This window comes from Tauraco erythrolophus, chromosome 7, assembly GCF_009769465.1.
Source record: "Tauraco erythrolophus isolate bTauEry1 chromosome 7, bTauEry1.pri, whole genome shotgun sequence".
In the NCBI taxonomy this organism is placed as follows: domain Eukaryota; kingdom Metazoa; phylum Chordata; class Aves; order Musophagiformes; family Musophagidae; genus Tauraco; species Tauraco erythrolophus.
The window spans coordinates 6,518,979-6,663,157 of NC_141471.1; the positions used below are offsets into that span (position 1 = coordinate 6,518,979).

At 44.8% G+C, this 144,179-nt stretch overlaps 1 protein-coding gene across 1 annotated transcript; it reads right to left on the reverse strand.

Moving 5' to 3' along the window:
• Positions 1–9,166: 9,166 nt before the first annotated feature.
• ACVR2B (activin A receptor type 2B) lies at positions 9,167–107,749 on the reverse strand. Its single transcript, XM_086614709.1, has 11 exons — positions 107,481–107,749; positions 28,695–28,902; positions 24,878–24,987; positions 23,355–23,506; positions 22,074–22,217; positions 20,833–20,976; positions 19,851–19,999; positions 15,563–15,677; positions 13,911–14,049; positions 11,398–11,528; positions 9,167–9,911 (listed from the first exon to the last, which is right to left on the reverse strand). Exons 1-11 carry the CDS (start codon positions 107,530–107,532, stop codon positions 9,717–9,719), a joined length of 1,539 nt encoding a protein of 512 aa, XP_086470835.1. The 5' UTR covers positions 107,533–107,749; the 3' UTR covers positions 9,167–9,716.
• Positions 107,750–144,179: the final 36,430 nt, after the last annotated feature.

Here is a 144,179-nt window from a genome sequence, read left to right on the forward strand (position 1 = left end):
CTCAGGTCCGACGCTCGTCCTGACAGCTGGTACTTCGTGCTGAAGGCATTTCCCTGACTGGGCACCCCGCACCACTCGTGCATGCTGCGTGTTTTCCAATAGCCTCCCCTGACGGTGGAAACATCCAGCCATCCTCGTCAAGGACCTGGCTGCGCAGTTGCCGCGGGCACGCCACGAACAGGGGCATGCTGGTTCATTCTGTTCGTGGCTCTAATAGCAGCTGTACATTCAGCGCAGCTTTCACTTCCAGCAACTGTTAAGGTGTTAGTGGGCAAGTTTTTGTAAATCGGGTCAGAACTGCCTTTTCACTGTCTGCTGTGCTCCTCTGCTAAAGCTGGAAGAAGGGAAAGGCAGAGACTTCACTGCAAGGTTCTGGGATTTAGCTTAAACCCCCCATCACTAGCAGCTCCAGCTATGTCGCTGGACTTTATCGATACAGCTTAACATGCACATAAAGCTCTGTGCAAACAGTTCTTCACTAGAAATGATAAACAGTGTTACCACAGTGCTACAAGAGGCAACACGCTTAAAAGGACGCAGCAATGCGAGCTAACTCCCTCTTCCCTTTGGAGCAGTTAGCAAATGATGAGTAGTAGAGGCCTCAGCTATGCGTCTGCAGGGATTTTGTTAAGGATTTTGGATAGCAGAGATGCCATGAAAACACAGAAACATTCTTTTGTAAAAAAGGAAATACTCCAGCTAGATGTCAAAGACAATAAAACAATGATTTACAGCATCGCACCAACAAGAGAAGCAATTGTTTGTAATTTACTGTTTATTTTCATATACAAAAAGATAAACTTGAAATAATTCTTTCTAGTTTTTTCCTCCTATCTGTTGGGGTGTAGCTGCTTCACACAGGGCAAATACTACATTCATACTGGTTTATTCGGACACCCAGTGCAAAGCCGAAGCAGCAAAACTCCAACTTGGCAGATCTAATTTCAAACTTGAGACTCATTTCTAAAATACCACAGTAAAAAGGAACAAAGATCCACTGCAAATTCATGAACTATGATACAATGTTCTTTCCAAAATGTCTTCATTTCATAACTGCAATACAATGGATGTCTGCATTAGGCCATTTTATATATACATTTTATATATATATACTTTTGCAGAATATATATATATAATATACATATATAAAAAATCAGCACACTTCAAAAGGGGTTACAGCAACGAGCTTAACTCTCTGTATACTTTTTTCTTTAACAGGATACTTTAGTATAACTTTTGTTAACTCAGTAGTACAAGCTATCTCTGTTCTACATTTTTATAGCTACAAGAGTGAAATATAACCTACAACATTTACATTTCACACATCTTGGTATACAAACAGTACTTATTGAATTTGAGCCAAGGACCAAAAGACTCTTTAAAAATTATTTCACCATCTGATAGAGCTTCCTGTAATTTACACTCAGTTTATTCTGCAATCTTCTAAATCATTTACTTAATCTCATAGTTTGAGTTTAAATCCATTCAAACTGGAAATCCTGGAGAAACAGGTTACTGCAAACTCTTATGTATACTCTATATATACAAGTTAAGTAACACAGCGTAATAAGACTTAGCTATTTATCCTAAAACTGATATACACATATTTCACTACGCTAGACAAGTCTTAGGATTTTTGTTTTCTTTCTTTAAATAAAGCACAAATTTAGAAGTAGCTGGTAAAACTTAGAATAAGATGGTTTAAAATGACAAATGGTTAGGGTGAGATTTCTTTCTGCTGGTGCCAAAACATTTTCATGTGAGTTTTGTACTATGCTGTGTTGTTTAACTGTATGTGTCTAATGTTACATGCAGAAAGCTCTTTCCACAAGAATTGACATCAAACTGTACTTAAGTCAACTTTACAGTATAAAATTTGTCAAACTTAAGGACGAATGTGAAAATATTAACAGGTGAAAGATCAGGCTTTCAACTCTATCATGAGGATCATGCAGAATTCATAAGCAGATAGTTTGAGCAGATTGACAATGGCATTGTGCGGACTTATGGCATAGAATTGAGGTCAAGAATGTCACTTAGTTTGCAGTAACCACCTCCTTCAATTCTCATCCACCAACAGCTCGACTTTTGCATTATAGTTATTCCATTGGAAGGCCAGCAGCATTGCAAAATGCCTCCTTCTGGGAGATTTTAGTGCTTTTGTAAACGATTTACCAAAGATAATCATAAACCATCAATAGCCACAGAAACATTCGACAGTCGAGGAAAAAAACAGGGAAAGAGAAACATCTCCTTTTCTCTCTTTAGTAATAGGAAATTAATTCCGAGCCATTAATTACCATTAATTAATTAATTTAATTAATTACTAGTAATAGTAAATCCATTAGTATTTGGATTGGAAAGCTACTGTTTTGTTCAAGTAAAATACAGCCATGTTACATCCTCTACATGGATGTATTTTTTAAAAACAGTCATTTGGAAGGGGAACACATACAGGAAAACGTTAATGAAAAGAATGGTCTAACTTTTTGTTTTTCCCCAGAACGTACATCCTGAACAGAATTCTCTTCAGCAAAGTACCATTAAGGAGAAGTCATTGTGGTTGAAGGTCTGCTCTGATGAGAAGGTAGTTGGAAAAAGGAAAGGGCCAGACAGATTCTAGGTCTTGGCCAACACATTTTTTTGCTCTCCACAAAGTTGCTCTGATGCGAAGTTCACCTTCAGGAGCTGTGAAATGCTCCAACCTCCTCCTGCTCTGTCATGGTTGGGTTTTTGGTTTGAATTGCATTTTTGGGGTGTTTTGTTTTTAACAGGAGTGGCAATGCAGAGATGCCAGTGACTACTGAATTAGGATTTTAATTGACTAAGATGGTTACTGGTTAAACTTCAGTACCTCAAAACAGTGGAAAAGTCAAATTAAGCATGGCAAATTCCTGCCTTTTCACAAAAGCAGAAGCTATGAAGTCTTCCCAGAACATGCTAAAGTTTTGCAATACTAACCTTACTGGAATGTTATAAACTGAGGGTTTTTTTTTTTCTTTTTAACAACTGGAAAGATTAAGAGGCCTCTGCTTCAAAATGGGCCAAAAAAAGCAGAAATGGTGTTTTAATCACATCATCTGCCCCATTAAAATACTGAAATAAAAGGCTAACAAAGGAAGCACTTTTCAGGAAATACTTTCTTGATATATACATCCAGCACAATGCCATCATAGAGCTTCAGAGAAGCCCTTTTGGTTTCAATGTTGGAAAACAAAAAAGGTTTTGCTTTTTTCCTTCAGTCCTTGGGGAACGCTTTCCATTTACATATACATATCATATATATACATGTATATATGTATATGATACATATATATAAACACCCATATATAGCAAGGTTCCTGTTTGTGTGTGTTACAATATTGTAGTATCAAGGAGAATCCAGATAGCAACACTGTTTAACATGAGGTTTGAGGTAATTGGTTCTTGAAATACCTGGATCACAGACTGCATCCAGAAATAACAGCTGGGCAATGAAAAGTTTTTTTTCAGACAGAAAAAACTAGTAAAAGGAAAAAAAAAAACTTACAGCAGTTGCTTTTACATGGAAAAATAAAGGCACAACAGAATAGCATTACATTTCAGAACAGCTGGGTGGACGTAACACAAGTATGATCTCTTCCCGTGGAAGCGTCCCCACAAAAAGGGTTACTGCTTACTCCATAGGGTGCTACTTCAGCCAGGGAGCCGAGCGTCGCCCTAAGACTAGAGTTTCCCAAGAGAAGTCCCACGTAAGGAAGGGACTGGGCGTGTTCGGAAAGCGCTCCAGGAACATGCGCACACGCGTTGTCCCACTGAATTCGATGGTGAGTCTCTCCCTGGCTTCCACAGGGCCAGGACTTCACCGAGGACACAGAATTAGGATTCAGCAGTTGCAGGATCCTGCTCAGAAAGGCGTTTAAGCACTAATCCCAAAAGGCGCACTGTCAAACCGGCTCCAAGGTAGTGCAGGGATCGCTTGGTTTAAAGCTTTTTTCAGTGACTCTCACCCCACCGACACCACGCCCTCAAGGTTAATGGAACCAAAAATTCCAGAATGAATTGTCGGTCCAGTGGGAAAAGTTAGCTTAAGTGAAAGGAATACATTTTAAGTTTTTTTCTTTAATACTTTTAGAATACCTTGGATTGGTTACAAAAAATTTGGAACGCTCTTCTTCTGAGTAGGACTTTGGACATGACAGTGCTCCTTTTCTTTAGTGCTTTCCACCAAGACTGTAAAATATGACGTTGGGAACACAGAGCACATACTGGTGCGTTCTGGTGAGGCCTGATTAGCTGTGTCACTTCAGAGAGAAGGAATTTCTAAGAATTGGTTTTATCAGGACTCTACTGGCAACAGCTCCTTACAGATCACATTGTCAATGCAGCAGATGTAGCTGCTACAAACGGATACGGCAGCGAGCGAGATCAGCCTGAATATTTGGTCTCAGTAAATTTGTAACACCCTGACTTCACAACTCACCGCAGCATCACAGCACATGCCAAAAGACACACTCCTCACACACGGATGCTCACATCAATACGTTAAAAATCTCTTCCTGGTTAAACTGAAGATGGTCCTAGAAAAGCAACAAGCATCTTTAGCAGAAGGGATGTGACATGCAAGATAACCTAAATATATACTCAGTGCCGTCCTCAAAGCATGTCCAAGTACATCCAATCTTGCTCCTCAAACTGGTTTCAGGCTAAACTTGTTCTATCCTCTAGACTTCAATGTAGTGCACACTTCATTTAAACATTTTTTTTTTCAATATATATTTATTTATTTATTTGCTGTGTGTACACAGACGTTTCTCCCTTTTCCCTGCAGAAACATATTAGACATTACAAAAATAATTTGTGGTATAAAAGAATTCTCGCACAATGTAGAATTTTTTGTTTGTATATGTAACTAAAATATATATATATATATCTTTCCAAAAGTAAAAAAGTCAAAATGTCCTTATTTTCCTCTATTATATAGTCTATTTTATTTACAATGTTACCAAACAATATTCTGTATGTAAAAATGATAAGAGTTTGCGGGACACTTCCTGCTTAGCAACTTCTCAAGCGGAGTGTGGCTGGAAGAGGACTCCAACAAAAGCACTGCCACAACGTTATCAACCAGCACCTTCCTCTGCAATACGAGTTTCTTCCATACGAAGTGAAACCAGATCTTTGCCCTGCAAAACAGGGCAAGTTCTGACAGTTTGCCTAGAAAGTAGCACAAGAGGAAGGAAACGTGTTCTCCAGTTTCTGTGCTGGGATATTATGGGGCATTGGGATCCCTAATGGTGAGGCCTGACCCAACCAACCTGGAAACACCCCCCAGCAACGTTGCACCGCGTGGACCCAAAAGCTCCTGCTGCTTCTACTGAAACCAACAACTTCAAGTGGGAACAGCAGTAAGTCAGAAGACCCAAGTAAAATGCAGTGGAGTTACGGGAGGGAACTCACGGACCTTCTCTTTGAAACAAACATACACAAAGATCTTGGCATTTCCATAGATGTAACTTTATCTAACATAGTATATTCTGTAAGAGAATTTCAGCTGAAGAACGAAGCAGACTAAAAAGGGGTTTTCTTTTGTCTTTAAATAGAGAAAACTTTATGATCAGGACTAGCTAAAATCCTTAATCATCATCAATCATCCCGGTGCCACTTAACTGAAGGTTAGACTGGTTTACAGCCATCTCTTATAACACACGCACGAATTTCAACACAAGCCATGTAAAATTTCCAGCCATGCCGTCCTAATGCAATTTCATTAGAAATCACAGCTCTCTCATCAAAAAAAGCAATTTTAGTTCCTGTGGTGTTTCCAGTTTCAAAATGTGAACTCAAACTTCCTCCACCTAGAAAACCAGCCCAGCCAGTGCAATAAATTCATAAAGGGAGTTACAGCGGAGAGAGGGCAATCCTGGCTCCTAAAGTCAAGGAGAATTTTTACTCAGGATGTTCAAGATTGACATTCACTTAAGAACTGCGATACAAGAGAGGAAGGTCAACAAGAAAATTCTGCAGCAAAGTTTTTGAAGAGCTACTTCCTCAAAGTCTGAACGGGAAGTGAAATGTCGTGCTTGGGAAGTAACAGAAGAGGTGTTGTACCCATCGTGTTCAAGGGAGTGTTAAGATGAAAAGAGCTGCAATCGCTTATTTACAGCTACACCTATGGACGTGCCCGATTGCTGACTTGGAAAAAGCCTCTGCAGTACTGAACAGAACCAAAATCACGTTGTCGATCGTGTAGATTAGTGATGAAGAAACTATGTGCTTGACAGCTCAAGTGTTGAAAGACCAATAAGTTAATCAGAGCTTGTCTTCATTAATAAAATAAAGAGATACCTGTTTAAAAGAACAGCTTTAGCTAAACTGGTATAAATCTGGAAACACGCAAAAGTTCAGGATTTCCTTCTCTGCTGCGATAGCAAGACACACATACCTACACACATTTAAAATTTGTAACTCTGCACATACGCAATTCGGAAATTCTTTTTAAAGTCGGTTTCAGAATCCTGTTGACAAGATGATCTATAAGGAACCATTACACCAGGGAAGATGTCATACTTTACAATCAACATTTGGTCAAAGTTTGTACAGCCGCGCAGTTCCCCGACGTAAGAAAAGCTACACGTGAGAATTTTTGTTTACGCCTTCTCAAAAGAGAAGATTTCAGAGACTGTCTAATAGGCTATTAAAATCATATGGCACTTTCAATAAATACTTTAAAGCTTCTTAAAGAAATCAGGATAAAAAAGCAACTGCTGTAAATAAGCCTGTTTTAGCCATAATACATCATGCTGAAGGAAAAAATCCAGAACAGCAAACAGATATCAACAGTTAAAAGACAGTACAGCTTTTTTCTTTCTGCAGCAATATGGACTGGCTCCCATTCCCGGAGAAATGGGAGCAAGCCCACCTCGAAACAAGTATTCACTCGATCATAACTTCTCTACGCTCCACCCCAACCCTTACATCACTTCACTTCTAAAACATAGTCACATTTTCATATAAATCTCAGTGCAGAAATGTATTACACATGAAAAGTACTGACCCCGCGAACCTTTACGCCTGTGCTTAACCTTAAGCGAGTGCCTAACGTCACGACACCAGAAGAGCTACCTACACGCTTAACGCTAAACACAGGCCCGTGGCAACATCAGGCCCAAGGATGTCAGCCACCACCGGGGACATCGCCTGGGTCGAAGCGGGATCGTTCGCTCTGGTTTCGTCACGGCGCTCTCAACAGAAGCACATTAAGAAACAGAAACTTCCAAACCCACACACGAAAATACAGTTACACGTGTGGACATACTAATATGCAATATACATTCAGTAACTTGAAAGAATAGGTTAAGACTTTATTCAGATAGACAAATTAAGGCAAATATCTAAATGTCTCTTCAAGATAAAGGACCATGTCCTCATTTATGACCTCTAGGTTTTAAAGCTATATTTTTCAAGGAATATATTTCAATTTTCTTTATATCTGCTCCAATTAGCGATTTTGTTTGCTTAATAAATTATATCTGTGCAAGGGTGCACGCTGACAATTTGGCAGTGGTAGGAAGTCCAATTCATTTACGTAATACAGACTTTTTACATTTTTTTTACAGGGTGATTAGTTCAGGACTGCATTTTGGCTTAACACAAAGAAGAATTTAGAAGTTCTGGCCATCCAATGGACATAACTTTGTCAGTCTAGCACGACACAGAATTCATGTTATATTCAAAGTCACAAAAATAAAAATAAAAATAAAAATAATAATAATCGTAATAAAAAAAAAAAAGATGTACTGTCCTTTCACTAAAACAGACCAAAAAAATAACACAGAATGGAAACAGCCTTCACAAGTAAGAGTGAATAATGCCCAGGTACCTTATATAGGCAGTTATTCTACAACTGTATACAGTTATTTACAATGGTGATTTATAAAACAAAACGAAAAAAAAATGGTAGCACTTCCTAAAAGATTTTGGAACTTTTTTTCTTTTTTTTTTTCTTTTTTTAAAACTCCCTTGTCATAAAAGCCAACTTACATTAAAATATACTTACTACAAGACAACACAACTAACAAAATATATAATAAAACTCATACAAGTAGAAAATTCTGAGGTATTTCTGGTTTGAGGTGGTCTGTGGTCATGAAGTTTTAAATTTTTTTTTTTTCAGTTTAAACCTCGGAAGCCACGTAACGTGTGTGTGTGTGTTTTGTGGTTTGTTTTTTTTTTTTTAGATTTTTTTTTTTTTAAACATTGCATGTTTTGCAAATTAAAAAAATATTTCAATGTTGAATCAGCAGCATTAGGAACATTCACTGACTAGAGCGAGTTTATGGCATAATAAGAGTAACGGTATTTTAGAATATGCACCACTTTAAGACAAAAGAGTTTCGTCACAGAGTAAGGAGAAAGCAGCGTCAAAGAAACCAGTCGGAGAGATGCTGCGATCGTCACTGCTGCTGCTCAGCTGCCTCAGCATCCTGCAACTGGGCAGCTCCTAGGCTTCTTGGATGCTACAGGAGCCACATGCCACCAGTTCAGGTATTTCTACTCCCCCAACCCAAATTAAAAAACAAACAAAAAAAAAATAGCCAGTTTTTGCACTTTCCCTCTTTTTACCATCTGCACCGGTAGCTTGGCCTGACAGATAATCAACCCCAAGGCCAAATTTCCTGAACTGACTTGCACTTAAACTGAGATGCAAAAATTTTCCCATCTTCTGATATTTTACCCAAGTGTTTCCAAGAACACACTTTCCCACCTCTTCCAATTACACTGCTTAAAAGCGTCCTTCCCAGTACTATCTGGAGTCGAAAAAGAAAAGGTAATTATAGTTCTGCTTTGTTCTTTTACCACCCAAGCCTGAGATACCGGAGGAAGAAAGAACTAGCACCTTGCTTACGACCACTGGCTCTTTAACTCTGCTTTCTCCATACAATGCAGCTGTTAATACTCTGCCCAGAAATGTCCTTCCCCTCCTCTAATGGTTACCTGAGAAGTAGCTCCATAGCAAATGATGTTTCCCCAAATGCTGCCAAATCCAACGTCACTCTCCCCTCCCCTGTTCTGTGCTCCCCTCTTCAATTCTACCATCAAGAATTAACATTCTCCACCCAGTTACGTTTTTTTTTTTTCCATGTTACAATGACACCCGTTAGATCCGTAAAAGACACATCTGCTGTTTGTTATTTTTGAAGCTCACTTCCAAAAAAAAAAAAAAAAAAGAAACTGAACCCAAAACCAAAACAAAATGGGGTAAAAAGTCCTTTGAGGAAGGTGTATTCTTTACATAACAGTCATAAGTTTCCTCCACAGTTTGCAGCATTGCGTTTTCTAAGATGGTAGGTGGTTTTCCTTTATGTCACAGATGCTCCGCTCAGAAGACAGACCGATAAAGAGAAACCCAGAAAACTGAACAAAACAAAAACAACTGAAGTGAGTTTGTTGAGGTTCTGAGGTACCTGCACCTTTTCTGCATTCATTAGTCGGCACCTGAATGCTTGCTGAAATGTCCATTTTTTAATACAGTAGAGCAATGTGCTGGTAAAATTGATCCAATCCAAAAAAATAATAATAATAATAATAACAATAATAATAAAAAGTCAAGATAAAATAGCAGCTGCATTCATGTGTTTGTTGGATTTTTGTGTGGTTTTTTTTTTTTAAACTTTTTTCTTTTTTTTTTTTTTTTTAAATCCACTGAGTCTGGAAAGACAAAAGTGAACCAGGACTTAGATACTAGACTCTTTGGGCGGCAAGTCCACGTTGGTGACGGACGTCACGATGGAGACGAGGCAGTCCGAGGTAGTGCCGTTTACGGATTTGCGGATCTGCACAATGCGCTCCTCGACACAGCCCGCCGAGAGCCGAGCCTCCGCATCGTGGTCCCAGCACTCTTCGATGGTCACGCAGAGCTGCGCCAAGCCCTGCGGACAAGGAGGAGAAAGCACCTTCAGCAACAAAGTCTGCTCTGGGAACCGTCCTTGCAGCAGATGGGGAGGTCCACTTAACACAGCTTAATGCTGTAAAGAAAAACTATTTTCTCCACAGTATGCGAATTATCATGATATTAGCTTTAAAAATTACTTTTAAATATGTGTTTTCAGGTTTTTTTAAGCTTCTGCTTTCTAAGGCTGTAGGGTTTAGTCTCATCCATTTTTTTTCCTAGCCTCAAAAGTACTTTTTTTAATATCAAAGTACATCCCAAGATTACAGTTCATAGAATCGTGGTTAGGGTTGGAAGGGACCTCAAAGATCATCTAGTTCCAACCCCCCTGCCATGGGCAGGGACACCTTCCACTACACCAGGTTGCTCAATGCCTCATCCCACCTGGCCTTGAACACTTCCAGGGATGGGGCATCCACAGCTTCTCTGGGCAACCTGTTCCAGTGCCTCACCACCCTCAGAGTGAAAAATTTCTTCCTTTTATCTAATCTAAATCTCCCCTCTTTCAGTTTAAAGCCATTGCCCCTTGTCCCATCACTACATGCTCTTGAAAAAAGTCACAGTTAACAGTTAAACAGTTAAAGTCCCTGATTACAGTTAAACAGTTAAAGCTTTAAAAGAGAAGACATCAAGTATTATGAGTCACATGATAAAACCGTTAGAGCTGGCAGCACCATATCGGTTACTACGAAACCATTGCCTTGTTTGCAATCGCTTCCACAGATATCCCCAAAAGAACCAAATTTAACAGTGCTGGAAGAGTGCAGCTCTTATGTGAGCCCTCAGTTGAAATGGAACACTCATCTTTTATCTACAACCCACAGCTCTCCTTGACTTCTAGGCAATGAGTTAGTACAGCCGAGTCTAGCCAAAACCATGGCAGTTTGGTCAAAATAGAGGCATTTAGCTTCTTACTGAAGCCCTGTGCAATTTCATCATCTGCTTAGTTTCCCAGCCTGAAAAAAATCACCTCTTTCATTAAAAACATAAGCCTGTAATGATCTACCTCTGGGAAAACCACACCGCATTTTGCTTCATCGTCTGCTTGCCTTCATGTCTAATTGATTTTTCCTCAAAAAATTGTGCAAGCCTTGCATGCTATCTAGCTTGTGAGGAACATGTCTCTGATCATTTTCTTTTCTTTAAAGAAAGGGACTATATTTTTCTATTTTCTCACCATATTATAGGATTCCTAGTAAACCACTACACACTCCACCTACAGCACTGGCTGGCTTTAATCAGCTGGTTTACTCTCTAAATACAAGGAACGAAGGGAAAGGGGAGCATGAAGGTGTTGAGCAGCCCCTCGCTCCCCAGCACTGACTCTCTCTAGCACTGAGGCACAGGTCCGTACACTGGGGTGGACTGGTTAGCTTCCCTCTGAAGCTAACGAGTGATGCACAACCACATCCCTTCTTCCCAACACACAGGAAAACGTTTTCCACCGTTAACAAGGAGGGACGTACGGGGTGTTTCAGCCAGTGATCCTTGAACACAGGGCGCATCTTCTTGTGAACGACCACTTCTTGCAGGTCCTCAAGGGATGGGTGCTGACCTATTTCTTCTTCGAAAGGCAGCATATATTCATCCACTGGACCTAAGGTGCACATGGAGAATCAGGTTAGTACAGAAACGTCCTTCGCAGAGCCACGTCCTCCCCATGCATGAGTGAGCTGCAGCTCCAGAGCAGCCTCAACCCATCGCAGCAAAGCCTGAAGATCACATGTCATTGCAGACAAATGTGATTTACATTCCTCCTGCACAATGGACTTTGCCGTCCCCGCAGCTTGTCTGGCCATGCCTTTTCCGCCTCATCGAATCAAGAATCCAAACCCTCAGCTGGGCCTCTCGATCCCACTGCTCTCCTTGCGGAGGCTTGCTGGGTAGTCCGTGATTTATTTTAACTGAAAGACAGAATCAGCCCATCCTCCTCACATTTTAGCATAGCAATTCAACACACAATAACCTAAAGAAAGGTTTCAGCATGAGCATAATTTCATTTTAGTCACTGACTAGCAAGGTCAAGCATATGTGACACTTGTAATTTCTTGCTTTGTGCTCTGGTTTGTTCATCGGTTTGAGTCAGCCCTGACACAGTGGAGCCAGATGCACTTGTCCCAAGTACCAGCTCTTAAGTGTAAAATGATTTCTGAATGCTTTAGTTATACCAGTTATGGCTGTGAACTGCCCTGGGCCACAGGAATGAGACAACTGTTACGAACATCAGCGCAGATGCCGGACGGTAGCAATAACTTCTGCTTATTGAAACATCATTTGGCTTTTGGCAACGCGTAGATGCTCTCCCACAAACGGCAGCCCAGCTTAACTGATGGGCTTCCTCAGGGTGCTCCGTGGAATCACTCATGGTTTCTCGATAGCAAAGAGTGACCTCTTTCAAGAGTGGAGATATTTCAAGAAGGCCTTTCCAGACTGAAATAAAAGAGCCGACCACTTTAGCTGGTCATGAACTGTGACACCAACAACATGATGTTTAGGTACTCTAAAAAAAATGAAATCACTAAACCAGCTTATCATTATTCTTATTGACACAATGCCAGTCGCTAAACCAAACTGATTCCAAGAGGAATCAAGGCTACAAAATGCTGCACTGGTGATCTCCAAGCCAAATTTGCTGTTTACACAACATCACTTCTGAGCTATGAGCGCGGATGAGGTTATGCGTAACTCCCTCTCATCCCAAAGGAAGCCGTCTCTCTGATAGAACTGTGCTGTGTACGGCACCAGGAGTATCTTGGACAACTGCTGCCTGAGAAGAGTTGGAAGGAGATCATAAACATGACAGGCAAAAATCCAAGTGCTTATTTGGGGGGCCTCAACAGAGAAGAGTTATTCCTACATGAGTAATCTGGGTACGACTGTTTCACCACACTGTGCTCCTACCTCCCTGCTCCTCTGACATTTTATGTGGTTAGATAGGAAATTCTTGAAGAAAAGCCCTTGTCTTACCACACGCCTGTGCAAACATCATAATTCTAATCAAGCTCCTCAGTCCTACTGTAATACTAACAAAAACATTTGAAGTCCAGGTGAGGTACTGTTCATTTATGAACTTGATATTCAGTTCAGAGCACCCATATATATACAAGAAGAAAGGAGTTGGAGCGAGCAGCCTTGGAGATACTACAACGACATGATTGCTTCCCTGACCGGGGCAAGGTCCTGCAAGTGGTGAGAGCGTCACCAAAGGGCAGACGTGTCATTTGGACAGAAAAGATGCCCCATTTTGCAGCATCGTTTTAGGATAAAAAACCTAGGAAAGGAGACACCATGAAAGTTCATTCTTTTCGCTAACCCAGGAGAAAGTGAGATCCTCCAAAGCTGTAGATGGAACAACAAATTCAGCCCACTGCTGAGAAAGGCCTTGATCAGCAAAAGTCAAAGATTAATACCTAACGACTTATCATAGCAGGGAAATGGGCTTGCTGACCCAAGAACATCCTTCCAGCCCTGTGTTCCTGCTATTTCACTGAGGTGCTTCACTTCTGGCCTTTCCATTCAGGCCACCGCACTGCCCTACAGCAGTGAGGTGTGGCAGCCAAGCCAGAGCTGAGCATGGCTCTTCCCTGGAGCTCAAAGCCTGCCGTGGTCACGGGCAGGAACGCAGAGCGTCACGGAGAGCGGCACAGGACAGGCTCAGGACTGAAGGACGCCCACCACTGATGGAGGGAGGAATCACCTACTCCTCCCTCTGCGTTCTCAGCCAATTTGCAATGTAACCGGCGTAGTTAAAAGCCCTTTGAGATTTGAGCACTACAAAGGTTATTATCTACAGGAAACGACAGCTTATGTTAAAAAACGAGCAAGTGAAAAACAGGTTAGCTGCTTAATAAAATTACATCATTGTTTTTGTTTGTTTGCTTGTTTTTTATACAAAGCCGGGCCCATTCTCTGGACCCCTAAACCCCCCGCTGAAACAGAGCCCTCCCTCTCTCAGGGAAGAGATGAATTTTATTCTTACCATCAACTGCTCTACATCTGGAGACGAGCTCCCATAACACCAGTCCCATTGCATACATGTCTATTCTCAGGAAGGCGTCTCGTTGGAAGTTGATTGCTCCCTCTAACACTTCGGGAGCCATATACCTCCTCGTTCCCACCTACAGAGATAAAAGAAAACCCCCACAACTCAAGTTACATTCCAGTTGGGCCCGTCAGCCTCCGCCGGCCGGAGATGAGTGACAGCTGGTTTCATTAGCCTTAAGGCTACTTCGGCTAAAGTTGCACCTCACTTGAAAAACAGGCAAAAGAGGGTTGTTTTTTTTCTGAACACAGATTCTCATTAAGATCACTCGAATCTAGATAAGCTACCTGAAGGAAAAAGCCAAAGCGCACGGCTACGTGTATGATATTCATTCAACGTACGTTACAGGTCTAATTTATATGCAGCACGGCACGGTGAGTACGGATGAAATTCTGCCTTCCCTGCGTCCCACCGCATCTTGCTGCATGAGAAAATGCTTGTCTTTGGAGACACACGAAACACCCTGAGGTCAAGTCAGACTTGGTTATCATGGTCGGTGAAAGTTCAATCCCTTTTCACTAAAAGTAAAATTGATTTATCCTGAAATGGTAGGAAAAGGTGTTGGTTTGACAGCCCTGGATAAAACAAGTCTCCTGTATCCACCGGAATAGTGAAGCATGAACACTGCAAAGTCTGCCCTGCCCCGGCTTGCCATGATCTGGTTTGGAAAGGATTCCCTCTCGCTTTGAGGGGACTCAGTCCTCAGCAGAGTGCCTCTCTTGTTGTCTTTAGTCCATGTAGAGCCATACTGAGCTCCTCATATAGCTGTGGTTATATTCGTGGCAGAATTATAGCCCATAACGTAGGGGAGTGCAGAGGAGAGGAAGTGAAAAAGCATCTTTTTAATATGGGAATTGAAATGCCTTTAATATTTTCCTTTAGGAAATTCTCCTCTGTTCTTGCTGTTACCTGAGGCAGTGGGGACTGGGAGAAGCCTACATGTGAAAAGGTGTGGAAAATACAGGAAAAGTCCAAAAAAAAAAAAGAGGACAAAAATGAGGAAAGCTGGAGGGTTAACCTGGAAAAGGGATAAATGTAAAAAAGGGAGCCTGCTTAGGAAACAGGCATCCAGAAAACCCCGGAGGCACACGGAGGGGATGCTGGCCTTGCTGTGCCCGGGCACGAGGGCAGAACCAGGGGCTGCTCACCGCAACGCAACGGCAGAAAATTAAGAACCCATAAAAGCGTAGTAAATTGTTTACGCAGCGCACAACGAGCTCGTAAGATCTGCCATCGCTAAAGGTCACCCAAGCGACCTGCCTGGCTGAATTCTTAAACATAAATGAATATTTTCAGGAGTATTGATATTTAATACGAAGACAATAAAGAGTCAGCATGTCCCCTGTTTGAAGCTGCTTGCCCCCAGGCCGGGGGGATTCCACCTGCTCAACGATCAGGAGAGAAAGAGCACTCTCCCTGCTCACCCAGATCAAAGCAACCCCTGGAATTTATGTTTAATCATAAGCTTTTACGGAAAACACATATCTCAAAGAGAACTAAATGTATCTATACAAACTAACACCCCCAACTCCTGAGCCGCTACAGCAAGCTCAATTTTTTAAAATATTATTGTTAAAGATAATGATTACCTGTCCATGAGTGTCTCCTGGAGGTTTTCCAGGTTCAAACCGTACAGCTAGTCCAAAATCGGCTAGCACTGCCGTCAAGTCGTTCTTCAGCAAGACGTTTTTACTCTTGAAGTCCCTATGGATAAGCCGAGAAGCAAGTTTGGGAAGAGTTTATTACAACACGCGTCTAAATCACACCACGTTGTAAGTCTATAGGCTCAGCAGCCCCCAGTAAATCAGCTCCTTCTTTCCTTCCCTGGCTGCCCGGCATGGCCAGCGCTGGCAAATTTGGCTGCTCCTCGCTGCCCATGCCCCTAAGCCACAACCAAGCAGCCCTGTGCTGCCCGGCACAGAGTCAGCCAAACTCTATGACATGCAAATTCATGAAGCATTCCATATTTTTTGGCCAGGTTGGATGAGGCTTTGAGCAAGCTGATGTAGTGGAAGGTGTCCCTGCCCATAGCAGGAGGGTTGGAACTAGATGATCTTTAAGGTCCCTTCCAACCCAAACCATTCTATGATTCTGTGGTGAATTAACCTCAAAATAAAAGCAAGGAGTGATACAAAGGGGGTGTATAAGGCACCATTTCTTGCTCTGAGCACCAGCTGTGGACCCCCACCTCTGGGCACTTCTTCTATTTCTTGCTCCCATCAACAAATGCAAGACAGGTTCAGAGGGTGCATTTACTCTTTATCCTCGTAAGGATGTTTGCTCTTATCTACAAAATTAGATCTTCCTGGAAATTAGCAGATGCTGGTGGGACTCTCTTCATCCTGACTACACGCTGCAACAGACTTTCGCCATAGTCATCTGTTAAACTTCTGTTTTAATTGCTGGATCAATCTTCCCTAGAGAATTTGGAAGGTTGGAAAGCAGGCAGGGAAGGGGGTGAGCCCCCACTCAGACAAGCTGTCAGGATCAGACTGGGCAGCTGACGGGCAGGTGTTAAGTATTTGCAGAAGAGATGGTGGGTCTGTGCTTGAAGGTGGCTTTAAGGGGACATTCGTGTCAGTCCTGCGCTGCAGCGGGATCCTTTCAGGGCAGCTCAGGTAAATCTGCAAGGGCTGGAAAGGGGTGGGGTGGGAGGTGGAGGAGGCTCACACTGAGATGCCTAACCAGTTGAGCCCTGTTCCCTGGGCTTCCCGCATTTTCATCTGAAAAGGAATGTTTGGCAATCTAATTAAATTACAGACCTTAGACAGCAGATGGCAATTGTCCTGTATGCTCAGCATTATAATTTCCCTATCATCAATTCACTCGGTGACCCTGCTGATTGCAGGACATTGCAGGCCTGCACAAAATAATTAATGAGGGCAGATACAATTGTTCCGCACTAGAGAGACCTGTCAAAATTCTTTGGGAAGAGAGAAACTGTTGGACCATAGAGAAGGGCTGCTCGCTGCGGCCTCAGATGCCAGAGCATCAGCTCAAAGCACCGCGAGCAATAAAAATCATCCTGTACCACCCAGGCCCTGATTCTGAGCTTTAAAAAAAAAAAAATCAGAAGAAAGGATTTTTTATTTCTAAGCTAAACACAGTGTGATGGACATTTCTGGCTTGGGAATTAAGATGGGGGAAGCGGGTGTGAAGTTGGAGAGCATCATAGAGCCGAGGAGCCCCAGCAGAAACCAGCCTCCATCACCTCAAGAAGACACATGGGGTTTCTAGGGACACAGTACAGTTTTGTACAGCCTGCAAAACATTTGTACGCCTCTGTTACACCGAAACCCACCATTTACCTAATATCTGTCATCTTAGAGACCGACCGCTTCCATGCTATAGCAGTTTCCCCAAAGGCTTAGAAAACAGCCATCATCTAATGACAGAGATAAACTCCTTTGCTCGGTCAGCATTAGGGGATTACGCCCTCCAGGATGGTACAGATTGTGCACGAGATTTTTGAAAAACAGTGGCTCAACATAGACCCCACAGAAATTATTAGACAGGCTGCCCAAACGATATATTTCCAAAGTATCAGAAGAAGTAAACCAGGATTATTATATGAGCGTTTGCTGCTGTTGTTTACCAGCACTGCCCTTTGGGCATGCAACAGTTAACGACTAAATCTTGACCCATGATGCAGGGATTTCCCTTTCCGATTCCCTTTTTTCCCCCCTATTTCGATACATTTCCCTATTTTCCTATGCATGTCTTCCTTCCGCAAACCACTCTGAACTGGCAACTGTGAGCTGCAATGCAAACATATTCAGGACAGAGAAAAAGAACTGATCCAAGCCACGTCAAGTTGAATTCCCACTAACACTGCATGCATTAGACCATCCTAAAATGGTCACTGATAAAGAAAAGCGGCCTGAAAATAAGAAAATATCCTTTTTTCCATGTAGCGCTTGAAACTAGGGAATAAGAGAGCGAGCGGACTATGAACGTCGGGTGCGTGTTAACTCAATTCAGATGCTGGAGATTTTATTTTGAGCTTCCACGTGGGGGCACTTTCGCATCAACAAGCGATCCCATAACCTTAATCCTCCTCTTAGCACCGGGGGCCAGCAAGGAGCGAGCTGAACCCCTTCCCAGCAGCGACTCGGGGGGTCCCACCTGGCAACTCCGGCACCTTTGCACGCGTTGCGTTAAGCCCTTCAAAAATACCCGCTCCCAGATTTAAAACGTATTTGGTGTTTTCTTTTAAAACAAAAATAAAACTAAAAGGAATGGGGTAATAATCCAAGGGAAATCCCCTGTGTCCTGAAATCCCTCTGCAGTAGGTATGTGCTAAGTTCACGCGAAGGGTGCATTCTCCATCTTTTATCATTTGCTAAATGGATGGGGACACTAACGAGCATGATCTGTTGCTTTAAAGCCTTTCTATAGCCTTTCTCTGTTCCCCATCCTCAGGAATTTTCATGTATAAACCACTGCCTTTATTCCACAGGGACAAATGTCAGGGCTACAGAGGTCAGCTCCAGGAGCAGCACAAAGGCAGCTGCAGGCTCTTTCAATAGCCCCCAGCTCTCAGAAACCCTCACGTTCGGGGAGGGGGGCTGTTTTGGGGGCAGGGACGCCCTGGCAAAACCAAGGATTATCTTTGCCGTACAAGAAGATGGCCCCGCTAGATCGGGTACGAATCGCTGCAGCTGGACGTGGGGTTTAAGTCTCTCCTAGGAGAAATGCGGTGGGGGAGTACGGCTGCGGATTACGGCGCGTAGCCCGCGTAAATCCCTTCTGGAAAACGCCCCCCTCCTGCCGTGCCACTAGAAAACTGCTCGGTTGCGACGCTTTAGTCCAGGGCAAGCGACGTGGGACTGTAGAGAAGGGCTAAACCAAGTATTTTTGCAATAAGGATGGTTTAACCCACTGATTTCTGGCTTCCCACAGTCCCATGGTCCCCACCCAGGTGGGTTGAAGTGTGTGCCAAGAGGTCTCGGAGGCACCCTGGCACGATCTGGGCACTAAAAAAATACAGTGAAAAATAGATAGCAGCCATTTTCTGCGTTTCTATAGTTTCTCCATTTCTTACCGAATGATCAAAAGCTCTGTGGGGAAACACGCAATGGAGTTATCAGTCTAAAACACTTCAGGGAAAAATAAGAGTTCAAATCTTAGTACGGCCATAGAAATGGCCTGGAGAAAAGAAGGCTCTGAGGTGATCCCATAAAAGTCTTCCAGTACCTAAAAGAAAGCTGGAGAGGGACTTTTTGCAAGGGTGTGTAGTGATAGGGCAAGGGGCAATGGCTTTAAACGGAAAGAGGGGAGATTTAGATTAGATATAAGGAAGAAATTTTTTACAATGAGGGTGGTGAGGCACTGGAACAGGTTGCCCAGAGAAGCTGTGGCTGCCCCATCCCTGGAGATGTTCAAGGCCAGGTTGGATGAGGCTTTGGGCAACCTGGTGTAGTGGAGGGTGTCCCTGCCCATGGCAGGGAGCTTGGAACTAAATGATCTTTAAAGTCCCTTCCAACCCAAACCATTCTATAATTCTATGAAATACACTGATTGTAGTATGATTTATCAAGCACGGCCCTTTCAAAGAGTGGTTCTGCAGCAACCAGATTTCCCTTCCCACTACATGTCAAGAGAAGAGTTGATAGAAGAAGAAAGTACTTACCCTTCAAACATTTGCCATAAACCACTACCAACCACACAGACTGTTTCATGGACAGGACGCTTACGTGCCCTTTGCCATTTCATATGTGGGTGAAAAAAATTCTTGTCTTAGCATAGGATTAGTTGGGTTAAAAGGCATTTACTTCCTAAAAGCACAATCTCCTCCCCCATTCAACAGCATCATTTCAAGGAGGTTGTGAACATTTGAACACAGCACTTGAATGGCATCAACAAAAGAGGCCGTACCTGTGTGCTATAGCAGGTTTGTGTCCTTCACCTTTGCACCAAGGGACGTCTTCGTGTAGGTAGGACAAGCCACGGGCCATTGTTTCTGCAACGTGGCAGAGTTCATTCCAGCTGATAATATTGCCCTTCAGGTAATCCGTCAGAGAGCCCTGTGAAACAGGACATCGTATGTTCTTAATCGCAGACCCTGCTACCTGACAGATACGCCAACTCATCAGTTTAGAAAATGGTTTTAATGAGCGCTTGAGAAATCTGAACCTTGATTTAACAGGGGGGAAAAAATCACTAGTGAAAGCCTTTGAAAGCACAGAAAGTACCTGCATGTCCAAAAGGAGTCTACTAATCTGCCAGGGAAGGGACAAAAACATCTCAAAACAGAGCAATTCATCTAACCCAAGAAAGGGGAAAGCCTTCCATGCAAGATGATGATGCATCGTTATCAGCTGGTTGTGGCAATAATTGACTCAGTAGACCTTGGATTAAACAGAGGGATAACGCTGCTGGCTCAACCCTGGATTTGTGCGTGTTTGTTTTGTTTTAAGTGTTAGTCATGTTTGATAACTAAAGCAATTCATGAAATAGGAGATATGCCCCGAGCTTCAAAAGCAAACACGGAGCCCATCTAGAAGGGGTGAGTTGGGACTGTGATGGTCTGCGACCCCCAGCTCCCACGTGTTCATCTACCCACGTTAAGAGATGGTGACCACCACATACGTGAGATGTGGCCTTTTGTGCCTCTCTCCTCAGGTCCCACCTTTATTAATCCTATTCTGGTGTAGGAAAGCTTTGAAAGCCAAGGGAAGAGCCTTTGAATTGAGGGGAAGCAAGAGCAGTTCTCCGTTACCACTGAGCCATGGCTCACCAGGGACAGTCTGGATAGATTACAGGGGAGCTTCTGGGACAGTATTAGACATCAAATCCCACTGCTTCACAACCATCGCCTCTCTGTCTTCCCAAAAATGTATGTGCAACGATACATTACCTTGTCGTGGAAAGCTGTGATCAGCCAGAGCTCTGTCTCTAGGTTTGTCCCTCTTTTCTCCGCTGCGATAAATTGCAAAAGGTTTTCATGCTTCATGCCAGGAGTATTGAAAATCTCCCTCTCGCTCTGCCAAGATTGCTTATCCTAAAGCAGGGAGAAATGCACCATCAAAGATCACACTTCCCTTTAAAGCAAACAGCTCCTTCAGCTCAGAGTTGCTCACGGTCCTCTTAACATCATCCTCCAGTGTTCGGATGCGATGCATCCCTTCAAAATAAGGCTGTTTTCCTAAAGGGTAGATGCTGAAGAAAGACTGCAAGTTGCTGTTCTCAGTCTCCCTTCTCCAAAATTATCCTCAGTGATTCCTAAAGCACGTGTGAGGGGAGGGGGGAGAAATCCAAACCCAACCTCACTGAGAAATAAGATTTGTCAAGATTTCCTAAGGATACTTGCAAGAATAAAGCCTGTGCGTACAGCACCCAGATCTGCATTGTAGCTGTAATCGTTACGATTGCAAAATCTAATCTAGCCTCTATTGAATATTTACTAGTAGGTCACAGCTGGCTTGGACAGAAGATGTGCAAATCTCCTTTAGCAACGCTACGACAACAGATATGGGGCAAAAAATTAACGATGAAGGAGATAACAGAGGAGCACAATGATGATTCGGTCATTTTTCTTTCATTTGACTTTTGATTGCTTCACTCTTTCCATCTGCAATTCCTAGAGAGTCAAGTCAGGAGCATTCAGAGGTCTCCTAGAGTGGAAGATGGGAGCAGACAGAATCACTGCAGTGCAATTTGCTTTCACAGCGCCGGGGCCGTGCCTTTGTAAGCTGTAAACTGTTTGCTGGGTTCGGCTCCGGATTTATAATCCACCCAGGCAGGACACACAAAGCCGGGGCTTCAGTCCTTTGTGTGCACTTCGAGCATCGCAGCTGTGCGCTGCCTCGCTGGACTTCAACAACATGGACGTTTGCAGTGAAGTTCAAATATCCTGTAGATGTCAAAACGTGCTTGATTTTGCCTTATTGCAACAACTACTACTGCAGGAAGCACTTGGTAATGAGATAAGACAGAGAAAAGTGTAGGAAGGGAGGGTCTTTGGAACATTTCTCCCCAGCAGAGGAGTCCAAATGTATCTTTGTTATGGTCTTAAAAACACCTTCATAGGCACTTAGGGCACCTCAGCACTGGTGAGGAAGCCCAGTGAGTGACAACTTAATGCAACACCCTTCTCACCTGAATAGGGAAGATTTTCACTGCCACGTAGTCATTCATCAGCTGAGCCTTCCACACGCACCCAAAGCGTCCCCTCGCCTTGATCTCCAAGAGCTGCAGAGGCTTTAGGCCAACTAGGGGAGAAGGGGGTGGTGGGCCGGGGTCCTGCACAAGAGAAAAACATCGTCACCAGCTGAAGCTGGACTGTAAAATAAAGGGAAGGGAGGAATGGAGAGATTGCATATGGGGAAAGAGGTGTAATTAAGTGAGATTTTATTTAATACAGATTATTTAGATGTACCGTTTGCAGCAAGAGCAGTGCAAAATCCCCTATCTTGCTTTGCGGAGTATTTATATAGAACGTATACAACAATCTATGCCTCCAAGTGTCATTTTGTGTGTCGAACTGCCTGCCATCCTCTGGCAAACCCAGAATTCTTCTGTATTTTCAAAGCAAGAGCTATCTTGGGCTGTAAAACATCGATGACCTCAAGGCTACCTCCTGCCAAAAGTAGGAACTTTTTGATCTTTGTGACCCAACAGCCAACTGCACCTAAAACCTCCCACTGCTTTGCACTTCAGTAGGAGCGTTTCACATAACCCTGGCAATGGGCAGTAAACAGGTCTGTCAGCACCATAAAGATCATATCCGTTTAAACTCTGCGTTTGTCTATGAGAACAACGCAATCCCACAGGACGCGTGGGGTTGGAGTTCTGTCCTATTTGCTTTCAGATGGGAAAGGTTCACGGCATGGGCTGTAATGGGCAGAGGAGGAGGGGAGAGGTGACTGCTCAGTCCTTCAGAAGAAACCAGAAGGCTCAGGGCACAGCAGAGCCACTAAGGACCAGTTCCTGATGGTTTTGAGCCACGAGGGTGACCTCCTCCTGCATGCATTCTCTGATGGCTCGTAAAAACTGAGCTTCACCAGGGAAAGCATCTCCTCTCGCCCCATAAAGCTGGTAGGAACTTTTATCACCTCTCTGATTTCTGCCCCTCTGCAAAGTTGGCTGAAATCAGGCAATGGGTTTGAGAGCTCGGGGGGGAAGGGTAGCCACCAAGCAGGGCTGTGTGACTCCATCCCTCAGGAATCTCGGGCATGGTGATAACCCCATCTAAACCCATCAGCCTCACAGGGGATGCTAATACCACCACGGAGGTCAACTGTACCACCAGCTTCAAAAAAAGACAGAGAAGAAAAGATAGGCCACCTGAAAAGAGCGAAACAAAAGTGGAGGTGAACATATACTGAGCAGCCTCCATACCTTTTGTAAGGTCCAAATAAAGGGGAGCGACACCCTCACCTCATTAATGTCGACGTGCCCGTAGGGAGGCTTGCGGTGACGGTACATCCAGAAGGCCAGGAGGATGGCCATGGAGAGGACAGCGATGGGGAGCAGCGAGTACACCAGGATGTTGAGCAGGGAGGGCGTTGGTGGCGGCGGCTCATATACGACTGCGAGAAAAGAGCAGAGTAAACACAGGAAAGGACCCTTCAGGCATGCAACAGCACTGTCAGCTACACCTCCAGACGCAACCAAACCCTGCCCTTCCTTCTACTCCAAAGTTGACAATGCTTAGCGGCATGTCCCATCACATCCAACAGCATTCATAAGGCTCCGCGGTTTACTCTTTTCCATATGGCCGTTACTAACGGAGTTACAATGGTCCAAACCACAGTTTCCAAGCTGAGCCTCCATCTGAGCTTTATTGAAGATGAGCTTTTCTTGCTGGGATATGTAAAAGCAGAAAATTTCCTCCTCTTAACCCTTCCGAATGTATTAAGCGAGCATAAAATCCCTCGCAGCTCTGCTTTGCCTTGCACCGTGATTGACAAGATGTCAGTTTTTAGTGAAACGCTGCCGGAGCCACAATCGAATGCACTATTCCCACAGTAGTTCTTGTTCCAAATTACATCAGTGCAGTTGAGACACAAACAATGGGAATACTAAACGGAGCCATGTTGCTATGTTGGAGACAGGGAAGGAAAAAATAGCAAGACTTGCCAAATTAAACAAAAAAAAGCTGTGAGAGAAAGAATATTTGCTACTAGGTTGCTACGGGTACATTAATAACAGGAGATAATAAAACCCATGTAAACAATTAAAAACCTAACAGGAAAGCCCAGGAAAATCTGATAATGGTCTACTGGAACATCTCAGTAAATGCAGGTTGTTGATAGCAAAAGAAACCATCCTAAGGCAAAGAGCCACCCGCTTTAATAATTTTTATTGAATGATACTTTAGAAAGCCTACAGCTAAAAGAATCATCATTTTTCTATTAGCCTCTGAAGAAGGACCTGCTATTACTTTTCTTTCTTGAAGAATATCCACAAACTCTGAAAGCTGACACGCACACCCATTCCCTCTCAATCCCCAGACCAATGAAACACCAATCAAATGCAAAAATCCTGGGTGCTCAAGGTATTTGGAGACCTGTGACGTATGAAATTTAATGAAGAAGGTGTCAAATACCTTTTAAGAGTTGGAGTCTTCATCTATGCTGTATAAATCACTCCGCCTGCTTCCCCTTGTGAGGGATTTTGCAAAAATCCCTGCACTGTGAACGTCCAGCATAAGGAAAACTTAATCCTAACTGGTGGTACCCAAGGAGCTGGTACAACATGCTTTACCCACAGCATGAAACAACCTTAAAAAACTATTCTTAAAAAATCCCAGCAGAAGGATTTCTGGACTTTGTAACCGAAACGGTACTTTCTGTCCTGTCAGATGTATTTTTTTGCTCCACATACAGCAATCCAAAGTCATCACAAACACCAGGTCCAAAAGAAGAGACTCTCCCTCCCCATCCACACCGCTCACTCACCTTCTGGGCCGGTGACTTCAGGCAAATGGGTAAATTTCTCATTGCAATAGTTGCCCTCGCAGCAGCAGAAAAACACTTGAGGGTTTTCTTCTGTGGCTACACACTCCTGCCTGCATCAGGGAGGGACAGACAAGGCAATGAAGGGAAGAGAAAAAACAGCAGCCAACTCCTGCCTCTTGTCTTTGGGAGCCGACCTGCCCCAAATCGTCTTCTCCACGTGCCTTCTCCTGCTCTTGCGCTGCACGGATCGGCAGCCTCCGCTTACAGAAAATGACTTGGCATTCGAATACCCCAGTGGATAGCAAAGATCCTTGAAAAGACCGTAAAGGGAACAAATGCTTCCATATGTACCGAAGGCACTAGATGGTGAGTAATAAATAACAGCCGCCGCCGCTAACTGAATGAGAAACAGAAAAACGATGGAGAGATGCCTCATTCCCTGAACAGGGTCTTTCCTGCAGCCCGTACGTATGCTGTCAGGGGAGAGGAGTATTTGATCATGCAATTAAGGATTGTGGCATAAAGCATGTATGATGGGGGCTGAGCTAAGACTGCTCTCACAGCCCCGAGCATCACTGTATGCACTAGAAGGGCACCAGACACCAGCACCAACAGCAGTCCTGCTGCAGTTTTTTGTTTTGTTGTTTTTTTTTTTTAAGTTTAATTTTCAAGTGCCATCTCCTCCTTTAATAAAAATTACTCCTGCACAAAAGCCTTTAAGAAAATCAGGTCGCAGCTCTCATTTTTCATATTTGCCTCTTTCCAGGTAGCGCTACAGCCTTCTTCAGCACTGAGGTTTCCTTCTACGCTGCGCAAGACGTTAGGGGACTTCCATGGATCAGACCGACTCCACTTCCACACATCATCCCTCTCCCACAGATCAATGCCAAAAGAGCCATGCAGTGATTTTTCGCAGTGCTCCAGCAGTCGTTTCTTTCTCTTTCTCAAACGCCTGCTTCCCTTCTCTGCCACCTTTTGCTGCGTTACCCTCTGCTTTTAGCTATTAGGGTTGCAGAGCCGCTCACTGTGGAGAACTGTATCAAACTATTTCCTGAAGCCCAGCTAAATTATATGCATAACTTCCTTCCTTCAACCACTCGGAGGAAGTAGCAAAACAATCGTATGTGTTTGACATTATTACTTGTTTATGAACCCATGCCAAGCCTCCCGTTCTGTGGTGTCACTGATATAGTGCCACGAGAAGAATGGAACGGGCTCTCCTCAATCATAACACAGGGTAGTTCTCGATGCTTTATTCCTTTTGGGGAATAAAAAGCAGCTATAGCTGAAACGTCTCCTGCAAGGTCTCAGCTGGGAAGCGCTTGAGTTTTCTTTCAGGTTTTAATTTTTTTTAAACTTCAAAGGAAAAAAAGCAGCTATTTGACTTATTCAAATGAACAAAGATGTTTCAACAAGTTAAGCAACGTTTCCAGATGCTTTTTCGTGAAATCAGATAACAAGCCGTGTGGATTTAACAGCATCAGTATTGGAATTTTCAATAGAAAACACATCCTTTGCTAAATCTGTTGGTTAAGAAATCAAGCTAATGAGTGAAAACAGCCTGCTCCACATCTGCAATTCATTATCCCTGTCTTTGAGTTGGTGCGCGCTCAGGGCAGCCATCCAGGTACGTATGACATGTTATACTTCGCATATATTACAAATGAGACAGTGGGAGAGAATGACACATTTTTCTGTGGCACTGAGGGCACGTTGCGCAGCGGTTCACGTGCTCTCCAAGGGAACGTGAACGCGACCTCTCCGGTGGGGCTGTGTAAATAAACGAAGAGTGCACAAGTCGATCTTTAAACACCACCTTTTTCCTATAACCTTAAATGTCCATATGCCACGTTCTCGTTTCCTTAAGATAAAGAACAGAGTAACGAGCCATCCCCCTCAACGTCTCAAACCCTTGCACTCGGGAATTTTTCACCGTCCAGCGACAAGGAGGCATGAACCAGCACGTGCTGCCTGTGCTCCGAGAGGAGCTGCAGCCCGGCAGAACAGGACCATGCCCTGCATCCAGGGGACACTTTTGGAGATACAAGTACAGGTGCATCTCCCAAAGCTGAACTTGGGCACTTGGCACCCAAAGGTGCTGAAGATAGAGACAGAAAGGACATCAGCATGTCAACGGAAAAATCATCTTTTTAGCCATTTCTGTCATCTTGGGATGCAATGCTACCTGGAAGAAAGACTGATGAGGACACTCAAAGGAAGAAAAAAACTCCAAAAGACTCCATTTAAACAGCCTTTACTTAATTAAAGCTAACCTTTATTTCAAATGTTGCTTCCAACACTTGTACTGTTTGTTAATTCTCAGAAGATCTTTTAGCTTTGCCCTGGAACCATGGCTTTGAAGAATCAGGCTGCAAGATAATGGATGCTCAACCCCGGGGCAGCAAAAAGGCTTTTGAGGAGCCCTGGAAACTTTTTACTGTTGTAACAGAGCAACACATTATGACAAAGTTTAAGAACCACTACATCCCTGCACAGAGACACTCAGTGACAATACAAGTGTCACCATATACGAGAGCAGGCACTGAAAGGAGAAATCTGTTTACAGTAAACACTTCTGCTCAGAAGTAGGAAACCAGAGTGACCTTCTGTTCTCAAAAGGATTGGTGTTAAGATGACTAATGGGCCAAGGAGGATTGATTTATCGGGAAAGAATAAAAATTTAACTATATATAGAGCTTGGCTACGCAACTGGCAAGGGAATAGGTGTGGTGGGAAAGTAACCCCGGTGCTAAAAATAGAAGGAAGATGAGGAATGACTCGTAGTTGGGATAAGCTAAGACAGCGGGCACAAAAGCAGGGATAGTGTGCAGGACCGAAGGGAGAAAGCTCTCCAGCCACGGGACAAATCTAGTCCCAGCTTAAGCCCCACATCTTAGGACTTGATGTCCTAAAACCTTTGGAATAAGAAGCTACGAAGACGCACAGCTGGGAATTGCATAAAGGTGAGATCAAGCTCCGCTGGTGTTCTGTCAAGGGAAATCCTTGAATTTTACATGCTGTTAATCCTTATCGAAAGAGATGGGTTTGGGTTGGTTGGTTGGTCATTGGGGTTTTTTAAACAGAAACACTGAATGAGTCCGGAGCTACTGAGCTACTGTCCTTTTAAGCTGTGACACTTCACAGGGCTATTTTCTTCAGCTGTAATCCTCTCCCTCTCTGTAGAATTGCATCAAGGGAAATAAGAAAAGACCAGTTTATTTTCCCAGCTATTTAACGAGGCTGGAGCCTTCGTACTAAAAAATCTCGCTTCTTTTCAGCTCGCTGCAGGCAGCGACACACGAACACGCGTATTGCTTTCACTGCCCCACTCTTTCTCCCAGTCCATCTCTTAACTCAACCAAAGAACAGTGAAACTTTTTGCAACATCACAAACGCCAGCGTATCTCAACCTCTAACCACCCCCAGATATCTGTGCTTTTCTAGAGAGCTCCAAATGATTCCAAGTTTTCCTTTGTATCGCCAAACGCTCTTGGAAGAACATATTGCTCTTCATTTGATGGTACAGGACACGTTTTTCAACGCATGCCAGAATTATCGAAGCTTTGCAAAGGAAAAAAAACCAAACAACCACACAACAAAAAAACCCTAAAAGTGCCTTTTGCAGCTTCTATTCAGAAAGCCAAGGCAGATAAGTGACAATGTGGAGAGCTGCATTAGTAACAGAAGTAATTACAGGGGATGAATGGGCCAATAGACTTGGACTTGACTTTTTTTTCCTTCATGCAAAAAATCACAAGCTTTTGCACTTAGAGCAACAATTAAACCTATATTCAGAAAAAAACAGTTAGGCTATTACCTGTCGTAACAGTTGAAGTCGTCTAACCAGCAGCCTTTCTTCACCAGCTCGATGGAGCCCGAGTTGTTTCTCCAGGAGGCGTAGCAGTGGAGCCGCTTGTCCTTCTCTCCCTCGCAGCGTTCCACGCCGCTCTGGTTGGTCTTCTCCAACTCCCAGTTGGCGTTGTAGTAAATGCATTCCCTTGTCTCAGCCTCCCCATGGCCTGGTCCTGAAGCAAAATTCAAAACCCAAGTACATTCAAGCAAAATCAGAAAGAAATCCCAAGAGAAACATCTCCATGTGGCTACGCTTTAGATGATGCGTACATTTGCCTCCCTGGGAGCTAAGCAGCTCATAGATGTGAGCTTTGGCACGGTGTGGAGGGTTATTCTCCTTTGCCGGTGTGAGGTGAGGAATGGAGAGGTCATGTTTGCCTAGGCTCGCAATAGGAGCTCATGATGAAGTCAAGAGCCCAGCTGAGACCCCTTCCTGAGGTCTCCTCTGGCCAGTGCTTCAACCACAGGACCCAAACAGGGCGATTTCTAAGGCAACCCATATCCAGTATTTTCTAACCACAGAAACTCTGCTTAGGAAAGACAACCTCCCAGGGGACTACTTGTCGCTTACTGGCATGTCACACAACAGAGGTTCCCTCCCTCCTCACCACTATTTCAGGAAACACTACCTAAAAATAAATGGTTTCTTACATCGGTAGGATGTAACTGAGAATAGATAATACTTATCCTGCAGAGGAGGGCCAGACCAGTGCCTGTTCTTCCCTTAGTTCTTATCTAAGTTCCCTTAGATAAGTCTCCATGCAATAAATGCCACACTTTTAGCTGTGGTTGACACAGCTCACACTGTCTCTCCACCCAAGAAAGATCTACAGCAAAAAAACCCTCTCTTCCCCAAACAACTCTGTCCACCCTAAAAGGACCTTTGGCCGCTCAACCAAAGGAGTCTCCACAGCCTGTGCATCCTTCCCCCGTTAGAGCCTTGTACCAAAGGACCAAGGAATTTCTACTGTCTCAAGTGAAACAATTCCCCCATAGCCACCATGGCACAGAACTGAAACACAATTATAGACATATTCATTAAAACCAGACTCAAGTAAGGAAGTACAGATATCTACAGGTGATCTGTTTTGCCCTAAGCCTCAGAAATGCCCTCTCCACTTTGAAACATTCTGCTTTGCAGTATTTTGAGGATTAGTTTAAAATGAGAAGAAGAATGAAACAAACACACGACACTTAAGCAGACAACCAGAAAGGGTACCATGAAGCTCATGATTTCATAAATTCTGAGATGCCCTGAAGCCATCTCTCTTTGGGATTACCTAACCTAAAGCAAGGTCAGACCTAGCCATTATTTTGATGGATTGCAATCATGGAAAATGTAGGTATCCCAATAAAATGTGTTGACAACTGGGTAGAAAACACAAATGGGTCCCACAGGATGGTGAAATGAAAGGGCTGCACTCCCAGAAGAGCCCAATCTTTGCAAAGCGCAGAACTAAGTTTCTGGCTGGAAAATTTTGCAGTGCTTTCCTGACTCTATCTTCTCCAAAGGCTGTGCAACCTTTAACGTTGAGATCAAGGCAGTCAGGGTCATGTCTGGATGACCTAAATGCAACCAAGCCCGTGATTCCCACTCGACATGGCAAACCAGCCACTTCTGAAAGGTTTCTACAAGGTGATGCAACTCAGTCTTCGTAAGACACTGAGCAGCAAGTGGCTTACAGCCAGGAGAGAAAACACTCAGCCTGGGCACAGGCATCATCTCCAGGCCCCCGATACCTTCTGTAGCTTCACTGTTTCCATATCTGACACCTGGCCACTACTGATGTAAGTACTCTCACAACATCCAGCCAGAGAAGTGAGTATTACTCCCAACTGAAGATCCAACATGCCAAGATTAAACGACTCATCCCAAGTGATTAGGATGTCAAGGGGAACCTGACCTGCCTTTCCACAGCCTGCAACTCCTCAAGTTGCCAAGTCTCCAAGCTGTTACCTGGTGGCAGGATTCACCTCCAGTTTTGCAGTGCATGGAGAGCCCTTTAGAGCTAGTGTGTGAGCTAGAGATTGCATCCAAGCTATTCAGCGTAGCCTGATCTACTGCAGGGAAACAACCTTCTGCTGCCAACAGGCCTCAAGTAAGGAGTGTAGATGACCTGGCAAGGAGCAGAAATGGAACTGCAAGAAGGCTGCACAAGCTAGAGGTGATGTGTCCAATCTGCTCTTGATACTCAACAATGGGTAATTTTCATGATATGGAGCAAATTCATCAGACCAGGAAGACCTCTTTGCAAGTTGAAAAGGTTTTCAATCCTTCAATAACTCTTTCTTTGGGAAGAACGTTTAATCTGCATCGTGGGAGAGACTGCAAGGGAGGAGAGGTATGAGAAAGTCATAAAGCTGACTTCTGCAACTGGAAATTATATTCAAAGCACACACAAACAAGAGCTCAATTTCAATAGCACCTGCAGGTTTTATCGGCACTTGCAAAGCTCCATCTGAGTTTTCCTCTGACAAGTTGCTTACTCTAATAAAAACAACCTACCAATATCCCTCAACACAGAACAGTGTCAATATTGACACTCCTTGTTAAAGCCTTGATATTTGTTCTCTTGATACTTACACCACGCTTTGTTAGGGCAGATTAAGCATTTTTGCTAAATACCGGTTAAATCGGCAGGAAAGCGAAGGAGCCTTGTCTCATGTGCGAGGAAGGAGATATCTTTGTATTTATAAAGGAAGGAGGAAATATCTTAGCTTCATTGTAATACTTCACATGGTTTCCAGCTGATACCTGATAGCTAATACTCACTATCACCTTCTGGTCCTGTCCTTGAAATACATTTTGTAATATCATTTCCATCATCCCAAACCGAATCCTGCTTTCGCTCTAGACAGAAATTTCCTTTCCCTCCTCAACCCCATCTGCCAGAAACCAGGAAGGTTTAATGAACCATTTGCCTGGGAAACAGCCCCAAAATCTAATCCCAGCTCAGCTACCTCTGTCCATAACCTCGAGCGATATCGCGTAGCCTCTGTTTTCTCCACCTGCAACGATGGCCAACACAACGCACAAAGATGCAGCAAGATTTGATGTTTCTACTGTGCTTTGAAAAGAGAATGTTAAAAAGATGTGAAGCAGGATCTGTAGCGGCTCTGGGACCAGCAAACCGAGGCTGTTAAATCCTGTGCTGAGCCCAGGCTCCCCTCCCCCAAGACAGTTGTCTTTTCTGGAACAAGTTTCAGCTGAAGACTAAGATCTGCTTGCAAACACGCAAACCCAACTCTGCAAACAGCAACTGAGCCAGGAAAAAGGCCTTTTGCAGTTTTTTTCCACTGTCAAAGTTTACACAAGTTGAATAAAAGCATGTATAAAGTTTCAGATGACTAAGTATATGTATGTTTTCCTTAAAACGGCTCCTAAGGATGCTTGTGTTAACCTGTGTGTTTGCTACCTGCTCTCAGATCTTTTTCAAAAGCCATTTGGGAAGGATCCTCATCCCACTGGGTGCTCAGGACTGCAGGAAACCCTTTTGGTTGTGCCCAAGAGGGTCTCCGCAGGAAGGGGCACGGCTCCAGGCCTGGGTGTTAATTTACCTGCTGCTTTGGCTCATCAAGAAACACTCACACCTTGCTCTGTAATGGATCATGCAGGGACCAAAGTTTGTAGCTGATTGCCTTATCAGCACTTGCTGTGTTCAAACCCTCAACTGAATGGGAACTCAAACAGGGGTTTGCTCCTTTGAGGGAGAAAACTGGGGTGGTAGTGAATAAGAGGAGGAAATCTGAGCTCTGCTCCTGCATCTCTAGGAAGCCCTGTAGTTTTTCCTACCTCCTCTTCCCTCCCTGGGCAATGGGTATGGAAGTGCTTTCCCCCAAGGCCAGTGAAGGTCTGCAAGAAATGCTGGGCTTGGACACTTCTGCTGAGCAACGCAGCTGGGAGAAGCACAGACCAACCATGACCTGTTTCTCATTTCAAGTTGCAAGAAAAATCAGAGGGTATTCCCCAAAACTGGAGCAGGAAGTGCTTGTCATCTTCCACTGGACACAGCTGATGCATGAGTGCAAGAAGAATTGAGCTGGACTTGAGTGGGCTTCCCTCAATGCCCGGCAGCATTGACCTGCCTCAAGGGAGATGTTGAACCAAACCTGAGCAGCCGAGGGAAGGGACAGGATTAATTTTGGCAACAAAAAGGCTTTCCTGAAACAAAAGCCTTTGAGTGCAGTCACAAACCACAGCCTGAGATGGACTAAAGGGGCTGTGTTCCCCATGTCCTGCCCTCTTCTCCCCATTTCCCTCATACCAGCATTGGTACATGGTAGGAAAGCTCCTGATCCCCATCATTTGGTAGCATTGCCTGGTAAGGACACCTTGCTTACGCTGCATGGAAAATAAACATATCAGGGAGCTGCTTAGCTTCTGGCAGAAAGTCAACAGGACTTGGGCAAAAGGAGATGTAAAACATTTGCTAAGTAAGTGTTTGAAGATCGCTATCGGAACTTGCTTTAATTCATCGGGTCCCCGTTCTCCCCCTCCCTAACCCTACTCCGCCAGTCACAAAGCAAAAGTTGGAAAAAAACCCCACAATTTCCTATCCAGCACAGACTCCCCACTAGGCACAAGGAAGAGGTACAAGCACAGGTGGGATTTGCTGGCCCCCGCCACACGTAGGCATTTTGCAGGGGAGATGTTCCAACCATGTCTGGGTGATCATCTGCTGAAAGTACCGCAGGCACAACCGCCTCACTGCATAGGCAGCATTTTGCGGAAAACGCTGAGCAAGCAAACCAGGAGCGTGCACGGGGTGGCTGTCGGCAGGAGTGTGCCATCTCCAGCAGCACAGACCACCATCAGCCTCAGGTGTCTCCATGGAAAAGAGCCTCGTGTCAGGAGCCGGGCAAAAACGACAAATGTTTTAATACCACAAATAGTCATTTAAGGAATAAAGTCTGAAGTCCTGTTTGAAATCAAAGTCTTAAGGAAGAATTAGACTTCGCAGGAGCAGATGGGTTTTGTGGCATCCCACTGCATCCACCCAGCTCTTCGAGGATGATGCAGAGTGGCTTCTCCCAACGCCTTCCTTGAACAAAAGCTGCACGCCAACACCTTTACACAAAATACCACCAAGCCCAAATAACTCCCAACACATCATGAAGACAGAGGGAGGCTCCACACCACCACCCATTTTTGGGGTAGAAATCAACTTTTTGACCTCAGTCCTGAGAAATTGTCATTATGCCAATTCCCTGGGGTCAATTTTCCGCTCCAAACGAATGGAGCATCACTAGGTTTTTGCAAAGCGAGACCCCCAGCACCTATCCATGGCAGGAGCAGTCGGAACACTGTGCATCGCGGGGAGACCTCTCCTGCTTGAGAGTTGCAAGGCACAGAGGGAGCTCATTAAAAAGGGTCCTCTTGAACTGAAGGACTTCAGCCTGCTGAGGCATGGGACCTCGCTGCTGATCTGAGGCTAAACTCTGCTCTCCTAATTCGGAGCTGCCGACAGACCACCGAGGCTGTGTTGTTATCCAACAGCTGCTAAATTATAGCCAAGATCCAGTGTAGCGACCCCGGGTCTAGGTGCTAGCGGTTGCTGGGCTCCTAACTCAAAATTAGATACGTAGGGAATATCTACTCCAAGGCTGAAGGCTGTTATAAATCTCAGCTCTTTTTCTCCGCCTGTCCCCTTTTTAAAACCTAAAATGAAAGTATATAGAAAAAGATGGGATGTGTCAAAATAGTCTGCATAAACACGGAGTGATTTACCAGACAGGCTGTTTGCCTAACTGTCAAAAGCACCGGGCTTTATCCATGAAACTGTGTATGCAACTGAAGTTATTTGCAAACACTTAGTTATGTCCCTATATAGCTATTTGTACATGTAATTTCATAATATAAAATGACAGAGATTGTACACTGAATTCGGGTAATTGCCCTCTAATTTGGAGGGTAATTGCATGTAGCAATTAAGCAACTGCGGATGCATTCTTGCATGTGTGATTATGAAAGTCGGGCCCTTTGTTTGAGGTTTGGGTTTGTTTTCGAGAGCTATTCCCTCAAACTGCGGCACGCTTGAGCAGAGCTGGGAAATAAGAGGTTGCCGGGCGCTCACCTTGCAGCCCAGCATCTGCTGGGATCAGCGCCGGCCCACGCCTGCCCCTTCCCGTTGCTCAGCACCCATGGGGATGCTAAGCCAGCCATCCCCGAACTCCAGGCTGCATTTCTGGCACAACCTTCAGGGAAGGACCACGATGGCAGCATGTGTAGAGCACTCTGGGAGGTGCTGGTGGAGAGGGTAAGGCAGGGAAAGAGGGCTTCTGCCCCCCAGCTCTCCCTCTCCCAGACACCTGCCCAGATGTTACGTGCGGGACCACAAACGAAAGAAATTGAAATAGTTATTTTCCTAGCATTTCAGATTCCAAAATCCAGCCAGAGGAAGGCTGGCAACTGGGAAAGTTTGGAAAATGTTACTCTGGAGAGACCACCCAGTTGCTTCTCTACAGAACCGATAACAAATCTGCAATTAGCAAGTGTTGCTCCAGCACTTATTCCCTAAACAAGGTGATTTCCTTCCTGCTGTACTTTAAATAATAGGGGCTAAATATGTTTTTAGGCAAAGTATCAAACTAGTGATGACATCTGTGGTTAAGTACATAACCGTACATGAGGGTTTAAAGACTCGTTGTTTGTATCTCCCCTTCTTACACTAAAGTCTTGATGCGGTGGAGCCCCACATAACAGAAATGAGCCCCATGTAACAGAACCAACCTCCTTTTTCTCAAGCCAAAACTTCACCCCACCTTTGGGGACCCCCATAGCCAGTGTATGCCCAGGCACGGAGCAACCAGATACCCAGGGCTTGCTCCTTCCAGCTGGCTGGACACAGGGACAGGCAGTGTCCTGGCTTATTAAAAAACCTGATAAAGCATCGGCTGTTTCAAAATGTTTTGGTTCTTAAGCCAGATCAGGTAAAACTGGGCCCATGCAGCACCGAGAACAGCAACGGTGTAACACCAAGGGAAGGTATTACTCTGAATTTTGTTTTCTGTCAATACATTTGGCATATCCCACGATAAAAGAGCTCTACGTTTTCTAGTCAATCAATGGCTGTTAATCTATTATCTCAGCATATATTGCCATGGTAACCTGCAATGATGCCATTGACAACCAGTCTCAAAAGGACAGGAGGCTTTAAGTCATTTTCTTTTAAAATTAAAAAAGGAACTTTAATATTAAGAAATACATCCTCCCTGCTCACCAGGGATGACAACTCAGGGCTTCTATATTCACACCATGACTCATGCTTCACAGCTTCCACGGACATCTGTGTAGCAACCCCCCCCCCCATATATCTCTTTTTAACTTGGGCTTAAGTCAGAAAAAGATAACAAGGAAATTATTCAAAAGAATTAGATCTTTATTAGAATTTTCCCCCAAACTGCTAGTAAAACCTGTTTTGTAAAACATAAGGAGCACGTTTTAAGAGTCATTACTACCAACTCAGGGAAAGGATGCATTAAAGGTTTAATTCTTCTGAATAATTTCCCTGGTATTTTAAGTGAAATAGGGTGGATAGAAAAAGGATGGGGAGAAGAACATACAGCATCCGAGCTCCTTACAAGTCCATAAAACCAGGCAGATTCCTGTTTAGGGAAGACGGAGCCGAGCGAGATGACAGCGTTATTCGATTTAATGAAATACTGAGTGTACACACACACAGAGCTGATGAGATTAATCTCTTGGCCCAAAGGGGAGGATCACTCAGGAAAAGGTTTAGTAAATCATTCCTCTGGCCAGGCAGAGTGATCCAAGGAGGTTTGGCCAGGTCACCGGCTGGACTTGGTGTGCGGCAGGACAGAAACCTTGCCAGCAGTTAATCAATTTTTGGAAGCAGTGCATTTTTGACTTCAACTCAGCTGGTCATTTCTATATTTTATTTAAAGAAGAGATCATTTTAGTTAGCCATTAGAAAAATCTTATTTTGTAGCGTTTCAGTTAAGGACAAAGCCAAAACATAATTAGATTTCTCCCTTCACATCGCTAACTGTATCTGTCTCCCCCAAAAAAAGGTTTTAGTTCTTTAATAAAACCATCAGGGAGATCAATCAAAAGCATTTAATGCCATGGTGCCTCTGCAGTTCATGTTTAAATGCACTTTGGGTCACAAACGAGGCAATTTGAACAGCAGAGCTCAAACCAGATTAGTAATAACACACAAAAAAGGCCCCATTTCTTTTTTTTTTTTTTTTTTTTTTTTTTTTTAATACAGATACACACTCCTCCGCTAAACCCAAGAGGATAAAAACAAAATCAAGTCAGCTTGGAGGAACAGAAAGTTACACATCCAAAAAGGGCCCGGCCACCAACTGACCACCTGCACGTGGTGCTGGGTGGAGGAGAACGTGTGAAGCTGCAGAATGCCTGGCCCAACTTGCCAAGATCCTGAGCTGCTGTCTACCCATGTGTGACTGTCCCCAAGGATGCCACCTGATGCAGGACCTCTACCACAGCGTAGCAGCCGAATGCCAACTGCTCCTCCATCCACCTTTGCTCATTAGGAGACACCTCCAGGCATCCTTTGCACCACTGCACCAAGAAAATGCCTTGCTCCATATAAGATTTCCACAGAGGAGAGGTTGTGTTTTCCCTCCATACCATGAGTTTTCAACAGGCATATTGTTACTGAAGTTTTTTTTTTCTTAAATTTGAGGTGTGCATTTATAAAAGCATGAAGCAGACCATTTATTTGGCTTGTAACAGCCATGACTACTCTCTGGCATGAAATACGGACCCTTGAGGGCTAAGAACTGTGCAAATAAGCTACTGAGAAGGTTGTCTCAGCCCCCAAACCTTGCAGCCTCAGTGATGGAAAAATATTAGAGTTTAATCATTTAATATCTTTAATGAAAGATATTTCCAACTACACTCCTAAAAATCAAATTGAGGGCAGATTTTGACCAGATGCCACAAATCACTAAGCAAAATACGCAGCACGTTCTGAAATAACATTTAAAACATAATCATTTGTTCTCTCCTGTTCTCCTCGGGAGCCAGCATGAGGTCTCCAAAGAGCATGGGAGGAGGAAGTGAAATCATGTATGTTCGTAAATATTTTCCCCCTACACAGTGAAGTTTGGAAAAAGGTTTCAAAGCAAGCCTACAAAAGAAATTTCCTTCCAGGCAAAGGGATAAGGATATGGGACCATCTCCTTGTGGAGTGCAGAGATTTATGGATGAGCAGTAACCACATGGCAATATCTTTCCCAGCTCTTTCACATGTACTTGCTCCATCCCACCATCCTCACCCTCCCACGCCACTGCCACTGGCAGAAACGCCTTTCAGAACCCCTGATTTCTAAGGTCTACTCCAAGGAGAGATCAATGTGTGCCCAACACACCGCAGCCCACCTGGCAAAGCCACAGGAGATTTGGTACCCAGACAGCACCATCTCAATTCATAATCTACACATGGTCCTCTGAGATTTATAAGCAGGGACATTTCAAATAGGCTTTAAAATGTGCTGAGTCTACTAAGATTGGGCCCCAAGTGCTTTTCTATTGATTCTGCTTGACATTTCCAAATACCACAATTCCAAATTTAATTCACTGGTAATTGGAAAAACTGTAATGCATGTAAATGGACAAGAAGATGTTGGAAGTCCAAAAGGTCAAGCATCAGGAAAGCCTGCCCTCAAAAACTAAATGATGTTTGTTTGTCTTCTTGTCACCCTCTTCCACTTGAATAATCAAAGCTCAGAGTTGGACAGTTTTCTCAGTAGGATGGAGGAAGAAAAAAACCAAGAAAGCACAATCACTCTAAACTGTGGGACAGGGTTCAAAAATCGCTGTTTTAAATTCCATCCAAAGTTCAAATACACCATAGAGATGACTCACTTAATCAGCAGATTACACGAACAAGTGGGAAACTCAGGGAAGAATTAATTTGATAACTCTGTCAGTAGAAGAAGATTCTCTCTATCTAGAAATCAGATTTCTAAGACTACCTTTCTGCTCTTCAGAAGCTTTCCTTGCCAGCCAGTTGAAGGGGAGGCACTGGCAGAGAGAAAATCTTACCAGATGCATAAGTTCAAACCTCAGTTCCAGTGTGATGACGGACGGTTGTTGGCTGATCCCAACCGCGGTCTCTACTTTATTCACCTGAGAAAACCAAACTTCTGCTTCAGAGGAACCAAGGGCTTCAGCAAGAAGAAATGCTGTGGGACCAAGCGAGGGACACTTGACCAGCTCTCTACGCAGAGCCCTGAGTAGCAGCAAAGCCCATGGCTCCCTACAGCATCCTCCAGGGTTCAATGTATTGATGGGTAATTAAGCCCTTTTAGGCAAAGATCATTCACATATTATACAAAATACAGTATTACAAAATTCCCATATTCCTTCATGTTCTAGAGAATAAAACAAGCAAATTTTAGATACCGATCCAACCTGCATTCCCCAGCACATGAGCAACCGCTGATGCTCTGACATGCTGGTGTGTTTTAGCTCAAAAGGGTAAGAATATGGTTGAAGTACAGCACACAAACAAGCACTAGCATGATTTAAAGCCAGTGTTACACTGTTGAAGGACACGCGTGTGTTACCACATCCCAATCGGAGTTTCCCCAGTTCAGCCCACAGGAGTATGTATGAAAGTACTCAGTAACTCCTTGAAGCAAGCAGTATCTTTTACGTTACATCCCAGATCTTCAGATCATTCCAGTTTTGTGAAAGAAGAAACCACTGACTTTTAAAAGCCTCTATCTCAGCGTACGCTGGTGTTTCAAGAGTTAACAAGCTTCAGACAAAGCATAGGAAGGCAGCTGAACCTAGCCTGAAAGAGAAGGGAGGCAGGAAAAAAAGCAACTCTCTAGCCCTTGCAATCACGAACTAGCCTTAAGCTCTCCAAAAGGAAGTAAAGACATTCCTAAAATTCTTCGGAGGATGAGAAGCGAGTTGTCAGCCGAATCAGAAGTCCATTTCTCCCGTTTTTTACAGTCTTAATGGCAAATCCCACATGAATAATTTTACAAGCCTCTTTTACAATGGGTTTTTTTCCCAAGTGGCTACAGCACATCTAGGACTTGTCTTGTGTTTACAGAAATGTACCTTTCTCCTTTGGGTCTACTGAAAAAAGCTCCCGTTAAATGACCTGAGGAAGGAATGTAGCACAATCCAATACCATCATGCAATTTCCAGTGATTGTTTCTGTTACAATAATGAAAGACACGGAAGAAACGGCTGGATAACTGCAGTGATTCCCTAAAGACAAGTTATAAAAGAGATGCTGAAGAGATATTATGTAAAGAGAAGGGTGGAAAATAAAGTCACCTATTAGCTTTCATCTTGATTACATGCACTCACTAGCATTCGGATTTCACTTTGAAGTAAAAATGTCTCGGAGCAGATCATCCCAGAAAGTTGAAACTATGCCTATTTCACAGGAGGAAAACAGTAAAATAAACGTGTGCTCTTGGACAGGTCATCTTCTTCCCAGTGTTTCATAGTTTTCTCAAGCCATAAGGAAGACTAAAACACTCTGGACCACAGTGCACACATGGCATGAAAGGAAAAGCACTTCACCTCCATCCATGTCCAAGCCTTCTGGACGACATGAGCTCAACAGCTCCACCTCAGAAACTGGGTACATCCTCCTCCAGTTCAACTTTCTATTTAGATGCCCGTTCCCATGGTGACCAGACTCCAACATTACGTAAAATGACATAAATTAATATTCTAAGATAGTACTAGTACAGTAGTAGTACTGTACTCCTAGACAATTTCCTAACCTCAGACAGCTGGGGAATCTCCACAAGCCCCATCTCTGATGCTGCTGCCACATGTTCAGATGCTGATGTAGAACAAGGAGATGGAGGCAGCCTTGTCTGGGCATTTTCAGGGACACCATAAGTATTTAGAGGGATTTATCACTGGAAATGCAAGGAAAACCCAAGAGAAGAGAAGGCTCTGGGGAGACCTTATTGCAGCCTTTCAGTGTATGAAGAGGGCTTACAAGAAAGACAGAGAGAAACTCTTTACCAAGGCCTGTAGTGACAGGACAAGGAGCAATGATTTTAAACTGAAACTTTAGGTTGGACATACGGAATAAATTTTTACAACGAGGGAGGTGAGGCACTGGAACAGGTTGCCCAGAGAACTTGTGGATGTCCTATCACTCAGAATTGTTCAAGGCCAGGTTGGACGGGGCTTTGAGCAACGTGATCTAGTAAAAGATGTCCCTGTCCATAGCAGGGGGGTTGGACTAGATGGTATGTAAATATGTTTTCTGACCCAAAGCATTCTATGATTCTCTGATGGAGATGGTTGGATCACTGAAAGAAAAACAAGAGTATATGGTTGGCAGCCTTAAGCGCACAACTGTTGTCATGACAGGAGGACGTTTGATCTCTGGTGACTCACATCACATTGAGTGTTACCAGTTGCAACCTACAGCACACAGTACTGCTCTGCTGCCAAAGTCACCATTCTGATTCCACCACAAGGCCACTAACAGCGCCAAGTCACCCCCTGACTTGCCATGCCTTGGTAAAAAGGTAAAAAGGACTATCAACAGGCATCGATATCTGAAGCACTATGTAAGGATCTAGCTGATTTTTTAAGCAATAGTTTTATATAAATCCTCCATCTACTAACCTCAACACTCAGTAGAGAGACCTGATATCAAAGAGTTGGTCAGACCCTGACCTCAACAGAGCAAACCATTTCAAAACTTGAAAATACTTTACATTTCTTTTTCTTCCTTCTCCTCCAGATTTCAGCCAGAGGGCAACCAAAGATCAATTCATCCTTGTTTAAACCACCTTGCAAAAAATCTTTCAAATAGTCCCTCCATAACCTGCAACATGATCATTTTAGGCTGCAGTAAAACTCTTTCTTCTCGAGATCTTCATTAGCAAGATGCAATAATCACTTGTTTATCTCTGTGTGCATGAGTGGTAAGATGAGAGATGTGTCTGCAGGAACATACACACAGAGATCTGGCAGCTTCACAGAGATGAGCAAACTGCAACCCCAAACATCATCTCACTGCCTCCGCCTGCTCAGATATACCTGGGGACACAGGTGTGCAAACTACTCCCACCTCTCTAATAAAAAAGCACAGTATGAGCCTGTTAATGAGCAGGAACAGAAATGGAAGACATACCACCAATATATTCCATTTTTCTCTAAATAAAATAATAAAAAATTTCAAGGTAATCTGAAAAGTTTCACTGTGACAGCAGCCGGTTGAGCAATAAAACCACGAAGCCACCCACGAGGTTTGAACACACGGGTCTCGATGCTTTTCAGCCAATTTCCCTGAACTTTGGTAAGGCGTTGCAGCTATCCAAGGAGAGCAAACAAAGCTTTCGATAACTTTTCGGAGAGTGCAGGACCATCCATCCGCTTCCACAATGACAAGCAGGTGAACACACCTGCCCCGGGCATGGCTGCAACACGGATGGAAAACTCTCCACCTTTTATACCTGTCTTTTAAAGGTTGGAGCAAAGATAAGGCCACAGGAGAGTTTCAGCCCATCACTACACATACACATTTCCCCTGCGTACCACGTCACAGCTTCAACTTTTTAATAGAAACACTCTAGTACAGGATTTACTTTCTTTAATATAATAACCCCAGCAAAACATAACCTATTCCCTGGAAGTGTTCAAGGCCAGGTTGGATGAGGCTTTGAGCAACCTAGAATCATAGAATCATAGAATGGTTAGGGCTGGAAGGGACCTTCAAAGGTCATCTAGTCCAACCCCCCTGCAACAAACAGGGATATCTCCAACTAGATCAGGTTGCTCAGGGCCTCGTCCAACCTGGCCTTGAATGTCTCCAGGGATGGAGCATCCACCACCTCTCTGGGCAACCTGTTCCAGTGTTCTACCACTCTCATGGTAAAAAATTTTTTCCTAATATCCAACCTGAATCTACCTCCCTCTATTTTAAAACCATTACCACTTGTCCTATCACAACAGGCCCTCCTGAACAGCCTCTCCCCATCTTTCTTGTAGGCCCCCTTGAGGTACTGGAAGACCGCTATCAGGTCACCCCGGAGCCTCCTCTTCTCCAGGCTGAAACCTGATCTAGTGGAAGGTGTTCCTCCCATGGCAGGGGGGTTGGAACTAGATGATCTTTAAGGTCCCTTCCAACCCAAACCATTCTATGATTCTGTGATTCTACGAATTTATTATTCTAGCTATCCTGGGACCTCCGGTGAGCACTAAGAAACACACTCTTCTTAATGCTAATCAATCTCCTCCATCTCAGAGATGTCTCACCCTTGCAAAGTAGGGGTCGACTGATGAAGAATGAAACCAAAGATGAAGGCTGAAACAACTGACGAAGCTACAATCACAGCAGGTGGGGTTCAGGTTCAAGAGAAATCTGGTGAAGGTGGTTCGTCACACAAAGGGCAGGTGATATGAGGAACCTCTTCTCAGAAGATCCCTCATAACGTTTTAAGGAGAACCACATGAGCTTGCTAGTTCTGTCATTCCTTTCCCAGGCATCTTTTGGCTATAGATGAGGACAGGCCACCAGGCTGGGTTGGGTTTTGTTCTGGCCCAGTCTGGACACTGTCCACTTCCTACACTGAATGTCTGCAAACTGAAAAGCACCATTTAAAAATACTTAAAATGCTGCAAGACCCAAGCCCCTACTGGTAAACCAAACGCAGTTATTGACTGCGACTTCACTCTTGATTTCCATTTGACCTATCCATATAGCCTGCGTTTCTTATCATGTTGGGATTCAAGGAACCCGATCTCCTTGAACAACTGCCCTGAAATGCCATTTGGAGCCAACAGCTGCTAGGAGAAGGACCCAACGCCTCCACAAACTCCTCCCTGCCAAAGCTCATCCCTGTTCCCCTTCAGATCAACACTTCCAACCATTTCCCAAAGGGCAGAGATTTTGCACGGGGTTTTCATCTGTTCATTGGTATTTTCCATCTTAATGACTTTTTAATGTTTTATGTAGCAAGGATGCCCTTGCCATTTAAAGAGGGAAGCATGCAGTAGTAATTATTCGTTAACAACACATCATAAATGACCTTTACACTGAAGCAGAGGAAGCCACCGTGCCTGCTCAGCTAAATTCAGGAAGACGTGGGCCAAGAGTTTCAAAGGGAGCAAAGATTTTCAGCAGCCTAAGCTATCTTGAAAAGGCGCCCGATTCCTCAGTGGACAAAAAAAAAAATATTTAAACTGTCTTAAGTATCTACAAGCCATCACACAATTCTGAAAAATCTAGGCAAAGAGGAGAAGTCACAATAGTCGTCAGTTCAAGCCGACATCTCACAACCACCTTTGATTTCAGCATAGCAAGGAATTAACATATTGTCTTCCTTGCCAGAAAAGGTGCATTTCTAGCATGGGATAACTAACGGGGATTACCTATCTGACCATAAAATCTGAAAGATACTGGCATTTCTACTGAAAAGCGGTTCTATGGATTGAATCAAAAGCAAGGGCAGACCTACAAGCCTTGCAGCAAGAGCTGGCGTCCCTTGTTTACAGCAAACTTCTCTAGTAGGATAAGGATTACACTTTAGTTACGCTGATAGAAGCCACATATCTCTAGCGTAGCAAAAATATTCCTGTCCCTGTGTTTTTTCAGAAGGAGATAATGAAGCTCTTTTATTATCAGAAGAGGACTAGTCCCATCGCCAGGTTGCCATCTCAGGCATACATGGATGTACATAGGAAGCAGAGCACCACGCATACATGTAAGAAGCAGGGCCAAGACACACACACACACATACATACAAGGTCCAGCCACCAGAATAATTTGCAAAGTAAAAATAACTCGTGCATCACTTTATGCACAATTACATTTACAAAAGCAAAAAGCGTTAGGAAACTTTTTTTGAAGACAGCCAGTAACGTTTTGCAAGGATCGCTGACTCAAGCCCTCGATCCGGCTGTTTAGCTGATGACTGGAAAACAGCCCTGGCTATGTTTATTCTTTAGACAAAGTCCAGCTAAAAATGCATCCAGGCTTAAATAATCTGCGTAACAATGACCTCAAAACCCCTAAATACAACATTGCATTGCATGCAGTTTTCCCAACAGCACAAAGCATCGTCAGGGCCGATACTCAGCCATCCCCTTTCCATGCACGGGCCACCAACACAGGCCACCAACACGGCATTTTCATCTTTACACCACCATTGCTGCTCTTGGAAGTAATATGCTATTTCATTTCCATTTCAATATGGCCCTAAGGGCTTAACATACATCTGGTCCTCACTGCGCTCCTCTCTTCCCAAAGAGGATATTGCTTAACGAAGGCGAGACAAAGGATGCGCCGCATCTTGTGCAACCTCACGCATCTGGCTCTTGGCAGAGCAGAGCCTCCCACATCCCAGCCCAGCAAAGCATCCCAGTTCATTTCGCAGCTCCCCATGCCAGCACCGCTTTACAAACAGCAGCAAATGTCGTTATCCCAGTTATCACAGGTGGGGAGAACCCGCCAAGGAGGCACAGCTCCAAGGCCAAGGTTACACATGGGGTCGGGAATGAGCCACTGGGAATATTTGACTCATTGATGTTACAGGATCCCAAACTTTCTGTGTTACCTAAACAACAAAAGCTTAACGTAAGACCCATAAAAATGAGTCTGCTGAGCACAGCTTGGGAACTACCCACACTATCTCACACGTGGGCTTGTAGCTTTATATCCATCACCTGCATGCTGTAACTGCCCCTCTCTCCTTCCCCGGCACCACCCAACCCAGCAGTGGTTTTGCTCACATCACAAAGGACTTCATATATTCATAAGACATTTATATGGTATTATTATTTAGGATTTGTGAGCTATTCCAAGGAACAAAATACTGTTTTTTTCCAGATTGAGAAGTATTTTTATTCACACACTCAATGTCTCCCAGCCTGATGCTGGCCCTCACCTCCCCCTTCAAACCCATAGTCCTGAGGCTGGGCACAAGCAGAGATAATAAATGAGACTAAGTGCCTCAGACCAGCTGCACAGCTGATTAACCCTCGCTCCTCCTTGGACAGCTCAGATCGGTCACATTGGTTTGACTCGTACTGTCCGGGGGATCAGTGATGGCCATGGTCAGCAAGGAGGAAGATGGTCCCTCCTGCACAGTGTGGGGTCAACCACTGGCTGCTGGTAAGCAGAAAACTTCAGAGAGGAGGATCCTCAGATCCATTTTAAAATCATCTTAAAATAGGGTGATGCCTCTCCATCGAGCAGGCAGCACAAGCCTTGGCAAGATGCTTTTCCACACCAGCCACGTGTCTGTTGATTCCTACTCAACCACCTGCACATCCCAGTCCATCCCCAGCCTCCACCACCGAGCTGCTGCACAGTCTTTTTTGCCACAGGTATCTTTAGCAAGGGCTCGGCAACATGGAGTTTAACATGTTTCTCTCTCCATCTATAAAATAAATATGCAATTGTTAAAGCAAGGACACATATCAAAGAGCACAGGATGCAGCGCCAGTGACTCATGCAACCGGCAAAGTATAAAATTGGCTGCATGCGTGCCCGCATAGGGCACTCTGCAGCTCTTCCTATAATTAGTCCTTCAAACGCTAGAGGGGAAAAGTAACAAATTCAAAGAGGTTCCACTTCCCAATTATTCACATATTTCCAAATCAAATGGTTGTCTGTCAGAGAGCAACATGCCATTGCCCTAGGATATCAAAATGCAAACTGAAAAGTCTCTCCAGGAACAGGATTTGCTTTCATTACATTTATATCACCTAATTCATTTTAAGATTATATATAATTAGCCTCTCTCTCCATTCCCCCCCACCCCAGTTCAATATTCTCTCCCAAGCAATTTCAGAACATACCACATGTGCCAACGGCGCTTCTTCTACGGCAGCAGTCTCTTGCCTTTCAAACAATATCAGGAATTTTAATTTCTTTCTTAGCATTTTCTTTCCTTGAATTGCCAAATCTTTCGGGTGTGCATCAGCACCGAACTGCTTCCATAAGATTTTTTTTTTTTTAAGCAAACATCTCTGAGGAACTTTTTATCTTTACTTTTCATTTGACTTCTGCCTGCCTGAGATTTCCCACTACTCTCCCGAATGTTCTACAGCTGTTTCCCATCACCGTCAGACTCAGAGCCCTATCTTCATTAAAAAGTCTCCGCTTTCATTTTAAATCCTCTCAATTCCAGCAGCTGCGCAGGTAAACCCACTGTAAAGTTTAATACAAGAGGAAACCAAAGTGCCTGGATCGCTTTCCCATCAACGCGCTATTACAGCATCGCTCCCAGCAAGGATGCAATTTTCTCGAACTAGAAAAGAGTGAGTCCCGTATCCTGAAAAAGACTTCCAGCAAATACATGAGAAGATTCCTGAGATGGGCAAGTTATGTCTGACCAGTTATGAGTATAAAGGAATTATTTCATTATTGTAATTTTTTAATAGAGAAGGAGGATCCTTCCCCACGAGACAGAGATGGTCTTTGCTGCTGCTTCCTGCTCTGCTCCAAACTTCTGCTGAGATTTCTCTGAATTCAGAGAAAAATCACATTAATCATAGAATCATAGAATGGTTTGGATTGGAAGGGACCTGAAACATCATCTAGTTCCAACCCCCTGCCATGGGCAGGGACACCTTCTACTAGATCAGGTTGCTCAAAGCTTCATCCAATCTGGCCTTGAACACTTCCAGGGATGGGGCATACACAACTTCTCTGGGCAAGTGCTTCACCACCCTCAGAGTGAAGAATTTCTTCCTTGTTTTTTTTTTCCCAAGTGTTTTTACTTTTTATTCTCCGACGTATGTGCTTATACACCACACTGCAATTTCCCATTAAGCCCCAGCAGTTTGTTTCCAGCTTTACTCGAGTTTTTTCGCAAGCTGCTCGCCCTCGACTGGGAAGCAAACATGCTATTATATCCCCTCCCTCCTGGCTGATCCTCAGGTATGACTGACATATCAGCTGCAAAGGATTTTCCACATCATGGGTTCCCTCTTAAAATTGCAGCAGCCGGTTGCCGCCTGCCATCGGTTTTGCAGTTTGTCCACACGCGGAGCCGTTCCCGCAGAGCTGTTCGGGCTCCCGTTCCTCCCCAATACCCACAGGAGAGTGTGTTTATCCTGGAATAATAGTGGATCGTTTCAATGTAGACTTGTGGATATATTGCAATGAAATAAAACAGATTAAAAACTAATGTCCCCTCCCGATTAGGAATATCTACATGCACGTAGCCATTTAGGAGCAGTTATTTCACATTAAATTCGTATCACGTTTTAATTTCAATAGCACATCTGACCACGTCTTTAGCAACTGCTTCTTAAAAGCTGTAGTGCTCAGGAGCAGGGAAGCTAATGAGATCCTGCAAATAGTTTCTGTATTCAGGACCTAGTAACACTTTAAACCGGGTAGGCAAACACGGGGTATGTGGAGCGACAGCATTACAACAGCAGTCCAAAGAGCTCTTCCCAACGCAGAATCCAAGGAGCTGTTGGCAGCAGCACGAGGCAGGTTTGTGCCACTGGAGAAAAGCCTCACGTGGATGCCATTTCACTGGTGAAGGACAGAGCAACCCACCCTCCCTGCAGAGATTCAAAGTCACTCGAGGACTCAAAGAGCCCAGCGCTCAGACGAGGACACGTTCCCCGCTGCACCCAGTGTTTTGGTGCCAAGACTTGCTGGTTGTATCCAACTTCTCCCAAATTCCTGTCCCCTCCTGTTCTGCAAGGTGTCCTCTTGCTCATCAAGTAGGAGAGTTCACAAATCAAAAAGCCTGAGTTCATCTGTATCAAAAAAAACCCTGACAGCTCCAGGGATGCCCTCCGTGTCTTCCCGGCATACAACAAAGACAGTGTCAAAGTTGCATTGGATGGACGATTGTCGCCATACAGGCAAGACATACCAAGAGCTGCTGCAGAACAGAAGTTAAAAGTCTTCAGGAAATCCAGATGTCTACTCTCTACAAAATCTTTGTTTCAAAGAGCAGCAGACAGCAAGATCAAAGCACATGCCGAAGTCTCCACAGACCCACGCAACTCCAGGAGGGGCTTCCAAGTGCCTCAGCAGGTATTTCCCTTGGCTTCTGGAAGTAGGGCTGAGTCAATACCAAGCGCTTTTGGGAAATCCCACCTTGCAAACCATCCGCCTAAAGGATGGCAAGAACAGAGCACGCCGCAGCAGTGCTAGAAAGCAAGAGACTCTTTCTCATGCATTTCACTGCACAGGGAAGCCCAATGAATGAATATGTTTTTTGGGGCACAACAGGAATCCCAAACTCATGGCAGCCTCAGTAGGAGATTAGAATTAACAATTTTTTTTTCAGAGGAGTTGTTTGCCTCAGCCAGATGTGCCTTCCAGGTGTTTTCTCCCAATGCTATATTCTCTCATCTAATTATCCTAGGATGGAAGATTTCTATCTCCTGATTCTTAGTTCCATCTTCCAATGATAGACAAAGGACGCAGCTTCTCCACAGCACACAAACTTCTCATGCTGAACTAGCAGGAGAACTCAAGCAGATGGTTTTCAGCTCAAACACCAGCATGGATATTGGGTTTCATTACAGTCAGATTTCTTGGTCCCATTCCTTCGGCAGAGCTTTCCGTCAGTAGCAACAGCCTCTGCCATATCATGGGTATCCCCACAGGATTTGGAACCGATACACCCAGTATCATTTTGCTCCTCAGCTGACGATGCTGTTTCCAGCTCTACTGACTGCTAAGCAATCTTAGAGGCTTTAGTAGACTCTTATCTTGGAACAGATTTTAAGCCTGAGGAGTACTCAGTAGAAAAAAGACAGGCTGCAGGTATCAGAAGATAAAGTTCCTCTGTCCATGCCATGTAGAAGGTTAAATTAGTGCACCACAGTCCTCTTCAACAACCTTAACGTCTACAAAATCTCAAGCCCATCACACTAAGCTTCTGCTGGGTGACTCCTTTAGTCATCCGACTGCTTCCCTGAATGGTCAACCTACAACTGGGTATCACATAGCATCTTCCAAGCACACAAACGCATCATAAATCCTGCTGAAGATAGCATCTTTCCAACTCTGTTTGACCAGGGGATGGAGTTAAGTTTGACTGGTTGCAATTTAGCCCTGTTTTTAAAATGTACTTGTCAGAAAGAAAGTGAGAAATATGTGTCCTGCCCTCTGAAAATGAGACATTTTGGAGAGTAAAACACATGTCTCGGGTAGAAACCAGCTTCACTTCATCATGAAGCACTTCTCCCAGCTGGCCTTGTAAAATGTCACCGTTAATCCAGCCTTATCACGAATGGATACTTTTTGATAACGCATCAGGTGCAAACCAGTAATTTCCTCCAGACAAGGCTGAATGAGGAGGGGGCCATGGCAAACGCAGCTCCGGTGGAGCACATCGGGATTTCCTCCTGGTGCATCCCCACCTGGGGGAGGGCGACACGTGTCACAGATTTTCCACATGGGCATTTCACGGGGTAAAGATCGTTCCTTGCCCGCTACAAGGGGACAAACAGATCACAACCTGCTTCTTTGGAGCCATCGCTCACGTGAGCGGGATTTCCCGCAGCTGCCTCGTGTTGCACAGACCCGAGCCCTCCTCTGCCCCTTTCCCACCATGGCCCACACGTAAGCGTGAACACGGTACGAGAATGGGATAGAAAGGGAGATGAATAGATGAGTAATTATATGTATTTTCTATTTTTTTTTCCCAACGAAAACAAATCACCTCCATCATTAGTGGTGGGTAGGGACAAGGATGTACTTTACATTCTCCACTGAACAATCACACTGTTTCAAGAGGATGAGAGATTCAGAAGGTGAAAGAGATATCGTCCTTGAAACGGTGGTTGCAATGATGTGTGCCCATGATACAAAACCTACCTATAAAAGATATCATAGAATCATTTAGGTTGGAAAAAACCTTTAAGATCATCGAGTCCAACGATTAACATAACACTGCTAAGTCCACCACCAAACCATGTCCCTAAGTGCCACATTTACATGTCTTTTAAATACCTCCAGGGATGGTGACTCAACCACTTCCCTGGGCAGCCTGTTCCAATGCTCCACAACCCCTTTGGTGAAGAACTTTTTCCTAATATCCAATCTAAACCTTCCCTGGTGCAACTTGAGGCCATTGAGGCCTCTTGTTCTATTCCTTGTTACTTGGGAGGAGAGATGGACATCCACAAATGTCCCAACAGCGGTACCCAGCTAGTAACATGCAGTGACATAACAGCATTTCCCTGATGGGACAAGCCCTAATTGAGGATGCCACATCTGTAACTAACAGGAGGCAAAGATTTCCACGTCAATTTGGATAGTAAGATGCAAGCCTCTGTTTGCAGGATTTCTCCCCAAAAGTAAAAAATCTGCCACCTTTGTGGCTGCCTTTAACAGATGCAGCACCTCTGCTCTGAAGTCAGACTCTGTTTAACTTCTGCCCTAATAAAAAACCATAATTTATCTTTTGTTAACATTAAAACATTTGTGACCACAAGCACTCATTCTCCATTTCCAGCACAGCCAAATTGAGAGTCACTGGCCAAATGAAAGCCATTAGTAGCCTATGGCTAATCTTTCTGTATGTTATGAAACACAGATAAATCATTCACATACACGTATTTTAAACGCAATCTCCTTTCACTTTCCACATTTTTTTTTCTGGAATTAAATCCCAGCAGCAGGTATTATTACAAACAACATTTCACATGCAGCAATCAACGGCTGGATGCTACATAAATTCCCCCTCCAGCTCTAACACAGCTGGCTGAGTTCACCTGTCCCATCCACGGCAGGACTGTGCAGCAGATACACCTCTACGAGGCGTCCCAAAGCGCAGGGTATACATCACAGAATCGAAAGATTTCTGCCGATTTATCCTTCTACTGATATTTCCCACCTTTTTGTTGTTGTCATTGTTTTAATATGGGATGGTTTCAATGTAAAGCACCAACTCTTTATTAGAAGAGCCTTGTCCTGTGCTTAGGAACAGCCTCAATACATTAGGTAACACAGACTAAACTGCAGTAACCATTGGAGGAATTAATGCAAAGGCAGCTCATACCCCTACTAGCGGCAGAATAAACTCGGATAGAAGCAGCACATCTGCTCCTACCATCCTCAGTGCATTCTTCAAACAATGGGAAGAAAAGCCTGGAGAAGCACTGACCCTCGCTTCATTCAAAGAGTGCCCCTGCTCAATTCATGAAAGTTTGCCTTTCCTTTTCAAGCGAAAAGGCCAGAAGAATACTTGGGAAACCAAAAGATTGCTTGGGAAAAAAAAAAAAATCATTTTAACTGCAGGAGGCTTCAAATCATCAAACCCTATAAACTTTGTTTAAAAGATTTACAGCGAACTAGTGTGCTGAGGATTTAATTTTTTCTTTCTGGGTTTTTAGGGGGGAAAGTAAATATAGTTTTTTAATCAATCCTTCCACAAAGAGATTTACAACACTAATGTGCTGAAGCATAAACTGATACAGTGGCAAACCCCCTTTTTCTCCTTAAATGTGCTAATAAGGTTGATCCTTTCTCCAAAGCTTTGTTCTTGGGAGGTTTCTGCAATGAGTTCACGTCTTTCACCAGCACAGAGCCCTGCTCATGTGGAAATCATCGGGCTGAATACATTCGCTGCCTCATCTGCCCCTCAGCATCGGGTCTCAATTGGGATTTGGGGTGGTGGGCGAATGGCTGGCCGGCAATGCAAAAAAAAAAAAAAAAAAAGGGCAAATAAAAAGAAGGGGAAAAAAAAAAAAAGCAGAGGGTTAGTTTTACAATGCAAAGTAAGGCAGAATTTAAAATGATCTGTCTGGGAGTGGGAGCAGCTAGCACAGGGCATGCCAGACCTTGAGTGCAGTTTCCCAGCATGTTCATGATGATGAGCAGGAGCATCCAACGTACAGCATTAATACAGCTGGGATGGAAGTCCCATCCCACACCACGAACCTATCAAGGCAGCAACAACCCCACACTATGGGTTTAAGCATGGAAACACTAAGCTGAAATTACCCGCAGGGGTAAAACACCCTGAAGTAGAACGTTAAGCCAAACAGAAGAAATCGCACCCCACTGAGAGATGCAGGGAGCGGTTTGACTTTTCAAAAGCAGCGAACTGATCAAAGGCACATGCAGTTAGGGGAAGACAGTCGATTCGCGGGGTCAATATCCATTTTACCCGTTAACACAGCGAACCGGGTGCCTTGCTCGATGAGGAAGGTTTGGTGTCATCGATTGATTCCTGCATAAAGTTAGGCTGAGACACCTCTCCTCACTCTCCACCTCTGTGCAGCAGCAGATCATCACGCCGATGAGGGACCTCAAAGATGCTCCATCCTGCAGCCACCCACGTGCAACTCATCCTAGTAACCTCCAGGTTTTCTGCTTTTGCAGGTAACTGCAAACAAACCCAACCGCCTCCTCCAACCCATGCTGCAAACAGCTGCCAAGAAGTCCTAGTCCACGTCCATCCTCGGATGCAAAAGGTCAATGGGGACTTAGGTTCTTCTAACGCCCTACAACTGCCACAGCATCACTTTGAAGACAGATAAAGTTTAAAAACAAACAAAATCCCCACGACTCACAGCTGCTCTCCCGTATCGGGGCGGTGGCCAAGGAAGGATTCCTCCAGCAATATTTTTAGCTGAACATGTGCTACGTTTGAAGAAGAGAAACCTCCTCAAGGCTGTGGCACTGAACACATGTGAGAAAACATTTAACTCTTTCCCACTGAAGACTCCATGAGACAAACATGAGGATAAATGTCCCTGAAGACATTTTATGAGAAGATGGAGATTTTCTTTAATATCCTGTGGGTTTCAGCTCCTGCCAAACTATTTTCCTCCACCTCTGAAGCATGAGGCACCTCCAAACCCCTTTTACTAGTCTGAGTGCTAACGGCCAGTTCATATCTATGTTCAGAGGAGGAAAATGTATATTAAACAATACTTTCCAGGGACTTCAGAAATGGGATCACTGCCATAGAGTAGCAGGGCTCATATAAACACACCAATCCCTGCTAAAAAATTATCGAATCATAGAATCATAGAATGGTTTGGGTTGGAAGGGACCTTAAAGACCATCTAGTTCCAATCCCTTCCTGCCATGAGCAGGGAGACTTTCCACACTAGACCAGGTTGTTCAAAGCATCCTCCAACCTGGCCTTGAACACTTCCAGGGTTGGGGCATCCACAACTTCTCTGGGCAACCTGTTCCAATGCCTCACCACCCTCAGAGTGAAGAATTTCTTCCTTAGATCTACCAAAATCTCCCCTCTTTCAGTTTAAAGCCATTGCCCCTTGTCCTATCACTACAAGTACTGGAAGCACTTGTGATTGCTCCCAGCCCAAGGAGCCTGAAAATCTTTCCAGCGTTTAAAAATCAAGTTGCCCAGGGATGGAGGAGGGAGGCTGGGGACATCTGCACATGTGTGCACATGGATGCTCTAGCTTCTCCATGCATCCAGGACCGCTCGTCTCTACACCACCAGCCCACTGTTCCCTGTAGTTGCTGTACGGTGCAGGATAAGGTCCTTGGGAAGGAGCTGTATCCGATATAAATCCCCCTCCTCTACCCAAGCCACCCACTGTGCCTATGGCCAACCTGCACTTGGGGCTGACTGACGGTTAGAGGAGTATTTATGGCAGAGGTCCTTCCCCATAAAATAAACGACTTAGCAGCACAAACACAAGCTGGACACGCAAGGCAGAGTATAAATAACCTGCTTACCCTTAAAACCTTTTTCCAACTCACCTATGCCAAGTGTTTCTGCAGAATCCCCGTCTTAATTTAGAAACTAAATGTATTTTGACCAGGAGTTGGCACTGAGCATCCCCCGCCTCCAGGCAAGTGAACGGGCCACGCCGGCGCCGCTGACGAGTGAGGAGCCAGTTCCTTCCAGCTCATGGTTTCACCTTCCCAGCGGGAAAATATTTGTAAGGGAATGGTAAGGAATAAAATCGAAGACGAATGCAGAGTCTGCTATTCATAGAATCACAGAATCATAGAATGGTTTGGGTTGGAAGGGACCTCAAAGATCATCTAGTTTCAACCCCCCTGCCATGGGCAGGGGCACCCTCCACTACACCAGGTTGCTCAACGCCTCATCCAACCTGGCCTTGAACACTTCCAGGGATGGAGCAGCCACAATTTCGCCGGGCAACCTGTTCTATTGAGACGTGCTTTCTCCTTCCTTTTAAATGAGACCTGAAAGCAGCCTGAGAAGGCAAAGCCCAGCCTGGGGTGCTGGTATCTGCAGAAGCGGCGATGCCAATCCCCTGGCAGCAGTCGGGTGAGCCGGCCAAAAGGGATTTGAGGCTTTGCCCCAAAGTTGGCCACGTGCATGCCGGTCGCCTCTCAAGTTCATTGCGAGTTCGGAGGTAACCAAGGCTCCTAAGAACAGGAGTTCAGCTAATCTGAGCTCATCTCACCCAGCACCACCCTACTGAACTCGAGACGCTGACTGCAGCACCGCAGGACAAGCTCCACGTTCACCCCTTAGCAGGTGCCTTTCAGTTTTCCATTGGTCCCTTTCTTCTGTTTGAAGCTCAAAGTGACAGAATCTGTTCAGAAATGCTTATTTAAAAAAAAAAAACAAAACAACAGTTACCAGAGTGCAGCCAGAGCCCTGCAGCACCCACCTACACCTTCTCCTGCATTTGTTTGGCTGTGAAATGTGGTCCCCGCTCAACTGAGCAGGGGATATCTCACCCACAGTCAACGTGAGCTGGCACCAGGCTCCATCCCTGCTCGTGGCAGAGCCAGCCTGGCCCATTCCTGCACCATCCCAGGGCGATGGGGACAAGGAGCTGGGCAGAGGTGATGAAGGGGCAGCTCAGCGGGGCACGCCTGAACGTTCACCTTTGGTAACAAAAGGTGGAAGGCCAAAACTCAATTTATACAAGCTGAAGTTGTGTTTACTTATGCAATAGGAGATGAAGGGGGCGAGATTATTGCAAGATAATCGCTCCCTTGATTAATTATAAAGCAAAGCCAGCTGCTTCCAATTCCTGCACGGTACAGGCTGCTTCCCAAGGAACCAGACAGTCCAGGAAAGTTTCAATTGCTTTCCTCCTCAACTGTTTAATTCTAAAACTTAAGAAAATAATCACACTACAAACAGTCCCGCATCCATCCCTCAAAAGTGCTCACTGCTTAAACTGAACACATCGCTGCTTAAACATGAAAAAAAACCCACAGTCATACAAACCCCATTCATTCAAGATTCATCTGTGCTCAATTAAAGAACACAGGGGCAGCTGATGAAAACATTTACAAGATATTATTAAATCTTACAAGGGGGGGAAGCCAAGAGATATCCAGATATTCAAATTTTTGCCAGGATTGATTTTTATTACACACATCAAAAAAAAAAAAAAAGCAGTTGTAGAAAGTTGTTTTGCCTCAACAGAATTGTTAAGTGCAGCTATCAATAACCATCGCAATAAATAAAACATTTGCAGAAAAGAAAATACCTGCATAATCATAAATTTGATGAAAGCCATCTTTCCTGGTACGAGGTCTGCTAAGCACTAAGCACACAAATTATTCAAATAGCAAAGTACTCCGGGGCTCATAGTCCAGAGGGACAAATGGGAACAACAATTGTAAGAGCAATGAAAATGAGGAGAATCCAGATGGGTCCAGCATCGTCCCCATGTCCTGCAATACAGGCACAAACCTGCTGTGTTTCTTTCTAGCGAGGGAGAGCTGGCAATCCCTCAAAAGTGATCCCAGAAGGAGAAAGTCCCTATTTGCCTCATTCCCCAGCACAACCCTTGGGGACCAGCCACGATGCTGATGGAGCAGCCCAGGGGTTGACCATGTGTCCCCCATCTCCTTGGGGTCCTGCTGGGCACCGCTGCTGCCCCTTGAGCCTTCCAGGGAAAAACACTCCTAGAAGGGACAATTTCAGCAGATTTTTGTGACCGTGAATTCACCGAGAAGGCTACACGAGACTGGTATGAAAGGGAACCTGCGCAGCGGAGCTGCTGCGGCAGGATCAGGTGAGAGCCGTGCAGGCATCCCCTCTCGTGTTTCCTTAGCAACTCCAGCTCCTGCTTCCCCTTACACATTCCCTTTCTCTCACTTCACAGTAGGCCAAGACTCTCTCTATTGCTCAGCTCCACAAACCAGAGATTAGGGGAGTTCAGCGAGCCCTGTTGTCACCTAATACAGATTTTGACGGAGGATGCATCCGCATTAAATCCTGTCTTTGCACATGCACTCAAGCTTCCCTGCAAATACAGAAGGGATCCATTTGGAGAAAGGACATCTCAGCATCCCATCCAAAGCCTCTTCGCACTCAATAAAAAAACAAGGACCAAGACAGAGGACCAAACTCCAAAATCTGCTTGCAAACTTGGAGGTGCCTGGGCAGACGTCACCTAAACCCAACAATCACACAAAGGGTCCGACATCCTGTGGAAAATCAGCTCTAAGGGTCAGACCTGCCAAGATATTGAGGTGTTTAAGTTTGTTTTGGTTGTGGTTTTTTTTTTTGGTTTTTTTTAATGGCTGAGGTCTACAATGTCTTTCCCTTCTTGCAGAACAAAGCACAGCCACGGCAGGCACCCCAGACTCCTTCTCGCCATGCCCCATACTGCCACACACCACCAACAAATTCACCAGTTAAACCAGCTCCTGCTGCTGCTTTTTTTGCCTCTCCCTCTCCTAAAAATGAGACTCAGAGTTCAGGCATGAATGCCCAAACTCAATGGCGGGCATTAATCAGCCTCCATCCACTCAATCCTATCCCACAACAGAGGAATTTGCTCAGAAAGCAGCTATTTAATCATCCAACATGGTGCTTCCCCCAGCATTGTGGCCGTCCCATCCCTGGCTGACATAGCTACAGCAATGGAAATTTGAGTTTAGGCATAGCAATATCAGTGGAAAAAAATACCAGTTGGGTGCATGGTCTTATCCAAAATACCTCTGTCTGCACAACAAGGGTTATATACATTGGGTATAGTTAGGGAATATATTTGGTCTTCTAGGAAAACACTGAGCTCTTCATTTACTCATGTCACAGGCGTAGCTGAAAAAAGCTGGATGTTTGTGTTATTTTTTTAGACAGATTCTCAGGGAAAGTGGCAGTTCAGGACTTAAATCCTTCCCTATCCAAGCCGGCACATAAGCATGTGCTTAAACTGAGACTAAAAGATGCTCAAGCTGTTGGGCTTTGTGGAAAAAACACGCTTAAACAAAACAAAGCAAAAAAAAAAGAAAAAAGAGACAAGAAACGGAGTAAGAAATGCTACGGGGGAGAGGAGGCAGACAGCTTTCTCATTAGGAGAAGACACACCAGATTGCAGCTAAATCTAAATCCATACCATAGGAACACGTCTTCATTCCTAATGAAGCCAAGACCAATTTTTGGTCCTATGCATTAAAAGAAAAAAAAAACCACCTCGCCCAAAAAAAACCATCTCCCAAACAAATTAATTGATCTCGGGTTATTTCTCCTGCTTTTGCACCAACACAGAAAGAAGACACCTAGCTAAATTGTTTTGATGTAACTGGCATTAAAAGAAAACCCGTTGTAATGCCGGGGAATTCGGTGCCGCATGCACACGCGCTTTGCCGACTGAAAAGCCTTGCGACGTGCTCGATGATACGCACTCGAAACTCGGCCGTTATGGATAAAACACACACGTGGCCAGAAAGAGAAAGCACTCCCGTGGCAGAGGAGAGGCTGTCAATGAGGTACCTTTGAGTGGAGCTTCTCAGTTTATCTCCTCAAATGCATAAAATCCATTACAGTCAGAGATGAAGTGAAAACGTTATTTAAAAAAAAAAAAACAACAAACAAATCCACACAGGGAAAAAGGCAGTGACTGTAAAAAATATGCAGGATTGCACCAGCGCTGGGATGGCACATCGGCCAGAGGTTTCCTGAACCGGTCACTCGAGGGCTGACCCATGGGACAATCCATTCCGCAGCTTCACCTGGCGGTTGGGGTTTGCACCCCAAAACCACCAAAGGTCCAGACGGGAGAAAACATCTGGCAAAGACGATGGCAGAAGCACAACTCCTTCAAGCCAGCAGCTTTTTCTTGGGACAGCTGTAGAAACACCCATCGCCTTTGAAAACTTCATCCATCGAGATGGCACAGACGTCAAAAAGCTGAGCAGGAGCAGAGGGGCCAGTTACATAACACTATTGCCTAACATCTCCTTTAGGAAACACTTGGGATAAGAGGAGCTCACGGAAAGAACGCCCAAGCTTTGAGAAAGAATTTAAACAATTTTGTTGAAAAATAGTTAAAACCAGGAACATTTATTTTCACTTGCATATGGTTATAGAAACACGGATGATGAACAACGGTGTCCTTCAGTGTTACAAAAGCCGAGTAGGGCAGAAAGAGCTCCCATTCCTACCCTCCGTCTACACACATCCCCCCAAAAATAGGCTGCTGTATCTTTCAGCAAAGGCTTTAACCATGACATTAAGACAATATATATAAATATACAATGGGTCTAAACTAGAATCGCAAGATGTGCTCCATCGAACCAGGGCCAAAAGTGGGATGCAGGAAAACTTAATCCAAATTTCATGTTCTTTGAGTGAACTGATCAGCTTCAACAGTGGAAAAAAATGAAAAGAGAGAGAAGTTTTGCTTTGGAAACATGAACGTGCTCTGCTCTGCCGTTCAGGGCCACCACCCAACTGTCCAATGGTGAGGAACTTCACTGCGGACATTGCAACCTGTGGACTGCAACTCCAGCTGCAACAGGATGGCAGGTGAAACGTATTTAAATCGAATTAAAACACTAACATACCATCAGTAGCACTGGCAGTGAATATATGTTTATTTCATATTCATGTATTTAAGCATGCATGTGTATATACGTGATATTTTAAAAATCCAATCGTAAACATTTCACTGGCTACAAATCCCTTTTTTTCTTCAACAAAAATGAAGTATTGCCTGGGTGAAGTGGGCACAAATCTCTGAGAAATTTTTTATTTTTCTTCCCCATGAACGAAGTATGGTGCATGTTCAGAGATGAGTGCAGTCCAGTCCAGTCCAGTTCCATCACACGTGAATCCTCCTCACGCTGGGGAACACTTTGCATCAGCCCCAGAAGGTTATATAGGAATATAATAAATAAGGTGACATATCCCTCATAAGTTAACTTATGAGAAGCCTGCCCCTTGGAGAAGAAATGGTAGCCAAAAGGTATCCTAATTCACTCTAATAATGAACTGGAGAGAAAATACAAATACTTGGATGAAGCATCCATCTTTATGCTGTCAAGTATCCTCAGATAAGGGGAATCTGCGCATCTGACTGGAAAATACTGGAGTTTTTCCCCTCTTTCTTTCCCCTCAGTCCCCTTTTAGGGGGTGGAGGGTTGCATATGGGCACATTACGGTTTCAAGCTAGCATGAAAATGAGCAAAGGTAGAACAAGACAGGCTTCTGGACAAGATAGGCTTTATATTATCAATTGTCCAGCAATGAGTTTTAGGTATCGCCCATCCTCGTCCGCCAAGGGTGACTCTACAGAACAGCCAAATCCAGGTGAGATACCAACTGCTGGCCAGGCAACAGAGAAGAGTTTATGAGGAATTTCCAGGAGCTGCAGATCAGGTATGGAATGGCAGAATAATCTATAAATCACTCTTTCAAATAAATGGATTTGCTTTTGAGTACAGTAATCTGACAGTCCAGGTATGCAAACACAACTCCATCTCGAAAAAGAATTTTAATCCTTTAAATATTCCCAGTAGTGCACGTTAAACAATTTTGAAGTCATTTAGTTTATACTAGAGCTGACATCAGAGGCATCCTCAGGGGCATCCTCTTTCCTCCCTCTGGAGTCCCTTTCCTTTTCCATCTGTTCTACAAGTGTGGAGCTTCTCTACGTGACCTTACTTTCTCCCTGCAACCTTCTGCCTTGGAGCTGCCACCATGAAGCCACTGAAATTACCAACCGCCCTTGGTCACCCCGACACTCAGGTCTTTGCACCCATCTCCTGTCCTCATGATAAAGCCAACTCTTTCCATTGCTTTGCTTCGTTGCTTTGCAACACTCCCATGCCAAGAGCTGGTGGAGAGGGCCAGGGGAAACCACCACAAGGTCCACCAGAATGTCACTTCTACCACCCCTTATGAAAAGGCACAGACGGAGCATTTCAGGCACTGTATTAAATCTGCAGTCATTACATGCAACAGCTCGAGATTATTTGCTATTCTATAAAAACGAAGCATGGGATGCTCTGGCATCGCTCCCACTCTTTGAGCATAACTAACCTCCAAGACTGCTCAGACTGTCAGGAGGCTGATTACATGAAATAAAACACTGCATTTGACTATTAATTAATATTGACTTCACTGCTTGACCCTCAAACATGTAGAAATTTATAGGATCGCTCTCCAGGTTTATTAGGGCACTATTAATAATCTGAGTATTTGGAGTCGGTCACCTTAAGGAACTAAAAAGAGCTCTTTGGTATGACGCGTAGACATCATCTCAGGCTACTTTTGGCTTAGAAAAGCATTTGGCTAATTTTCAATTTGTCAAGTGAGTCCCTGACAAGTTGGTAACGTATAACAGAGCAGATCTTCCGGAATCTCCAGCAAGCTTTTTCTCAGCCACGGCCGGCCACAACAGCGTGGCACAAGGATATTACAAGAAGCAAGATAATAACCAGATGGAGCAGAGCAATCATCTAGGCTATTTCGGTAGATCCACTGCAGATGATCGAGATACAAAAGCCAATTAACTCCAAACTATCTGACATGTAAGAGAGTTTCAAACGGAAATTCTTTTTTTTCTTTTCTTCCACGTTTTTCCCAAAGTGCTGGGACTTCTTATTAAATTATATTTTTTTTCAGCAAACACAGAATTAGTCTTTTAAAAAAAGTTCCAAAGGAAGCCTTTGAGTATGGAACACTAAATCTGTAAAAAAGTGGAAAAGATTAACTACTTTTGTTAAAAACTTGGGTTTCCTAAAAAGTAAAAAAAAAGAAAAAAACTCACCACAAACCCAAAACACAATCTCCCCCAACTATTTTTGAGCTTTTACTTGAAAGCTAAAAAGTGTCTTAGTTTCTTACATGTACCACATTAAATTGTTAAGGACCATATTTTTGGGTGGTTTATTCAGCGACAGGGAGGACACTTACGAAAAAGTTTTCAGAAATCTTGCTTCTAAGCCGTAATACTCTTTACAAAACCCAATATGCTTTTTAGAAAGGCCAAATCTGTGAATAGCAATCTCTAAAATGTTACCAAGGGTAAATTTCGTAAGTGTGCTCTCCTCAAAAGAAATAATAAAAGTTTGCACTGAGAGAACTAACAGCCTCCAGCATTTTATCTTCTAAATCTATTTGTGACTTACAGACGCTTAAAAGCGGTGGTCCGAGGCCTGGGAGCTCAGTGCCTGAGATGTTAAAAGCACTTTAAATCCTTTAGGCTGCTTTGAAAAATCTCCGCGTCTTTGCCACGTGCGGATATTTTGCGCCGCGGAGCCGGGAATCAATGCAAGCATTGAAACTTCCTTTTGTCAGGAATGACTTAAAGCGGGAGAGCACGGAGGCTCGTAAACAAAACTGCTGACACCTCGTGCGTTACTGAAAGCGAACCACGACACGGCATTAATTGAAGGAGTACCTTCAATCTGTCAAGTCAAACAACCCCCAGAGAGGCTGGTCCTGGCAGAACTTGGGTTGATGCTGCAGCCATCAGGGCCATGCCATGAAACGGGGAATTTTTTGTGATACCTGAACAACCATGACAATGCTCAGGTCAATTTGGAAAGATGAAAGGACTGGTGCAGCCAGTCTTCACGGAGCCTGAGCTTGATTATCAGTATGGCACTAATCATTCTTATCCAGCTGGACTGAGTTGAGATAATGAACTACTAATTAACCACTCAACTCAAGGTACCTATCCTGCCCACAAGAGGCAGGCCATTTCCTCCTGGCTGCGGAAGATGCAACAGCGTCCCTGGTGCCGCAGCCCAGGCTGGTGAGCAACAATCAGTAACTACGTGGCTCCTCGAAGTCTCACTCCACCCAATTTCTTGCAGATACGCTAATTGTAACCCCACTAGCAGATTACCACCTCCATAGAGTCTATACTGCTCCTCCAGCCCAAGAAAATAGGTTTTCTCCTCTTCACACTGGTCCTACAGCCCAAGAAAATGGCTGTTCTCCTCCTCCATATCCCTATGCACGTGCTTCCGTTATTTCCACCATGGAAAGTATCAGTTGCAATGGGACAGCTCTGTTTTCTCACTGGACAGAGGAAGGATCAGGTACTCAACAGGTCATCCCAATGCAAAACCCAAACCATTTCCTTCCAGGATTGCAAAGCCACTGCAACCAAGGTGCTCAGTTTTGCAGTTTGCTGAGATGACACTGAATAGCTACAGAAGGAAGGAGCTTTCAAAAAAAAAAAAAAAAACCAACCAAAACCAGCATAATCAGGACAAATACAAAATCCAGTGAAGGTTTGGGCCACCATATCAGTACGATTGCTCCCGAGGAGCTGCTGTCATCTCCAGACCAGTAAATTTCATTGGTGCAAATGAATGATGCAGGGACAAAGAAACAAGCAAAACGAAAATTTAGTTTGAATGAGTTTTTACCATGAGCAATCAATCCTTCCAGTTCCCTCCATGCTAAAATAAAAGAGAGAAATAGGGAAGAATAAGGAGGTGGTTGATTTTTAATCTCCTTCTCTGACTCCCTTTACCATCTCTGCTTAGAGGAGATCCACGTTACTCTTGCTTTTAAGTGAAGCATTAGAGAAGAATATCTCCCCTTTCAGTGAAGAAAACAGAAAAACACAGCACAAAATCAAAAACTAGCTAATTTAGGACCAAGCTTACAACTAGCAGGGCTCCAAACTGCCAGAAAGAGAGGGGGCAGAAGAAAGGCAAGACCCGGTATGAAAGCTACCTTCCCAAGGATCTCCTCTGATGGGAAAAAGCAGAAATCAGTGGGGTCTGACCCAATGCCCGTTTGATACAGCTAAAGCAACCACCAAACAGTCAATTCCCATCGACACTTCACTAACACAAAGAGTGGTTTTACCTTTCCTTTTAGCCATACTCCATCTTCTCCACTTCTTCAGGCCATGGTATTTTGCAGTAGGAACTTCTACTTGGCACTAAAATTAATTCTCCCTACTGACTCATTTTTGGTAAAAACCTGTTAGTATGAACACTTGAATTCAACAGACATTCACATTATTCGCTCTTGCAACTCAAGGTACAAGACCTCTCTCAACTCTCTCTCGGAGTAAAATTACTGTTTTTTTCTTAATTACATCATTGGTTAATGCAACCTCTGACAGAGGAAAGGTTGAACATTTAATTTGGCAAGGTTTAGTGCCAATCTGCATTAGGCCACAGTGATTTAACCTCTATCTCCATGGCAGTGTGCCTACATCATTCTCTTAATAGCACGCGTCCCTGCCCTACGTATTTCATTGGGATCCCTATGGCAGCTCTGCTGGAGGTGCCCTGGACCAGCAGTTCTCAGCACAGTCATTAGGGACATCATGCAACCCCATCACATCAATATGTATTCTTCCCTACCACCAGGACATTATTTTGGATGTCAAAATCAAGGCTTTCATTAATTAGAAGGCTAATTACACTGCCAATTACACTGTACACTCAAATACACTGCTTCACATGTCTCAAAAACTCAACTCCGTACAACCTTGTACTCCGAAGTTTCAAATAGAGAAAGCATCTAGCAATGCTTGCTACCCACTCTCTCCAGGGACTACAGGCATCCAGATCACTTATGGATTTTTGCTCCTGAAATAACTCCCCAAAACCCTCTCCGTAATTTCAACGTACATATGTATAAGTAAACACAAGAAGTACATAACAGTAGCAACAAAGAAGAGATTTGTTGGTCGAGGATGACACATCCTGTTCTTCGCATACTGAATGAGCTTGTCATGACCTGGTAGTCCTTCAACCCAACCCAAACTCATGCAACCTGGTCACCTAGGAAAATGAGTACCTTAAGCACATGTGGTTTTATCCCAACAACAATTTCTTGTACACGTGACCAGGAGACAATTTCAGCATGTGCATGCTGCGCACATGCATAACCTCCACTTAAACTATTGAGTACTCTGCAAACACTGATAAATTATTTTCTGCTGTCAGAGGATGTAGGGAGGCAATAGGAAAGCTAAGACCTCCTTGGAATCAAACCTTGCAAGAAAGGTCAAGGACAACAGAAAGAGCTTCTTCAAATACATTGCAGATAAAACTAACACTAGAGGCAATGTAGGCCCACTGGTGAACGCGGAGGGTGCCCTGGTGACAGAGGATAAGAAGAAGGCAGTTACTGAATGCCTTCTTTGCCTCAGTCTATACTGCTGGAGGCTACCCTGATGAGCCCCGGAACCCTGAGGCTCCTGAGGAAGTCAGGATAGAGGAGCAGTCTATGCTGGTTGATGAGAACTTGGTTAGGGACCAGCTAAGCAACCTGGCCATCCATAAATACATGGGTCCTGATGGGATGCACCTGCCGGTGCTGAGGGAGCTGGCGGATGTCATTGCCAGGCCACTTGCCATCATCTTTGCTAAATCGTGGGGAACGGGAGAGGTGCCTGAGGACTGGAGGAAAGCAAACGTCACTCCGGTCTTCAAAAAAGGCAAGAAGGAAGACCCAGGTAACTATAGACCGGTCAGCCTCACCTCCATCACTGGAAAGATAATGGAACAACTTATCCTTGGTGCTGTCTCTAGGCATATCAAGGATAAGAGGGTCATTAGCGGCAGTCAACATGGCTTCACTAAGGGGAAGTCATGCTTGACAAACCCGATAGCCTTTTATGAGGACATCACCCAGTGGGAAGATCTGGGAAGATCTTATTGCAGCCTTCCAGTACTTAAAGGGGACCTACAAGAAAGCTGCAGAGGGACTTTTTACAAGGGTGTGTAGTGATAGGACAAGGGGCAATGGCTTTAAACTGAAAGAGGGCAGATTTAGATTAGATCTAAGGAAGAGATTCTTCCCTCTGAGGGTAGTGAGGCACTGGAACAGGTTGCCCAGAGGAGTTGTGGATGTCTCATCCTTGGAAGTGTTCAAGGCCAGGTTGGATGAGGCTTTGAGCAACCTGGTGTAGTGGAAGGTGTCCCTGCCTGTGGCAGTGGGGTTGGAACCAGATGATTCTGAAGGTCCCTTCCAACCCAAACCATTCTACGATTCTATGTTTTATCTAGAAAATACACTTAATATAGTTTAAAAATAAAAAGAAAAATTAGTGTGAAATATAGAGGTATAGAATTCTAATCAGCCAAAGCAGATTTTAGCCTCAGAGCTACCAGGAACTTCCTAACCACCCTTACTCTGTGCACAAACTCTGCAGCCCGGGAGCACACCAAACTTCGCACGGGAACAGGAACACTGGCAACGGCCCCCAAACTGCTTTTGATGTTTGTTTCTCATGCGGCACCTTCCATCATTAACGCGTCCTTATCCGCTATCTCTCATTTATTACAGGACAACGCTTCCCTATCAACGAGCTACGCTGCCACAAACGAGTAAAGGCCACTAAGGAGAGGGAGCTCACAGCGATGGGTAGCAACGCTCCAAGTTGCTTCCCTTGGCTCAGTCTCCTTAAAGCTGGACGATTAAACTCCTCCGGTAGCTGTGACTGTGAGAAGGCTATTTGCCAAAAAAAACCATAAACAGCATTTTATCGCAGAGATAACAGCATTTCCCTGGATAGCAAGTTCTCGCTGTCAGAAAAGGCTCCTCCGGTGACCTCCCGATGTGGCTGAGCACCGCGGCGATGCCGGGGAGCAGCTGGAGGGGCGGCTGGTCCCACTGCACACTAGCTCAAGTCCTTACAGATCTTCACGCAAGGAGAGGGGAGAAGAGGGACAGAACCACAAGTTGGTGATAATTATCTGCTTCAAATAATCTATATGACAACTGCAAAGGGAGGGGGAAAAAAAAAAGATAAACTTTCAGTGTTTTAAATGGATTATGTCAAACCAGAGCTGCTCACTACAGGAAAAACAAAGTATGAGACTTCATGCTTTAACTCCTCTGTAAGTGAGAAGAAAAGGGGGATGAGAAGATAAGGTGGGTGCACCGGGCAAGGTCCAGGTTTGAGGAGTCACTTGCTCCTCAGCATGGGCAGACATCAGCCCCGTGTCTCCTGCCAGGGGTTTGAACCACCTCGTTTTCTTGGCATCGCAAGTAATCAAGGCCAGACACACATGGCCAAGCAGTCACTAATTGCCAGCTACCAAACCCCCACCCTAAATTTGGGTTTGCTCAAGTAACCAGAGCAGCATCTCTAGAAACTTCCCTCATCCACACACAGTGCCAGCACCTGACGGAGAAAACACAGCTCGGGAGAAGGTTTCAGTCCAGGTATTGAAGGTAACACTCCCACGTCCACTTCTTTACAGACTTCCCAAACTATCACTTGCAAACTCCCTGCTCAGCCTGGTGTTTGATCTCTGACCCGGGTTAGCAAACACCACCCAGCAGAACAAACTGTCTGCTCTGGAAAAGGGAAAAGCGCCAGCCCTCCACATCTCAGTTTCATCTGGGAGCAATCCTGCAGCCTCCAAGGGGATGGTGTCCCACCAAGACTCAGGATTGCAACCTCCACTTGGGTTTAAGGAAAGGCTCCGCTGACCTTTGTCGCTCAAATTCCCCTAATGGCATTTCCAGCCTGTGGCCCCCACCCCGTCCCACTCCCTGGGTCCGTCTCTGATCCAGCCGCCTGAAGAATTTAAGGGGGGGAAAAGCCCCCCTTGGTCTCCCAAGCAACCCTTCATTTTGCAGCATCTTACATTTCATCATGGGAGATCAAAGCAGCTCCGATATCCCGACAGCGCAAAAGATAATTCAGATTTCGGGTTCTCCTGCACCAGCTCTCTGTCTCCTGCTCCAAAAGCAGAAATTACAAAATCACAACCTAAACCTCTATAAAAGAAATATCAGCAATTCAAATGAGGCAGATTTTTTTTCGATCCTTTTACTCTAGCTACATAAATCAGATAGTGAAAAATAAGACTGTGACACAAAAGACCAATCATAAAAATAGCCCAATTAATTTTCCTCTAAACAGTTCAAATAAATAGAGTGCCGTTTCTGCATTTTGAGACTACTCAATTACAGAGAAGAAAAAAAAATATCCAGCAATATCATGCAGCTATAGCAGCTGAACAGCTATGAAACCAAAAAGAGGGAGATCTTATTTATTTATTAAATTCATGCTGCATTATCTGTATTGCAGGATGATCAACACAATTAGCACAAAGCTTCCGAGAAGGAAAAGTCCTCAAAACATGTAAGAGAGCAAATCCCACAGTATATGGCTTTTCTGAAGCAGACTGTGCAGGTCTGAGGCTATTCTGGGCAGTGATGGTTACAGTAACTGTTAACTCATAACATGACACAGCATAGACAACCATAAACATTTGAATATATTGTTCTGCCATATAAGCAGTCATTAACTCATTACCACCGCCAGTAAAATCTAATGCTGCCTTCATCAACGGATCAGCCGATCCCTTATGTCCTGCTTACTTTTTCTGCAGTGCTAATTCATCAGTTTGGGAGTTCTGAGAATTCTTATTCAGTTAAGCAAATCACTAATTGTAACTCTTAAATAATATTTTTTTTTTTTTCTAGTATAAATGTTTCTCACTGAGTTTGCAAACAAATGGTAATAGGGACAGGGATGAGAGAATAAATTCCTTAAGTATTTCTACTTCTCGCCCCTGTTTTTAGTATCTCATAAGTCACTGAAATACTCAAGTTTCAGACTAAAATTTAGCAAATTCAGACTATACTCAAAAAGGAAATTTGGTGGGTTTTTAAATTGTTTTTCTTTTTAAAACTGAAAGCCAAAGACAGTAAATTCTCCCCTTATGCTCTTTCCTTCCCACAAATGTGGCAGGCTCTCCTAGAAAGCCTTTCAGTGGAGCTGAAATAACTGGACAGACAAAAGTCAGTTTTTCCCCAGTCCAATTCAGGTTTTATTGAAAAAGTATCCCTAAGTGTTCCGATAAAAACTCATTTAATTTGATAGTAACAATGCCATTTAATCCATGCTTCTATATATAGCACTTAAAGGTACCTTTTTTTTTAATATAGGTATAGACAAAAGACTTTTCAAGCTAAGTCCTTGATTAAAATTAAGTTATCCATGATTAAAATTGTTATCCATGATTAAAATTAAGTTATCCATGCATTGAAGGGAAAAATTATATATTAAGGGTCGATTTTGAGTGTTTCCTTCTAGTCTATTTGCAAGCCCCAATTGCATAGGGGTCCACTCAATATTAGGGTAACGCAAGAAATCATCACCACCCTCTGGGAAGGAGGAGTCCAGGTGCAAGGACGCAGGTTTGGGGTTATGGGTGCCCTTCGGGGTGCCCAACCAGTGGCTCAGCCCCAAAGATGATGGGGGTGATGAAGGGCGTGATGCACGATGGTCCCATCCCTCCCATCACAGAGGGACCAGTCTCACTTTCCAAGCTCCAAAGTCCAAAACCCACCAGGATCACAACCTGCCATGAGAAGTGCTGGGGATGGGACACCCGTAAACACATGGGACACCCATAAACTCATGGGACACCCCAGTTCAATCATGATGGTGCGTTTCCAGACCAGAAAAAAAAAAAAAAAGAAGAAACTTGATCGACCTTAAACACACCGTCAGCAGGGACAAAATCACAGCCAAAACCTACCTGATTCCCAATCTAGCACCATCTCGCCAGGGATCCTCCAGAGCATCCTCACTGCTACGTCCATCCCAGGGAACCTCTCTCAGCCCACAGCATCCCCGCCAGCCAGCACCGCCCTGCCCGCAGGCAGCCATTCATAAAATAAAACCCCAACAAAAGACACACGCACAGACATCCACACACACCTCTAACCGGAGAAAGACCATCTTACTCACTGCTCTCTCCTTCCCACGCTACCTCAAAACACTCATCTGCTGAAGCAACGCGCTGCTTGGCCGGCAGCCAGCTGGAAGCCAAAAGGGGCTTTTCCTTTCCTGCCGCTCAACCTCATTCAGGCACTTCTTGCTTGTACACAACGCTATTTATAGCTGCTGGCGAGCAACCAGGCGCAACCCAACCGCAGAGCCCCAGCGGTTCCAAAAAAAAAAAAAAAACCCAACAAAAAAAACCCAAACCACCACAAAACCAACCCAAAGAAAATAATAATAACAAGAAGAAAATAAACTCGAGCGCAATCGGTTTGTTGTTCTGCTCCCGTGGACCCCGTCGCGTGCGAACGCGATGGTAAGGGAGAGGAGAAGCGCGGATGGGCTGTTCCGAGTTAAAAATAATCCAGCCAAAAAAGCCACCGCAGGGAAGCGTGACCTTTACTACTACTACAGGAAGAAAGCACGCTGCACCCTGCGTCTGCCGGGGTACGGTAGCGCCGCTTTGTCAAGCACAATTCGAAATACAAGTGGTGGGGAGAAAGGGAGATGGAGGGGAAAAAAGTATGCGCCAAGAAAAATCTTTAGATACTGAAAAGAAAAAAAAAAAACACCCACAAAAAAGCTTCTCAGGAATAGTCCATTTTTCCCACCTCCAAAAGCAAAACTCTCGTTCCTTTGGAAACCTCTTCCCACGGAGTGACCCTGAAATGTGGTTTTGGGGGCAGAGGAATAAGCAGCTTAGTTTCTTGAAGATTATTATTATTATTATTACTATTACTATTTATTATGGATGGAAAAGATAGTAGAGATGATGCAGTTTCACTCAGAAGCAGAGCTGGCCCCAGGCAAAGCCACAGCTGAGGGTTCATCCTCCCATGCCATCCCACGAGTGCCAGGTGCCAGTGGTGATGCCATGGTAAAACCCACCCCTCCATACTCCTGGTTTACACCCGTTTTTCCTCCCAAACCATATTTAATCCCAATGGAAAGACACTGCTACCCACGATGGAGACTTCAGCTCCCGCTCACGTGCAGCAAAAACATCCTTTGACCTAAATTGACCACTCAGCACCGAACTGTCCCCACATTGACGACCAGAGGAGAGTTTCACAGTGACCACGTTGCCCTCCCCCAGCAAAGCGACTGGTACTGAGATTATCACAAAAATCAGTGGTTTTTTGTCTTTTCCTCTCTGCTGTGACCTCCCTGGGGTCAGCACATGCATCCTATAGAGGATGCACGTCATGAGACACTTGCCTTAAAAAGAAAAACGCATCACACTTTGCTGAGGGTGTAAAACGGGGGAGCGACCCTGAACTCGCTCTCTCCTTCTCTCACTCTCCCCTATTTTTTTCCCCTCTAAATGAAAGTGCTTTGATTTTTGCCAAGACAGGTGTTTCAGATACAGCTTGAAAACTAATTAAATCATATCTGCAGCTTGAAAACTAATTAATCCTTTATTCTCCATTATAATAGATAATTACAATGCATGATAGGAAACGACTTGTCGGGTTTTCTGTTTAAAATGCTAACACTTTATGGAAAATAAAATGAGGGAAACGGTTACAGGACCTTCTCATCCTCCTGCAGTCCACCAATTGAGGCTGCTAAAAGGGATTTTTCTTTAGATGTAGCACAAACAAAAAATCACAGTTACTGAAAAAAGCTTTGAGAATGAAAGACAACAGTAGGACAGATTTTTTTGGTCGTTCTTGTTCATTTGAGTGTATGGTCATGGGGGTACTGCTAGAGTCCAGCCCCCACGGATGAGTAAAACGTTTGTAATCAAAATAACAAGCAAGACAGGATCAACATCCAAGATAGGCAAGAGCTGCTCCTCCCTTCCTCCTCTGACATCTTTCCCATGCCAGGATCGCACAAAACCAATAATCCAGTACCGCCCGGAAGATAAGCAACCACTCACAAACATCAGCAAAGGCACTCCAGAAGCCACCTCCACCCCCCAGATTTCTCTTAAATGCTCTGGCACCTTTACTCCCACTGCGAGATAAGCTGAAAATTTCCATAAATCCTTTGCAACAAACTAAAACTTTCCAGTCTTGCTCCGCCTTCAGAAAACAAAACAGAACAAAAACAAACAAACAAAAGAGTTGAACAGGTCCCAATCTATCAGCATTCAAGGGATTAGGAGTTTTAAACTACTGATGCTCAGACCCTTAAGGATCCCAGGACTACCTGTGAAGGGTCTAGGAAAGTAGCAAAGGAAAGCAATTCTATTGCCAATGTTACGAAAAGGTGCTCCCCGGGACCCATAAATTGTTAGTAAAAATGTGGAAGGGTCCAGGAAGCCATGTAGGATGAAATCCACCAGGTACCAAAAAACAAAGTCATGCCAAGAGCTGAATAAAACGAGACGACCCTATTTGCACTCAACAGAAAGCAGCCTACAATAAACAACCTGGATGATCATTTTCCAAAAAAAAAAAAAACCCAAACTAATATCTGTCTTTTTGCTTTCACTTTTGCCTTCTCCACCTGGTTGCAATTCTGCAAACTTCATCACCTCGATGCAGCTCCACACTGTTGTGCACTCCCGTTTTGAGGAAGTTAGAAAAAAAAAACCAAAAAGGGAAAGTGATCCTACTCCTTGCTTCTTTTGTTTTACACTTTCAGTTTGTTGTTTATTTTTCTTTTAGAAACAGATTTTTCTAAAGCACTTAAAGGTGAGAAGCACCTTTCAAAATCATCCAGCTCTCCACTGGGTTCACATTGGGGTCCCTCTCCAAACTGCCTCCACTTCCTTAATTCCCCCTGAGCAGCACTGAAAAACAACCGCTGCCATATAAAATGATCAAAAATACAGGCAAGGCTGTTTGCTTTCCAAGGAAACTCTTTGCCTTTCAGGAAAATCTCCAGAACCGCGTGTACATGGCAGCGGAGAGAAGGATGACACAAGCAATTAGCACCACGGCCAAAGATCTTCAGCACATTCTGGTGCCAAACGTGCTGACTGCATAGCCCTTTAGCAAGATATCCTTGGGAGCAATCGCCCAGAGATTGATTGAGGCTCTGTATACTGTATTAATGAGGTTAATTATAAACTCTGCCACCAGCAGGAGGACTAAAGGATGTGAAAATAACTGGAAAGAGCCAGCTCCCCTCTTCCTTGGCCAAGGAAGTTGTCATCCAGCCTGGTTCTTCTCTTTCCCCATGGGGATGACCAAAGGTCTCACATCCAATGGCAGGCTTGGACCACATCTCATCCCAGCAGAAGGTATCCCCCACCACCAATGAGTCTAAATCAACTCCTCCATCTCCTCCTTCCCTCCTAAAATAGCGCTTAACATGCAAGCCACAGCTTTCCGACACCAAAAAGGTCAATACATCACCCAATTTCACAACCGATGGCCTGGTGCCAACAGGACAAATATTGAAAGAGATTTGGGGAGTGGGAAGCGGGAAGAAAAGAGGGGAAATGGGTTTTAAATCAACACAATTAATTGCTTCGGTATTTGTTCATATATTAGATTAGTAGACTCGGAGGCAATTAAGCATCTTTGACAAGAGGATGCCCCGTGGCAAAGCTTACCCTGCTCCTCCTGACACTTCTGAGCTTGGGAAGGGAGGGAGGAAACTCCACTATTTCAGGTTATTTTGTGAGAAAAGAAGATACATCCAAAGTTTGCACAACAGGTTAAAATGTTAATTTGGAACCATTCGTTTGCATTTATCACTTTCCTTTAGAAATATGAACTTTAAATAACAAAACTTATGCTGTGGATGAATGAAGAATATTAGAGAGAAATTAAACCCTCTGCCATATTTCGCCTATCCTGATTTATTTTCTGATTTTCACCCCAAGCCAAACTGATACTCTTCTAAAAATATTTCATGAAACCTATAATGGGAAGACGTGCTTCTTCAAGCATTAAATCATCTGAGGACACTTAAATTGACCTTTTATATACACTAGAGCCTATCAACAAAATCTCATCTCTTCACCTACCACTGACTTCGTTTTCATTATTGTTGTCAGCATCTCACGGACCGTTCCACATATGCAACTAATACACCCTCCAGAGCCGCTGAAGCATAGCTTTGGGTATGGATTCAAAATACGTCAAAATTCTAGTTTTGATCACTGCAACACAGCTCTCCCTCCATTCTGGTACTACTTCATCTCCATCACAATCCTAATCCTGTTTTTCACCCAAATGCTCATTTCCTACTCTTTCAGTAATTAAGTTTGCAATGCAACAGCCTGGCAGCACTTAATGCTGTTTTTATTAATGCTGTAATGACTCGAGTTACAAGATATTGAGCCATTTTCATGTTTTTGCAAACGAGGCTATCAGTTCCCCCTGCCGCTGCGAGGTCTCTCCATGTTCCTATTCAACATATTTTTTAGATTCCAGTGCAACACAGGCATTTCTAAGGAACGCATAGCCTGAAAGGTTTGCCAATTAAACTATATAGTCTGGGCAAAGAGAAAGATTTGTCAAAACTAATTACATTATAGCCTTGATTTTTATGTTTTGTGTGTGTGTCAAATTTGCCCAACCTATAAGAGTCTCAATTTTCTAAGAGAGCACCAGCTCTTTAACCGCTGAATATGAACCCCTTTAAAAAGATGTCTCTACTTCTAAGCCTCCGGAAGCATCGACAATATTTGCAAGACACTGGCCCAACATCTTGCTGTTATGCTGACAGATACTCAGTGGCATCTCTTTCGGTCAGTAGTAGCAACATTTTCTTTAAGGAAACTTTGAAGTGGTTTCAGGCGAGTTACAAGACATATTAAAAATGACACGCCATCTGCTTCCCAATGTGATGTTTTGCATTGTGTAACTAAACCAATTTAAGAACTGAAGTCTATTTGACATCTAATTAGTCTGTTTGGTAGCCTGATCACTTGTAGATGTTTTTGGAGGGGAAGAAGCACTCTAACAATCTTGATCCTTTTTTATAAAGAAAACAATTAAAAATAATTAGTCACAGAACTGTTTCTCCTTCCTAAATATATTTTTTTTCCTCATTTAGGAATGAAGGCATATGTTTCCCCCATGCCACTCTATTTCTGGTAGAATATAAATCTAGCCATCCTTTTTTTGGGTACCACACTCACAGAGCTTTACCAGAGCCCTGAAAAAGGGAGAGGAACGTTCCCTTTTGGTTGAAGGTTGAAGAATCAAGGGTTCCATCACCAGTGCCCAACATTACACAGTGATTTGCCAGGTCATTTGTTTGCTTGCTTAAGTTAACAATATTTCTCAGGAAATGCGTGGTCACCTCGAGAGTGATTTATCCTGGCAGGGTAGCACTAGGGTATAAAAGTGGTAGGCGCAATCTAAACAGAAACAAAACAACTCATACGACAGCGTTTAAAATTCAAAGTCTAGACTCCAGCTTGCATACTGCGCCAGCTTCCTCACACACTACACCAGCGCAAAGAGGAGGACCACCAACACGTCGCATCTTAAAATACCAAAGCAGGTCAAACACATTATCAGAATACCTGCTGACATGAATGGGGATGTTCAGATTCACAGAATCATAGAATGGTTTGGGTTGGAAGGGACCTGGAAGATGATCTAGTTCCAACCCCCCGACCATGGCCAGGGACACCTTCCACTACACCAGGTTGCTCAAAGCCTCATCCAACCTGGCCTTGAACACTTCCAGGGATGGGGCAGCCACAATTTCTCTGGGCAACCTGTTCCAGTGTTTCACCATCCTCATTGTAAAATATTTCTTCCTTAGATCTAATCAAAATCTACCCTCTTTCAGTTTAAAGCTGTTGCCTCTTGTCCTATCACTACACCATGCCCTTGTAAAAAGTCCCTCTCCAGCTTTCTTGCAGGCTCCCTTTAGGTACTAGAAGACTGTTAGAAGGTCTCCCCAAAGCCTTCTCTTCTTCAGGCTGAACAACTGCAACTCTCTCAGCCTGTCTCCATAGCAGAGGTGCTCCAGCCCTCAGATCATCTTTGTGGGCCTCCTCTGGACCTGCTCCAACAGCTCCATGTCCTTCTTGTGTTGGGGTCCGCAGAGCTGAGCACAATACTCCAGATGGGGTCTCAGAGAGCGGAGGATCATTCGTGTACCCACTGGGAATGCTCAACAAGAAATAGTTAATGAGCATCTTTACTAGGGACAGCCTGTGCTGTAGTCACATCAAGGAGAAATGACTATTTTTCATGCATGAGCGGATGATGGAGAAGGAAGTGCATGTAACATCTCCAGAAGCATTTCAAACATGTCTTGTAGAAATCAAAGAAGACAGTTTCCAGCACTGCAGACTCACTGCATACACCCACACACCAAATGCAGACACACACCAGAAGACCAGAGACAATATTCGATTCCAGTGTCAGCCATGAACAAGACACAGAAGCACAACGTGTTGCTCCAAGCACTGTTCCCACAGCGGGAGAAAAAAAACAAAACACTTGAATGGATTTAACCCATGACATTTATGTCGGATACGTTCATAGCCTGATGGATCAGTTAGGGAAGTTAATGACACGGTCCAGTCTTTCCCAGGAGCTACCACCTCCAGCCATGCTGGGAACTCCCATTCCACCTCTATTTGAGGACAGCCCCATCTCCGCAAACCACACCTGCTGCAAGCCCTAGGCATATGAGGTTTGAAGACATTCTGGGCAGAGAATGAAGATAAATGAGTGAAAACCACAATTAGGCATGGGTAACAGTTGGAGGGAGTGTCACATCAGGTCACTCTCAGAGTTGTTCCTGGAACCGTCAGAGTTACGGCTTACAACCTTTATCAGCTCCTGCAGTGAAACAGGACCACTCTTCTGGCTGGTCTTGCTTTCCAAGTTTTATTTTCTATTGTTCTGTATTAAGCAACTGTTGGCCCTTATCAACACCACCCCGGTCCTGCATGTTTTCCTGTTACCTTCCCTCCCCTCGTATCACATTGGCTTTTCAGTCTTGACTGGATGGGCGTTCTGGAAGGTGTGATGAGTTTGGTAGCCTGATCTAATTACCGCCTTCCCAAAACAAGTCAAAAAGAAAGGAAAAAAAAGACCATTTCAGCTAGTTAAACATGCTGCTACCCAAGAAAAGAGCTGGAAGGAGACCGGGGAATTTGCTAACTTTCAGTCAGCAGCGGAGCAGAGCTGCTTTCAATGTGCCATATTGACTTACCGCTGCTGGAGGCACAATAAAGGCAGGACTTGGAGTCAATGCGGGCTCCCGCGGCTCTGTGTAAACTCTGCTTAAAATGTATTTCAAGGAACTTGATCTATTGACATGGCAACTGTGAAAACTTGAGTCCATTTGAAATTTAAATAGCATTTCCACCCCTCTCTAAATGCCAGCCGCGGGGTGGGCCCCACAGTCCTTGTGTGGAAAATGCTTTCACTGGAAGACATCTCCCCCAACAGAATGCCTCCAGACACAACTGCTCTCCTCAAAAGCAGCCAGCACAACTGATTGGGACCCCTTTTTGATGCAAATTCATATTATTCTGTTGGGGAACAGCAGGTGTTCAGCCATGCTTCCCTTTAGAAAAATTAGGACCTTGCTTTCTCCCCCTCCTCCTCGCACTTGGCTCCCGGTGAGCTTCAACCGCTCCCACCCTTAGCGCACACTTGGGTGCCTCCTGGGCCGTGACGTACAAATCAGCACTATTCAGGAACTGGACACTGTGTGCTACCGATCCGTAAATATGACTTTTATTACACGCGACAAAAGCTACATGGCAAACGCTCACAGCAGAGAGCGCCGAGTCTCGCCAGCGTGGTGAGCACGAGGCCTCTTTCCCACTGCATGGCCATGGAGACCCAGCGTGGAATGACTTGAGGTTAAAACACAGAGGAAGTACTTCACAACCAATTTCATTTGACTTACAAAGCTGGAATACCATGAGCCTCACCAGCATCCATACCACACAAGTCATTTCCTCCAACTTCAGGAAGGGGCCAGAAGAAAATAAAATGGCTTGTTGTTGAGTATCTCAAAGTCACTGTGGTCTATATAAAAGACATATAAAAGCTGCCTGTTCATGCAGGAGCATAAACCAGCCCCTGGAAGGTCCCAATGGACGGTGCTGTTGGGGAATTACATGTTACTCTATGAAAAGATCTAAGCTAAAATATATCCCAAAGTGTAACACAGGACCAAGTTCCCACTGTGGTAGGAACCACTTAAGCATATAAGGAAAGGTTCCCACCCTTCCTCCCTCTTGATGCTGCCACCCCATCATTTGCAATTTAATTTGAGAAGAAACAATGGAAAGGGAGAGCAATAGAGATAAAACCAGAAATCCACAACAAGACGCACCAATAATGTGATTTTACACAGGCACCATCTAAAATTTATTGGGTTTGGAAAGTTAAAACTGTCAGCCTCCAATGGAACTAGATCTCCAGGACTCCCTAAATTATCTATCTGAGCAAATGAAAAGGGCCCTTTTCCTAGCACATGTGAATACCAACTCTCTGTAGGATCCCTGGAGTCTTAAAGAACAATTTGGAGGAAAAAGAAGCGTCTTCACGGACCTAGTTAAGGAGCACATGAAAGAGCAGTCAAGGACGCCCGCAGCAAAGCCAGACAAACGGATGATTAAGGCCAGCATCGTCCGAGTGACGCGGCAAAGCACCACATCACCTAAGTGACCAGAGAGGGAGGCACGAAGAATCTCTAAAGATGAGGAAAACAAGCTTAAAAAAAGATTGTATGATACTGGGGATGGAGGATATGTTGAAAGGGGGGAGGGAAGGGAAGGCTGGGGGATGTTCACAAGAGGTGAAGCACAAGGGATGGTTGCAGGAGAGAAAAGAGGCAAATGGAGCAACCGTCAGGACTCTAGAGTGTACAGCACTTGTCCATCATTGCAACTTTAAACATAAAAAATAAAAAAAAAAAGAGGACAGAAATCTATGTCTGATGTCTTCTACTCAAGCCTCAACTCAAACCTGCTATTAGCAGTTGAAAGCACCTATTAAAAAGTTACATGACCAACATTTCATCCGACCACATTTAAAATATCTTGAAGTTGTCACTTCAGTCCTCTTCAATAATAAAAAGGGAGGGGGATGAGTGATAAACCGAAGTGACTTTATTTCAGCTCTTCATAGTCAAAACAAAACTCATAAAACTTGCAGGAACATGAGTCTAATTTAAGCCTTATATTCCTTAATTTGAGACCCGTTTATTTAAGCATAATGTAAGAAAGACATCCAAAGTTACAAAATCACAGGATGCTTCCAGTGAATTTGCCAGTTATTATTGCCAGTAATGATCACTGTCTCTATTATGGGCTCCAGTTCGGACTCTTATGCTGGACTCTTTATAAAATACAATCCGTACCTTTACAAATCTACCTGGCTGGCTTACAGCACCTGGATGATGCAAAGAGGAATAGCTAATAAAAAACTGAAAGAAGGTTTGAAAGTCTTCTGTTTATTTTCTTTTAAAGAAAATTTCAGTCAAACAGAACATTACTCAATGGTTATAGCCACAATGCTGTTTATATATATTTATATATGTGTGGATGGGTGCTATATTATTTTTTTATATATATCTATGCACTATATATATATATGAAGGTTGCACGTACCACTTCCAATCAAATTTTTTTTTCCTCCTAATTTGTAAAAAGCTCAGGCAGGTGCTGCTTGGAGCAGTTTGGTGTCGATACACAAGCAGAGCCCACAGAACCAGTTCCAGCTGTTTAGCAGAGTTGAAGCACACAGACTGAGGAATTCATCTGCCAAGAGCTGACCCCAGAACTAACACTAAAGTGACAATCAGTGGTGAAAGCTAGGATATTCTTTTCCTTTCTCCTCAGCCGTACAGTCATAAAGCAAAAGGAGGCACATGCTGATGCAAACTAACCAGTTTTCAACAATATCCAACTTTTAACTCTTATTTTCTGCCAAGGGGTCAATGCTCAACCCTTCCACTGCTCTACTTGAAATTATATATTCTTATTGCAGCAGGAGAAGGCCCATCTCTGCAATGGCACAGCACTTCTCAAGTGAGGAAAAAAGGCAGAAGACTAAGTAAAAAAAAAATTTTGAGGATGTGTGAAAGGTTATGCTACTAACGCTTTTCCAGATGAACAAATATATAGCATTCCCAGTATGGGAATGCCAAGAGGATGGCTTCTCCTGTGACCAGGATGTGGGAAGAAACTCAGACTGTCAGAGAGAAACCTGGGATATAAACGCAATATTGAAACCAGAAGTTTTACACTAAGCATTAAAAAAAGGTGGGAAAAATACTTGCTGACCCATCATTTCATATGCCTGGCTAAACATCCTTTAACAAATTAAAAGACGCGCTGAATCAAAGTCAATGTCAAAGCACAATGCTTGACATTTGTTTTTCAAAAATTAGTTATTGGCAGCATCTAAAATGGACTGTCACACCACGATTACAGCCATATAATTCACTTTTTAGCTGCTCAGAAACAAGGATAACAAAAACGTATTGGCCAGTCACACCATGGCTCTCACTAACAACATTCCTGACATCCGATGTTGTTTGATTCTGCCTTTGGCAGAAGTTTGGAGTTTCATTCTTGGAGTTGTATAATAGATACTTTTGATTTGTGATTGAATGGAAGATTATAATCAACCTTGGGACTCACTCCTGGAATAAAGCTGCTGAGTCCACCATAAATATTTATAATTTTTTCCACATTTGTTAGTATAATTAAAGGGAATGAAATTCAATGCAACAGTTGGGGGAGGGAGGGAAGTAAAACCTGTTATTTACAGTGTCCTTTAAAATTAAACGTATAGACATTAATTGCTTATTATACACGCTGTTATTCAACCAGCAACACACAGAAAACTGAGCCAAAGAGAAGAGCGTGCTGCTTATAATGCTTAAGCAATAATTTGTCCCAACCGGTCATTCAGACAAGAAAAAGCAGGAGGCATCTCATTCGCTTCGTTTGTGCCAGCAGCGAATATAAGATGCCACCACAGCAGCCTGGTATCGTTTTACACACCGCAGCGCCCGCGTGAATGACTGTGCGGTGTCAGATGCTACCAGCCCAATTTCGGAGTATTTTACACTGATACATCCTAAGGCAAGATAAATACAATCGGCCCCGTTATCACTATACATAAACCACCCAGGAGAGCCTGGCAGAAATGCAAGGGCATAGAACGGTTAGGAAAATGCTGGTTCCAGTTCCATCCTTGCTGCTGCTCCTCTTGGAGAAAGAAAAAAAAGAAGAAAAAAAAAAATCCACCACCTGGGTACTAAATTTGCAAAGGCAAACAACCATCTCGCCACAAGCTGAGAAATTTCAAGCTTTTGAGGAGGAGCTCCCATTCTCAAAAAGGGTCAAATATTTTGGCTTAGAGGTTTTTAAAGCTTGTCTTCAGCGAGAAGGAGGGGGATTTTATTCTGGTTCCATCGCCTATTCATTCTTTCTTTAATAATACATGCTTCTGTTAAAAAGGGCAGCGTGCTATTTTTAGACTATCCCATAACATATAAGAAGGCATCAGCTATGTTTTTTTTATTTTTTTTTTATTTAAGCCTAGTGCTGCAAAGGTTTGGGAGTCTGGAAAAATGGGGCACAGGTAGCAGTTGGTCCCAGGTCGCAGGGAAGGAGTTGCAGGCTAGGTGAGAAAGAAAGCACCAAAACCACACCCGGCTTTCTTCACCTCTCCTCAAACCTGAAACGTGCCGACAGAAAAACACAGAGAGAAAGAAAAGAAAACAAAACCACTGAAGTGCTATCGCTTGGAAACCACTTTAATGAAAGCCACCACGGAGTATGACAAGATACCTAACCTACGCTGACAGGGAAAACAGGCAAATGAAATCTACACAGCCACTTTTATGTGCCCTCCACTACAAAAATAGCTGGATAATAACCATTTCGCAGCTGAAGATGTTTGCGAGATCCAACACCTCTCTGAATCTAAAGACAGCTGCTGTACGTGCAGGAAACCCTTCTGGAAGCATCAGCTTCAAGGCAGGAAGATCCTTCTTCCCTGCTGCTGTAAAGGACAAAGAGCTTACTGGAATTAAGGGATGTCTCAGTCCCTTCTCAATAAAATACTAGTTCTTCTTATTTGCTTTGTTTCAAATAGGCTTAGATTTCTTCCCCCCCACCCCCACCCCCCGCCCTCTCTTTTCAACATGGGAGCACGGTGCAGAGATCTGTTTCTAAAGGATGCTGCCTCTGTACTGGTTTTCAGGAGATCCATGGGGAGAAGTCCCGCCTCGCTCCCCAGCCTCCATCAGCTCAACGCCCTGGGAAGTGGAGCAGGAGAGGACCACAGTCTCTCTCATCTCCCTCAAATTTCATTCCTCTGCAGAAAAAAAACAAACAAACAAACAAAAAAAACCAAACACAAAACAAAACAGTTTCTCTTTTTGGCACTGAAACTGAAGTCCCAGGGATTTGATAAGCAATGCTGAGTTCGGCTGATAAAGCCCTGACTCCAGTCGCGGCCGCAAGGCAGTCAGACACCAGGATCCCATCCAAAAGAATACACATGGAAAAGGTCAGTGCTCCAACCTTTACTCATTAAGCCCTTCCTAGAGCCCAGCACAGTTTGCTTGCTGAATATAACAGTATCCCCCAAAATCGTGTCAGTGATACATTAGCTTTAAAGCAGATCTCTGAACCCAAAAAATAAATGCCAAGTCAGATACAGCTACATATGCCAAGGGTCTTTTTGCTCAAGCAAACCCAAGCACCTTTTAAACCTGCTCTGTTGGATAACTGCATTCATCCAGCACTCCAGACAACCCTGCTGCCTACCTAGATGGATTCTTGTACCATGACAGGGACTCACAAAATCATAGACTGGTTTGGGTTGGAAAGGACCTTCAAGATCATCGAGTTCCAACCCCCCTGCCATGGGCAGGGACGCCTTCCCCTAGATCAGGTTGCTCAAAGCCCCATCCAGCCTGGCCTTGAACACTTCCAGGGATGAGGCAGCCACAACTTCTCTGGGCAACCTGTTCCAGTACCTCATCAAGCTCATTGCATAAAATTTCTTCCTTGTATCTAATTGAAATCTCCCCTCTTTCAGTTTAAAGCCATTGCCCCTTACCCTATCACTACACGCCCTTGCAAAAAGTCCCTCTACAGCTTTCATTTGCTTCTTCCACACAGGAACAGCAAGAAACTAAAAAGGATGATATCATCTTTAGAAAGCCCCACAACAAATCAGTAATTAAAAAAAACCCACAACAAACCAAAACTGAAAAAAAAAAAAACCACCAACCCCAAGCCTAAAACTAGAATGACTGTTCTTTGGCCCAAAATTTAAAATAAAAACCACCCTGCTGTGCAGGGTGCCCAAGTCACGCAGCCAAGCTGCCTTGAGATTTATATCCTAATCCCACCTTTATTCTTTTCAGGCCATGCATTATTTTTTAAAGAAATCTGAGTTCAACAGGCCCACACTTTATAAAGCACGAGGAGAAGGTTATCACTCTCTTCTTCCAGCAAAACCATAAAGCGACCCGGTCAGGTACAAACACTTTGGACCAGCAAAGCCCTACAATTGAGCATCGCGCCCTGTTTGCGGGAGCGTTGGCAGGTACCACTGCAGGGCAGTGGCTCTTCCAAGGGACAACACACAAATACGCTGAACTTTAGAAAAGCACATTTTTCACTTCTTTTAGGCAACGTCCAGTGTGTGTCCCCTGCTGTGGTGAGCCCAGCTAACCACCCTCGCCCTGATCCCACCAAATTCATCCATGAGACTGATGGTCAGGAACAAGGGCTGAGCTCTCTGAATTTTTCTGTATCCTCAGATCCCTCCTCCAACACCAGCTGTTGCAGCACGGGGACGGGAATAGCCCCCCATCAATCACTCCCCATTTCAGAGACAACATACTCGTCTGTCATGAGAAGCTATTCTTTGACCGAGAAGATGCCATCATGACAATCTACACCTGCTGAGGAACAAGAAGAGCTCTGCCCTCTCTCCCTTCCCCCGGAGCAGCAAGATTTCAGTACCTTATCCTCTTAAGAGCCACCACGGCTCCTCACCCCCGGGAGACTTAAAGAGCCTCAGCAGGAATACGCACCAAATCCTCATCAGCTGATCAAAAGCTTTGCCTACTACCACCCTTTACGTAACTAGTTAGCAGCATCCTAATTATCCAGCTAAATGTAATGAATTCAATTCGCCTTGACTTCACCCACTTTCACTACCACACCGGATATAAATTACGGCACAGGGCAACTCTCCCCACAGCAGTTCAGTAAAACTAGAGAGTTCAGGGAGGTGGAAACGTCAGGTGAAACCATCCACAAAGTCTACAATTGAAACGTTAACCTAGACCAGGACCAGCAAAACCCAAGTACACCCAAAGCAAAGCCCCATTTACTGCTCTGGGTGGGGTTTTTCAGCGCTTTTCGCTAAGCCGGAGATGGAGAAGCAACAGAACAGCTGCAGCAGAGCAGTAGATGGATACTTTTTCTATTTTCTTGGTCCAGTTCCCTATCACACTGTAAGTAATCTCTGCTCTCATCATCAAGAATACTTGCAACAACCCAAATACAACCCAAATTTTCTCCGTTGGGTCCCTCTACCCTGTCTTAGGTTAACATCTATATTAAGCTTTCGGTTCCTAGCCTGGGTTTTCAGCTTTGGGTTTGGTTCTTTTTTTAATTGAACCATATAAGCCTCGCACGTAACGAAGTAAACAGCACCACAATGCATTCCTCAACACTAGCTGAACCACTAAATAGCTGCCTGGAGTCGGAGGCTGAAGCAGCTGGGTGTTGGATTACAAACGCAAAACAAATGCCAAGGCATGGCCGTAATATGTGCAATACATCGATGACCTACTGCGCTTAAACAACTCTGCAGAAAGCAGATCGGTCATTCAATATATTTTTTTTACCCTGAAGAGAGAAAAGAAAGTAATTTGTGCTAATAATGGAAATTTGAAAAATTCAAGGCGAAGTTTTTGCACTTACAAAAATTATACCAATGAGAAGGGGGGCAGGGGGAAAATTCAGCCCTGCGAGGTCAGCACGCTGGGAGGGACAGGACATTTCACGCTTCTGAAATGGTTCCAAAGTGCAATATTCCTCCCCACCAACGCCAGGAGCGAGGCTCTCGCTCAGGACAGCCCAGCAAAGGATTTCCGAGACCGATCATGGCAATTTGAGCCACCTCAGATGCTCCTTTTTCCTGTCTGGAAGAGAGCAGCACTCTTCAAAGCACGTGGAGTCCACATGGAAGAGTTCCAGCCAAACAGCGCACATGGCGTTTTAAAGCAGTGTATCAGTGTACCACAGTCTCCAGTACCCCTACAGTAAAGCTATCCGTGGAGTTTGCAAAGTGCTTTGAGATCTCAGATGAGCTATGCACAGCAGGATGAAATGGGTGTTTTCATTGAAGCTACAACTTAAGTTAAGATAAAGGAGCTAAAGAGTAAGATTTTTAAAAAAAAAATTGTTGTGGGTTTTTTTTTTACCATAAAGTAACAATTGCATGATAGTTACACCACTCTAAAATCATCACAAAGACAAAGCAGGGAAGTTCTTACCCATAGTTAAGCAAGGTCCTGGGAGGTCACCTAACCATGTCACCATGAACGCTACTCATGTCTCATCTCCAGTAAAATTTACAGCAGAGGAGGGAGGACGCGGTAGCTTATCTCACCACTACAACACGCCTACTCAGCCACAGAGCCACAGCTCCCCTTTGCCTTGACTTGTCTTCTCCAAAAATCAAAGTGTGGCCCAGTCAAAACTTCTTTAGTATCTCAGCAGGAGATAGGACATAACCAGCAGCATCTCACCATTCTGTCAACCTCTTGGTCAACTGGTTGAAGAAAGCTGCAGATTCTTGAATACAACACTTTCGAGCATTTAGGGTTTTTTTTTTTTTCCTTTGGGAGGTTGAGGAAAAAGGTCTCTCATGTTCAAATATCCCCAGGAGCAAAGCATTAAAGCTGGATTAATTCAGAAACTGATGGTAGCTTACCCCAGCCGGTGGTGGCAAGCCTGTGTCTGGACTTGGCTGCTCCTGCACAGGCAGGATGGAGTCCCAACTGCTCGGGCAGGGAAGAAGGCTCACCAGCCTTTGTGCACAGCCATAGCCCTAAATTAAAGAGTTAGGATATGCTCTTGGGAAGGCAGAAAATTTCCAAGAAACTGGACTGGACCCAAGAGCGTTAGACTGAGGCAGATGTGGAGAAACCACCAGAGGAAACAACAATGTTCGCAAGTGCCCAGGCTGGATGGAGATCAGCACAGATCTACCTGTCCCTGACAGACCCCTCCTGCTCCGCGCTGGATGCTCTGCTGAGTTATCTCCATGATTGCCAACTCCTCCTTTAGTTCTTCTGCCACTGGGCCACCCATTGAGCACAGCAGAGTCAGCTCACGAAGGGGAGAGGACAGGGAAGCAAAAAAAGCCCCCTCCACTCTGTCCCCTCACATGTGCTGTTGTCTCAGGTCACCAGTCACCCGAAGGAGGCTGAGAAACCAGCTACCATGAAGAAAACAACAGCCCTTTCACACCACGGGCTTAAAGCCCTCTCCCACTGCTGAGACAGCTCAAATTTTAATTAAAAAGTGCAGGATTGTGCTTGTAAGGGAATAAAGAGGGGAGGAAAAAAAAAAAAATCACTATGGTAAAATACTGTTTCTTTTTTGGGGCCCAGTGTGTATGAAACCCTGGCTAGTTTTGCCAACAGCTGGTCCACAACCTGCACGATATTTCCAGAAGTGCTTCTAGTCCAATCTACTCAATTTAGCTGGAATAACTCGCTCATTTTGTAACGGCAGCTGGAGAGGTTTGCAGCACTGCAGCTTTTAAAGAGGAGAAAAAGTCTGGATGATTTTTAGGAATGCAAACAAAAAAGGAAAAAAAATAGATGCAAGTCTTGGTTCAGCTGTGATTCCGAATTAGAAGGCACACTCAAACGTGATCCTGTCAGGACAACAGCAACTTTTCCACAGTTCCTTCTAAGAACAAAAATCCTGAATAGCTCCCTGAAATACACACTACTGCCTGAAAACAAGGGGTATGGGAGAGCCACCACGTGCACTTCTGCCAGTCCAAGCCTCAGCAGCTGGAACAAAGGCAGGGCACGTTAACGGCTCCTGCGCCAAGGCAGGACCACTCATATCTGCTGTGTGCTCATGGCATGCTCCAAACTGTGCGGTCATGGAAAGCTGGATAGCAGGCTTGAGAAATGGAGAATGGATTGAGCAGCCCAGAGAAGGACTTGGAGGTGTTGGCTGATCAGAAGCTCAACATGAGCTGGCAATGTGCACTCACAGCCCAGAAAGCCAACCTCATCTTAGGCTGCTCCAAAAGAAGCGTGGCCAGCAGGTCAAGGGAAATGATTCTGCCTCTCTACTCTGCTCTTGTGAGACCCCACCTGCAGTACTGCATTCAGCTCTGGGGACCTCAACACAAGAAGGACATGGACCTGTTGGAACAAGTCCAGAGGAGGGCCATGAAGATGATCCAAGGGCTGGAGCACCTCTCCTATGAAGACAGGCTGAGAGAGTAGGGCTTCTTCAGCCTGGAGAAGAGAAAGCTCCAGGGAGACCTTCTAGCAGCCTTCCAGTACCTAAAGGGGCCTACAGGAAAGCTGGAGAGGGACTTTTTTTGCAAGGGCGTGTAGTGATAGGGCAAGGAGCAATAGCTTTAAACTGAAAGAGGGGAGATTTTTATTAGATATAAGGAAGAAATTCTTCCCTCTGAAGATGGTGAGCACTGGAACAGGTTGCCCAGAGAAGTTGTGGATGCCCCATCCCTGGAAGTGTTCAAGGCCAAGGCTGGATGAAGCTTTGAGCAACCAGATTTAGTGGGAGATGTCTCTGACCTTTAAAGTCCCTTTCAACCCAAACTATTCTGATTCTATGCAATCATCACCTTGGCATAGGTCAAAAGAAAGTATCAAGATGCCTTCAAAGCTAATGGCATTTCACAAAAAAAAACAAAAAGCAAGAAGAGCAGCAGTTTGGATTTCCTACCTATGCTTATAAATTCTAGACCCCATTTAAAACAAAAACATTCCAGTACAGAGAGGTGCTTTATGTTCCGTAACCTCTAGCTGAATGCTCCCTAAGGGAGGGGATCGCACCTGCCGGCGAGCGGACAGGCTGCAGCAGTAACTCCATCTTCAAAGCATGCTGCAAACTTTCAGCTTCTCCAAGAAGGAGGGCTAAAGGAAGAGCAAGAATATATCAGCCCCACTTACAAGTCTAGGGAATGTGCACCACATCATCCGTAAAACCTAGTCGAGGGATAATTAAGGAGGCTTTAATTTTACAGAATTAATGCACATGTTTAACCAGGTATAAAACAGCTTCTCAACATGCTTCAAGTGAGGCACACAAACACATCAGGGATCCATGCAGACTTTGGTCACCCACGGAAGAAAAAGTCTTTTCACAGAGTAAAAACTCATGTTTTATAAGGCTGTAAGATTAATACATCGTAAAGGACTGCAGCATCTCAGAACAAGCCCCGCCGTTTCCATACCCAACCTCCTCTTTTCAAATAAGCAAAACGTCAGATGGCATCAGGTCAGCCTCAGATGGGATTTCTCTTTCCCTGCCTTGACTGCTAGCCACTTACCCAGCTTACCCTGAAGGACATGTGGTACAGATCAACCGAGGTGAAGCCTGAAAAGATAGAGGTTACGTTATTCCCTTCACAGACAGGTTTGCACACACCCATGGTGACCTCTGTGTTTTGCAGAAAAGATGATTTCTCACTTGAAAAACAGGGTTTGTGTCAGCCACCGCAACCGCTCGAGGACGAGTGGCTGCAGTGTGTTCTGGCAAGCAGGAAACAACAAACTGCTGCTGGTTTCTGGAGCAATATCCCCGTTACAGAAACTCTCCCTGACTGGTTTTTGTCTTTTCTTGGCTGGCATGGGCGCAGGATTTCCAAAGTTTGCACTTTCACTGACAAATGAGGGGAACTAGTTCGTTGGTCACTTCCAGAAAGTCCATCTCTTGCACTAAAATCTGACCTCAGTTATGGTCAGCATCAGCCCCAGCTTCCAGCCCTGCCTGTGCGCCAGTACAGCTCCTGACAGGAGCGAGTCCTGTGTCTTTACAGAGATGGAAATACTAAGAAAAATAGTAAGAAAAACTTAAGTAGCTACATCTCATAAAAAGATAACCAGCCTGAGACTCTTAAATACCTTCCAAGGAACTGGTGCCACCATATCTGCAGGGACAGGTTTGCTCTTGTCAGCTGGACGTGATGGTGTGTGAAGTTTGTCATTGCACATTTTTTTTGTTTTTAAATAAAGGGTTTTTTTTTGTCTTTTTTTCCCCTGTATCTGCCTGCCACTGGGGATTTCCACGCAGTGCTCCAGGTTCCAAAAGTGTCCGCTGCTGGTTTGTGTTTTCAACTACGCAGTTGACAACAAACATGAACATCTCCATGAGAAATTCAAGGGGACACCAGTGCTGAGAAAGCTCAGGAACATCACCCCGTTATTTTATAATTATTAATTCGCCTCCCAGGGAACCCGCAATAATGACTGTCCAAGCTCACATCCCCACGCATGCCACCATCTTCCTGCACTGCCGTACGCCCAAGTGTCACTTGTCCAGCCCAGAGGGACAAAAGCCAGTGTGCTTTCAACAGAAGGGATTTAGCAAAGGGACAAAGAGACGTGTAGGAGATGCCGATATCAAAAGCATCAAGTCACACAATACCAATACCAGGAGGCAGGAGAGGTGCGGAACCAAAGCGGCATGGGAAGCGGTGAAGGAAAGCATCAACAGCACCTTGTCTCCCTTTCCTGCAGATTGTCCAACTACCCCACTCCTTCCTCTCCAAATTGTGTTAATGGTTGATGTTCCCCTTCCTTCTCTTCCCCAGGAACTGGGCCCTCCACAGCTCCAAAAGCAGAATAATTAAAATAAACAACAACAAAAAAAACCACACACAAACAAAAAAAGCACACACCTCAAAAAAACCACCAATCAAAAACCATACACAGATAAAAAAAAAGTTTTACACCTTACTTATTTTAAAGAACCTTTGTATACTACTAAATTGTAGCATTATTTTTGTCGTGGTTTAGGCTGAAACCAGGACAATTTTACCGTCTGTTTTCCACCACTAGCTCAGTTTTGACAACAGAAATGAACTGCTCCTTTTCAGACTTGTATCTGGTAAAGAAAAATCAAAAAGCCAGAGAAACAAGTATTTCCAGGCTTTAAGGGTTTTCTCCGGTGGTGTGTTGTTTGGTTTTTTTTTAAGTACCATTAAAAAAACCAAACAAACGAAAACATTGTTTTCATGATGCTGACCACAACACTTCAAGCTAGTAAGGTCTCAATAAATATTTTTACAATAAAGCCTGCAAGAAAAGATAACACTTAAGACATTTATAGGGATTTTTTTTCTTTGCAGACATATCATGAAAGTTCAAGTGGAAAAGACAGAATGAATACTTCTAATTTGGGAAAATTAGGGAAGAGAGGAAAAACAATGCCTTAACATTTTACTAAGAGGAGACTTTCTTAGGAGACCTCTCTCAGGAGCTCCTATTAACTCATTCTTGCCACTTCTTTGAAGCAACAGAGAATCATGGAATGGTGTGGGCTGGAAGAGACCTTAAAGATCACCTAGTTCCAACCCCCCTGTCACGGGCAGGGACACCTTCCACTAGACCAGGTAGCTCAAAGCCTCATCCAACCTGGCCTTGAACATTTCAAGGGATGGAGCATCCACAACTTCTCTGGGCAACCTGTTCCAGTGCTTCATCATCCTCACTGTAAAAAGTTTCTTCCTTCAACAACAATAATATAATTTACAGTCCAGATAAACAGCATTTCCAAAGATGTGATGGGAGGGAGAAGGGGTTTAGTAGGGCCTTACCAGTTTAATTCAGTTCAGTTACCTGCTGCCTGTTTGGATTTAACTCCTGACAGCTCATCCTCCACCTAACAACAGAACTGCTCTAGATAACCGTGTCCCAGTTACCATAGAGGAAGAGGGGGCGGGATGAGTGTCAATGCCCGTACACGCAAGAGGACCCTGTAACATCTCCAAATCGCAGCTGAAATGCATCACATCACAGCAGACACTGCCCAGGCTTTGCTAAAATAAATGTGACAAGCGTGGTCATGATGGGAACGGGAGGTCACCCCGGGGTGGGGTATGCTCCAGCCTAGAGGGTTTGATTCGGCTCCTCTCCAGGGCCTTTTGAACATACGGAGCAGGAGAAGAAATATGCATGAAGAACTACAAGTATCTACCCTCAAACAGCCACTTGAGAGAAAGATAAATAAAAAGTCTTTATCGGGCATGGTTTTAAGGACTCTTGACTAATTGCAAATCATTTGTCACTAGGACTACAAAAAGCAAGTCAGGGAGGACCGTCCCCTCGATGGCCAAAGGATAGCGATGGGTTTCTCGATTTCCAGTTAGGCTCCGCCAGCTGTGAGGAGCAACACATACGTGGGGAAGGGAAAGGAGTAGAGTCCATTGCAAAAGCAGAAGGATCAATATGACCATCACTGCAGCATGACCCATCTGGTGACAGGGATGCTACGAGAGGGTTCCTGTCCACAGCACCCATCACCCCTCTCCTAGCAGGCAGGAGGATGGGTCAGTTGGCAAAGGCACTGCATGAGCAGTGGTTACAGCCTTCCCCTCTACCTCTCAAGATTGACTTCAGGCTACCCATCCCTGCAAACTGGAGATAAAAATCTGTAAAGATATGTAATCTATAAAGGAGCCTGGCTTTCCTGACCCAGCCACTGCTGACAACCTCAGCAGCAATGTCCGTAAAAACACCCTGACACATTCCCTGCACACAAACACACACGGACAAAAAACCCACCAGGCTCAGCTGCTTTTGTTCTGACAAGCGAGAAAACATTTACTGAAGTCAGAACAGACAATTTCTTCTAAAGAGAGAGAAAGGTGGAGAGAGCACAACCAAAAAAAGGAAAAAGAAAAAAAAAGGTAAGAAGCAGACAAGTTGCGTGAGAAGTGATGAAAGAAAAAGGTTCATAAAAAAACATAAACCAAGCCCATGTATCACTTGCTACTGGCCATATTTCCCATTAGGAGAAACCTCCTGTAAACACATCTGAGCAGCGTGCAAACCAGGATGGATGAAGGGACAAAGAGGAGGTGACCAGCACGAGGTACAAACAAGTCCTATGTCTTGTAGGAGGGACCTGACGCTGCAACCTCCAGGATCTGGAAGTCAAAGAACCTGCCAGACAACTGAAGAGAATAAAGCTGCCCTAATCACTGGTGGTGATCTAGCACAGAGAAGAGATGACATTTTAGAGCTGGTTTACCTTTCTGGGGAAAATTTCATCAACTACAAATCGCTCAGGGACATCAACCATATTCTGCTTTTCATGGAAAGCCCCCAAAGGACCACAGCTGCTCACATAACCCATCCTTCGAGCAGTACCTAAACCTGCAGCACTAAGAGAGCTGCTAGTAACTGGGTAGCATCATAAAAAGACAAAAAAAACCCTTTGTTTGAAGCAATGACAAACTTCGCATGGGTCATGTTGAGCTGGCAAGAGCCAACCTGTCCCTGCAGATATGGCTGCATCGGTTCCTGCCCTATTCTTCCAGGATTTCTCGCTGCCCAGTGAAGAGCTGGGTTTTTGTCTGCTACAAACTTATCTCTCAGAGACATTTAGAAGATGCAAAAACATCATCTTCCATTTAAAGAGGAATATTTTCCAGCCCTCAAGGAACGGGAAAAGAAATATAAAAAGCACAAAGACGCAACCAACGTGCATTCTCACACTCACAAAGCAAATAAAACTAACCCAGTTATGTTTGTTGTTGTTTGCTTTCAATTCCCAGTATCTAAAGCCAAATCTGCAGGTTTTACTGGGAGTGAGGGAAGGACAGCACAATGAACTCATCACTTCTAACATACTGAAAATAATCTGCTCCTCGGACCCGTATGTCCAGCGTGGTGATGGAAGAGAAGGAGTAGTAGTATTTCATGCTCCCAGGTCCATGCTCTACATCCACAATCAGCTCTCCAGTACCGCCACATGCTTCAGGAGAAGATCCAAGCAGATTTATAGGAGGCTGATTCTGGATTACAAGTCCCCAAGGAAATTTTCCTCCCAACACCCACAAGTCAGAGGTTGATTTATACCCAACGCATAATAGACAATATTGCTTAAAGACAACTCCTTGTCTTCAGCCCCGCTGCCATTCCTGCAACTGGAGGCTTGGTTTGTTTTAACAGTTTATAAATACTGAAAGCAGCACTCAGTTTTGGCTGGAGTCAGTTAAATGAGCTTAGACCAACAGGACACCAAGTGGTAAGGAATAGTAATGAGATGATGGCACATTCATAACCTTAAGTTTTCATTAAAAACTTGCAGCCCAGGAAAGCTTGCCCCTTCAGAGCAGAAACGTTCGGTTCTCGTAATTGCCCAAAGAGAGAAAACTGGAGAGCACATGTATCTGTTAGACGGCAACTGGGCAAGTACCAACCAGGGGGTTGTAAATGAGGTGGTACGCAACCCATTTCAGATGCCACCAAGCACTTCAGTGTGCATCCATGCAACAAGGAGCCGCTAACGGTGGTACCACCATGAGGTCGGGAGCCCTCGGTAAGCAGATTCAAGGAAAAGCTGGATTCCTGAAAAGAAGTTGCTGGATGCCAAAAGTCCCTGGGCAGAGCTTTCTTCATCCACAAGCACAGCACAATCTCTTTTCCAGTTTTTAATTATTTTTAAGGGCATAACATATTACTCCGAGCAGAGCCACAGTGCCTACGTCAGTCGACTGCAAAACCAGATGTTTGTCCCAGCATCTGTGCTTGAGGTGAAGTCATCTATATGGCAAATCATTAAAATAATAACAACTGTAGGTATCTACCTCCCAACGCTTTCCCTAGACTAAGACGGGATGGGAACATTGAGATGAGCTACAGGTCCACGCACAAACCCCTGTCTTCAGGGATCAGCAATCAGACTTCAACTTGTCCAAACACCACCAAGGGTCCAAGCATCGCTCCGGTAGAGCACATCTCTCTGCTCTGGTCCTCATCTGTGCGTGCGAATAACAGCACTTCCACATCCCACTGGGGTGGTACTCTCAGATTATCATCTTCAAAATGTATGAAAGTGAAGTTGGCAGATACATTGCACAAGACAGTCCTTTACCAAGACGATCTGATACTGCTGTTACTGCCTCTACAAGCATTTGTAATGCCGGTGAGGATCTCGAGGATACAGGCAATTCCAGCACATTATGCACTGAAATATAGGTGATGGAAGGCACCAAAATTTAGAGTCTCCAAAACCTTGCTAATGAAGCTCTGCCAAAACATGGGTCTAGCTCTTACAGCTGTGCAAAATCAGATTTAACTGTCCAGTAAGCAGGGAAGATTCGTTTATCTATCCAACTAGAAAAATATCTGCTGGTTAAAGAAACAGCAATCAAAAAAAGAGATGGTAAAGCACTGGCTGAGTTTTAGAATGCACAAGTCAGAGCCACAAAAATACATTCCTGAGAGTGTCAACGTCCCAACACAAACAAAACCCAGAACACAAAAATGGGGCAAAAGCACCCCAAAAGCACCTTTCATTCCCCCACAATTCTGCCCCATGACCATGTCCCACAGAAACAGAAAACAGTTTGGGGTTTGTTTGGCTTTTTTTTTTCCCCCAAAAAAAAAAAAATTTAAACCCTTTTGTTTGGGTTTAAAGAAAGAGAACAGTAACGCCAACCACTTTTTAGATTAAATTTTGGTTTCATGAAGTTTTGCGTATTTTTAAGTTTAACAGCACAAACCAAAACAAATTGCTGCACTTTCCAGATTAGTTTCCTCCTGGTCTTTCTCAACACAAGAAGATGAGAAGAGGACGTCAAACATTCCCGCTCTCAAAACCACTGTCGCAAACCTGAACTTTCTGGGTGAAGAACACCCCAAAAAAGGAGAAATCAGCAACTTTTCATTCTACCTCATCTTCAGATCCTTCCCCTTCACAGGGTGTGTGGAGCAGGAAAAGAAAGGGAAGCCGTAACACAAATTTGCATACAGAAGTACATTTAAGAAAGCAAAGCACCAAGATTGATTAGAGTGGTCCACTGCTCTAATAAAGAGCCTAATGATGTCCAAATTATAGCAAAGCTCAATTGTGTAACCAAGGAGCCAAGATTTCATCCTTGATAAGGACATGGATTTCTGTCTCACAGGAGAAGCCTGCAGTTCACTAACAAAGATGACCTTTTATATTATACCCTTCAAGGCCACAATTAGCTGAAGAAATACTGTACTAACTTGGCAACATGAGTTTTTGTATACTGTGCTAATTTTTAGCAGAATCTTGCCAAGACCATTACTATCTTCTAACAAGACAAAAAAAAAAAAAAAAGACAAAAAAAACCCAAATACAAAACCCACTGCTCTCCAGACCCAAATTACTTTCCACAATTCAATGCAGTTTTAATTAAGATGATTAAATTACAGCAAAAATGATTAAGATGATATCCCGCAGCAAACCACTAAAGGTATAACACCTTAATCCAGAAGAAGCTGCCATACAGATATCCATGATAAAGTATTCATGAAAAGCTAGAATTTTACACATGAACCAATTTTACATCACTCAAACAATACCTTGGGAGATATTTGTCACAAGTAAAAAAAACAGTGACATCCATCAACAGAGCACAGTTTTTCCGAGACTACACAGAAAGAAATCTACACAGAAAAAAATTGAAAAGGCTACAATTACTTTGACAATGTTTCTACAGCTCAAAGGAATTTGGGGGTTGAAATAAATGGTTTCCTTCTCCTTCCCAGGGCTCTCAAAATCAATTTTATATATAATTTTATTTTTTTTTAAAAAACAGATGTTAGATCAGAAATGCATGTGAAATCAGGTCATTGCAATAATCATGTACATGGTACATTTCCACTATTGCCTATTAACTATGAGGTTTAAATGAATGAGGAAAGTCTCAGATCCATATTTCACCAGTGGAAATTATTAATATAAACATAGCGCAGCTCAGGTTTTAACCTTACCATCCAACTGGGCCTATTCTACTTCGGAGAAGAGTAAACGGTATCAAATTAACAGACAGGGTTCAAAAAGCAGCTACACGGAGGCATGTATCCCATTAAAACCTGGGAGGACCTTGTGATGGGAGCCCTGGACTCCAGGTAGCTTCTCGTGGTGCTTCAGAACTGGATAAATTCAAGCCTGTGATCTTAAAGGAATGGTAGCTTCAGCACATTTTTTAAAAAGTTGTGCCACTGCGATGAAAAAAAGTTATAAACCAGCTATTTCTAGGTGTAATCTTTTGAAAATCCTCTGCAGGGACAGAAGAGGATGACAGAAAATGGTAGGGGAGATTTGCAAAGAGGAGGAACGAGTGACATGGCTCTGGCCTGTACCTCTCCCGGCCATGCCCAGGGGATGGGACAGGGCTCGAACACGGCCATCCTGCTCAGGTGGGAGAAGAACTGAAGCACATGGTACTGGTGATGCCGTGCTGTACCACTTGGCCAGGGACTGTTTTATTCTGGAGTACAGATGTAACCCCAAATGGTCTTAAAAGCTGTGGCTGAATACATGAGAAGGTATCGAGTAACTAAGCTTTGCCTTGCTCTGGACCTCTGCGACTCCTCTAAGACTGAGCCATACCAGGAGGCTGTGAAGAGTTAACTACATCGGAATAAAGACCCACAGCGTAGATCCATTCCCAAAAATCATAGAATGGTTTGGGTTGGAAGGGACCTTCAAGGTCATCCAGTTCCAACCCCCCCCGCTATGGCCAGGGACACCTTCCACTAGACCAGGTTGCTCAAAGCCTCATCCAACCCAGCTTTGAACACTTCCAGGGATGGAGCGGGCAGCCACAACTTCTCTGGGCAACCTGTTCCTGTGCCTCACCACCCTCAGAGCGAATAATTTCTTCCTCAGATCTAATCTAAATCTCCCCTCTTTCAAGTTAAATCCATTGCCCCTTGTCCTATCACTACATGCCCTTGTCAAAAGTCCCTCTCCAGCTTTCCTGTAGGTCCTCTTGCTACTCTTTGCATCTGGGACTCTCTTGGGGCTGTTTGCTTGTTCAACACTAGTTGTTAGCTCTCAAAATGGGCGGGGGGGGGGGGGGGGGGGGGGAGGGGGGCGGGGAGAAATCCCTAAAAAACAAGAGAAAAGAAGCAAAGAAACCTGCATGTCTCACTACATGGCCATATTAGGGAGCTACTAACAACTCCACAGTCATCCAACCACTCAGGAGTTCAGGACATAAAAACCCTGAAAAGCTCTTGGAGGACAAGTGCATTAGTGAAACTTAGAGATTTATTTTTCTTTTTAAAAAAACAACTCTGAATGCCCAGTTAACAGCTAGCTTCCTCCCAGAAGTAATTAGCTGGATCTGACAAGAGGCGAGACCCAGTCCAGGTGAGAGGTTAACTTTGTATTTTTCTTTAATAGAGGAAGAAAAGTCTAAATGGAGAAAGATAAAATTCCAACATTAATCCTCCACCAAGGCTGCTATGAAATAACTCTTTTGTTTAATTATTATGAGTTGGATGGGCAAACACTAGATCCCGATGGACAGAGAGCAGCTGTTACTATAACAGAAAGACATTCATCTTCCCTGCTCGGGACCCTGAAACTCTATCAACAATGCCTGTAAAACGACCCCCAGCTCCCCCCTCTCCGAATTTTCGCCTGGCTTTCATATTCCGACCTATTTTTAGCTGACTTCATCTTGTCGTACAGCACTCAAAAGTTTCACGTTAGCTGGTTCGAAATCATTTCCATGCACGAAAAGCGTCGGGGACATCACCGGGGCGATTCTCGAGCACAGGCTGCAAGAACGGCGTGTCCCTCGCTCGGGGTTTCTTCTTTCATCAGCAATTCATCGAGAAGGAGCCTACAGACACAGTTAACCCAGCCAGATACACTTGCATCTCGCTTATCTAGCAGGGTAGGAGTGATCTCATTTACCTTTGGGGCTCACAGTTACCTTGGAAGGGCTTCTTTTAGCTGTTATTTACATAATAAATAGCCAATCTGTACAGGAAAGGAAATTCTATTACCAATTAAAAAAAAAAAAGAGAAGGGTTTCTCATGTTTGCTTTTAGCAGCACTAACTCTGTCCCATTAGACAGAAGCTATCTACAGAAAATTATCTATAGCCATAAAAATTATCTGTTAAAGACTTCCCCAGTTATCTCAGGTACAATATAAATGTTAAAATATTCCCTTAGGGAACGGATGCAAGGGGCCAAACTCCCCACCGATGCAAACCGGCACGGTGCCAGGGCTTCAGCCAGGCGACAGCCACGGGGACATGCACTTGCAGGGACGGGATGTTCAGTGGGTCGGGGGTTGTTTTTTCTTCCTTTTTTTTTTTTTTTGCATCCATCACCTTCAAAATTCAGGCTGAAGGAACTTTGTGCCTCCAAGCTGCACCCACGAGGGGAACTGCCTGGCGACAGCAAGCATGCTCATCAGAAACACCCATCGGGCTTCGCTTTGCTTTATCGGCTGCGCGAAGATGCCTGGAAATGAAGAACCAAGGGCCACCACGTTGCTTCCAAGACACTAAAAGGTGATTAAAATCTACATGGTAATTTCTTGCTATAACTAGGCGTGCCGAGCCTGCCCTTTCTGCAGGCCCCTGCTTTACCCTTTCACCTTAAAAAGATGCTCCCGGAGCCTGAGGAAGGGACTAAGGTCTGTTGTAACAGCGAGGCAGTAAAACAACAGTGATCAGATAAAAACGTTCATCTCCATTAGGCTTTTTTTTTTAAAGGGAAAAAAAAAGAAAAAAGCATGTGTTTTTGGAATATTTTGAAGGAAGCCAAGGGAGCACGGATGAGGCAGCTCCACGGCAAGGCACACCGCATGAGAGCATCCCCACCCAAGGGTCCACATGCAGCGTTACAGCCGGAGATGCTCCTGCTCCGGTTATCACCAGAGTCGGACACTCACAACTCCACCCCACGCCTGCCGGCACCCAGAGCCCACATCCCAGTAAGTCAGCACCAAGCATCAAAAGCACCGTCCTCCTCTTCTCCTTTGGGTTGTGCTAAGCTTTATTTCACGTGCACCCAGGCACCTTCCTTAAACAGGAATTTCACAACAGGGAACTGCTTCAGGTACGTCAGCACCAGGGTCAGATTGTTAAGAGCCAAGCAGGTGAGCGTCATCCAGCGCAAATGCAGTAGGTATCTGAGAAAATGCTTTGCCCCAGGCTTAAGAATGTGTTTTAGCAGAGACTTTCCTATAAAAATAAAAGTGCCTGATAATTTGCGGGTGCATGTGAAAGCCAGGGATTCCGAGTTCAAACTTTTGTGCACCCGAGAGCTGCCCCATAGCCACCGAGCTGAAACTGGATACTCCCACCACGAGAACTCAAGGACAACTGAATTTCTCAGCCTGCACATATACGGGGAATTTGCATTCTTAACCCATTAATTACTCTCAGGAACCAAAGTGGCAATCCAAATGCCACCGTGTTTAAGTTGTCATACCTGGGAAAGAAAAATAAAGACTCGGAGAAACAAGTGAGCCGCACAGGTTGGGTTGCCATATATCAGTCATCCCAGGAGTGAACTTTCCAGGACAAGGCTACCACCGAGGTAACCACAACTCTGTGCTTTGCTGAGCAGCCACATCTCAAGTCAACCATAGTTTTCACTGCTGAGTACAGGGATTCTGCAAATCCGCGCAGCAGCACACGGGTCTGAAGCGAAGCAAATACTTCCTCGTGCTTGAGCACCTACAGAGCTCACAGGTTCTTCCAAGACCAGTACTACAGTCTCCCTATGACTTTAATAGTGTAAAGCTGAGCTTGCTGCCTCAGGGAAAGGCCTGTGCATCAACTGCAAAGCTTAAATGCCTTCCTTTCCCAGAAAAAGAAAGTATCAATGGCAAATAGTAACTGGAGAGGGGAGTTTGCAGAAAGCTCAGCCAAACAGCAGCAACAGCCACCCATCTACAGAAGTAAGCCAGAGACTGCAAAACATGGGAACAGCACTAAAAGGCCTTAAAAGTCCTGAAACATTCTCATTTTATGAAACGCTTTTAAAAAGTCACGAAAAGGAGACAGAGCTTGATAGAACATTTCTTCACTTCAGACCCACGGTTGCATTCCTTCCTCCCCAGGAATTCACAACTGTCTGCACAGGTAAATTATGTATAAGCAAAATATTCTTAAAAGTCAAATTTTAAAAGTTGCAAATGTTACACAAAGCATTTTAAATAGGTAACATTGGGGGAAAGAAGGGTCAGCCGCCTAGATTGACCATTTGATAGATCAGGCACAAATGGAGCCAACTTTATCCCTTTCATCCACTCAAAGGCTTATAATCTCACACCTTGGAGCAATAAATTAGGAAGAAGCATTACATTAGCACTACAGATACCACAGAGGAAATTTAAACTTTTGCTACCATTTAGAAAACAAGTCCTCTAATGGGAAAAGCTTTAAACAAAAAAAAGGTAGAGACAGTCACAGCACCCAACACACTACGGGGCAGTGTCAGCTACCTTAGACTTTAAACGACAACCTTTGCTGCTGTGGTTGGGGGGGTCATTCAGCACATGCCTGGGATTTTGGATCGGTCTGGAAAGTGCCAGAGACACACTCATCTCTCCCAGTTTTATGTTTATTTCCCTGTAAAACCGACAGCAATACATTCCATTTCCAGCTTTACTGCAGGAGGAGGACGAACGCACTCCCTCTGCTCCCGTGAGCCCCTTTTTCTTCTTCCATAGTCACACAAGGGTAGATATTAGACATGAAGAGTCAAATTCAAAATCCATGTCTTAATTTGCACGAGTATCTACTTAGATGGAAAATTAATGTAGCTCAGATTGTAAAGCGCTGCATCTTCTCGTGACCGTGCTTTATCCTCTTTATTTAAAAGAGGTTTATGGATATATGGATCTATTAGCATGAGTCTGAGACAGGAGAAAGAAAACAAAATGATACCTTGGGTTTCTTAAAATTAACAAAACATTCCATTTTTCTCAGCAAATTTAATTCCAGGTGGACAGAAAAGGATAACAGGGTGGTCAGAGGACTGGTCGTGGACCCCAGACGATGAGGAGCACCACTCTCACCCTGCCACTGATTCCCAAGACCTCCGAAAAGTGACTCCCGCCACAGAAGAGGTGAGAATACCTCGTAAACTTTTGTTACATCCCATAAATTATGTGCTATAGAAACAGGATGCAAACATCCACAGATACAAGTTTCACTTCTAACAGCTTCTGTGCAAACATTTTAACTGGCTCATTTCAGCTCCTTAATACACTCCTTCTTCCCAAACCCATCACTGAGCCAAAAAATGGTGCCTTCAGGTCCCGGTTGCCTCCTGCCCAGTGCCCTCAGGCAGCCCTGCCCACACCCAGCCCTGCACCCTCCTCTGAGCTACCTCCTGCCCGCAGAGCTCCCCTAAGATCCGAAACCGAATCTGCCATGAAATGACACACCAAGCTGGAAATGGCAGAATTATTAATGAGAAACGGGTAATTCGCATCTTCCTCCAGCCGAGCACAGACAGGCTCACTCCTTCTGCTGTGTTACTTGTATATTTAAATTTAACCTGTAAGTAAATTTATTTACTTTTTTATTTAAATTAACCCGTACGCACGAGCCGGTCTCCACTTGCGGGTAACCCAACCTAAGAGGAATGGATCTTCTCTAAGAGCAAAACCGCACCAACCACCTCCAACAAAGTCACCAAAAGAAAAGAAAAAAAATACAAAAATCACGTAAGATAGCCAGAGCACACTACCAGGTTAAAGCCTGATTCTACCCGATAACAGAAACACTTGCTCATGCAGCTTATTTTTTTAATATAGGTACAAAATCTTTGGGGTGACCTCGGGTGAGCCATTTAGGGAGCACTTGCAGATGGTAACATTTTCTTGTGCTTGGCCCCTCCACTCGGTGTTTTTTGGAGCAGGGACCTTCTCTCTAGACAAACAGCACTTTGCGAAAGAGAAGCCGTATTTTTCAAGGCACCTAGACATCACTAAAGTATCTTTTTCTTAAGTAGTGTGATGGACCAATGCCACATGCAATAACATCATCAGAGCAACAAGACTCGAATACTGGCAAAATAAGAGGCACTTGTGTGCTGGAGGGAAGCACGTTATTATTTTACAGTGTACACTGACAATCGCTGCTCTTAACTTTTAGTTTGAATTGAAGCTTTGCCGTTGTAAAGGATGAAGATGATAGAGAGAAAAGAACATGAAATCGGTGAAAAAGACCAATGGTTATATTCAAATCGAAGCATAAAATGTGCTGGGTCTGCAGAACGCTGGCAGAGTGTTTCATCTTTAATTTACTTCTCTGCCCCTCTGACTTCAGTGGCTCCAAGAAAACTTATGAGGAAGATTTAGGGGCAGGGGAGGAGCAATGTATATTTTTTTAATATACCTTAAAGAAACAAATGACTAAAGGGATACAAAATTATTTCAGAATGAAGCAATAATGAAGAGAAGAGATCAGACATTAGTTGCTCCTCAACGGTTAATGGAGGGGAAAGGAGAGGAGAGCTTATCCTGGTGAAGGCTGCAGCCACAAACACCTCTCCTGAACACATCCAATTTCACTGATGTGAAAATCTCCACATGAAGGAACAGGCGAAAAAGAGCTTAAGTGGGAACAGGGTGCAGAATGCCAAGTGCTACACTGAATAATTCAGATCCAGGCAGCAGGATTGGTCAGGCAAGAAAAATCACACCCCCCTGCTAGTCTTAAAATCAAAGGCCAAGGAGGGATAAAAGGGAAAGACAACACCTCTTTAAAGCAGAGATTACGCTCTGCGGTTCCCATTTCCCAACTTCCCACAATGTTTTGTTACAGCAAGAAGGAGAACGCCGGATCCCGGGTACCACGGGAGCGCCAAGGCATGGCACCGCGCTGCCCGCAGCTGACCAGAGAACCTGGAAAATGCTGCCGTCTTTTTGACACCACTCCTTCAGCCCAACAGCACGAGAAAGCCAACTCTGAAGCAGGTACTGACCAACCCTGACTTCTAAGAGTTGCCTCTGCAAGACCTTCTCAGTGCGTAAGTAGTAGTCCTTTGGTTGTCAAAGCTGCCCATAAGGGTAAGACCCCATCGAGGCTTTCACTTGGGTTTGTTTCAATCGAGTTCTCTCTCTCTGCCTTCACCCTTCCCAAACTACACCATGCTTCTTCAGCAGCAGCTGACGAGGTTGGATACATGGATTTCCAGGTGAGGGATGGGAAGCACCATAAGCCCCTGGTGCTGGGTACGGTACTCCCTGGAGAAGGGGCATCCAGTAAATGACCTTGCCTCGGCCACGCACAGCCAGAAGCAGGGGGGTTATCAGTCGCTTCCGCAACTTTTAGACTACAGCTACTAAGTTAAGCTGGAAATAACTGTCCTGGGTGCGTTTGGTAGAAAGGTGCTATGTTTTATGGGGTTTCAAAGATGCAGTGCTACTAAAATTCCGTTTAATTCTGACTATTCTAGTGCAGCTCCACATGGCCAACTACCATTAACACTCAATTTTAGAAATGTATCTAGAAGTAAGTCCTGAAATACGACAGCCAAAACACCTTCTGCTACAAGTCCAAAAAGTGGAGTAACTTTGATTTCTATTTATTTTATTTTAAAGTTGACCTGGCTTTCTAGGAACAGACACCATGTGGACAGAGCACACAACTACATCTTTGCTGGGTGCCTGGCCTCAAACCATCTCTTCCACCCACCTCCTTCACTTTTGATAAATTAAGATAAACATCCCTTGGTTCATTGTACACCTGCAACGCTTCTGCAGAGGAACCCAGACCATGGACAGGCACGATGCAAATCACAGCAGCAGGATTCCTGGGCTGGTCCTAACGACAATCCCGTTATCAACGCTCCAAACGCTATTCCTCTTCCAGCTCAACCTGTGTCCTGCTCCCCAGAACTGGTGAAGCCAGGAAACCCCTCTGGGCTGATCTGCAAGGCAAGGAGTAAGTGCGTGATGGGGAAGGAGGGGTGGGGGGGGAAGGAGAGAAGAGAACAAAAACAACCAAAAAAAAAATTAAAAAGGGAAGGAAAAAAGTGAGGCTGGCCTGTTTCTTTCTTCTCTCCCATCTATTCAGTGGCAGCAGGGGAGGTCTACAACTGTTGCGTCATGTAAAGCACAAAAAACCTGACAAGCGTGTTTTAGCTGACGGAGACCAGAGTGGACAGGAGGCTGGTGACAGCTCGAACGCGGGGAGTAAGAGACCTCTGCTTTAATTAGCTGTTTCTTACTATCTCATCAAGCGAGCAGGAGCGTTACAGCCTGGATGGGCTGCTCAAAGACACCAGAAATGGTAGAAATTTCAGGGTGTAAATACTTCAGTTAACTACCCAGGCTCAGGTTAGACTCTCACTCCAGTCCAGGGATACTGAATTTTTAATTTACCCTGCCCGATCCACAAAAATCTACATCAAAGGGGAGGTACAGAAGGTGTTTTGAAATGGAGGGGGTGGGGGGGGAAAAGAGGGGGAGTTAAACCCCAGGCTGTGCAGGACCTGGAGAGGTGTTTATAAATAATGCCACTAAAAATAATACACGGTGCACTCGCATCTCTAACACAGCATTTTCTTATCCACAGAACTGTGACAATGGTTATCTCAGTGGTATAATTATCTAGATTTGACGATAGATTAAAAATATATACATATATCTATCCCAAACACCTGTTCAAGAGTTTTGTGTTTTTAAAGGCCATTGCCATTAACCTTGGGCCACGCACTTCATTGTGTTTAATTAGCAAGCTAATGAAGCCAGTTTTATTCCCTTTCTCAAGCACAAGAGGATAAATACAAGACAGTGAAAAGAGGAAACCAGATCCATTTGCAGCACAGTTCATTGCTGCATGACATTACTTAAACTTGCACCAAAATAAAAGTAATGTAATGGCTCAGGAAAACGTGCTAGCAATGCGTTCTGCAAGACAAATCCTTTTACACCTTCTGTATTTTCTAAAGCTCATAGATTAAAACATGATTTCTGAACATTTGGGCTGCAGAGAATTTGCAAACAAAGGGCTAGAAATGAACATAATGTTTTCCTCAATGAATCCTCAGTATTCCAAAAATTAAGCATAACAGAAATATTTTTTTAAAAAAAGAATAGCAGCCCGTGCCTGCTTTGTTACAGCCAGCCAAGGTAGCGATGAGAAGCATCAACAATGGAGGTCAAGCGATTTTCGAAAAGCCCACCACTTTCGCACAGTCCTACCATGTACCACACAAAAGACACACTCCAAGCAAAGCCCAGCGCTATGAATCCCAGCAACACATTGCAACTTTGGGTATTTGAGGTTGTTTTTTGGTTTGGGTTTTTTTTTTTTTTTGACTAAACAGCTTTAGGAAAAACTGGACAATAAAGATCCCGTTGATAAATATCGCAAATATCACAAGAAAGGCAAAAAAAGGCTTCAAAAGAGAGGGAGGGATTTACAGAATTGCTAATGCCCTGATTTAACGATCCAAGAGGACCTTTCCAAATAAACAGAATTATATTCATTTCGGGGGGGTTCTTTATTGTATTTTCAAGGGAGAGACAAAAAGTCAGCGTAGGTATGCCCTAGCAGATTATCCTTTTCATAATGCGATGCATTTAAGAAGCTTCCAGGGTTAATTTTTTTAAAGCAATTGCTTTTTTTCCCCCCTCCCCTCCAGCTTAGATTTCTACCACTCCATGCACACAGCCACAGGATCAGGTTAAGGAATAAAATCAAACGAAACAAAAACCCAACCTCATACCCAAAACAAAAACAACAACAAAAAAAATCCCACCAACCCGGAAGCCATCTCTTTTATTGAATCACCCGAGATAAAAGGATTCCAAGATATATGGAAAGAAAATACATTGACCATAAATCTCCTTTATGCACATAATAGAATTTTCCAGCCAAGAGAGCTGTTGTGATGATAGCAACGCCGAACACCACGGATACTGACGGCACACACACACGCACGCACACACATACATACCCCCCACCCCCCCACCCCCCCCTCGCCTGCTTCTTCCAAAATACCTGCTCTCCCTCAGCACTGCTATGTAAATACAAGCCCGCACAACCCCCTTCCTAACACATGGAAACAAAGCTGCGTACAAGTGTCCCAGCGATCGGATAAAAAAGCCCAAGCCGCCTTTGCTCGCCATCCAATTAATTTCATTTTTTATTATTATTTTTATTGCCCTCTCGCTTTTTCATTGCCTTCCCCCCCCCCCCCCCCGCCGCCTCACACTTTCGGTGTGACTTAAAAAAAACAATTAAGCGATGGCACTGTTTATAATGCCAAAGGCAGGCGGTGGCAGTGCATATTTAATGGGCACTCGGAACAAAGGAAGCCCGGCTGCAGGAGCGCCCCGGGGCCGGCTCCGCCGCCCGCTCGCCCCGCGCCCCGCGCCCCGGCCCCGCTGGGCAGCCCCTTCCCCGGGGCTGGGGCGGGGGGTGGGAAACACACACACGCGGGGGGAACACCCCCCCACCCGCTTTGCAATACAATGAAGCGGCGATGGCAAAGCCGACGGGAACTCCCCGGCTGCCCATCGCGGAGCGGGGAAAGGGCACGGCTGCAGCATCGCTGCCTCCCACACCCTGCCCCCGGGAAGCCCTCGGCCACAAACAGCCCCCCCGACACCCCCCGTACACCCATACACCCCCACCCGGGTCCGGGGAATGGAGGTAACGAAACAAGTCACTGCCCAGTGCCGGGGCGGGGGGCTGCAGGCTCAGCCCCTGCGGGGGGGTCGAGGGGCTGTGGTGACTCTGCATTGGGAATGGGGGGGGGGGGGGCGGGAATTGCTGCCGCCTCGGTTTCTCCTGGGAAATATGAAGGAATAATAACAAGGAATGGGAATAATGATAGTGGGAAAAAAAAAAAATAAAAACCAGGAGGGAAAGTGTGGAGCGTGGAGACTTCCAGCGTGCCCGCGGTTTTAGTCCTGGGGCACAGGGAGTCTGACCTCTTCCGTCTCCCGACGGCTACAGGAGGGGGCACCACTCTGTGGACCACCCCCCTGCCCCGCGGAGCACTGTCCCGGTGCCCCCTCCTGCCCCCCAGGCCATGCCCGGGGTTTCGGTTAACTTCCACCCCGCGTCCCTCGGCAAAACGCGCACCCCGCAGGTTGGAGCTGAAGTCTGGGGCGGGCCAGCCCGGTTCCACGAAATCAACGGGATGAAGAACACACAAAATAAACACCCTCCCGCCACAAAAGCCTCCTCCCGGGGGACGTTCCCCCAGGCACACACGCCGCCCCGCACACCCCCTTTTCCCCCAACTTTCTCCCAGCTCCCCCCAGCGCCAGCCAGTCCCGAACGGCTCGTTTCGCGTTACGAAGCAAACCCCGACGGGACTGCGGAGTCCCAGGGGGATTGAGGGGGGATCGATGGGGTCCCATTCGAATGGGGGGGGGGGGCTCCCCTTCATCCACCCACACCCCCCCCCCCCCCCCCCGGGTTACACAACCGCAGCCCGGCAGGAGCGGGACGCACACATGGCCACTACCTGAGCGGCTCCGCACCATTTCGGAGCAACTCCCAGGTCTCCACCCGCTGCTCCCAACTTCTCCCTCCCCCCCACCCCCACCCCCCCCCCCACTTCCCCCGCCACCACACACACACGCACTCCGGTAGCACCCGCCCAGAAGTAAATGCCCATTTTTTGTAAAGTTTCCTCGATATCGCGCCGTGTTTACATTGCCATTAATTCCCACAGGCTGCCTGAGGGGAACAAAAAGCAGCACGGGAAGGCTCGTCCTGCGAGCAGGGAGAAAACGGAGCGGGGGGTGGAGGGGTAAGCGGTTGAAAAGAAAAAAAAAAAAAAAGAAAAAAAGAAGGAAATTAAGCAGATGGCAGCGGTAGGGTTATTCCCCAGTTTGCAGGCTCGCTGGTTGCTCTGCTCTGTTTTGGAAGGTGGCTGCAAGTAATTGCACGGCCCATTCAATTCTGCATTTGGAGAAGCGACCGTAAGCCCGAGCCGGAGGTAAACACGCAGAAATGCACTTACCTGCACAGAAAGTTCCACAAAGCAAGGCGAAAGTCAGCCACGAAGCAATCATATTCCTTTACTTTTTTTTTCTCCTTCGCGTGCCCCTCTATCCCCAAGGGAAACAAAAATAAAAATAAAAAGATCGAGAGAGTGAAAGAAGGGGAGAGAAGCGAGGCTCTGCCCTCTCTCTCAAAAAGAAAAAAGAAGAAAAAAATCCTGGGGAGGGAAAAAAAAAAAAATAAAAATCGGATTTAATTCCTTCGCAGTTGCAAAATGTATCCAGTGGGGAGGAACAGCCCCGCAGCGCCCGGACGGTTCGACCTGCTCCTGCCTGGCCCCGGCGTTTGCTCCGAGCTCTCCAAGAGTTTCTTTCCCTGGGCTTTTGTGCTGGGAGCGCGGCGTGCACCACACACCGACTCCCCCTCCTCCTCCTCCTCTTCTCCTCCTCCTCCTCCTCCCAACCCAGCCCCTCCGGCTCCCCCAGCAGCAGCGGCGAGCGCACACGCACACGCCCGCGTGCGCGCCTCCCCCCCCCCCCCCAAGTCCCCGCGCAATGCACGCGCAGCCCCGTGCAATGCACGCGCAGCCGTGTGCAAGGCGCGCAACAACATTACACCCCCCCATCCTCCCCCCCCCCCAAACCCCCAACCCCCTTCCCCGTGCAACGCACACGCGTTCCCAGCGCCGGCGGCGAGCGGGGCGGCGGCGGCGGCAGCGAAACTTTGCAAGGTTACCGACCCCGCGTCCAGCGCGGCTGCGGAGCGGCAGGCAAGAGCCCGCGGAGGAGGCGCGGAGCGGCGGCGGAGCCGGGGGGGCTGGCGGCCACGGGCCGCGCCGCGGCATCGCGGGCTGCGCGGGGCGCGGAGCGAGGGGGCGGCGGGAGCAGAGGCTGGGTCGGGAGTTCCCATGCACGGGGGAGGGGACGGACGGAAAAAAAAAAAAGCGGGGGGTGGGAAGAGGAGGTTTGTCGTTTTTGGTGTTTTTTTTTGTTGTGGGTTTTTTTTTTGTTTTGTTTTTGTTTTAATAATTAAAAAAAAAAAAAAAAACCTGAACCGAGTCCAAAATGGCTTCTAAAAAAAGGGAGAAGCCGAAGCGGAGCCAGCGGGGGAAACCCGGATGTTTGATACAAAGAGGCTGGAGGGGGGCGGAGCGGCGCGGGGGCTCCGCGGCCGCTGAGTGGGGAGCGGCGCTGCCCGTCACGGCCGCGCCCCGCGGAGCGCCGCGCACCGGCCGCGCCGCCCCCCGCGGGGAGGCCCGGGGGTGGGGTGGGAGGGTAGGGGCAGGGGTGGTGAGCGGGGAGAGGTGGAGGATGGAGGGGCGCGGGGCGAAGCCGCCGCGGGCTCTCGGGGAAAGGGGGCGGCCGCCGGGAAGCCCCCCGCGCCCGCCGCCTTCACGGGGGAAAAGGCAGCGCGGGCCCCCCCGGTGGTAGGAATAAACCGTGTCCTTGCAAAAAAACCCCAAACCCTCCTTTTCCAGGCTGGTGAGAATGTGTTTTCCCTGCTGTGGTCCCGCCTGCCCCGCAGCCCCCTGCACCCAAAAAACGTCCCTTGCCCCCAAGCTGTTGCAGGAGCGGTGGCTCAGGGACAGTGTCCGGGGGTGCCAGGGCTGAGGAGGCACCTCAGCACAATCAATTTTCAGGTCGTTTCAGGGTTAATAAGATTTTCTCTATTGCCAGGGTTACAGGAGTTGAACTCTCTCCGCAATTTATTTTAATTATAGCTAAATAATACGGCGTTAGGCAGCACCGAAGGAATCTTAAGGGGAAGGAAGAGGAAGAGAAGATGCTGAAGTTGGGTCGTTCCCAAGGCTTTGGGGCTGCGAGGTCCACTGAGTCATTGGGAGAAAGGGCTGCGGCACGGACGCTGCGTGCCGGCAGAGCTGGCGTGCGCGGTGGGGAATCGCAGGTCAGCTCTCGCTAATTCATCCGATGGGGAGTAAGGCTGAAAATATTTCTAAAACCATTTGCTTTTTCCTCTGGAGGGAGATAAGAGTAAATATGAATCATTCTTTTAAAAGTTTGAGAAGCGTTTTGTTCCAAGAAGAGGTACGTATATTTTTTTTTACGGTAAGAAGCTCGCGGGAAACTTCAGGAAGCTTTTATAAGAGCTTGTAACCGCTTTGAAGCTCGAGACTTTTTTTATATATGTGTAGTGCTTGAGTAACAAGGTCTTAACTGTGAATGGGATTCCTAGGTGGAGTTGTAATAAACTGATTAATAGGATCATTCGTGGTACCATACCTCATTCATACGTTTGCTATAAGTAAAGAGGAATACGTCGGCAGGAATATGGTGGTTGTGACTTTAAACACGAGACCCTTGGGGGGAGAAGCTACAGCCAGCGCGGGCAGTGCGGTTGGTAAAGCTACAAAAAACACTCAAGAAAGTAATTTTTGCAGCAAAAATGAGCTCACGAATAGCTGCTGGACAGGTCTGTGGCATGGAAAAAGCGAGGTAGGTACTGTCCCCCAGTTAGTCAAACCACAAACGGAAAATAAGGAGACGTGTCTGTCGAAGGGATGGGTCAGGGATGATCCCTATTTATTCAGAAATAAGCACTCACGAGTAGGGTTTGGGTATTTTTTTAATCTGGAGGCAGTGAGGACTGATTTTGTCACCGGACACTCGTGGGACAAATCACTGAGAAGGCCACGCAGGGTGCAAAAGAGATTGCAAAACAGCAAAGGAGGAGTAAATGTCTTGGCCATGGGCTGCAGCAGCTCGGGGTGCATGTGGAGCCGCAAGAGAAGAGATAAATAATGGGTCAATATTTCCTATAAGGCTGCTTATTTCAGTCAAAAGCAAGTAACAGGTCAATATTTCTGCTTATTTCGTTTGAGGGGTAAGTTCCTAAACAGCTACCAAGTGGCTGAAATATGGAGAAACGTGTAGGGCGATAAAATATGACCCAGTGTTTCACTGTACCGGCATCCCCCTGAGTAGCTAAAATGAGATGTTTAGTTCGTACCGAGAAAATACTCATCCTCGGGCGCGGGCGGCGTGGCTGACGTAGCGATGGCTCGGGCTGCATCCCTGCCCAGGCTGAAGTGCCTCCTGGCCAGCACCGCTTCTATTTTTAATTGCTGTGCTGTGAAAAGCCCCGTTTCACCCTACCTGGCTTCGTGCTTCACAGGCGGGGACCTGGGAGGACGTTTGTCATGCGGCTGTCATCGCTTTTGAGGAAACGGGCCCAGGGCACTTCGGACGTTGTCCTAAAGCCACCCAGTAAGGCAGGTGTAGCGTGGCCCTTCGCGCTTGGACAAGCGTGCTGCTACGCGGGGCAGGCGACGCTGCAAAGAGCAAACCACCAGAGAGACGGACCCAGGGCAATTTTTGCCCAGGGATAAGGCATAACTCCGAATTTTCATTTATTAATCACCAGGGTTGCAAGTCCGTCTTGCTTACATTGTTTCAGAGGGAGGTGTTTACCCTCCTGAGAAGCTAAAATGTTTTCTCTACTTGCAACATAAAAGCCCAGGGGTGAGTATTGTCGCTGGAGATAATGTTACAGCCTTAGCAAGGTGACACTTAAAAACTTCATCAGCCTCCCAAGAATTTCGGAAATAGCGAGGAACGGAGGTAGCAAGTGCCAAGAGCAGGCAGTGCTTGCAAGAAGTGCCCTTACAAGCAGCGTTTCGAGAGCTTTTCTTTTTCTATTCCCAGTTATCATTAGAGCTGCACAGCTCAGAGACCGTTTTTGAATAATTATACTTAACAGTTGAAAAACCCTCCCGCGCTGAAATAAATTTTAGCTAAGGTGGCCTTGTGCTTTGCAGCCTCATATGACGCTCAATCTTTCTCATGTGACTGTTGTAACAAGTCAAATTCATGTATTTTGATACCCCGCACGTGATAAAGATACTTGGATCACTTAAGCCTGTAGAAAACTGCAGTGCTCGCGTGTCATTTATCTTAAAATCCTATTGTAGCTCTCGTGAAATGTAATTTCTTCAGTGAATGGGAATTTATACTGACAGAGGTGTTATAAAACATGGAAATTACTGGGGGAAGAGGACCCAGCATTTCCTTTATCTCTTCGTGTATTCACTAACAGGAATTTATTTTTCAGCTCGGCGTTGGTTCGTTGCAGCTTACAGAGCTCCGGTGCAATTAAAGGGACACGTTTCCAGTCTTAAGCAAAACCTGCATTACTTGCAACAGGTGAGAAACGTGTGCCACGGCCCTGAGACAGCAAACCGCTTCACAGGCTGCACTTTCCGTATCAGTTCCTAAAGCTGCTTGTGGGAAATCACTCAGCCTAAAGAAACTCCCGGGATCCCAGCCTCCTCCTCCCCGTTTCAAAACGCATGGGTAAGAAAAAACAATTTATATTCATAACCTTGAGTAAATAAACTGTCACTTTAACTACACATTTTATTGTAATTAAGCTCTTCCCAGTAATAACCAACCCACACTATGAAGCGGGTTGCTTAATATAACGGTAAACTAAGTTCTGGGTTGTGAGCAGAATTAGGAAGCTTTTAAGAGCACAGACCAATTAATACGGCAGGGCGGTGTTGCACGGTTCTCAACATGTGGGAAAAAGGCCCTTTTGCTGAAGAACTTTATCCTTATTTTCAAGAAATGCTATTACTCTGTGGTCGGTATCTCCCCTGCAGAATTTCCCAGTAGGATTTATACCCAGTATTAGCCTGTCTCTGCTCCCAGTGGCTTTGCCTGACTCTAGAGGGAACAGACCTGAGGCAGATTTAAACCTTCCTCAGCTTTCTAAGGACTCGCTGCTGTCACCTCTCCATAATGCAGCTTCAATTAACTTTACTGGAATTTCTATATTTGAAGCAGCTTCAAATTAGAGCCTGAACTTCCCAGACGTGGGTGCAGATGGTCTTTGCTACTGTCTGTACGAGCCCTTGGTTTTTGCACCAAAAAAGCCCACCCACGCTGACAAATTTGCCCTTTGCGGTCTGGCTTCAGCGCGGCCGGTAAAAATAGCGAGTGATACGACAGACAGAATGGGCCCTAAACTATAAGAAGGTATTTTTTGATAGCTTTTCTTAGCTCCAGACTAAAGAGCAAGGCATCAGATGTTGACATATTAGGGGGGAATATACCAAGCAAAGGGATCCGTTACTGAGATGCCCATAAACCGGCAGTTTTGTCGTCTTCCGGAATTTGAACTTTTCCCTCAGTTTTCAGTTGTATCTTGATTAAAGTGTAAATACCAGCGACTGGCACGTGTCGGCCAGTGTCAGAGCCGCATGCCAACGCTTTGTTCAGGTTAGCAGGTTAGATCTAGCATCGCTTTACTTGTCAGTGAATTTTGTTAGGACTTCTGGGGCATAGCTCGTTATTTTTACCGCTGTAGCCAGCAGAGTCGTCGTATATTATTTCCCTTTAAATCCGGGAGAACTTGTCTGGCCTATTGGGCAAGGAACTTAATTGCAAGAAGGCTCTGGAGGACAGTCGGCACTGGATGGTAGCTGTAGGAGAATCCAGGCTCTAATCCATCCCCAAGCCATGCCAGCTCGCCGAGAACCAGAGCATGCCAATGCTCAAGTTGGAGACTTCTGTGCTCAGACAAGGAGGATTACAGACATCATATGACTAATTCTGCAATGACGGTGTATGCTTAATTGGTAAAGGACTGCATATTCTATCTTTTTTTAACCCAGGACACTAGTCAAAGGTCTGCCTCTGTTTGAGGTTCCTTTCAGGTATTTTCTTGGTTGAGATTCGTTGTACTTAAGGTTGCTGTGGCCACCGGCTTCGTCTTATGCCCTTGAGCACTACTAGACTTTTTAGTGATGAGAAACCAGTGTTTGGGTTCCCCTGAAACACGAACTGTGCTGCTCTCACAGGTTGCAGAGGGACTTCCCTGAACCTCTGGTACAAAAGCTCCAGCTGTTGCAAAAGCTGGTGGCCAGGAGTAAAGAAAAGCAGAGTATTTATGTAAGTGAACTACACTACTGAACTGTAGACACTCATTTTAATGTCGTGCTTTCGAGCTCTCTGCCTCAGTTTCCCTATAAAATACAAATACGGTTGTTTCACTGTTGGTGGTGCTTAGCTCCTAAAAAAAATAAGTATCTCTCTAACTTCCAAGAGTGCGTGTTGAAGTGAGTTAAAGTCAATGCATCTTAAATTTGGTGATAGGAAGATGTTTCTACCAGCCAATGGTACTGAAACATTCAAACAAATTACCAAGTGCCATGGCAGCAAAATCCCTTCTGCTTGAAATGTTTAAGACTGCCTGCATGCCTGTCAGGGAGATGTGCTCCCAGATTGGTAATAGCAACACCGGAATCAACTCTTGGTGACAATCCTGGTGACTGCGACAGCCTCCAGTAATGGGAATGTATTAATCTCTTGCTCTGTGCCTGTAAAGCACTCTGTCTTCCTTCCGTTAAAAGCTGAAGATAAATAAGTACAGGTCCCATCATCAGATCAATTTGCGTGCAAAGAGGTTATCTACAAAGCTTCTGTGTGAGATGGACAAGCAGAATGGCAAAAGAACATCTTCCCATCCTCAGAGTAAGGCCAGCCGGGGTGCAACGCTGTGAGCTTGGGGCTCGGGAGCTGCCGAGTCACCCTGGTCATTCTGCTTTGCTTTGTGCAACAGTCGGCGTTGGTGACACCGACTGGGGGTGACAGGTGAAGGGCAAAGTGTTAAACCTCCTCTGTGCTTGGGGTGGTTTTGGACCAGGTTAGAGCGGCCTTTAGGGTGGCTGCCAGCAGATCCCACAGGGTTTTGCAACACCTGAAAAAGAGCCTGAGAACACAGCAATCCTTGAATCTGCAGAGTGACAACAGCATGTTGTCACTGCCCTTAGACTGTCCCCCAACCCTATCTGTTTAAGTTACCATCCCCTGTAAAAAAAATATAGTAGGTATTCACCCACATTGTCTTCAGCTGTTATGGTTTACCTGAAAATGCAATGGAGGTGTTTTAAAGTGCATATGGTGGCTACAGCAGCCTAGGGCCAACACCTGTCATCTCTCCAGCTCCCTCGCCTTTCTCCCTCCCCAGGTGTTTGGTTGGCAGAAGAACATCTTTCAAATACCAATATTTTATTTAAAAAGCTAGGCTCGGGGTTTTTAAACTGGTTGCAATTAAACTTTAACAATGGGAAGGTTCATGGGGAGGTGCCATGTCTCTGAAGTGGCTCTGCCTAAGAAAAGCAGCCGTATCCCTCCCGCAGGCAGCTGGACCGCGCCGGAGGGTTTACTTTCGCTGCTCTCACCTGTGGCCTTGTGCCTCCCGACACACTCCAGGCATGTATGGAAGGGCCAATAAAATATGTCCTGAAGTGTTTTGTGTATTTTTAGAGCTTGTCCCAGGTTATTGGCCTTTGTCCCAGGTTTCAGTGGGTAGGGTATGAGAACGCCTGGTGGGCCTGAGTGCTTCCTGCATTGCTCTCAGGAAGGCTTTAATCAGGAGAAAATACCCTCTCAAAGAAGGCAAATAATTAAGTTTTTGTGGCAAATGTTCTACTGCCATTAGCAGGAGGTGATAAACACTCAAGACTACAGTATAAATAGAGCAAGGCAGATGCACTGAGCTTTAAAGTGCAACATGTTGTGTTACATGGTGTTGAGTAATGGATTGGGCATCACTAGCACAGTAGTTCTTTTCTTTTTGTCTTTATTGAGACCAGATATTGTTTTTACACCATAAAGCGTCTGTCTCTGCTGCTCACCGTGGTGAAATGCTGGTACAAATTGCCTGGAGGAAACTCATCCTGCACGCTGGCAGCTGGCAATGTGTAAGCAGGGAGCTAATGTTGGAAGGGATCTTCAGGTGTCATCCAGTCCGTCCTCCTCCCTTTGGCAGTGTTTATTCCACCTGTATAATTCCAGGGAAATTCTCATCCAACCTCTTCCTGCAGTGATGAGCACTGCATGGTGCTCCAGGCTCCCAGGGCTTCCCAAGCTTTGCCTGCAGAACACTTTCCCTCCTGTGTAACCTCAGCCTTCGCTGCTGCAGTTTGGTCCTTACTGAGCACATGAGGGACGGATTGCTCCTTTGCTCCAGCTTTTACACGTTGGAAGATTGTCTTTCTTCAGTCTACCAAAGCCAAACAAGGCCATTTCATTTGTCCCTTCCTCATATTTCTGGCTGGGCAGCATGATCCTTGCTCCATCCCTTGGGCTGCTTAGTCATATCTTGGAGGCTGAATTCCCTTAGAATCATAGAATAGTTTGTGTTGGAAGGGACCTTTAAAGGTTATCTAGTCCAGCCCCTCTGCAATGAGCAGGGACATCTCCAACTAGATCAGGTTGCTCAGAGCCCTGTCCAGCCTGACCTTGAATGTTTCCAGGGATGGGGCACCTACCACCTCTTTGGGCAATCTGTTTCAGTGTTTCACCACCCTCATTGTAGAAAGTTTTCTTCCTTATATCTATTCTTAATCTACCCTCTTTTACTTTAAAAACCCCTTGTCCTATCACTACAGGCCCTTGGGCCTCACGGCATTCGCCAGAGCCACCACAGTTGATGTAGTCCTAGACTCCTCATGCCACCATCCCTAGCATGTGCTCCTCAGCTCTGGGGAACTTCTCTCAGTTCAACCCTCCCAGTTACAATGCAGTTCTTTGGGATGCTGAAGGGCTCCCTTATGACCTTATTCAAGCAATTTCTGGGTTTCATGGGCTTCCACCTTGGTCTTACCTCTTTACCCTCTGATCTCCTGCTTCTTGCCTAGCTACCCTAATGCCCTTTCTCAGACTATTTCCTTAGCTTCATAGCATAGAACATACCACATGTCATAAAAAGTACAAGATATAAAAGCTACTCAAGAATCCAACCACCGTTCTATCAGCTTTGTAGAAAGACAGGAGTGATGCATTGCCCATACAGATGCGGGTAAAGTCCTCCTGCACTTAGTCATGGCAGTGAGAAGAACCTGCTTTCTTTTGCAGTGCTCCCCAGCATTCAACTCTTGGACGTTTTGGCATATTGTCAGTGATAAATATATTCACAAGTGAGAGCAGCCAGCCCTGCAGGCTGTGATGCCAGGGTCTTGTGGGTTCCTGGCATGGGCAGTGCCTCTCTGTGGATTTCAGGAGAACAAGACTGAAATATTTTTTTTAGCCAGCCTGAAGCCTTTATTTCTTTGTAGGTGTCTTTGTGTCCCCTAAATTGGGATTAGGTCCTTTGGAAAGAAAGCTGCACTTCATATCTTGACTTTCCTGGCCCCATATTCACTCAGCCTCTCTTGCTCCCAAAGGCCACTGCTCTTGTCCTTTGTTTTTGCCACCAAATGCCACTCATTTGTATTGAGCAGCAAGAAATGGCAGCAGGGAAATTATCAATAATTCAGCAAGCACCTAATCCTTTTCCCATTTTTTGTGGCCTATCCACGCTGTGGGATAGTGTGCGGACCCTTCATTATTCATCTACTGTAGTTTAAATGGTTGCAAGGGGCTACTAACAGCAGATTTGAAAAGAATTCAATAATAATGGAGGGATAAGAAAGATTTTAACAAAAAAAACAAAGATAGCATGGGACAGGGATGAGAAGAGTGAAGGACATATGGCAGAGGCACTGGTTGGGGGTGTTCCGGTGGCCTGGGTTCCAGTTCAAGCTTCTGCAGGATCCCTGATAGGCTTTGCTTTACTTATCTCTTAAGTCCTGATCAGAATGGGAACAACAGGCTTTATCCACAGAAGTAATTAAAATGTTGCACTCCCTGGCAGGGGAGTTAAAATCAATTTCTCAAATACGAGATGAGGAGCAATTGGCCAGGCTGCTGCTGTGTGGAAAAAGATCCGGGGCTGTGATCCTTGGGAGTACAGCAGCAATCCAGTGCTGCCAAAATCTGACAGTCCTCCCGGGATGCCTGTTCGGAGGGACGGACTGCAGAAGGCATGGGACGATCTTTCCGTTCAGCTTGGCAGTGGCGGGGTCTTGGCTCAAGAACAATTTCCACACCTCGGGAAAGATACGGCTCAGCTGGGAAAAGCCCAAAGAGGTGCAAAAAGAATGATTAGAGGTGTAGAAAACCTGCCTTTGAGGAAAGGCTGAGAGAGAGAGGAGTGTGTGGTCAGAAGAGGAGACGAGGGGACCAAGGTGAGACAAAGCAAGTTGCCAGATACCTGCAAGGCTGATGCCGACAGTGGCACAGTGTGTCCTTGTACCTTCTGCAAGTAGAGCAAGTAATGGGCTTCAGCTTCAGCAGGAAAGACATAGGTAAAAGACCAGGAAAAGCTTTCCAGTGCTATGGATAGTTCAGCACGTGGATATATTCCCACAGGCTGTTGTGGAATTGTCACTGCAGGAAGGTGTTAGACAAAGATCTTGCAGGGATAGTTGAAGTATTTTTGATTGTACCGGGGGCCTCTTAGGCGGCTTTATCCAGCTTTCTTTTCCTATTTCCTTCAGTTGCCACTGAAATCATTGAAATTCAGCACTTCAGCATTTGGGAAGACCTACCACAATAGCAATCCCCTGTTTGCAATCAAGGAGATTGCAAGAGCAATCATCTCACACGTATTTACCTGGTGTGCAGCTCCTGGAATTGTAGGGGTACAGAAACAAGCTAAGAAATAAGTGTGCTGTAACTGCAGAAGTTGGTTATTCTAGAGCAATAAAAATCCAGCCTTCCTTAGACAAGGAAACACTGCACGAGTGGAGCTTTTCCATGTGAAATGTTGCAAAGGATTCTCAGTCATGTTTAGTGTTAGAGAGGCACGAAGGAAATCTCGTTAGAGCCTACCGACAATGATCGGCTATAAAAGGAACAGGAGCAATTTGTGAGGTCTTGGAAAAATAGAATGCATCTCTGTTCTGCCCCAGTCCTCACTGTCTGCTGCTACTCTAGGATGCAGATTTCTTGAGAGGAGGATCTGTGCCTTCTTGCTCAGTTAGCTCTTACACATCACGTTTTATTTGCTGGGAGACTCGAACGATGAGCAGCAAACAGTCTTGTTCCTATTTTAAAAGCATGGAAACTGCAGTACAGAGAAATAAAATGACTTGCACAGGGTCACAGAGCAATTTTGTGACAGGGCTAGGACCAGAACCCATCTCCCTCGCTCCCAAACCTGTGTGTTTGGAAACCTTCAGCTCTTCATTGACCTTTAATTTTAATCACCTTCTGAGGAAGCCTGTTGGCTTCTTCCAGTTGACTTCCATGGGAGTAATGCCAGGTATCAAATGAAGTCACTGGGAATATCAGTGCAAAAAAAGCCAATATTAGATGCAAAGAAAGAACTGATGGAAAGGAAAAAATAGATTTTACAAAAAAAGGAATAAATTCTAGTGCCTCTTCCATAATATCATTCCCCCTTTAATTTGTGCCTGGTCAAAATTAAAAAAAAAAAATAGATTGCTAATATTAATAGATGAAATGAATCTTGAATTTTATAATAGTGGAGGAAATGAAAGGACCAAAGTAATATTGTGTTGTTAACTGAGATTTTAATAATGATTCTGTCCTCAGTTGGTGCATTTATTCCACAGAAAGTAAATAATTAATGAAGAAGGGGGGAAAACAGTTTTATGGTGATGGATTTTTGAAAGAAAAGTTTAATTTTGCTTAACTTCTAGAAACTCTGAAATATGCCTGCAGCTCCAAAACTGAAAGACAAACACCTCAAAACCGATCCACGAAGCTGGAATTTAGCTGAGTGCCTAACACTGCCTGGGGCAGGATGGAGCCGTGTCTGCGGCTCCTCTCCGAGAGAGCTGGAGTGAGTGGAAGAGGTAGGTTAGAGATGTTGGTGTTTGATGGAGGAAGGAAGGCTTGAAATTTTGCTGTCAGTTTCTTGCATTCTCATATCTATTTCTGAACGGCATCTGGAGAGCAATAAGGACATCATCCTCACCCTACACCAAAGGAGGCTGAACTGGGCTCATCCTACAGTTTCTGTGGACTTTTGCAAGACCTTCTTCCACCGTGTCCTCTGCAGGGAATGACTTGAACTCAGACCACTCCCAGTGTTTAACTTCCCAGGTGAAAAAAGCCTGCCAAGGCTAGCGTGTCCAGCAGTGACTCTTGACCTTCCCATCACTATCTTCAACTGCCTCCAAGGAATCCCAGAAAAAAGGGCTCCCTGGAGCAGCAGCCCGTTTCACACCCAGTCCCCTGGCTTGAAATGTCAAGCATAGGGAGAATCATGGTCTCACAGGGGTGGAGAATAAAAGCATCTCTGTAGCTGGGATTTGGTGCCTAAGAAAAAGCAGATATGGAACATACATGCCTGCGTGAGAATGAAAGATGGGGGAAAGGGAAGAATTCCTCTGATTCCTTAATGAGCACAGCACCCCAACGATGAATGTAGGAATTTGCAAATTAAATGACATTTTTGTGTTTAAATTATCAAATCAATAAAGAGAAGTAAACATTAAACAACATTATATGAGAGCCTGGAGTGTCACCACAAAAATTAAGACTATATAATTAAAAGTACAATGCAATTTATTTTTATATCGTTCTTCATTCAAATCAACAAATCTTACTACTTACCCAAAAATGTAAAGCAGGCTGCAAACTAATTCAAAAGATGAAGACAAAGTGGCTATTGAAAAACCTATGTTTCTTGGTCCCTTAGATCTGGCAGCAGTCATGATTTAATATTTTAACTACTGTAATAGGTTATACTGCTGAAGCAAAGTGCATTAATTACTATGGGAAACCTAAAAAAAAATCTAATTAAGAAGAATAAAATCATTCTTATTGACTGGGAAAAATAAAACTATGTAAAGGGAAATGAAGGATGAAAAAACTGAAGACACACAAATATTAATAAATGTGGTCTGCGCAGGGTAGAAAACCCAATTCTGCAGTTGCTGGGGGATGTGGATTTGAATCGGGCTGGAGATCACGGTTTGCTGTGGCTAAAGCTCTTCTTCGGTATCTCACCCACTGGAAGCATCTTCTAATTAGCTGCAGCACAGGGAGTTGAGTTTGCTCTAAATTCAGCTCAACAAGTCCATGCAGAGCCAGCCCCACCGGCTGCGTCTGAAACAACAGGCCAAGAGCATGAAGTTGCTCGGCATTTCTAGATATAGTACAGGTGGCGAAATAATTATCTCGATAGTTGCCACCCTTCCTAAAAAGTCACAGAGAACCCATGTAGGAAAGCAGCCCTGAGGCCCAAACCATGCGATACATCATGCTCGGGGACGCTGTAGGGATGAATTGCCATGGGCAAGTGCGAATCTGCCTTTCAAGTAGCCACAGACCTTTAAAGTAATTTAAAAGAAACCTTTCTGTGTGAAATAGCCACCACCTTGCTTGCTGAGACCCAACTGAGGTCATCTTTTGACTTTATTCCCAAGTAGCTGCCGTAAGGGAGCACCCGCACCCCCATCGCGTGCCTTCACGGGCTCCCCGGAGATGCAGGGCTGCTTTGGGAGCAGGTGCATCTTGTGTCGGCCAGAAATAGCGGCCAAAAACATTAGGTGCTTGACCTTATTTTCCAGATGTGAAACTAGATAGGACCATTTGTGGTTTTGTCATTGCTGGAACTAGATTCTGGGGCTGTAATTTTGAGCTTTCATCCCCATTTGGCATAAAAGTGTGTTTATTTCATGATCTTGAGCATTCTCGTAATGGGAAAACTTACTTTCTTCCCCGCTTTACTGCCCTTGTTCATGAAGATCCCACCGATGTCAAAATGTCTATGGATGTTAAAAAGAAGGGAGAGGATGCCATAGGATCAACATCTACGCTAAGTGTTTAAACAAATACATGCAGTTTAATTACTTCAGCTGATATTAGTAGTATTAATGCCTCTTAAAGCCAGAAGTTATTCTTTGATCACTTTTATTTACTTCACATGTAAAATAGACTACAGTAATTTGGTCAGTTACCTTGTACTGAATCCAATAACTTGTACATCATTAATATCTCCAAATATGATAAATTAGTAGTATAAATTTTGCACAGCCCTTCCAGGATTACAAATCTTCATCAAAGGCAAGAGGAATCGTCTGAGGAATAGGGACTTCAATGAGTGCGTACCATGCCAGAGAGGAAGAAACTAAGTGAAATCTTTGCAACAAATGATGCTATTATGCACATGTGCTTGCACAGAAAGCCAGCAAAAAGGGCACTGCAGCACCTCAGCTATATTTTGGTGGCATTACTGACACCCAGAGTTGCACAGCTTTTTGCTCAAAGGTAAGCACGGTCTCCTTTTCCATCTTCACTGGCAGGAAATGAGGTTGCAAAGCAATAAGCATAGGCAGAGATTGTTTGAAGGGGATCTGATGGACTGGGGGCTATTTTGTAGCACAGAAACATCTGAGCAGCGATGCCTTTTTGATTAGCAAAGAATTTTTATGTTGAGCCTTGCAAAACACACAGGGATTCCTCATGGAGAGTATCACGTAGACCATGTGTAAGTATCTACACAAGGGTTGCAGAAGCAGCCTTTAGTCATAAAACACAGAAATAAGCAAAGATTAAATTCACTCTTTGAGGGAAAGATAGAAGGGGTTTTTATGTGGTAGCGTCTGAAGGCCATTGTACTAGAACATGCCACACTGTGCATGCTCTACTAATCCAGGATCCATAGGCGTGAGAACTTTGTATAGTCTAGCCTGAGCTCCTGCCCAGCCAGACACCCAGGGCTGATGCAATCCCAACGCACAGCTCACATACTGCGTTTTGAGTCGTGCGGCTGTGACTCATGAGTGGGACCGATGGGGTTGGGGTCTGGGGACACATGGGAGGGGCTGGGGCTGTGGGCTGTTGGTCAGAGGTGGAACGTTTTAGCTACCTGAGTGTGGGACTGCCACTCTTCTCTGGCATCGCTCAACCCAACCGTCACTCTTTTTGCATTACAAGGTACCGGGCGAGATGCACCAGCGATGCACAGAGAGCATCAAGGCAGAGGAGGGTTGTGAGGACAGGGGTGGGATTAGACTCACCTCATTCCAAATATTTACAGAGTAGATTTCTAAATGTGAGCTGTCACACTGAGCTTTCCAGGCAGCAAGAAGAAATAAGTGTTTTTATTATGCAATTCATCTGTTCTGTTTTAACCATCTACTTTAGGAAGAGATGAATCACTGTAAACTCCATCGACTGTATTGACCAGTTCTCCATTGACTACCAAGGGAGCCACGGGTGACGAGCTCAAGTGCAGATTTCTACTTTACTGAGGTGAATCTACTGAGTACTTTGTGCCCATAGTGTAAGACTTGGCTGCTCTGAGCAGCTCAGACTGTGGCATTTCAGTCAATACCTTCTCCAGCAAGCACAGTGTTTTTGGAGACGTGACACCCATCAGGAGGAGTTTGCAACGTAAGTAGACAAAAAGACAGTGTAAGTAGACAAAAGAAATAGCAGGTGGGAAACGGAGGTGCCCTGTGATCAGCAGGGAATAAAGTCTGTGCCTGCTGCACCACATCCCTCATTTTAGAGCAGGTTTCCATGTCTTCACAGAGAGGTTAGTTCAAACCTGAACTAATTAGTTCATACTGATGATTAGCCCGTGATGATGGCTGTCATCTCTCTCCCTCCAAACTGAAGGGGTCCTGCTGAAGCCGTATCTCATCCACCTGTGGCTATTGCTGCAATTTATCCTTAGTGCGTCAGCCCCTTCTGAGAAAGTCTTGGGGCGTCGGGAGAGAAACTGGCTGGGTCATCAAGGAAGCGTACGCTTGGAAGAGAGAAAAAACCCACATCAGTCTGTAGGAGCGTATGCCATTAAAAGCGAAAAGCAGCCTACACGTGTAAGAGCGGCAGCCTCTACAGCGTGGTGAGCGTCCACACACTTGGCCCCTTGTTTCAGCAACTCCGTCTCCCTTCGGCTGTGATCGCTCCCGACTGTTTGCAGTCTGTGTGCAGTGACGTGCGTGGAATATTACTATGAAAATGTGCGTTCTTGTTAATAGGTATAGTTTAGGATGATTGTTAGCAGAGCATAAGGCCGTATTGATTGAAAGTGGCATATGGCAAGGATGTATAATGATTCACTTTGGCTGCTAGTTTGAAATCCTATTCACGGGCAAAAAAAGCCCCACTCTCCTTTGCAGTCAGGCTTCATTCTTTCTGCAGCGTGTTTTTCAAACTGGGCCATTTTACAAGTGATCCGTAGGAGAGATTTCCTGCTCTCCTGGGTGTGTGCTCAAAGCTCCTTTCACTCCTGCAAGGGCAGGTCACACGAACAAAAGCCTAAGTTATCGTACGCCTCCCTTTGAGGGAAAGGCCGGTTGTCTTGCAGCTCTCTCCTCTAAAACTCTTTTTTCGGGGCGTTTAGTGTTTATGAAAGGTGATGGACTTGAAAACCTGATGCGCGGTAAATGCCAGGGAGAGTTACGGCCCAAGCAATGCCCCTTTTCCAGCAGCGCATCTCGGGGCCTGGGGGGAGAGCGTGTCAGCCCCCACCTGCGGCAGGAGCCGTGGGGAAACGGTTTGGACATTTTTACCAGTCGCATTTTTGAAAGACGAAGCTGCCGATGCTCCGGCAAGCTGCACTGAGGGTGAGCGCTTCTCTGGATCCAGCTCCTCTTCACCGGAGGAAAAAAAATGCATGTTCCTACATGACATTAGCAAATACAGAGTAATTAACCTGAGGTAAAATCCCAGTGAAGGCAAAGGAGCCAAAGTATTAATATGTGTGAACTGACAGAGATAAGCCCTCAGGACTTCACCTATAGAATCATAGAGTTATAGAATGGTTTGGGCTGGAAGGAACCTTAAAGATCATCTAGTTCCAACCCCCCTGCCATGGGTGGGGAAACCCTCCACTACACCAGGTTGCTCAAAGCCTCATCCAGCCTGGCCTTAAACACTGGGGCATCTACAACTTCTCCAGGCAACCAGTTCCAGTGCCTTACCACCCTCAGAATCAGGAATTTCTTCCTTATATCCGATCTAAATCTGCCCTCTTTCAGTTTAAATCCATTGCCCCTTGTCCTGTCACTACATGCCTTTGTAAAAAGTCCCTCTCCAGCTTTCCTGTAGGCCCCCTTTAAGTACTGGAAGGCTGCAATAAGATCACCCTGGAGCCTTCTCTTCTCCAGGCTGAACAGCCTCAACTCGCTCAGCCTGTCCTCATAGGAGAGGTGCTCCAGCCCTCGAATCATCTTCATGGCCCTCCTCTGGACCTACTCCAGCAGTTCATGTCCTTCTTGTGTTGGGGGACCCAGAGCTGAATGCAGTATTCCAGGTGGGGTCTCACGAGAGCAGAGTAGAGGGAGAGAATCCCCTCCCTCGACCTGCTGGCCACGCTTCTTTTGATACAGCCCAGGACATGGTTGGCTTTCTGGGCTGCCAGTGCACATTCCTGGCTCGTGTTGAGCTTCTCATCCACCAGCACTCCCAAGTCCTCCTCAGGGCTGCTCTCAATCCATTCTCCGCCCAACCTGTACTTGTGCGTGGGATTTCCCCGGCCCGTGTTCAAGATCTTGCACTTGGCCTTGTTGAACTTCATGAGGTTCTCACAGGCCTACCTCTCCAGCCTGTCAAGGTCCCTCTGGATGACATCCCTTCCCTCCAGTGTGTCAACCACACCACACAGCTTGGTGTGTATAACACACATTTTCTGTGTGTGTTAGCAGGTGCAAGCAAAGCTCAGGTTGTCTCACCTGGTTTGCCATGTGTAGACTGACACGGTAAGCACAGCTGGGTAGAGGTGGCACCTCATGAGTCCTGAATGCCCCCATCTCCACATCACTGGTACTTCTGAGGAATGCATTGAACCTCAAGAGAGGTGTCCTGAAGGACGGCAGCTCTGAGTGACGTTGCCCCGGTGCTTGATAGCAAACACCGCTGCAGTCAATGGTGAGACTGAGCCCAGCACGTGCTCTCCCACTGCTGCTGGGAAGGCAGTGCAGGGAAGGGTTTTGTAGGTTGGCTGAGAAAAAGGTGATCCTAGCAACCCCTCTCTCAGAGCTCTCTTGCAGCCTCCACCACATGGGGAAAACCTGGTCCTATCTCACCAGACCATGAGGTCGTCCGGGGAGCTAACTGATGGAGGGGAAGAACACATGAGCTCTGCCCGATCCTATAGCCCCGCAAACCTCCCTGACCTTTATCTGGCTGATTCAATAGCATCACGATGTTCAATGATATCTGGACTCTTTTCTTGGAAGCAGCGCCACAAACGATGCCAATGGCATTCCCCTCACTACCAGAGGTACAGTACAGCCCTTGTGTTTCCCCACCAGCAAATACAGAGCAGAGCCTTCATATATGTCTCTTCTGGGAACCGATGCTTTCTAGGAATTGCTTACGAAGAATTAAGTAACCCATTTGATTGCCATCCAGAAGCCTTGGGACTGCTACGTGGTCTTGCATGATCCTATTTTCCAGGGAGACACTTCTTCAAGATGGTCTCGAGGATTTGCCTGTGGTAGGCAAAACAGGGCTCCCTTGAATAAAATAACTCTGAACAAGCAAATAAACGGAATGCCTTTCATTATACCTGTCACCAGTTTATTTACTCCGTGGCCTCTTTCTGCCATAAAAGTCTTGAGTGATTTCAGCGTACTAAAAACATCTGCACTCGTTTTCAGAAAATAACAACAACTGCCAATGTATGAACTCACTATTTTCTCAGAACGCCTATTGTTCAGTGTCCGACCCTTATTGTTTCTCATCTCCTGTGAGTGGTTTACAATGAAATCCACTTTATTTACAGTGGAAAGCAAAATATGTCAGAGCAAGACAATCGACTATAAGCCTTCAGACAATAACAGCTTATTTTTGTGCATGCTAAAATGTAGTCATTTCTTGCGTTCATTGAAATCAGTGGCAAAATTCCCATTTGGAGGTGTCTGTTCAGTCCTCTGCCAGCTCCTGGGCTCCTGCTAGGCATAAACTGGTATGCCTTTACCATGCACCTTCTAAAACTGGATCCAGCACACACAGACTATCTTCTCATAGGCTCCATAAGCCATCCTGCGGTGAGCACGCACTATGTAAGACCTTGTATCAGGACAATACTTCAGCATCGCTCAACTGGTTTGCTGATTGGGAACCTTTGTAAGAGATTGAGCTGTTGACAGGTGAATCATCTCTGTCCCACAGTGTCTCAGTCTCTACCCTTGGTTTGTGGCCAACATCGGCTCCCATTGAAGGCCTTTCTTTCTCACATAGTTTTCCAGTGAATGCTTTACATGGGGTTATCGCATCTCCGAGATAAACAGTGAAAAGCTGAAGCATGCTATTAAGCTTCTTGAAACATTAGAAAGACAATCATTTTGACAGAATAGATGTTAATCACACTTATATAAAAGCTTTTCATCTTCAAAGCATTTAACCAACATTAATTACATGTAATTGGCTTTTCCACTTGCGTCATGCGAAATGCACCTTTCATGTCACTTGTCGCTGCTATCTCACCCAGGATTCCTGAGAGAAGGCTGTGCCTCTTCAGTGCAGCACGGCTTCCCGAAGCCACCTGAGGCCTCATCTTGCAAACCACAAAGGGATGCATTGAAGACAGCAGTTGCACAGAATACAGACACCTCAGCTGAACTGAGAGATCTGTGAAAAAGAAAATAATGCCGTCCCACTTGGGTGCCTGCAAAGTTGTAAGTGTCTCTGCTTCCCTGGCAAAGGCTTCTGAGGAGGCTCTTTGAAGTTTTGCTGTGCCTGGTGCCTGGGGATGTCCCTGTCTGCACTAAGCTTGTCCAGGTCTCATCCTCATACTCTGGTGTCCACAAGCACTGCTGCTTGCCTGGGATGCCCTAGACAGAAGGCAAGGTGCTCTCTCAACTCCAGCAGCACTGCATCTGAAAGGGTACAATGAAAAGAGAAGGGACCGCTTTTTTCACAGTAACTTCGTCTTTGAGCGCTTGCCCAAGAAGTTGAAAACTTGGGTCTGTTCCTTTCCTCTCTCTGAAGAGGTCTGAAACCCCCATCTGCCACCACCCTGTCATACTTTTCTTGCATGGTCTTTTCATTGAAAGAACTGCTACCTTCAGCCACAAGCCACTTGAAAAAGTTAAGATCTTGATTCCAATTTATGGTGTGTGTGTGAGACAAAAAAACAGATTTCTTGCCCAGTGAACTGTCAGGATTCAGCTAGGAAATACGAGTTCCATGTGTCCTTGGAAGAGCTGGCTAGTGTTCAGGCTCCCTAGTACTCAGGGCTGAAAGGAAAGGATTTAGGAAGCATTAGTCACAAAAAAAAAAAAAAAAAAAAAAATTCCACCAGAAAAGATAGATGAAGAAAATTTTTGAGAAAGGAAAAAACAATTGTATACAGAGACTAGATAAGTGTGAGCATTTCCTGGAGATGAGCACTGGATGGAGGATAAGATTCTCAACAAGTAAGAAACCAAACCCAGGTGCTATCTGTGATCAACACCACCGCCCAGGTCAGAACTCACGACCTTTCCTATCAGGCAGAGATCAGTGAAGGTCCTGATAGGTGTCTTCACTCTCTTTGGCTGCCTTTCAGAAGGGGATATTGAAGGTGGTGTTACGCTTGTTTTCCTGTTGAATGCAGTGCCATTTACAAGCTGATTATCTCTATCCCTGTTCATAGACATAGCTAATAGAGCTAAAAAATGTGCTGTTAGTTCAATGGCTCATAAATGGATGAAAGCTCCACCTGGCATTCCTGCACTGTGTTGAAGTAAATAAAGGTGCTTTCCCAAAAGCCCACGATTTTCTTAACTTGTATTCTTAACCCTCAACTTTTATTCTTAACCCTAGATGGCTACAAAGGCCAGAGGCTGGGTTTCCCACAGAGCTGTTGGGGGTCTGGGATAATAAGTTGCAAACCTCTTGAACTGTCTTGCACGCTGAAAGACTCTCCATCCTTCATTAGTATGCGTTAGAGAGAGGGAGAACTGCGTGCTGCGGTCCGGATGAGCAGAAAAACAGTCCTGCTGTGCAAAAGGGAATTCAAGGACCCCAAGACCTAACCCCAAATCATAGGGAGTCAGATTTTTAGAAAAGCGTTTTAAGTGGCAGGTTCCAGTGCAAGCCATAATTGTGCTCATAAATCAACAAGGTCCTTTAAAAATCCCGCACAGTGTCACCTGCCCTCGGTAGCTAGAGTGGCTGTTTGTTTTACAGAGATCTTCACGATTTCATTCTCAAGATTATAATTCAGTTAGCAGTAACACAGTTCTGTCAGACTACTCCCACCCTTGAAGTTAAGTAAATGGTTAAGTGCTTTACTGGTTCAGAGCTAGAAGACTCTCCACCTTGCAGGATTGAGCCCTGTAATCTATTCGTATTTCCTTTTCAACTTTTGCAAGTAACCCCAAACAGGCTGGGAACGCGAAGTGCGAAGTTACGGGAGATGACTGTGGCAATTTCTGAATGACAAGAGCGTTTAAAAGAAATGTCAAGAGTCTGTGGGCTGCAAGCTTTTATGTTTCAAGGAGAAACAAGAAGAAAAGAGAGACAATAAATCAAATACAACAGCTTAACATGCTCCATCTCTGAGAGTTAACCTCTTGAAAGCCATATCCCCTACACAGCGTGGGCCACACTCCTTTGATGGGGTCCATTACTTTCTGCAAAGCGATGGGAGCAACAGGGTGGGTTCCTCCATGCATGCCCAGGGGTTGTGTATGCTACTCTTTGCTTGACATGTGCTATGCATTTATAGGTTAACATCAAACATGAGCTGATTTATAATTTTTAATCAAAAAAGGATTATAACCTAATAAATCCTAATAACATATTCTTTCCGGAGGTTATGTGGGGTACTCATATAAAACAGAATCACAGAATTGTAGAATGGTTTGAGTTGGAAAGGACCTGAAAGATCATGTAGTTCCAATCCCCCTGCCACAGGCAGGGACACCTTCCACTAGACCAGGTTGCTCAAAGCCTCATCCAACCTGGCCTTGAACACTTCCAGGGATGAGGCATTCACAGTTCCTCCAGGCAACCTATTCCAGTGCCTCACCACCCTCAGAGGGAAGAATTTCTTCCTTAGATATAATCGAAATCTCCCCTCTTTCAGTTTGAAGCCATTGCCCCTCGTCCTATCACTACACACCTTGTAAAAAGTCCCTCTCTTGCTTTGTTGTACCTTCCCTTTAGGTATTGGAAGGCTGCTGGAAGGTCTCCCCAGAGCTTTCACTTCTCCAGGCTGAACAGCCCCAACTCTCTCAGCCTGTCTTCAAAGGATAGGTGCCCCAGCCCTCAGATCACCTTCATGGCCCTCCTCTGGATCTGCTTCAACAGCTCCATGTCCTTCTTATGTTGGGGGCCCCACAGCTGAATGTAGTACTCCAGGTGAGGTCTCACAAAAGCATAGGGAGAGAATCCCCTTCCTTGACCTGCTGGCCATGCTTCTTTGGCTGCAGCCCAGGATATGGTTGGCTTTCTGAGCTGCAAGCACACATTGCCAGGTCATACTGGTAGCCTTGCTCTCCTGATCCTGGAAGATGAGGTAAGGTTTTTTTATGTTCCTGGGAAATTCTTAAATGGATCGAGACCCTCTAAGTGCCATGATGCAAATGGTCATCCCCTTGGATGGAGTCTTTCCTGCAACCACAGGTTTTGAAGTATCTGGACAGAAACACACTGCTTGCAGCATCCCTGTGTACGATGTATCTCCTCTCACATTCAAAGGCCAAGTGTTGCTGGTTAAGGGCCTATTATTACTAGTTAGCTAGTTGAATTTAAACATTAAACATATCAAATACGTCATAAATGATAGTCAGAGCCCTAAGGAACCCCCAACAACAAACTTCTCTAAGCCAATGGTTGGTTGTAAGGGACCATCATTTTATGAAATTACAAAAATGGTGACCACATGAAGGCTTAACCCTCTCTATTGGATTTCCTGGATTTTGGTTCTCTCACCCAGATAGACGGGTATTATCATGAGGAATCTGCAAGTAAGCCAGACCTGCCAATTATCAAAGGAGATTTCTGAGCCTTCTGTTCCCAAAGAATGATCATCTTCCCTCCAATCTGTACTCTGCCTCCCAGCAAAAGGCTGTCCTGGAAGAGCATTTACTTCCCAGGAGACCTAATTAACATTACAAGACTAATGGAGGCTAAGCATAAAGAATTTTTAAAAAGTTCTTTGACTGCAGTGCCATTTTTAAAGCTGCTCCTCCCTGCTCTTTTGTTTGCACACAATAGCTAAAACATGACAGTGGGGATGTGGCAGGGGGGTCAAGAGGTCCAAGGTATTTTCAAGTTAGTTTTAACTATCTTGCTGTTGCTCAACGCTTCCCTGTGATGTTTGCACCCATATGTTGTGGGTTTTTTAGCCTCTTCCTATAGTTGTCTTCTAGCCAGGGATGCTCTCTGTTTATATGCATGTGCATGGCATGAGGAGGCTCAATGGGTAGTCGGTGAGCAAGACCTCCCAACTCCTAGTCTTGCTGCATCTTCACTGCTACCAGATAAGAATGTCAATGGGATTCTGACCCAAGCCATGGTAATCTCAAAAGGTTTTGGAGCTATTCCCTTATGCACTGACTTACTAGTTAAGGAAAGATTTTTAAACCGATGAGACAGAAATCATTCAGGATCAACCAAGTCCATGTCAACAGAATTGCTCTCACCCAGGTGTTGAGAGTGTGGAGAGGACATTTCTTAGAGGTGATCCACTTGCAAATATTTGGTTTGGAAAATTTCTTCAGGACAGCTATGACCTTGAAAATAAAAACCTGTAAAAGGCAACTCTGGGCTTTTTTCCATTAGGCTACAGTTAAAACCCCTAGTTTCTGCAGGGCTTATATAAAACAAGCCTGGGTTGACAGATCTCAGTTGCAATCTCTTTTAATACTCACTAACAGTGCTTTGCACTAGGTCTTGGACATGGAAAGTCATGCACTTTCGTCTTAATCTGTTGCTTTTCAAAGCATCCTAAAGTACTGCTTTTTCCACCAGTGTTTGTGGAAAGAGGGCACACACAGAGCGTCTTCTCTCTCTCCCTGGCTCAGAGGAAACTATTGCCTTTAATTTTTATTGTACTAGCATTGACTGTATTACTATAATAAAAACATCTGCCCAGTATTTCCAAACTCCTCTTTTGGGAAATAATAGCCGTGCTTTCACGGTCTTGTGGAAATTCAGGATGAAAAGGAGTGTCTGTCTCCCCACCTTGGCCCAGACACCCTCACTGTTTCTTTCCTTCCACAGTTCGAAAACATCTTCTGCTCTTCATTTCTCAACTTGTCAGAGCATTAAGGCTCCAGTATAAAGGCGGCAAAGGGAGCCAGCACGCTGTTCCTAACAGCCCGGTGAGCCAACCAGGCTGTTCACAGAAAAAGACGTTAGATCCGAACGCATTTCCTGGGAGAGAAGGATGACTGTGCAAACAAACAATGATCAGCCAACTTTTCAAAAGAGAAAGTTTTCTGAAACCACAGTGAGATTTATCCCAAACCCTGCCAAAAAAACCCCAACAGATTTCCAAGAACAGGACTTGTTGGACCTGACAGAACCCACCCAAAGTTCCTCCAATTAAAAAATTGATGTAATTAAAAAGTAAAAAAAGAAAAATCTCAGTTGTAAGCAAGTTCAGCTACAAAACAAATAATGAGAAACAAAGAAATGTGCCTAATTCAGATGAAGCTTTACAACACAGAGCAGCTTTGCTCTCCACAGTCTTCCCTTCTCCGCTCTCCCTTCACCAGCAACTTCTTCTGTAATGAAAGAATTGAAGTCTGGAGCACAGGTAATTCACAGATCCGAGCTCTTAACACAACTCAAGCCTAACCCTGATCCAAAAGACTGAATGTTGCTACTGGATGCATTCAACAGGCAGCTTCGTAATCTCCTCCTTTCCCCCAGCCAGTCTTTGCTGTATCTGCGGCATCAGTCTGTGACCTTAATAGGTGGCTTGATAAACCAAAGACTGCGGTCTTTGCCAAACCTGAAAGCTTTCAAGCCTAAACTGGTGAGCTGCCACAGTTTGGATTAGACACCAAAGGCTGTCTGGAGGGAGCTGGAACAGATCTTTTCTCTGAGAAGGAGATAGCAAGGGAGTCATGCAACACACACCTATGGCTTGTATCACTCAGCTTCCCAATTCAGCCTCTCAGAGGCATTTGCAGAGCCGGTGTGTTGGGGAGCTGGAGCTGGAGAGGCAGTTCTAGGGTGCAAAATGATTGCTGCCATCCTGCTCAGCGAGATACAGCGAGTTGGGAGTTTCTCACGGAGGTGAGTTCTGCACCCATCACTGACCCTGGCAAAAGCACCTGCAAGTTTTAGGTTCATAATCAAAGTGTGCGACTGTATTGCAGATCTTAAGGAGTGTATATCTGGTTTTATAAAGGCAAAACACCCATCAAGGACTTATTTAATCGCACGTAAGCCCCAATCCTTGCAGCTCTAACTTTATAAAATCTGTTCAGCTCTTATTGCCTTAAACCTTCTGAGGCTACAGAACTGTCCCTGCTTTTTTAAAGCCCTGATTTTTCAGTCATGTTTTAGAGTGTCCTGAGACATTTTGGAAAAATGAGATTTTAGTCTTGCTAATAAAGAAGCAGTAATAATTAGAAAATCTCTTGCTCGGTGCGGTTTTTATAACTCCGCAGATACCGTGGTATTAACATTCTGTTTGTCCACCTGTTAGGAGAAACAGATCTGAAGAGCCATAACTCTAAAACAGTGGGTGACAATTTAATGAAAATTGAGCTCTGCATTTAATTTCCTTTTAAGTTCAGTTGAGCATTCTGCAAGATCAAAGGGGCTTTGTGGTTTGCAAATGATCTATGATATCAGAGAAACAGATTATAACCCAGGCACAGTTTGGTATTTAAGTAAGTATCCGCTTTTAATACCAATGTTTAAAGTAGGCTAATGGAACTAAAGCACAAGTATAATTTCCTATGATACAAGTCTATAAACCAGTTTAATATATCAGATGAACACTAAAAGCATGTTGTGAATTTATTTCAATGGTTTGACCCCATTTGGAAAGTATCTTGAGACACCATAAACCATTTTTAACAAAACAAGAAGTCCTACCTTAGTTTGTAAGGTTTTGGGGCAGGGATTGCACCTATGCACTTGCAGAATGCCTGAAGAAATGGGGCTCTTGGGTTCAGCGTGTGAAGAATAGTTAAGCAACAGCAACACTACATGTCAGTGAGGACTTTCTTTTAGTATGGATGCTGGAGTTCTGCCTAGAAGGCATCCTGCAGCTGACATCTCCCCCTTTCATATCTATGCAAAGTTGTTGTAGGTGGTGAACTTGCAAAAAAAAGTAAAAAAGGTTATTCCAGGTTAAAAGGTGCCTCTGCTGGTTTTGTGTTTTGGTTTGGTTTTGTGTTTTGTTTTGGTTTTGTCTTTTAAACAAGTCCCTGCAGTGGCAGAATTCCATATTTCCACTTTCAGAAATGATCATGCTCCAACCTAAACCTAACCAGGTTTTCCCCTCCATGGTTCAGAGGAAAGTTCCTATAGACCCACTTCCCCTGTCACTTGCACACTTCTTCCTATTTACTAGCTTAAATTTATGGCTCATTCATTGCAGTTTATTCTTGTGCCAGCGTTGTCCTTCAGGCTAATAGGTCTATCCCTCCCTTGATGTTTACCTCCCTGATACATTTATAAGCAGCCATTATATACACTTGTCTTTCCCAGGCTGAAGGAGTCGAATTTGTAATCTCCTCTTGCAAAGCAGTTTCTTCGTTTCCCTGATCGGTGGTCCTTCCTGTTTCAATCTGAATCCGTCAGTTTTGAACACCAGTGATGGGAATTGTACATGCTGTTCCAAAAGAGGCCTCATCAGCTGCCTGTACGATGGCATTAATGCAGCTGTATCTTCCCTAGAAATGTGTCTCTTGATGCATTTCAGGATTGCATTAGTCTGACATGATGTGACATGACGTTGGTAGCTCAGATGTCTCATGATTAACCAATACATCCAGGTCTTTCTCCTCTGCAATCTCAGTGAATCCATAGAATTTCTGATTATGGTAGGAATTAATGCAAAGTGCAAGGTCATGCATTAGGATTTTACAGTTTCATCCCATTTCCATTATTTCTGTCTGTGAAGTCATCCAGGCTTTCCTGTAGGATATCCGGAGCCCCTTCAGTACTGACAATGCTTGTCAACTTTACGTCACCAGGACCTTTTCTTTCCCTCCCTTCTACCTTTGGTGCCAAGATCTATCTGTATCTTTTGCTCCGTGGAAGCGGTCACTGCTCTGAACAACCGATGGTTGTTTCTCCTCAAGCTGGTTTCTTGCCCTTTTTACAGTCTACTGCTCGTTCGTATTTTCTCCAACTAACTGATCATTTCTGGTGTGTCACTGCATAAAAAACAAGATGAGAGGACTGTTTAGATTGATGGAGAACACTGGAAACCCTCTGATTAAAGCTCCACTCAAACTGGCACCAAATTTGGAGTTAGATCCATTTTACTAATGTCCATAAGGACTAGGCTTCTGCACGTTCTTGGTCTGGAATATCAGTTGTCTTTTCCATGAAAACAACAAAAAACTCCCACATTTCCCTGACTAGAGGAAGATTTGAGATTTTTATTTCCTTATCACTGGAGAAATGAACTTTTTTACAGGATTTCTGAGTAAAGCAGCCGTTCAAATCTGGCTCAGGCAAGACTATCACGGCTAGTTTGGGATGCCATGCTCTTGATGCTATGTGTGATGCTGCTACCTGTGGCCTCGTAAGGAACAAGGCTGGTATTTTCAAACTCACTCAGAGAATATGCTGAAAGTCAACAGGAGCTGACACTTAGCTCCTTCCCTTTCAAAGTCTAAATTTACAGCCATAATGCTTTCACATTCCCATTTCTTTTTCTCATATCCCAAAATTAAGGAGGAGGCATCCCATTAGGCACAAAAATACAGTACTTTGCTAAAAATAGGTACGTGGCAAATGGATGTAGGGATACCCAGGGCACCTGGGACAGGCAGGCACAATGTAAAATCTACTTGTGCACAGTGTAAAATCCACTTGTGCACCTCTGCAGCAGCAACTGGGAGATGCTAGCATATCTCAGATGGCACTAGACACCTATCTTCAGGCAACTGGAGCATGCCCAGTGCAGCCATGAATCATTTGCTTCCTCTGGCTAATGGAAAGAATTTGCTTTGAAGGAATATTATTCGACAAATGAATTAAAACCTACTGCAAAAGAAAGACTGATGTTTCAGAAGAAGCTGAAGACTAAAGATTTGAGGTCTGCAGATAGCCTGTAATGCAGAAAGATCGGAGGAGGATGGGGTTCTGGGAGCAGGGCAAGGAGGAGGAAGAGTGAGGAAGACCCCATATTGCATCCCAAAGACACCTTTGATATCATTGACCCCACTGACCCATTTTAACTGAGTTCCCCACTCTGAAGCTGGACAGACTGAGGTCAGCAGCTTTGCCTAGATGGAAGGAGCAGGAGAAGCACAAGGCGATGTGACTTAGAATAAATTGAAACACCAAGTATCAAAACTAGGACATCAGTTGTAGTGTAATAGGATAGATGCTTCAGTTCTCACCTCATTAATCCAGTTGCCCCACTGGATAAACAACTCTGCCTTGTAGTTAATCTTCAAATAAATATGCTCTTAAAACCCAGTGAGTATTTATCTAATATAGGATAACTGTCTCAGTGAAGCTAAATTAAATGCTTTGGGATAAACTTAATTTAGCCTCTTGCTGAAATGGTTTCCTGAATGAGGTGAGGGAGAGGAAATGCTTGACTGCTGTCTGGAGCAGGGATGGTGACACCAAAGGCAACTGGAGCTTCTTGCTGGAGACCAGTTCCTCCTGTGGAGCTAAGCACACATTATGTGACCAAAAAACATAGGTTATTAGCACTTGTGTGCCACCTTTTAGTAGTAAGTCATTAAACTTTTGAGTGTGGTCAGTGCCACTGGTGCCGTTTTACATGTGAGGAACCTATAGTGTGGAGAAGAGCCTCTAAGGAACCAGTGTTGAAGCTGTGAGTGCAGCCCAGGGCTCCTCTTCTTCAGTCGCAGCTGCAGTGCCAAGACACCTCGCTTTCCCCAAGCCACAAGGAAAACTATAACTTCATGAGAGCTGACCTCCTCGGAGGACAGCCTCTCATAGATGCTGTATCTCAGATGCTGTGGCTGGCCACAGCAACACCAACCTGATTGCTTCCATCCTGTCCAGGACCTTGTCTCAGGCTATGTAAGGCTGTGTGCAAGGAAACCTTCTGGAGACCGCATTCTGCATGAAGGCCTCATCTCAGCTCCTGACAGTTAGGAAGGAGATGGTGTAACCCTTGGAGCTGGAGAATAACTATTTGCTGCAAATAGTCTGTTTGTGTTCACTATGGCAGTACTGGGTTTTAGTTCCTCACAAGAATGGTCAGCCCCTCTTTGAATCTCTTCAAGTCCTCAACCACTACAACATCCGGTGGAACCGAGCTCCACAAACCCATCATGTTTTGATGTAGTGGAAGGTGTCCCTGTCCATGACAGAAGGTCCTTTCCAACCCAAACCATTCTAAAATTCCGTGATTCTATGTTTTCCCCAGTGGCAATTCTTACTAATCTTGAATTTCCTGCCTTCTACTCTTTTATTTTATGCCTTGTTTGAGAGACATGAAAAAAAATGCTGAGCCAGCCTCCTTTTCACTGTGTCTGACAGTGCATAGAATTAGGGTGGGAAGTTTTGGCACCTGGTGTGTGTCCCTTTGCTTTGGAGCCCAAGTCACATCCTTAGCCCTAGCAGGATTTCTGTCTCCTTCCCAATGCCCTCACCTCTCCCACCATCCTCTTGATGTCTTCCTGAGTGGTCTCAGCAGGACCTCTGCCTGCAGGCTCAGATACGCTCATACCTCCTGAGTTCCTTTTCACCATTGCCCCTCTTTCCCTTGCCATAGCCCTGACAGCACAAGCTTTTATCACAGCCCATCTTATTTAGTTCCCTTCCACCGTAAACACCACTTATCTTTTCAATCTCTCTCCATATAAGATATTTTTTTTCCCAGGTCTCAAATTATTCTTGTCATCCTTATCTGAACATCCTTTAATTCCCTTGGCAGTGACATATAGCATTCCAGATGAGAGAGAAGCCTTGGTTTTATACCACGCTGAAATTTACTTCATCCCATTTCTTATACATCCTAACCTTTTGTTTGCCTGTTTGACAGAAGCTGTACCCTGAGCTGAAAACTTAAGTGAGAAGAGTGGAATGATGATTCAGAGATATTTTCTGTTGGTCAGTGCTGTTACTAAGGTGCTTCATTGTTTCTCAAGCTTTCTGCCAGTCCTTTCCCCTTTTGAGCTCATCTTTCCTTGTGCGATACTCGGAATGGAGAGCTGCTAAATACCTTTCGTTGCTGACAGCAGCTCACGTCCTCCAGGTTGGAAAAGGCACCTGTAATTAGTGGCTGCAGAGATAAACACTCACTAGCCCCTGTAGAGGACTGGTATTGAGCCAATGTAAGTCAACATAAATCAGTTTGTTTTGCTTTAATTAATATTTTGGTAATTAATAGGAGATTTTTGTAAACCTTTTGAAGTCCCTTTAAATTATCCCGAGATCCCCTGCCATCCATCATTGCAGCAGTCTTACGGTAGTGCTGCATCTGCAACTAATAAGTGTACTCAAATTCCTTTTCTTTCTTTTTATATGGATTAATTTACATTCACTGGCAATGGTTTAACTGACGGATAACAGAGCAAGGACTCTCACCTTTATCTGGGTTTATGTGGTGCCTAACAAAGTAAGACCTTGATCCACAGCTAAGCCCACAAAATAATACTACTGCTAATATTAACTTGTCATGTGCCTTCACGCTGTCCACTCACCTAATTCAGTTATGACCTTCAGAAATTCTTTATCACCTATTCTGGACACAGGAGTGATGTTAGCTATAAATTTTACCACTTTGCTTCTCCATCCTTTTTCTGTATTGTTCTTTCTTCTCTTTTAGTTTGTGTCTTCTTGTCTGTTGGTCTTAGAATGTTCCCTTGTTGAATGTATGGTCTAACACACTATGCACTCTTCCAAAAACAAATAGAAATTAATTCTATCTTATCACATGAACCATCCCACTGAAGTTAAGAGAACTCCTGGTGGAAAAAGGCACAAGATCATAGGATCACAGAATCATAGAATGGTTTGGGTTGGAAGGAACCTCAAAGATCATCTAGTTCCAACCCTCCTGCCATGGGCAGGGACACCCTCCACTACACCAGGTTGGTTAACACCTCATCCAACCCGACCTTGAAATAATAAATAACAGTAGTAGAATCTGTCCCTAAGAGTTTGTCTTAATTAAAAGTATAACTACACACATTAATAATTTACAATTGAAAAGGTATGAATGTGTAATGTTTAATAACAGTAATGCAAAAAGGTGATATTTAGTTTCTTGCACCCGCATGAATGTTCATTCAGTGAATTTAACAATAACTGTGGCTGTGTGATTTGGTCTGTAATTAAGATTTGATTAATCCCTAAAGCTCAGTTTAACTTAGATTAGACCTATATTGATTTCAATTTCTTTACAATTGCACTCCTAGTACAGCAAACTTACCTGCTTATCACGGTGCTGTTTGTAGTGCTAGGAACAGATTTAAGGGGACTATCTGATCTTTGACTACGGTGTCACAAAGCATCCTGTAAAAAAAGTGTCCACATCAAGAAAAGGCATCCAACTCACTTGGTTATGCGTGTCATCATGAGAAACGACTGACGTGCTATGAACAGCAAACATCCTTTCTTCCAGAACTAGCCTTTTCCCTCTTGGGCTGAAAGATATGAAACACCAAACCAATGTCCATCAAAGCCGAAGAGAACTCTTTCCTTTTAATCACAAACGCACAGCTGTGGGTCTTAACACGAGTTTACCTTCTCATAGAGAAGGCAAAAAGCCCACCATGGCACAAGTCATTAGATACAAGGAAGAAATTCTTCACTGGGAGGGTGGTGAGGCACTGGAACAGGTTGCCCAGAGAAGTTGTGGCTGCCCCATCTCTGGAAGTGTTCAAGGCCAGGTTAGATGGGGCTTTGAGTGACCTGGTCTAGTGGAAGTTCTCCCTGTCCCTTCCAACCCAACCATCTGTGATTCTATGATTGTCAAGGAGATGTGGCTACAAGGACTGGAGGAGATAAGGGCACAGCTGTATGAAGGTAAGTTCAACTCCCAGACTTCACGAGGCAGGAACAGACCAAAAGTCTTCACGCAGCCTCTGTTGAAAATCTCAGTGATGTATGGTACAATTCCCATGGGGACCTACATCCTCCCAGTCATTACAAGACCAAGAAATCTTGAACCTGGTTTGAGCAAGTCCAACTTTCTGGCTTTAGCAGAACTGTAGATTGTAATGGCTCTCCCCAATGACCTTGGGACTCAATAATGATAAGAGCCCATGATAAGATCAGGGAATCACAGAAAGGAACTTCTAACCCTGACTGAGGATTGAAGAACAGCACTCTCCCCAGAGTCTTCGACTGTCTCTAATCTACATCTTGCTGGTAGAGTTTTGGCTGGAGTCTCTGCTCCCATGCCTCATGGTGCCTCAGACTTAAAGAGCCCTGTGTACACCGTTACTGTAGCCTATTCTCTTCCTGAAGTCAGAGATCTTCTACCTGAACACAAATTGTACTATTCCTGGACCTATATAATTACTTTCTAACCATTACCTTCACTCAGCCAGGCTTAGTGACTAAATCCAGAGAAGTGCTGAGCTGGAAGGCTACCTGAACATTCAAAAAATCCTCACACAGCTGCTTGTCCTGTACCTAACAGGCAGCTCTTCTTATCCAGCTTCTGAAAGAAACCATCTGTTAAACAACTCCCCAGATCCTCATCAGCTCTACGGGTGCTCTGGAATTACGATCGCAGTGAACCAGAGCAGCCAGGCTTAAAACGCATTATTAGGAGGATTCATGGTGACTCCATAACATCCAGAGAAATTCTACTTTCTAGAATTATTTGGCTGAATATCTATTTTTCAGGACCTGCTGGCTACCTATTAGCAGCGTATTACCCTAAAGTGGCACTTCTAAATAGCCAATTAACCTCCACAGGGCAGCCAGCATCATGCCCACAAGAGGATACCTGGAAGGTGAACAACATTTGTTTCACATGTAAGACTGCCTGGTAATGAATGACAACTTCTTACAGCCATTACAGCTGGAGCGGCTGAGTGTTAGACTCATCTGTCTGTTGTGGTGCCTTTTTTTCCTGGGTTTCCTCCACATTTAAGGGAGGTTTCAGAACAGGGTAGCAAAAGTCAGAGTCACTGTTCAGCAATGGCAACACAGCTGGGTAGGGATGGTCCAAAGGCAAAATCCTGGGATCCAACCCCTGAAGTATAAGGAGGGGAATTTCAAAGGCATCCGCCTGACACTGCCCCGGCTTTGAAGACAGAATCTTAGAATCTAGTATTTGGGTTGGAAGGGACTTAGATCTAGATCTAGGTTTGGTTTGGAAGGGACTTTAAAGATCATCTAGTTCCAATCCTCCTGCCACAGGCAGGGACACCTTCCACTAGATCAAGTCGCTCAAAGCCCTATACAAACTGGCCATGAACACTTCCAGGGATGGGGCATCCACAACTTCTCTGGGCAACCTGTTTCAGTGCCTCACCACCCTCAGAGTAAAGAATTTCTTCTTTAGATCTAATCTAAATCTCCCCTCTTTCAGTTAAAGCTGTTACCCCTTGTCCTATCACTACACGCCCTTGTAAAAAGTTCCCTCTCCAGCTTTCTTGTAGGCCCCCTTTAAGTACTGGAAGACTTCTACAAGATCACCCTGGAGCTTTCTCTTCTCCAGGCTGAACAGCCCAACTCTCTTAGCCTGTCTTCATAGGAGAGGTGCTCCAAGATGTGGCAACGCTCATCTCTCACTGCAAATTCAAATACAAAACATGGACTAAGAAAGCTGTGATCCCCCTAAGTGTGCTCTACTTTCTAGACAGGAACGTCTCTGCGGGTGGAGGCAATGGCTTCCTTGCAGGTCACCAGCTCCTAGAAACGGGAAATGCTGTGTAAACAAGACCCAGGAGGCTGCGTTGTGTGGCTTCCTGAGGTCTGGGCTCTTCATTTCTGTTGCTGTTTATAAGGAAGAAGCACATCAGCGGAAGTGAAGAAAAAGAAAACTATAGCAGCTTCTTTAATCTCGCTGGTGATTCACCCAGTGGCTCTGCCTCAGAAACAACAGGAGAGAGGGTTCCAGGGAAATCATATAGACAATATGTGCTGTCTGGGTTATAAAAGGAAAATCCTGGTTACTATAGACGAGTCAGAGTAGTGTGTGCAGTGTAGCTTTATAACTAATGCAGCTTGCCATGCAGTCTGTTGCTGTCGGTACAAAGGAGAAGGTTGTACGTGGGGTGGAACTGCTCTCAGCTTGCACCCCAGCACCTTAACCAGGGCAGGCAGAGACCTGCATCTCCAATAACAGAATTTTTTTTTCCATTTTTTTCCCCCTCACATGATACCCAGCAGACATGGTTAAGAACGTATCAGCATGTGTTGCCTTCCAAGCTCTTCTTATCCTCAAGTGTCTGTTCTGTTTGGGAGGATGATTTAAGTGCTCCCAGCTCAGGTTGTGTAGAGTCCTGTGAGGATCAAAGCATTCAAGCCTAAAGAGTTTCAGTTTGGGTTTTCTCTCTTCCTGTGGAGTCTGAAAATGGTGCTGTTACACAGTTTTCAGTTTATGGCTCCAGCAGCTTCAGGGGTCTGGCTAAAACAAGGTACCCTATATGCAGATGCTGCATCCATGGTTGCTTTCCCTCTCTGATGTGACCTGTAGGGCTCATGATTTCTGCTGCTGCTCAGGACAGGGGAAACTGGAATCTGAAAGGGATATTTAGCATTTGGAGAAGAGCAGTCTGACGAGGTTTCCAGGTATCTCCAAATTTCACTTGAAGTAAGACAGTTGACACAGCTTCCTTGAGAGCTGTCATCATGATGTTATATTAAACCCAAAGTTTGGTCCATGAGTTTTGATCCTGTTGAGTTTAAGATCCCTTTAGACACTAGCTCTGAAGATGGCCTTTAAGGCTCGTACCTGTTCTTGCCCCATGTGAACTCTGAAGACCAGCTTCCACAGGCTTCAGAAACAACAGCAACCTTCCCCCTCACCAAAACACTTGCATACATCAGCAGAGCTCCTGGTCGCCTTGACAGTGTGAAAACCGTTAAAGATCTTAATGTCACATTAAATGCTTAGCAGCACTCCTAAGCCTTGTGCACACTTGATACAGACACACCATGATAGTTACAGATCTGCAGGAACACACACCTACGAGCAGGAGCATCCTGAAGATGTGAGTAAAGTCCTTCCAGAGAGACCTCGAAACTTGCACATCTTCCTCTTGATCTTTGTTATGCCTTCTGTAAGCCCCATTCACTGGAAAGAGTTTTGCTTATACAGCAGTTCTCTTAGCTTACAGTAGTGCCCTTATCACAGACTCACTTGAGGTATTTCGAGACCCTTCTATGGTAGCTTGTCACTGATATCCATCACAGGAGAAGTCCAGGCTGGAAGAACAATGATCCCCTGGGTGGTAGCTAGATCTCCACCTGCAGAGGCTTTCCTCTGAATAAATTGCCCTGACTGGCCATGGTTATTCACCTTCTGTTCTCTTCAGGGTATTCTCCTGTGTCTTCTCTAATATTTCAGATTAAGTCCTCTGCACTTGGCAGAGTAGTTCAGATCAAGAGAGAGGCATTTTTGCAGAAGTGAAGGCTCAGTGTCATTTGGCAATTAAAATAGCATTCACAAAAAGAGTGAGTTTCCCAGAACACATTCAGGTGCCACTGTCACCAATATCTATGCTGACTAAAATAGGCTCAGAGCGGGGAAAAAAAGGACAACGTGGAAGTTCTATTCTTACTTCTGTCTCTGGGCCCTTTAAGTCATCAAAACTTTCTCACAGTGTAATGAAACTGGCGAGCAAATGGATAAAAAGCGATTCCTAGGAAAGAGGGACCAAAAAGTATTCAAAATGACAAATCCCTCATTTTCTTAATTCATTTCCTTACTGAGGATTTGGAGCTCCAGAACATGTACCCATTGGTGATGAGATGAAGGTAATAAACAGTGCCATGTAACCTTGGCTGTTCTCTGCAAACTGCAGTTACCCAGAAGCCCAGTCACCTAACATAAAAGGAAACTATCCACTTTAATTAGCAGAGCAATCAAAAGACTCTACGCAGGAAAGCATTTATCACCAAATAGAAAATGAATGATACTTTAAAATTAGAATATGCAGAATTCGTAGCCAAGGCACTCAGGGGAAAAAGAGCTTTGCACCAAACCAGACGGGGATTTTTTTTGGCTTCAGTCTAATGAACTTCAACAATAGATATCAAATTCTGTCTGGCAGCACATTTTAGCAATGGATCTGATATTTCAGAAATACTAAGCACCCTCACCAGTGACAGGAGGAGGAGAGTGGCATTTAGGAAACCTTTATTAACCTGTATTCAGATCTTAAAGACGGATCCTTGAAAATCCAGTTTGAAAAAAAATCTTCACCTATACTTCCAAAATACAGTGCAAATAAGTAGTAGGGCTATTTTATTTAAATTGTTCATGTTGATGAATACTTCCTGTATCCCATCTATGGCCAAATGTACTGTGCAGGGAGGAACCAGACAACAGTGCATGTCATTATCAGGAGGATGGGCAAAGCTCGAACTGGAAGATGAGAGCAATCTTCTCTTGGTCTTCACTGTACTTAATGAAAAAAATTGAAATGCCCCAAAGTCAGGGAAAGGCTAGAGATAAAAATATCTTCCTCTCGCCTTGGAAGCTCACAGCGATTTTGAAGTATAGGAGACTGGAGATGTTTTGAAGAAGGTAGGACACGCTGTCACTAAGTGGCTAGTCTTCCTAGAGGTTGTTAAAATGCAAAATGCAGAATTTTCCTCTGGATTTACAAATCTCATCTTATGAGGAAGCTGAAAGCTGA

What these genes read in the sequence shown, in the direction of transcription:
- ACVR2B (XM_086614709.1), bottom strand. Translation starts at nt 107,532, where the DNA reads ATGATTGCTTCGTGGCTGACTTTCGCCTTGCTTTGTGGAACTTTCTGT. An exon ending in CAGGAGACACTCATGGACAG is followed by an intron (nt 14,050 to 15,562) that starts GTAATCATTATC and finishes TTATCTCTGTAG; the next exon opens with GTGGGAACGAGGAGGTATAT. An exon ending in ATCACTGGCTGAAACACCCC is followed by an intron (nt 9,912 to 11,397) that starts GTACGTCCCTCC and finishes CCTTGTCCGCAG; the next exon opens with GGCTTGGCGCAGCTCTGCGT.